At 39.9% G+C, this 144,179-nt stretch overlaps 1 long non-coding RNA gene across 1 annotated transcript; it reads right to left on the bottom strand.

The window, feature by feature from the left end:
* Positions 1-55,368: 55,368 nt before the first annotated feature.
* LOC126066350 (uncharacterized) lies at positions 55,369-128,003 on the bottom strand. The gene is made up of 4 exons (XR_007515068.1): positions 127,919-128,003; positions 110,157-110,217; positions 56,722-56,820; positions 55,369-55,447 (listed from the first exon to the last, which is right to left on the bottom strand). It is a non-coding gene; the product is annotated as an uncharacterized LOC126066350 (long non-coding RNA).
* Positions 128,004-144,179: the final 16,176 nt, after the last annotated feature.

The raw sequence follows: 144,179 nt of genomic DNA, 5'->3' as shown, positions 1-144,179 counted from the left end.
TTTACAAATCAAGTCAGTCTGTCACATATAAGCTTACATACACCTTACTCCATACTCCCACTTACTCTCCCCCTAATGAGTCAGCCCGCTCCCCCCTTCCAGTCTCTCCTTCCGTGACGATTTTGCCAGTTTCTAACCCTCTCTACCCTCCCATCTCCCCTCCAGACAGGAGATGCCAACACAGTCTCAAGTGCCCACCTGATACAAGTAGCTCACTCTTCGTCAGCATCTCTCTCTAACCCATTGTCCAGTCCCTTCCATGTCTGATGAGTTCTCTTCGGTAACGGTTCCTGTCCTGGGCCAACAGAAGGTTTGGGGACCATGACTGCTGGGATTCTTCTAGTCTCAGTCAGACCATTAAGTCTGGTCTTTTTATGAGAATTTGGCATCTGCATCCCACTGTTCTCCTGCTCCCTCAGGGGTTCTCTGTTGTGCTCCCTGTCAGGGCAGTCATCGGTTGTGGCTGGGCACCATCTAGCTCTTCTGGTCTCAGGATGATATAAGTCTCTAGTTCATGTGGCCCTTTCTGTCTCTTGGGCTCATAGTTATTGTGTGACCTTGGTGTTCTTCATTCTCCTTTGATCCAGGTGGGTTGAGACCAATGGATGCATCTTAGATGGCCGCTTGTTAGCATTTAAGACCCCATATGCCACATTTCAAAGTGGGATGCAGAATGTTTTCATAATAGAATTATTTTGCCAATTGACTTAGAAGTCCCATTAAGCCATAGTCCTCAAACCCCGGCCCTTGCTCCGCTGACCTTCGAAGCATTCATTTTATCCCGGAAACTTCTTTGCTTTTGGTCCAGTCCATTTGAGCTGACCTTCCATGTATTGAGTGTTGTCCTTCCCTTCACCTAAAGTAGTTCTTATCTACTAACTAATCAGTAAATAACCCTCTCCCACCCTCCCTCCCTCCCCGCCTCGTAACCACAAAAGAATGTTTTCTTCTCGGTTTATACTATTTCTCAAGATCTTATAATAGTGGTCTTATACAATATTTGTCCTTTTGCTTCTAACTAATTTCACTCAGCATAATGCCTTCCAGGTTCCTCCATGTCATGAAATGTTTCACAGATTCGTCACTGTTCTTTATCGATGTGTAGTATTCCATTGTGTGAATATACCACCATTTATTTAACCATTCATCCATTGATGGACACCTTGGTTGCTTCCAGCTTTTTGCTATTGTAAACAGAGCTGCAATAAACATGGGTGTGCATATATCTGTTTGTGTGAAGGCTCTTATTTCTCTAGGGTATATTCCGAGGAGTGGGATTTCTGGGTTGTATGGTAGTTCTATTTCTAACTTTTTAAGAAAACGCCAGATAGATTTCCAAAGTGGTTGTACCATTTGACATTCCCACCAGCAGTGTATAAGAGTTCCAATCTCCCCGCAGCCTCTCCAACATTTATTATTTTGTGTTTTTTGGATTAATGCCAGCCTTGTTGGAGTGAAATGGAATCTCATCATAGTTTTAATTTGCATTTCCCTAATGGCTAATGATTGACAGCATTTTCTGATGTATCTGTTAGCTGCCTGAATATCTTCTTTAGTGAAGTGCGTGTTCATATCCTTTGCCCACTTCTTGATTGGGTTGTTTGTCTTTTTGTGGTTGAGTTTTGACAGAATCATGTAGATTTTAGAGATCAGGCGCTGGTCGGAGATGTCATAGCTGAAAATTCTTTCCCAGTCTGTAGGTGGTCTTTTTACTCTTTTGGTGAAGTCTTTAGATGAGCATAGGTGTTTGATTTTTAGGAGCTTCCAGTTATCTGGTTTCTCTTCTTCGTTTTTGGTAATGTTTTGTATTCTGTTTATGCCTTGCATTAGGGCTCCTAAGGTTGTTCCTATTTTTTCTTCCATGATCTTTATCATTTTAGTCTTTATGCTTAGGTCTTTACATGCCCTATTCCTATAAGCAAACCTGGACTTTGTTCCAGGTCTCACAGAGTTTAGCAAGTTTAGCACAGTTTTAGGCACATACCTGTTGCCGTCAAGTCATTTCTGACTCATAGCGACCCTATAGGACAGAGTAGAAGTACCCCATAAGGTTTCCAGGGAGCAGCTGGTGGATTCGAATTGCCCACCTATTGGTTAGGAGCCAAGCTTTTAACCACTGCACCACCAGGGCTCCTTTTAGGCACATAAAACCAACAAAAACAAACCCAGTGCCATCGAATTGATTCTGACTCATAGCCACCCTACAGGACAGATTAGAACTGCCCCATAGAGTTTTCAAGGATCACCTGGTGGATTTGAACTGCTGACCTTTTGGTTAGCAGCCATAGTTCTTAACCACTACACCAACCAGGGTTTCCTTTAGGCACGTAGTACAAGGTATATAAGTGTTTGTTAAAAAAAAAAAAAAGTATTGCACATATACCCTGGATGCTGTTTGGAAACAAAAGAACTACAGAATATTAAGGTTAGGAGGGATTTTCAAGGTCATCTGATCCATGTTCTTCGTTTTATAGATTAAAAAACTGGCAGCTTTGAAGCTATACAATGAGGCGTTTGCACAACTGGTCCTCAATCAAGTCTCACGGTCTTTGGTTCCAGTTTTCTCTCCTTAAAGTAACCTGACCTTTGTGTGGAAAAACAGACCTGCCAAAAAATACTTGTAACACAACCTGACAACTACTACAGTAGAGGGGGTGTGCCAAAATATCAAAGTGCCGAATAAAGGCCTCCTAACTTTGTCGGAAAAGAGCCCTGGTGGGGCAGTGATTAAGCACTTGGCTGCTAACTGAAAGGTTGATGGTTCAAAGCCACCAGCAGCTCCACAGGAGAAAGATGTGGCAGTCTGCTTCCATGAAGATTACAGCCTTGGAAACCTTCATGGAGCTGCTGGGTGGCTTCAAACCACCAACCTTTTTGGTTAGCAGCCAATTGCTTAATTGTTGTGCCACATACACACACACAAAGAAACCATTGCAGTTGAGTTAATTCTGACTCATATTGACCCTACAGGACAGAGTAGAACTGCCCCGTAGGTTTTCCAAGGAGCAGCTGGTAGATTCGAACTGTCAACCTTTTGGTTAGCAGCCAAGCTCTTAACCGCTCCATCACCAGGGCTCCTTAAAAAGTAGGTGGATATTAGGAAGTGGGGTTAGAGTGAGATAGGTTGGAAAAAAATCCTAGGTAAAAGGAATAGAATATGCTTAGATTTGGAAGCATGAAAGAATAAGGCATATGGAAAAACCGCAGGCCAGAGAGTATTGTATGTGGGGATGGAACTTTCAGGAGATTAAACTTCAAAAGAGGGCATGACCTGGTCAGACCATGATGGACCTTGTATAGCATTCTAAGGAGTCTGAACTTTATCTTGTATGGAAGAGTAAAAAAATTTAAGAAAGAAATTAACCTGATTAGATTTGTGCTTTAGAACATTCATTCTGGCTAAAGTAAATGAATTCTAGAAGGCAAGTGTGAAGTCTTGGAAACACATTAGGGGCTATTCAGATAATTCAGCCAGGAGATGATGGGTGTTTATACTGGGCAGTGTTAGCAACAACAATGGTACCGGAAGGAGGCAGCTTTGAGGGGATTCAGAACAGAGGGTTCCCAAGACTTTATCACCTGTTAGAGGTGAGCAGTGAGGTAGAGGCCAGAGTTCAGCTTTATGGCCAGGCCCATGTCTTGGAGGAGAAATAGGTTTTGTGATAAGTTGCTGAGTTTGGTGTTAAGCGTATTTGGTTTCAGATGTTTATCCAGACGTAACTGTCAAGTAAACAGACACTTGCCTCAGAAGCTGAGGAGAAAAGTCCAGGTAGGAGATAGTGATTTGGGAGTCTGGGCAGAGCATGCAGAGTTTTGAGGTAGACAGGTTGTGGACAAAGCTACTGGAATGGGTAAGTTGTTAAAGAGGAGTGTAAAAGGAGAAAGAGGGTCCATGCTGACCTTTGGAAAACACTAACATTGAATGAGGTAGCCAAAGAATAAGAAGATACGGAAATAGTATTATTGCCTAGGATAGTCTATGTTACTGAGAAATAGTAATATATTTAATATAAATATTAATTTTATTTTACTATATTAAAAATAATAGAAAAATCATCATAAAATGTAACAATATCGCCTAGGATAGTCTATATTACTGAGAAATAATAATATATTTAATATAAATATTAATTTTTATTATTTTAACATATTAAAAATAATAGAAAAATCATTCTAAAAAGGTAACTTTATGATACCTCAGGCCCGAGGTTTCCATAATTTGATGCTGAACATAAAATAAAGGACTATAATAATTTCACCAGATCATTTTCTAAAAAAAGCATTATTTCTGATAGTCATTTATGTCATCTTGATTCAGCCAAGCCCAAGGCCAAGGTTATGGCTAAAGGCAGTTAGCACTTTTACATTCCCTTTCATATTATTTAACTTATATTTTGGACAGTCCTGTACCTTAAATTATGATAGTATAAGGTGCCACTGCAATGTTGCTCTCAATGGAAGGCCCTGCATCTGTAAACTCCCAAACGTAACACAAAATTTTGTCATGAAAGTTTATTATTTGTGTAGTTGTGAGGCCACATGATACTTTTTTAAAAATTTTATTGTGCTTTAGGTGAAAGTTTACAGCTCAAATTAATTTCTCATTCAAAAATTTATACACATATTTTTTTGTGACATTGGTTGCAATCCCTACAATGTGATTGCAACCAATTGCAACTCTCCCCCTTTCTACCCTGGGTTCCCCGTGTCCATTTGTCCAGTTCATGTCCCTTCCCACATTCTAGTCCTGCTTTTGGACTGGAGCTGCCCATTTGGTCTCTCATATTTGATTGAACTAAGAAGCACATTCCTCACATGTGTTATTTTCTGTTTTATAGGCCTGTCTAATCTTTGTCTGAAAAGTGGGCTTCAGGAACGGTGTCAGTCCTGGGTTAGCAGAGTGTCCAGGGGGCCACAGTCTCAGGGGTTCTTCCAGTGCGAAGCCAAGTGATATTTTGATTGTGGTTTTTTTTTTTTTTAAATCATTCTGACCATGACTTTTGTGCTACGCAGAGCTAGCGAATTAGTAGTAATAGACGACATTAAGTCAGGATAAGATCAAATAATTTTTCAGATACTTTGTTTAAAAGCAATGCTAGGGCCCATGTCCCAAATTTATACTTAGACGTATCAGCATAAAGCAATGTTACATCAAAAACATATTGTTTAGAATGAATTCGCTCCTTAAAATATCGTAGAGCCTCAGTAAGCTCCTTACAAAACGTCAGGGTTTAAAATTTAGCCTAGCAATCCCGTGTCCTGAAATCCCACGTCTTTTTTGACATGTTTCTCAAAAAGAGAAAAAACTTATTGAGAATTGATTTGGGGCTACGTCAGGAAATAAGATTCAACTAAAGACTCCTGAAATTTTTTTTACGTCAAGATAAAACTGCTCCAAAAGCTATTTTAAATAGAAAGGGAAAGAAAGAAATCTTTATTCTAGAATTGGCAATTGGCTAATTTAAGCTGCATAAATGATAACAAAAAAGAGTAAACACTTTATACAGATCTAGAAAGCAATACTTTAAAATCATTAATATGTGCTCACAAAAACCCTCATAGCTTTTCCAAGCTTTAACAAAATTCCAAGGCATTACTGGAATAGTTCAGTTGATTGAAAGGTTATTTAGATAGAACTATTTCATGATTTCCAACATAACACACATGATCCACATTATTTTTATTCTTTTAGAAATTCGAGATGTATGAAATGATTTGTTCTCTATCAGAACAGAATCTCTTAGAAGTAGAACTGCATGCCTTTCTCCATACACGAACTCTTCGGCTGCATAAAAGTTTCCATGGAAACCCTTACCTGTTAGAAGTTCTAATATGCATAAACAAAGTTATTTCCTTTTACACTTTATTTCAACAAAAACGTGAATAGATTGGAAAGCACTGAACTACCAGCAACCTCTGAGGTCTTATACAACAGTTTTAAACAAAAAGGCCCATTATATTTTTATAGTTTCTATTTGGCACAAGACCAACTGACTTTTTGGAATATGTTCATCAGTAGATATATCAAGGACTATTAGACATCCTGTCAACCCTGTTGAAACAAATTTATGATTTTTTTTCAGCCTGTTATTCAAATAATATTTTACCATTTTCTAGTCAAATAAAACATAGGTAGTGAAAAAAAAAATCCCTCCTAGAGCAAGAGTAGCTTGCACGTGAGTGATGTGCAGGATTGAAGGCAGAATAGAAGGTAGAGAAGGCTGACGCCTCCGGAAAAGTCGAGGCCACGTACTCAAAGAACTTTTGTTAACTGGCAAGTTCATGGAAGGAAAACCCTAAAGCCTAGTTAGTGAATTCACACATTAGCTTAAGAAGCTGAGTTACAAAGCAGAAACACAAAGAAAAGTGAAAAAAAGCAGATAGAGCCTAGGAAATTGATAACAGATAAGAGAAAACGGCTACAGAAAGAAGAGAAAATTAAAGGCATGGAAAGAAATAAAAGGGAATTGCAATTTTGGGAATAGGGAGAGGTGGGGGCAGAGAAAAGGAAAGCAATTAGGTTAACAAGTCTTTCATGTGTTTCTCTTCTGAAATGTGGTATTCCAACATCCAGCGCCGGCCTTAACACTGCAGGCCCATACATTCTGACTGAACTAAGAATGATTCAGTTAAATGCAAACTTCGGATATATAGAACAGGCAGTTTAATAAAATAGGAAAACCTTTTGCTCTTTCAGTTTAAGACTGTAGGCCAGTGTTTGTGTAACAGAGTTATTCTTTCAAAGCTAGATTAAACTCTGTGCTTTTCAGGTTAACCTTGGAGATCAGAATGCCTTTATTCAGGGCATCCAGGCAAGGCAACTAGCATATCCATCATGCAGCATTCAGTATCCTTTCCCGTCTTTTGTGTTAGATTTCCTGCCCAGACTTCCCACGGATGGTTCTGGTCCTGCAGCTCTGGATCGTTCTCTCCCCCCAAGCCCATCTGTGGTCTGTTGGCAGCTGAGAATTTGCATACTGTAACCTCTCTCTGATGTATGTTAAAAAGGAAAAAGGAAACAAAGAGCAACACCAGTAGATTTATTAATTTATGTTGCACGTGAAAAGTTCCAATGTTATCAGTGATTCTGGAGTGGTGGGAAATTGAACCTGCACAGGAGGGACCTCAAATCCAAGGCCAGGACGTGGTCTCTGACTCTTGCCTCCTATGGAAGTCAAACAACATCAAGTACAGATAAAAGCAGCACCATCCTACACCTCTCTCTCTGTTATTTTTTTGTTTTGAAAGCATTCTTTCATTTTTTCCCGCACTTCTGAAGAAAGCTTGGATCTGCTTTACTAACACTACCTGAGTCATACGGGCAGTAATACAAGGAAGAGGGGATTAGCAATGAGATATTATGCTATTTGGTTGATCTTGCACAATGTGACATTTATTCAATATTGGTAATTAGCCATGTTGCTTTTAACTTACTTCATAAAATATGGATTTTGGATTCCAGAACAATCCATAGCTTGAGTCAACATTTTTCATCGGTGCCTTTTTCATCTATGAGTACTAAAGAGTTTGAACGTGCAGACTCAGTTCTGCTGTGCATTTTCTACATGAATCCTGGCCAAGCCTGTGAGTGTGGGGATACTTATTCTTAACTGTAGGTAGAGTTGGGAATTGGCCTGGCACACAGAGCTCGAAGTAGTTGCCCGTTATGTGTATTCACCAACCACATCTTCCTCCCAAACTTTACCTTATGACCAGATTTCTCTTATTATTGGTCTTGATTGTTATATGTGCTGAACCCCAACAATTTTGACTAGGGGTTCTATTCCCCTTTGCCATGCACCTTCTGTTCTTCAGACTTCTGGACACTGGCTCACATCATGTTTAGACAGAGTTCCCTGAAGCCCTAATTCAGAGCTTCCCTGGGAGATGGCTGCTGATCTACTTCTCCCAGCAACGTGGATCCCATGGATAGGAAAGCCAGCTTCAACTGAATGTGCAAATTGTCTTCACACCAGTTATGAATGTAACTTAATGGCTTACCGTGTACATGGGGATGGGGTTGGTCCCACAGCTCGCATTCTCTGTTTACCCCTGCACCCACCCCTTTATTCATTACCACCTTCCCGTTAGCTACTGGAGAGAAGTACCATAGTACCTAAGTCCATCAGGGATGACACGGATGTGTCCAAGGAGATGAATGGGGTGGCCATAGGTTCTATGCACATCCAAGGACTCATAGAGACAAGAACTCAAATCTTGGCCCCAAATTTACTAGCTGTTTTATCTTGGGCAAATGATATCTTGGAACCTTTTCATTAGCTGTAAAATAGGAATAATAATTTTTTATATTTTAATGATTTTGTAAAGATTAAATAAGACAATATATGTAAACGTATGTAAAATATGTAAAGTATCTAGTGTAGAATAAATGATGAGTAGTACTAGGTTTTCTGCCTTGTTTTGTAGGAAGGAAGACCTCTAGAAGTATGTTCATACTACCATACACACATTTTTTGTAAGAGTCTATAGTTCCATTATAAACATACTTATAAAAATACAGATATGCATTATAAAATAGGCAAGTCCCCCTTTTGCTACTGAATGTGCACGAATATTATCATCAACCAAAAAAAAAAAAATTTTTTTCTTTTTTTTTTCAACCAAAGACAATGTTTATTCCTAACTGTCCAAACATCCATGATGGCCTACTTCCTCCTGCCATTTCCTTGGCTGCACTCTTATTTCCAGAGCCCTGGTGGCATAGTGGTTAAGAGCTCGGCTGCTAACCAAAAGGTTGGCAGTTCAAATCCACCAGCTGCTCCTTGGAAACCCTATAGAGAAGTTCTGCTCTGTTCTATAGGGTCGCTATGAGTCAGAACAGACCAGACAGCACCTAACAACAACAACTCTTATTTCTGGTAGAGCTGTGACCAGTACTGACTTCATGGTGTTCATTTGTCCTGTGCATTTGCATACGGCCCATGCTCAGAAGAGCTCTGCACTTGCTATAATGCTCAGCTGTTGCCATCTTGAAATTCTGAATATTTTTGAACAAGGGGCCCACATTTTCATTTTTCACCGAACCCAGCAAATTACGTAGCTGGCTCTGGCTATGACAGTCCATAAAGTCCATTTTGCTTTCTGATTTCCGGTAGAGCTGCAACAGCCAATGAAGGTCACAGTAGCAGGAAAAGGGGACCCTGGGAACTAGAGAGAGTGAGGGAGTCATAGAGAGTGGGAAGCTGGAGAAAGGGACCCTTTAAATCTATCTGCAGTCCTAGGCTCACTCCCAAGCTGCACAAGTGTGGAACTGATGGGCATGAACATAGCAAATGTTTAAAAATTAATTTATAGTACAGACATCATTCGGGTCCCAGATTGGACCCTGGGTGACACACAAGTGAGATAGACCAGAAGTGCAATGCAAAGACTTTGAAAACTAAAGTGACATTGGAACTACAGGCCACAGGGGGCAGGTCAAGACTTGCAGTCTGAACCTAACCCGGTTAATTGCCTTTGAAACAAAACAATTTCATATTCTCTGGAATATTTTAATAGTGTTTAATGGTGTTCAAAACACTGAACACATAACCCAAAAGGAATGCACGTGATACTACTGTAGAGTGGCTTTACTTGACTCAGAACACACGTAATTAAATCTTTTAGGACTTTGATACTGTAAAACTTAAATTCATTCAATAACATGTTTATCAAATGGCCAGTCCACCAAGAACTGCATACATTCTGTTCAGATTGCTCATCATTTTCCCAGGCTAAGCTCTCACTTTTCAAGTTCTTACTCTTCCTGAAGGTTGGTGAAATTTCTTAAGCTTCTGCTTTTGGCTACTTGAGAAAATCTGTACTTAGAACGTAGTTCTGAGCTTGTGAAGCTTGTCTGCATTAGGTATATAATGGCTTATCTTTAAATTCTTAGCAGAATACTGTACTAAAGGGGGCGTCTCAGTCCCCAGGCTGATCAAGCTTGCTGACTGCTTGTGCCTTTTGAAGGAACATTCCCTAATTTAAGCTTTATGCTATTAAGGTAAATATAATTTGGCTTACTGCTTCAAATTGTGCTCCTTCCTGGTCCCCTTTATCTACTCTTCTAACTTCACCAAAATAGGTATGCACAAGTGTTTAATGGGCACTGGGCTCCACTCGTCTCTTTAGTTAGCCAGAAAACTTATGTCCCAAGTACAGACCACTTCTCTCTTCTGTGTCTTGGTCACGGGTGCTTTTCTCCAGTATGGGAGGCCCCATTCCTCTTCTAGTCTACACCATTGTTTTCCGCATTATTTGTTGACAAGTCTGTCCCATGTTCACTTGTTTTTTTTTTTTTTTTACTTCTTTCTTCTCCTTTATTTTTTTCTTTTCCCCAATGGTGTTGAATGGCTTAACTTTTATATTTTTCATAGGTGACGAAAAATTACCTTTCCTATTAGAACTTGAACAGCCCACAAGGTTTATTCATTCAATGAATTTTGAGGGTGTAGGAGCCCTGTTGGCATAGTGGTTAACAGCTCAGGCTACTAACCAAAAGGTTGACAGCTCAAATCCATCTGCCACTCTTTGGAAACCTGTGGGGCAGTTCTCAGAATCGACTTAATGGCAATGGGTTTGGTTTTGGTTTGATAGTATGTTTTGGAAACCCTATGGGGCAGTTCTACTCTGCCCTATAGGGTCACTATGAGTCACAATGGAATTAACTCGATGGCATAGGTTAGGATGTTCTAGACACTGTTAAAGGGCTTAGGTACATCGATGTACAAAATAAAGATCCTTGTTCTCAAGGAACTTACAATCTTGGGATCTTTGTGGTTTTCCTCAGCTATTTGTATTGTTGACTCCCCCATGACAAAGAGAGATATTTTTTTCTTCGTATTGTTTTTGGTAGACTTTTTTTTTTGGTAGTTTTTTCCCCCCCAGATAAAGCAGTTATAAAATGAAGACACTCTATTCATAAAAAAAATAATAATTTTTTTTTATGAATAGAGTGTGTAAAATTGCAAAGTGTCAGCAAAACAAAGAAGACCCTTTTCTGTAAGATTTTTTTATCCAAATGTTACAGATGAAAAAATTTTGTTAAACCTCTGAACTTCAAGTGTTATCCTGGTGAAAAATTAGGTGTTATCTAAATTAAGAAAGGCGTATGAATGTTTAATGTTTTCTAGAGTATTCTAGCTTCCCAGCTCATCAACAGGAAAAGTTCTGCAAAAATAAAATCAAGTATTCATTTCTAGTGAAAATCTTTGAATATTTATTTAATTGAACCAAACCATAGAGAAAAGCTGGATGCCACACTGCACAGCAAAAACAAACAAACACAGGCATTGGTGATCTGTAACAAGCATGACTATGTTCTTTTTAAATTCCAATTTTCTGTGCATTAAAACTATTATTTGGGGATAGAGACAGAATCTCAAATCTTCCAGCCAAAAGGGTGATGATGAAGGTACTCTTCTGCATACAAAAGGTACATATCATTTGTTTTAAATCAGAAGATAAACACTGGGGACAGGAAAGCTAAACAAAAGATATTTAAAAACAAACAAACTGAAACTCCATGAATAATGCCAGCTTGAAACTTCTGCTTCAAAGAAGTAGTGGCCAAGCTTAAAAGTAGGAGCCAGCTGGGGTGTGATGGGAAAGGAAAACCAGATCTTAAAATAAGAGAGAACTGGATTTCTCCATGAGAACAGGCAATGCTCTCCTAGACCCTTTTGTGTCTCTGTTAAATAGAAATGTCCTCAAATAGCTTAAGTGTTAGGTCAACCAGAAAGTATATGGATTATACACCAGTAAAGGACAATTAAATTTTGTTTTTAATAATTACTACAGTAAATGGAGAGGTTAGGAAGGATTTACTGAATCAGCAGGGTATACATTGGGCTCAGATTGGCTTCTGAGACAGAGGTTTCCTAGAAATTGAGTTTAATCTTCATGGCTTAGGATTCTAACATGTCAATTGAGGCCAGAGAAAGGCCTATAGTGTTCACAACTAACCTGTTTACTTCAAATCCCTTTAAAGCTTTGGCCTGGGACTCACGGGGAAAACCCAGAATGCCATACGGGCTAAGGTTGTGGTTTAGGATGAACCCATCAATCATCTGAAAGTACTTTTTGACATAAACACTCTGAATTTCGGTGTTCAAGGGTCTTTCCCAATGTCTTCTCTGCACAATTCCAGAGAACGTCTCCTCATAATAAGATGTGAAATCACAGATGGGTGTTGTTTAACTCTTCTGTTAACTGAAGGCAATGCTGGCCGAGGGTGAGAAGCTAAAGAAGGCCTGTCTGGAGGTATTTACTAGTCAAAAAGGGTGAGATCGGAAGTGTGATTAAACTATGAGAGCTAATGTTAATTTGAACAGGATGGTTTATGATCAGCAAGGATTAAAATAAACTCAAAATGAACGCTTAAGCTAAATGATGCTTTTCAAAAAGACTTCAGACTGGGCCTGTAGTCGACTGTTCTCTTAGGGCGGTGGATCTCAACTTTGGATGCTGAGAGAAATTAAAGAAGCTCCAAATGAATGGAGAGCTATCTTGTGTTCATGAGGTGTCAGACTCAGTGTTATTACAGTGTCAGTTCTCCCCAAATTGATCTGAAGATTCCTGCAGGGTTTTTTTTTTTTGGTAGATATTGACAAACTAATCCAAAATCCAATTTGGGGATTATACAAAAAACCTAGAACAGTCAAACAGCCCAGAAAAGAAGTTGAAGGACTCACACTACCTTATTTTTAGACTTATTATGAAGCCATAATAACTAAGACAGTGCGATGCTGGTGTCAAGACAGACAAATTGATTGATGCAATAAAATATAGGATTCACACATCTATGAACAACTGATTTTGACAAAGGTGCAAAGGCAATTTAGTGGAGAAAAGATATTATTTTTGACAAATGATGCTGGAAAATTTGCATATCTATATGCGAAAACAAAACAAAACAAAATATCCCACATTGATCTACACCTCACACATATATAAAAATTAACTGAAAATTGACCATCTTCCTAAATAAACCAAATAAACCCACTGCCTTTGAGTCAATTCTGACTCATAGCGAACCTATAGGACAGAGTAGAACTGCCCCATAGGGTTTCCAAGGAGCAGCTGGTAGATTTGAACTGCCAACATTTTGGTTAGCAGCCTGAGCTCTTAACAACTGTGCTATCAGGGTTCCATAGGACTAAATATAAAACCTAAAATTATAAACTTCCTAAAAAAAAGACTGAAGAAAACTCTATGATCTTGAGTTAGCCAAACAGTTCTTAGATATGACAGCAAAAGCATGATTTGGAAGAGAACAAATTGGCGGATTGGGCTTCATTAAAATTAAAATTGTCTGTTCTATGAATGAAAAATAATTTACATGTTGGGAGGAAATGTTTGCAAATGATGTATCTGACGAAGGACTTGTATTCAGAATATACAAAGAACTCTCAAACTCAATAAGAAAACAAAAAAGCCATTAAAAATTTGGACAAATGAACGTATACTTCCCAAATAAGATATATGAATGGTAAATAAACATAAAAATATGTTCAAAATCACTTGTCATCAGGATATACAAATTAAAACTCTAATAAGATACTACCACTACCATTTCATTGGCAAGTAGGGACTTCCACCCTGGGGCTGGGGCTGGCTGAACACACAGCCCCTGACACTGGACTGATGAGATTGGTAGCCTTTTATCAGTCACATATACTCAGAGCCCTGGGTGAAGGAAAACACATGGGAGCCACACGGGGGTTGCCCTTGGAAGCAGAATGAGCAAGCAGAGGCTGAAGGAGACAGAGTTAGTAGTAACAGGAGGGTGAGGTGACCCCTAGTTCCATGGGAGGATGTGATTGGCTTATTTGGATAATTTTGTGGACTGGCAGGGAAGTTAAACCTGTTAGGCTGGGGACAAGGCAGAGCGCAGCTTGTTCAGCTGATAAAGGAACCAGCTGGATGGGGAGCCTCTCCCCCTGAATGGTGAGGCATATCCAACAAGAAAAGGGGAACTCATGGTTATGCCCTTGGGGCCCCATGAGGCTCAAAGATGACAAGGTAGCACTTCGTGTTGAATCTTAATTTCAGGCATTGTTAAAAAAAATAATAATGTTGCTATAGAGTCATTCCGATTCATAGCGACCCTGTAGGACAGAGTATAACTGCCCCAAGGAGCGCCTGGTGGATTTGAACTACTGACCTTTTGGTTAGCAGCCAAGCTCTTAACTACTGCAGCACCAGGGCTCCTCCGGCACTAGAAGAATGCCTAAAATTAACAAGACTGACTAGTGGAGGAACCGGGAGTCTCTTACAATACTGACGGAAATGTAAAAGGTTACAACCACTTTCAAAACTGTTGGGCAGTTTGTTAAAAAGGTAAACATACACCTCTCATATGCTGGAGCCATTCCACTCCTAGGTATTTACCGAAGACAAATGAGGGTACACGTCCATTCAAAGACTGGTATACGAGCCTGCATATCAGCTTTATTGGGAAATAACTCAAATTGCTGTCAACAGGTAAATGAATAAACAAATTATGGTACAGCCATACAATCTAACAGTGCCCAGCAATAAGAAGAAGGGATTATTGATACCCATAGCAACATGGGTGAATCTCAGAACAATTACGCAGTGTAAAAGGAGCCAGACCGAAAACCAAAAGAAAACAAAAAGGGTACATGCAGTGTGGCTCTGTTTATGTAACACTCTAGACAACACAAAGTGATCTATAGTGACCCAAAGCACAACGGTGGCGACAGCGGACGCACAGGGGGACAGGAGAAAGATCACACAGAGCGTGACGTGTTGTAGGAGGCGATGGATTTGTTCATTTTCTTGATTGTGTTGCTAGTTGCCTGGGTGTATACTTGTCCAAAATTGCCACACTTTAAATGTGTATAATTTATTGTATGTTGATTATACCTCAATATAAGTATAAGAAAAAATATTGGTAACGTGCTAATTCCACGTCTTTGAAATGAGAAAGCTAGATTAAGCGATCTCTAAGGACAATAATCCTGTGATGCTGTATATTCAGCAAAAAATAAGCCCCCAAATTTAGAGATTCTATAGTGTCGCTGTTGTCTTGTTGAAGCCCTAGGACAAAAACAAAAAAACAAAAAAAAACACACTTTATTGGGTAATGGTGGTGCAGTGGTTAGGAACTCAGCTGCTAACCAAGAGGTCGGCGGTTCCAATGCACCAGCCACTTCTTGGAAACTCAATGGGGCAGTTCGACTCTGTCCTGTAGGGTCGCTGTGAGTCAAAGTTGACTTGACGGCAATGGGTTTAGTTGAGTTTATTGTTGGACTTGCTTCTGTAGGTCGTGTATTTTGGCAGATACATCTGTTTATTTTATATGATCCTTTACGGAGAGGAAGAACTATGTACACATTTTCTGTGGAACCGTAAATTGAGTTATCCTGTAGCTCTTTCAAGAAGTCCTTTTACATGGTTGTTAAAGAGAGAAGTACAAGTGATCGATGTTGAGGTCCTGATGAGGGATTTTGGAATGTGGTGTCCTTGAGCTCTGGGATAATGGCTATTTTTTCTAAAGCTCCTCACACGCTGGGGATGATCAGTGACTCAATGTATAAATTTACAAAATGTACACACACGTACATGCACACACACACACACACACCTCTCCAAGAGTTGTCCACATGCCAGGGATTAACAATATTTTCTCTAAGTGGTTAGGTTTCTATGGACACCCACTGTTATGCTCCATTACACATGCATTCCTGGAAAATAACTAGGCTCGAGCTCCTTTACCAAACAGGGCAGTGTTCAGATATAATAGCCCTGTTTAAAGTGGCTACAGCAGCCCTGAAAATCTTCCTCCTTTGCTACCATGGAAACGAATGTTCTTGGGATTGGCATGCATCATGGCTTCCTGCCTGGCCATTTCCTCCTAGACTGGATGAGGTGTGAGCTAATCTAGGGGGTGAGTTTATTATATATATACATCGTCTCATACCTCATTGGCCTGTCAATGACAACAGTCAGCTTGTGCTTATCAGAATTTATAGGACATGCTGACAGTAACGGCATGTTCTCCATAAACAGGGTCAGAAATAATAATGTCATCAATGACATTAGAAGCATTAACTACAGATATTACATGTATGGGAAGTGTTGAAAAACTAGACTCAGCTGCCTAAAATACAAGAGTTAAAACCGTGACTTACCTGTCTGTCTATCTGTCCATCCATCTTCTCCTATACATGTGCAATCTCAAGAGAGTTTTTTAACTACCTTGATACTCGCTTTTCTCGTTTGTAGAACAGGGATAATACCTACTAAGAGATTTCTAGGTAACATGGTAGAGTGCAGTTAGGTCACAATCTCCCTCATCAACTAACACCTAGAATAATGAACAATAATGAAGACAACAATCAAAAATTAAAGTGGCAAAAAAAATATTTTCACCAGAAACCACACAAGAAAAGGCATACACCTAGTATTATCAACTTCAGAAAGACGCAGCCTATTTGGACAAAAACAAACAAAAGCAATAATTCAAAGGACAAAGGAGAATTCTCCTATATTCCATAGAATTTTATAAAATACATAAATTCAGGAAAATAATAGTTGAAAGAAAAGGTAAATATTTATCAGAATGAGAAGATTGCAGAGTAAAGAAAATAAAGTTGAGGATAAAAAACAATCATGAGAGAACTAAGAAATAAATTAGAAATCATAACAAAAAGATGAGACTGAAAATCAAATAGTCAACAAAGAAGAGAGATTCGAGATAATCAAATGGATCAAAGAAAAAAGACAAATGCATTAAAGTAACTAGAAAGAAGAAGCAATAGCTGGAGGGTAGATTTAAGTGGAGAACTCGAAAAAAGTAGACTACAGTAAGTATATAAAACATAACACAAGAAAAAGTACCTAAAATGAAGGAAGATTAAAAGGGAAGGTAGTGCTACAGGAAAAAAGAAAGAGATACAGAATGCCACAGATGCATACTGACACAGATACACATGCTGGAAGGCGCCCTGGTGTTACAATGGTTATGCACTTGACTACTAATCTAGAGGTTGGCGGTTCGAACCCAACCTTAGCTCTGCAGGAGGAAGAACTGCTAATACGCTTTTGCACAGATCACAGCCAAGAATGTCGCTTCCACAATCTCTCATTCTATTCTCTATTTCACATGTATGTCTGTCCATCTCTTTCTTCCTTTTACTGAGCCCTGATGAGATTTCTTTACTTAAGACCAATCCTTAGGCTTATTATGATTTTTTTTTTCTTTCACTGCTTTTAATTCATCAACATCTTTTTTTACCTTTAATTTCTTTATTCTATTGTATTGTTTTATTTGACTTTCAATATACTCGAGTTGAAAGTTTTCTAACTTATTCACTTTAATTCTGTCTTGTTTTGTAAAACATTTAAAGCTATGAATTTTCATCTGAGTGGAATTTTTACTGTTTTCCATGCATTTTGTGATATGTTTGATGCTATATAATCTACGGCCAACCTGATATTTCTGTCTTAATATGTATGATACTTCATGTGTTTTTGCGGATGTGGTTATGGTTACTGTTTTCTTTCTCACAGAATTTCAAAACCAAGATACCTCTAGGCATTATATCCTTTATATTCATTCTGCTTTGTACTCGATTTTTTTTTTTTTTGTACTACATGAATTGTTTGATCTCAGTCCTTATTTCAGCTCTATGTTTTTTATTTTATTTTTTACATTTTTGGTTATTTTTTGATCTCATGAATTCTATTTTGATAGTCCCAGAAAACTGCCATTAAACCCTTTTGTGACTTGTGGAACATACAGTATTCACCCATTTTTTTATGCCTCTGGAGTTCTTTGGGAGGATACTTTTCCCGCTTAAAGGATTAGCTTCCCTCCAGTGGGGATTTGTGTAACGGTGAAAGGTGAAAGAAATGTTTGTTGAAGCAAAATAGCTGTGGTATTAGGCAAACCCAGAGGTGCTCCATGTACCCAAATGGAAGATGCCCATGATAAAGCCTGCTACCCAAGACCAGTGGGCGAGTTGGGCTCCCATAAATCATGTATCTTCACATAATATTTCTCAGAATCTATATTACCCAGTGCCGTCAAGTCGGTTCCGACTCATAGCTACCCTACAGGGCATACCGACCATAAATTTAAACATACTTGTTATAGATTGAGTTGTGTCCCCAAAAAATACGTGTGGACTTGGTGAATCAGGCAAGATTGAGTTATCTTAAAGAGGATTAGGGTGGGATATAACACCCTTACTCAGGTCACATCCTTGATCCAATGTAGAGGGATTTTTCCTGGGGTGTGGCCTGCATCACTTTTTATCTTACAAAGACAAAAGGAAAGAGAAGTGAGCAGAGAGTTGGGGACCTCATACCACCAAGAAAGCAGTGCTGGGAGCAAAGTGCTTCCTTTCGACCTGGGGTTCCTGAGTGGAGAAACTCCTAGTCCAGGGGAAGATTGATGAAAAGAACCTTCCTCCAGAGCCAACAGAGAGGGAAGGCCTTCCCCTGCAGATGACACCCTCAGTTTGGACTTGTAGCCTACTAGACTGTGAGAGAATAAATTTCTTTTTGTTAAGGCCATCCAGTTGTGGTATTTCTGTTATAGCAGCACTAGATAACTAAGACAACCCTCAATGACTCAGCATGCATTCCACTACTGATAACACATGGTATCGACAAAAAATTAAAAGCAGAAAATAATTGAGTCTTGAAAGGGTTAAACACAAATCCAAAGTTAGAAGCTAAAACTGAGTCCTTAATTATAAATTTCAAACTAAACAACTTGACAAGCTTTTCTGTGGTAGAATGAAAAAAAATTTTTTTTTATCTTTTTTTTCAGTAAGAAAGAAAGATAGGTTTTAAAGTTACTTAACTCATACTTTAAGGAGCTCTGGTGGTACAGTGGTTAAGCACTCAGCTGCTACCTGAAAGGTCGGTGGTTCAAACCCACCAGCTGCTCCATGGGAGAAAGATGTGGCACAGCTTCCCTAAAGATTACAGCCTTGGAAACCTGAGGAAGGCAGTTTTACTCTGTCCTATAGGGTCAGGGTTGCTCATAGAGACCCTATAGGACAGAGTAGAACTGCCGCATAAAGTTTCCAAGGAGTGCCTGGCAGATTTAAACTGCCGACCTTTAGGTTAGCAGCTGTAGAACTTAACCACTATGCCACCAGGATGTGAGCCAGAATCGACTGGACGGCAACAGGTTTGGGTTTTGGTAAAGGTCTTAACCCGATAGCAACAGGTAACCCATGGTATTTATTTTTCTCCTCACAAAACATATTCAAGCCTGAATATTTAGCAGATTTTATTAATAACTTAGAGTTAACCTTTAAATATATTTTCTCAGAATTTTTCAAGAGATAATATTCTAACTGAGGAAAAATTAAGATATCTGAGCCATCTATGACAAAATGTCCTTATTTAATTTTCTGCCATTACATGGATAAGTATATAACAAATAATTTACTTTAAAAAACTCACAGAATATAGTATCTTCTTTCACATTAAGATCAAAATAGGTTTTAAAAAATGATGTCTACTGAATTGGAAAAAGTGGATTTGCTTCTAACTCTTTGCCTTGGCAATACCTTGGTGGCATTGTCAAACTTTTTGAATTTTTGGTAGTGTTGTTTACCTCATCTTTTTGAGCGTTCTTTTAATGTTACAAACCTTATTCTCATAAGTTTGAGCACAGAAAAATTCAAAGACTGAATTTCAGACATTTTAAATTTTAAAACATTAAAGCAAATTACATATAGGGACATAATTCAGAGCTTTCCATGGATCAGACTCACAGCTTCTAACTGAGAAAAGATATATAATTTTATTCCATATACGTACACCAAAATCGGCTGAGTGATTCAGATTATGGTAAAGTAACTAATGGGAATAAAGCTTTTAAGTGGTTAAAGAGATTGAGGCATTTGTAAGGAATTTTAGATTCTGCCCCGGTCATACTTTATTAGCCACAGGTGGTAACTTCTGGTAAAAATTCATGAGGTTGGTTTTGTTTGATTTTTTTTTTTTTTCCTTAAAGCTTTGTAAGAATTTCTGTTCTTGCCCTTTTAATAATTAATACAGAGAGGGTCTTTTATTTGTGAGCAAGAATTATATTTGTTTACTGCCTTGAGGGTCTAGGAATGAAACACTGGGTGTTTTAAAGATTTAGTTATGAGAACCATGAACTATATACTTACAATCAATAGGTCTTTCATGCTTCGTTTTAACTTACATAATCAATACACCACATGATTATGTGGGCTACTCACTGATTTCCTTTGAATTTAAGAAGTAAATTGAACAATACATTGAGAAAATATCTAAAGTTAAGAGTAGCTTTAATGCTGGGCTCATGTTTTCATATAACCAAAAAATCTTAATAACTGGTAGGTTTTAAGATGTCCTTGAGAGCTAGTGGAATGTTATAGATCATGTTAACAAGTTTCATGGGTATGTTCACATGCTTACTATCATAAAAATTAATGACGGATGTCAGTACTTTGGATTTCTTCTTTGGGTTGAAGTGGCTAAGAGCGTGGCCGCTAACTAAAAGGTTGGCAGTCCAAATCCACTAGCTGCTCCTTGGAAACCCTATGGAGCAGTTCTACTCTGTCCTACAGGGTTGCTATGAGTTGGAATCCACGCGGTGGCCACGGCTTGATTTGTTTGTTTTTAATACTCTAAAATTAGATACACATAATTTAGTCCAATTTTACCTTACCCAGTGCCATCGAGTTGATTCCGATGAAGTAATCTGAAATTAATCCCATTAGATAATCACAATTAGCCCAAGATTTTTGGTCACGTTTCTCCTTTGCTTTAAGAATTCCCATCCAAGATGAAGCTGATTCACTTTTCGTCATCATATTCTTATCAAGATTTATTTCTTACTTTTAATTTAAAGATGTCTAAAATGTTCTACTTCAGATACAGAAATTCCCTTCAGAGGCTAACTCTAGGACCTACAACAGATGTTTAAGCTTGTGGCATTTCCATACCAATATATGGTAGCTGGAGCCCTGATGGAAACCCTGGTGGCTTAGTGGTTAAGAGGCTGCTAACCAAAAGGTTGGCAGTTTGAATCCACCAGGTGCTCCTTATATTATACGGGGCAGTTCTACTATGTCGTATAGGGTTGCTATGAGTCCGAATCCACTGGGTGGCAACTGGTTTTTTTTTTTTTTTTGAGCCCTGGCGGCATAGTGGTTAAGGGCTTGATTGCTAACCAAAAGGTTGGTAGTTGAATCTACCAGCCCATCAGAGACCACAGCCTTCAGTATGGATTTCACCTCAACATAAAGAAAACAAAAATCCTCACAACTGGACCAATAAGCAACATCATGATAAAAGGAGAAAAGATTGAAGCTGTCAAGGATTTCATTTTACTTGAGTCCATAATAAACAGCCATGGAAGCAGCAGTCAAAAAATCAAACGACACATTGCATTGGATAAATCTGCTGCAAAGCACCTCTTTAAAGTGTTAAAAAGCAAAGATCTCACCTTGAAGACTAAGGTGTGCCTGACCCAAGCCATGGTATTTTCAAGCGCATCATATGCGTGTGAAAGCTGGACAATGAATAGGGAAGGTGGAAGAAGAATCTACGCCTTTGAATCGTGGTGTTGGCGAAGAATACTGAACATACCATGGACTGCCAAAAGAATGAACAAATCTGTCTTGGAAAAGTGCAACCAGGATGCTCCTTAGAAGCAAAGATGGCGAGACTGCGTCTTACATACTTTGGACATGTTGTCAGGAGGGATCAGTCACTGGAGAAGGACATCATGCTTGGTAAAGTACAGGGTCAGCGGAAAAGAGGGAGACCCTCAACGAGGTGGATTGACACATTGGCTACAACAATGAGCTCAAGGGTAACAACAGTTGTAAGGATGGCGCAGGACCGGGCAGTATTTCGTTCTGTTGTGCATAGGGTCGCTATGAGTCGGAACCGACTTTATGGCACCTAACAACAACAGCCCATCCTTGGAAACCCTATGGGGCTGTTCTGCTCTGTCCTGTAGGGTCGCTATGAGTCAGAATCAACTTGACAGGCAATTTTTTTTTTTTTTTATGCTAGCTGTAGTTTGTCCTAAGGAACCCCGATGGTGCCAATAGTTAAGCACTGGACTGCTAACCAAAAGGTTGGTTGTTCATATCCACCCATAGGCTCCATAGGAAAAAGACCTAGTGATCTGCTTCCCTAAAGATTACAGCCTTAAAAACCCTATGGGGCAGCTCTATTCTGTCATACCAGTTTGCTATGAGTCAAAAATTGACTCGATAGCACCTAACAACAACAGCGTGTTTTGTCATAATTCTCTGAATTTTTTTCTTCCTTAACTCAACTACGATAGTAAGTCTCATTGTTAACTACATTGGTATAATGGATCAGATGAATTTGAAATCTCTTTTAACTGAAAATATTGAATTACTGTATTTGACAGTCTGTTTCATAAACCAACTAGTTACAAACCTTCATTGCACCGTGTACATTCATAGCGCTTAGTACAATTTGCATTTATATGATTATTTTGTAATTATTTGATTCATGAATGCTTATTCCAGTAGACCAAGAGCTCCATAAAAGTAGAGACGTTGTTTTTTAATGCTCACAACTGCATCTCCACCACCTAGCAGAACGCCTGGCACATAGTAGGTATTTCACACCTATTTGTTGACTCAGTGGATAATTAATTTGCATTGAGTTTCTCTTCCAGTGTAACCACGTATTCTAGTGGTAACATATATTATCCTCGGAATTTTTTGACAAGGTCTTCTCCCAGACTTTAGTGCCCAGTCTTTCAGTCACCAACATCTCTTTGTGAAATAATGTTTTCTCTAAAGTTAGCATGCCGCAGGTTAAATTCGCTGAATTTCCCACCTGACAACAAATGCATCAGACAATGTTTTCCAGACAGGATTTGATTAATTTCACAGAAAGGATATAAACACATTGCTTTGCCGTTATATTTTAAGTGAAATTTTAGATACTGATTTCTAATTACATACTTTCAGAGCAGCCTGTATTTCATTTCTTTCTATGGGAAATTTTCCAGCAATAAACAAGAGGTTTTTTTTTTTTTTTTTGGCTGCTTCTGTAATATATAATTAAGAGTTAATAAATTAGATGTGCTGTTGCATTAAATAAATTGTAGTTAAAATGGACTACACATTCTTTGTGGAATGTGAGTTTGTGTTTCGTAATGGGATAAAACATCACATATATTCTATTTTTTTCATCGCATTGCTAATTCAACTAAGCACTGCAGAATTATTTCTATTTTTTAAAATTATTTTTATTCTCCTTGTTTTAAGGTCATGTGATTAAATAATGGGCTCTCATAAAACTTTAAATTTTGTCTCTGTAAGGTTTTATAAAGTTATATGTGAGCTTCTACTTTGGCAGGCTATTTGAAAGCCCTTTACTTCCATGCTGGTAAGAATCTACATAGCAATTCTCACCACTAGAATGGAAAAGGATTGTCCAGCTCCGTTCTCCCATGCCTTCTGAAAGTCTTGGAGCCTGGTTTTAGGGAAAGGCCACACTCAGTTACGGCATACGAGGACATAGAGATGAGCCTTCTTCCTTCAGACTTTGCGGAATCTATGTTCTCAACACAGAGTGACAAATTGTGTCCCTTTGCTGATTTTATCCTGAATGAAAATAAGGCAAAATGCTATTATAATCTTGCTTTTTGAGTGTGAAGGAATGACTGTTCTATTTTTCCTGATGAAAATTGTGTCTGTGGTTGGCCCTTTTGCTTGGGATACCATTAATCTGGAAAAACTGTTTGATTCCCTTTGAATAACAAGGATCCCCAGAATGGGCCATTAGAATGGTTCTTCGACAATGAACCAGTTGGCAGTTGAGAACTTGTGCGAAGGGCCAGTTGGTGATGACGTATGAAGTATATATTGCACATCAGTTTCAATTGAACGTGGTTTTACAACACTGAGGATTTTGAAGCTGTGTGAGATTATCTTTATCTTTCATGGGTAAAGATAAGGGTGCTGTTGTTGGGTGCCACTGAATCAACTTTTGACTCATAGTGACCCCATGTGACAGAGTAGAAGTACTCCACAGAGTTTTCTAGGCTGGTGGGAGCCCCCGCAAAGTACACAAGAATAGAAACTGAAAGGAAAAAAATAATTCAGCAAGTGTTGAAAAAAAACACTCAAGTTCCTGTTCCCCTTGAGGCTGTTTAAGGTAAAAGTGACAATCGGATTCCTACTTCAGCAGCATCTCCAATACAGAGCCTGTCATGGATTGAATTGTGTCCCCCCAAAATATGTATCAACTTGGTTAGGCCGTGATTCCCAGTATTGTTTGATTGGCCTCCATCTTGTGCTTGATATAATTTTCCTATATGCTGTAAATCCTAATCTCCGCCTGTGGTTAATGAGGCAAGATTGGATTATGTTGAAGAGGTTGAGGGTGGGATGTAACACTCTTACTCAGGTCACATCCCTGATCCAATGTAAAGGAAGTTTCCCTGGGGTGTGGCCTGCACCACCTTTTATCTTACAAGAGATGAAAGGAAACTAAGCAGAGAGTTGGGGACCTCATACCACCAAAAAGCAGTGCTGGAAGCAGAGTGCTTCCTTTGGACCTGGGATCCCTTCACAGAGAAGCTCCTAGTCTAGGGGAAGATTGATAAGGACCTCCCTCTAGAGCGGATGGAGAAAGAAAACCTTCTCCTGGAGCTGACGCCCTGAATTTGGCCTTGTAGCCTACTTTACTGTGAGGAAAATAAATTTCTCTTTGTTAAAGCCATCCACTTGCGGTATTTCTGTTATAGCAGCACTAGATGACTAAGACAGGGCCCCAGAATCTCCCCTCATTATTCTTATAGACACTGACATTTAAGAATTCATTTTTCAATTTAAATGTTGCCATATATTTGCTTAGAAGAGTTGTTCTCAAACTTGACTACACATTACAATCACTCAGGGAGTTTTAAAAACCACTGATGCCCAGGTTCCATTCCAGACTAAATAAATTGTCATCTTCGGGACTGAGGTTCAGGCATTGATGTTTTTAAAAAACTCTCCCAGGTGCATCCAGGACTGAGAATCATTAGCTTAAAACATTAGGTAAAGAATGGAAATTTCATGGAATGGCAAAACCAGGTGATGGATGAGCACATGAATGTCTTATCCTCCCTCCCAGGTTCCCATTGAAATTAGGAAAGTACTTGTTTAAAGATACAGGAGGAAGAAGAGGAAGAGAAGAAGGAGAAGTAAAAGGAAGAGGAGCAGGGAGAAAAGGAGAAGGAGAAGATAAAGTATACCACAAGTGGAAAAGAAGAAGTAGCACCAGAGGTTCAAATATTTTTAAGACATTTTACAAGACACAAAGTGGATGGAATTGACTAGTGATGAAATTTTAGCAGAGGAAGCCACAGTGCAAGATAATCAGAAAGCTGTAAGCTCAGATTCAACCAATACCGATATGAAAGAATAACACTGGAATGGCTAGGTCTCTCCTTGTTCTTATTTATTACGCGCATAAAGGCGCTGTAAGCAGAAACTTGAAGAAAAGAGCATAATTAAAGCTATTGCCAGGTTGCTACTAAGCATACAAGAGTGGGGAAGCGGAGAAGGGAGGGGGAAAGGTAAGGAGTTTGGGGCGGGGAGAGAAAGGCACTTCTACTTAGAAGTGAAATTCACTAAAATTTTCCACCCCCAATGTAAAGCCCCCTTTAATTTGCCAAATATAGTGCACTCTTCTTCCCTCTTTGCTCCTTCAGTGTAGGAAAGCTTCCTCACATGCACTCTGTTCACTTATATAGATGCTATAGGCATCCCTTCCATAAAGGGAGAGGCATTGGAAGAAGCAGACCCATACAATTGTGTTTCATTCATTTCCATGAATGTAAATGAAAGACAACCAGGCTTGTGAGGAAGAGTTTTTGCAGACAATCGAAGCCTTGAACAGTAGAGAGCTTTATTGCAACAGCCTTAGCTAGCTCACAGAATAAACAGAAAGTCTGAGAACCATGCTAGACGTGGCATACATTAGAGACAGTCAGCTTAGGTAGGATATTGCCACTAGTTCTACCACCACTCAACATGCACCCTCATGCCACCAGAATTAACTCCACTGACACTGATGAATACAATCATACACCAGATGAAGGAGAGCAGGGGGAGAAATTATGTGCCCCTACCCTTAATCTTCTATTTTGGGAGGTGAGCCCATTTCTCCCTCTTGGTTTGAGATTTCCTCAAGATCTGAAAAATGTTGTAGTGCAGGGCAACCTAAACTGAACAATGGTCACAGTCAAAATCAAAAACCATAAATAAAAATTAGACATGGGAAAAAATTCCTTTATGAAGCAGTCTAAAAAAGTCAAAAAGAAATCAAAGAGGATGACATAACATACAAGAAACAGAAAAAATCGAGAATGACCCAAAGGAAGGACAGGGAACTAAAAAAATAAATGAAGAGAGTCCAGAATTCCTTCACACTTAAAATATGGTTCTTTAAGTGACAAACTTAAAAAAAAAAAAAAGGAAGTTTTTGTCGCATACCATCTTGGATGATTTCTAGTGATCTGTCTTTCAGGTCGCTGATTTTTTCCTTAGCTGTGTTTAGTTGACTGATGGGCCCATTGAAAACATCCTTCAACTCTGTTTTTGATTTCTAGCATTTCCAATTGATTCTTATACTTTCTGTCTCTCTGATGAAATTATCCCTTTGATTTTATATGCTTTCTATCTTTTCTATTAGAAAGTTCCAACATCTGACTCACATCTGTGTTTGGCTCTGATAACTGCTTTTTCTCTTCAGTGTTTGGTTTTCGTATTTTTGTTTTAATTTTTTTTAACGTTTTTGCCTTTTCGTGTGACTCAAAAATTTTTTTTGAAAGCAAAACATCTTGTGTAGAACAGTAGGTACTTAGGTAAATATATTTTATGCTTTCTTTCCGCTAGGTCAGTGGTTCTCAACCTGATACGAGTTTGTTCCCTAGGGGACATTTGACAATGTCTGGAGACATTTTTGATTGTCACAACTGTTGTCACAGCTTCAGTGTGCTACTGGCATCTTGTGGGTGAAGGCCAGAGGTGCTACTAAACATCCTACATGACTTGGACAGTTCCCTTCCCCCCAACATAGAATTATCCAGCCCAAAATGTTATAGTGCTAAGGTTGAAGAACTCTCATTTAGAGTGAAAATACTGTTTAGAGACAGAAAAAAGTGATTTCAAGGATCCATCCCCAGAGCAGACAGTGAAAGGTCTGGAATTCTGTCAGCCAGGCCCTGATTCTAACCTAAAAAAAAAAAAAAAAAAAAAAAAATCTACCATAAATCCAAGTATCTTGGTCAAGGATTCAGGCTAGACAGGATTTCATATGACCTATTTTCTGAACAAAAAAGAATTTGAAAGAACTACAAATGCATCAGCCAGAGAGGGAGATGAAGAGGAAGGCTATGGCTATAGGTCAAATACCACTTACATTTTAGTAGAGACCCAGGATCATGAATAAAACTACTTTTAAGATTTCCTGTAAGGGTGTGACGTCTCATGAAGTTTTTATTTACAATTCCCTGGCTGTTTCTCGCTGGCTTAGATTAACTCCTTTATAGAGCTGCCCCAGCCATGCCAGACACACCTGCCTCTTAAGAACCCAATACTTCCTCAAGAGTACAGTGACTTCCTCGAGAACACAATGACTTCGACACAGCCACTTTTTGAAACCTGACCTCTTGGACCTCACTGACTGTAAAACAATCCCACTGTTTATTTTTTCTTTGTCCCCTGACAAGAGAATTCAATGTTCAATTTCTACTTCTACTCCCTGTGATGGTTAAGGTTGTGGGTCAACTTGGCTAGGCCATGATTCTCAGAGGTCTGGCAGTTATGATGTAATCTGGCAGTTACGCAATGATGTAATCACTTTCATGATGAGATCTGCTATGAGCCACCAAGCAGTTGAAAGAGAGTTTCCTGGGGAGTGTGACCTGCATGCAGTACAGGTAGACTTTCTGGGAAAGCTCACTGGCTTTTGCTCTGTTCTCGATCCCGAGTTCAGCTCATCATTATCTAACCTCTGGTTCTTGGGACTTGAGCCAGTAGTCTGCTGTCTTACCTGCCAGTCTTGGATTTCACAGCCCTTAAGCCAGCAGCCTACCAACTGACCTGCCAATCTTTGGTTTGTCAGGCTCCTGCAGCTATGTGAGTCAGGAGAAGCCTCCAGCCTGATGCCTGGCCCATGGACTTGGGACTTTCCAGCCTCTACAGTCACATGAGCCATTTCCTTGATATAAATCTCTCTCTCTATGTGTGTGTGTGTGTGTGTGTGTGTGTGTGTGTGTGTGTGTGTTCACTGGTCTTCTTAGAGGACCCAGCCTAAGACACTCCCTCTTCACTTCTTCAGTAACATTCCTCCTCCAGGTTTCTATGTGACTTGTAGGGGTGTAACTAAGGTATGGCAGGTAGGGTGTGTGCCCTGGGTGCCACTTGAGGAGGGGTGCTAATGAAAGTTTCTGTTGGCCCTCACAGCTTCCATCACCACCTATGAGAGATCATTCAGCAATTTAAAATTAATTGCCATAGGTGCTTTTCCGTAGATAGGCCCCTGGTGACTTGGCCCTTGGCCTTCTCCTGTCAATGAGTCAGCGTTTCCATAAATCACCAATTAGACAAAACCTCTTGCAGTTGGACTGGTGCTGGATTCTCCTCTTCCTTAAAAGCTCCGGCAACTAATGTCCCTGCCATGAGGATCCCAGTCCTATTCATGGACCCAGGCAGTTTCCCTAACGGTGACTGAATTAAAAAGGGGAGGAGAAAATCTGACAATGAACGAGCGTCTGGCTCTGTGCCAGGCACTGTAGACAGGACGTCTCGCTTAGTCCTGACAATAATGCTAGACAGTAGGGGGTGATGCACCCATCTTATATACGTATAGAACTGAAGTTCTAAGGGATTTAATGCCTTGTCCAAATTTATTCCGTTATAAACAGACGATCTGGGATTTAATAGCCAAGTCTATGATCTTTAAATGAGTTGTTCCCTTGTCATGGGAATAAGAATGGAGGGGAGGTGTTATTCTATTTTTAGATTTGGGAGAAGATGACCTCTGAGGAATAAAGACAGAGAAGCACAGGGAGCCAGAAAGCAGAGCTTTATAATTTAAAAGTTTTGCTTGTTGCCCAGACATAGAGCACAAGGACAATATCTAGGTTACTGTCTTTTGCTTGGCACTGTGGCTCAGGGCATACACTTTGAGAACTCAGAAGAGATTTTAACTGTGATGGAATTTAGCAGGACATGATGTATGATAGCATCACAGGTATTTGTGTTGGGATGGTCTGTAGCAATCATCTAGCTTAGCCCTCTTGTTTTGCACATGAAGAGACTAAAATCCAGCAACTGAAAAGGAAAGAGTAACAGTTCTTGAAGATTTGATATGTGTCAGACACAATTAACCACTTTATAGGTACAAGATGAAGATAAGATTAAAATCTAAATATGTATCTAGATTCTCAGACCATTTTTCTCTTCATCCTAACACACTTCTTCACAAATTTACATATAGTAATACCACATTATACTTGCATAGGGCTATATATTTTCAGATTGCTTTGACATAGTTTACCTCATTTGAACTTCACAATCGTTACTGATATTAGACGGGGCAAGCATTTCTATGCCCATTTGTAGATGGAAAACAAATGACCATCATAGTTAAGTGACTTGCTAAAGATGTAACAAATAGTAAATGGTGGAGCAGGCCTAGAACCTGGGCATTTGAGATCCGAATTCAGTAAATGCTGAAGACAACATCCACAGCTTAATTCTGCTCAGGAGTGTGGCAGCACAGGAGGCGGGCAAGAAGCGCCTGCTGGAGACCAGGGCGCCTGGCTTCCGGGTCCAGCTCTGTCGTTAATTATCTGTGTAAGAGACACTCCCTCCCTTTAATGTTTCCTCATCTGCAAATGAGGGAATTAGATTAGACGATACCTAAACCATTCCAGCTAGAAGATTAGTCTTACTGATATCATGAGGTGACCTCAAGAATATATTAAAGTCAGAATTAAGTTATGTAAACTGCTCCCTTAGTTTGCCAAGAAATGATGTACTTTAAATTAGTCTACTCCTTTTCAAATTGCTCTTGTGTTGAAATTTAACACAAGAATAGTGCACAGATCTACTAGCCGTTCTGTTTAATGCTCTGGTCATTTATCTTGGACTACCCTCTGGTGTATTCCTATCTGAATGTTGTTGGGTGCCGGAATGGGAGCTGGGATAAGAAGAAAGTCGGTTGAAATCTTCTTCAAATGTATATATATGTATTATATATGAAATATGCAGAAATCTACAGTCAGCTCTTTGCAGTGATAGAGGCACGATTCTGCTTAATGGCAAGGAAGCTCTCCACGTCTCCCTAAGGTTGCTCTCCACTCGGAGACTGAACACGATACATAAACATCTCTATCAAGCAAATGACCCATTGTAATTTAACTGAATGCCTTTCTATACTCTTATTATTGTTTTTAAGTTTATCGCCTTTTACTTCCATGCTTATCCAAAGCTTCAGTTTTCATAAATCATAACACGTGATGTGTAGGTGATCCATTAGGAACTATCTCCATAGTATGAAATAATAAGCCTTTGATATTGATATTAGACTGAATTAAATCTGTTTTTGTCATTGCCTAGCTTTGCAAATTTGGGGAAGTCATCTAACCTTTCTGTGAAGTGGAGATGATATGACTTACCTGGTAGAGCTGTGTGAGGATTACATAAGATTCCATCTACAAAGTGCATTTTAGGGCAGACCCTGGGACATAGTATTTATTTGATAATTGATTGCTGTTATTAACATTAGACACTTTACGGTGCTTTTGTTCAAAAACGATTTTAAATCCCTCCATGGTTTTAGAACTGGATAAAAATCTTTACCGTCACAGCCTTTTCTCTTCCACAGGACAATTGCCCTAAGGGGACTAACCAACCAAAGAAAATCTTTTGCCATCAAACCAATTGTGACTCAGAGCAACCCTACAGGACCAAGTAGAACTGCTCCATAGGGTTTCCAAGACTGTAAATCTTTATGGATGCGGACTGCCACATTATTCTCCCATGGAACAGCTGGAGGGTTCAAATTGCTGACCTTTCAGTTTGCAACTGAGCGCTTTAACCACTGCGCCACCAGAGCTCCTTAAAGAGGGGGTGGGGACTAAAAGAATACAATAATCTAGATGAGTATTTCCCAGAGATTCTGTTTCCAGGGGAGGGGGGAATGACATCGAGTTTTAAATCCATTGGGCAGGCACTCAGTAGATGAAGTACTTGAATTTCGCAGTCTTGGACAATACTAATAGCAGACGAGGACCGTAATGAGAAATGCAGTTCTTGGTAGAGCAGTTTGGGTTTTCAGTCCAGTGCCACAGCCTTTCCAGCTCCAAAAGCCAGTGGTTTCCCTATGTGGATCATCAGTTTATTGACGTCCTTGACCTCAAACATTTATTGGTATGCCAAATGCTGAGTTGGCCTCTGGGATTATAAAAATAAACAATGTACAACAGTAAAAAATTCCTGAAATGTACTGAAAGCTGTGAGATCGAAAAAGATGAATATTTTCTAGGCCTTCAATTTAAATGATGCAGAAATTTAGGAATGTATCAGGATCTATATAGACATGAAAATCTTTAAAATAGGAATTTTAAATCACGGCCTTGCTTAAAAACCCAATTACTTTATCTGGTAAGGCAAAATAGAATCATTATTGCAATAAATGACATTATTTGATAAGAAATAAAGCCTGTTAGTGAAAAAATCTCAACCCCAAGGTGAGTGGTGGCATTTTCTTTTTTTAAGAATAAGATTAGTTATCTGTTTCGCTTTCTTCTTTGTTTGTTCTGTTTTTAATGTAGAGCAAATCTTTCCAGAAGTAAACACAAGATGAATGGCCTCTTGTAGTTTCTTCTAAAGCTGTGTTTCGATAGCTCTAAAAAAAGCTTTGCTGACATTTGGCCAGTAATAACTCTAAATTCATGAATCTTTCAATTATAGGTAACTTTTTAGGCAATGGTATAGACAAAGCTGAAAGCCTTAGGCCCTAAGTACTCAGGAGAACACTGTGTCCCATGAATTTTTCATAAACTAAACAGTGCTATTTCCATGAAGAAATAAAGTATGCTAAATAAGAGTGACAGGAATCCCAAGGAGAAGAACTAAAAAAAGACAATGTTTGGCACTTTCATCTTTCAATAGAGCTAGGGGGGAACCTAGGAGTTTATAGTGAGGGCACCAGATTTTATTACATCAAAACTGGGGAGCTTTCTGATTTGCATACTTGGCATAAATTTACATCATAATTTGGAAGCCATATCTGCAAGTATTTAAAAGAGGTTTAATTAATTAATACAAATTCTTGCTGTTGTATATCATTCCTGTATTCAGGGTATGGTACATGAAATAAACAGTATATTTTAAAACACAATTTTGCCACATATAAACATACCAGATTGTCAGGGACAAAAATAGACATGAGATTTCAAACGGTGAAATGGACATCGAATCAGAGATTTCCACAAAAGTAGAGAGAATACACGGAGGAAGATAAAGATTATTTTCCTCTTCTCCAGTCGCCTCCTTCACCTCTGATGTCTTCCCTCTTCCTCCTCCTTCCAGTGTAATTCTTCTGTGTTGTTATCTTACTCTTTCAAATCTGTCCGCAGAGGGGCTGCTTGTATTATATTATTTAAAAATAGTAAAAAGCAAGCAAAAAATCCATTCTGTATTCTCAACTTAAATGATTTTAAAAATACTTTTAAGAGAAAAACAAAAAGAAAGGCAAAAACTCCCTTGTAAATTCAAAGATGCGCCAGAGACCTGAAACAGCCTGGAAGGGGCTGGTAGTGGCGAGGCACAGGCAAAGCTGTGAGGAGGGGTCCGTTACTCAGATGTGTAAAAAGCTCATGAGGAGTGCCTTAAATTCTGGAACTTTGGGGGAGAAGAAGTGGCGTGGCTAGAGCCACATTACCTTAATTAAGACAAAACTAACAAAGCAAATTATAGCATCAATTTTCTGTCTTAAAAAATTGGGAATAGACATATTTATGACAGTGACCAAAAAAAAAAGTAGCTGTTGAGGCTGGTTATGTATGACCAAGCACCTCATGGGATCCCAGTTAATTGGCCTAATAACACGTTTAGTGTTTCTGTCCTACCTACCAGTTTATTGCATAGTTCCAGAGGTCTTTAAAGCTTGTAAGCAGCCATCCAAATCACAACAATTGGTCTCTATTCACTTGCAGCAACTGAAGAAGGAGAGTCAGGAATAGAAGGAGGAAATAGAATGCATAGCTAATTGCCTCCAAGGACAACTGCCTCCTTTGCCATGAGACCAGAAGAAATGGATGGTGCCCGGCCACCATTACTGAAGATTTTGATCAAAGATTCCATAGAAGAATCTTGATCAAAATGGGGAAAATGCAGAACAGAAAATACAAATTCTTATGGACTCTAGGCTCTGTAGAGCCATGGAGGCTGGTTGACCCCAAAACTATTGCCCTGAGATAATCTTTAAACTTTCAATCAAAAATGTCACCTGAAGTTTTCTTGAAAACAAACAATAGCTTAGCTTAACTAGTAAAAACGTCAGCCTTGAGCCTTATGCTCTTTTAAGAACTATCTATATGGGATCAAACTGACAGCAGCAACTTGAAAGATTAGATAGAAAGCTTAGGGGGCAGTGAGTTTATGTAAATGGGGGAGGAACAACTAAGAAAATGAGGGTAAGAATGGTCGCACAACTGAAAGAATGTAAACAATGTCAGCGAATTATACATGTAGAAACTGTTGAACTGGTGTTTTTCACAGGGAAAAAACTTCTAAAGGGATTGACACTCATCAGAAGGACTATGGGAGAATTTGGGGTTTTTTTCCCCACAGCAAATTAAGTGGCATTTAAAGTAAAACTTAGAGTGCCTGAGGTCCTTTTTTTAAGGCTAGAATGTATCCCAAAGAACTGAAATATTACTGGAGCCAAAGGAAGCATAATATCCTCAAGGAAAAATTATGATGAGTACTCTTCAGGATTGAGAAATGAACCTAGACAAAATTAAGTCATGATTTATTACATTCCTCAGAGAGTTTCCTGAGAGAAGGTAAGTAGATTTCATCGAGGTGTTATCCATACTTAATTTTAATACTGATTATTTAGATATTGATTATTTAAAATTGTCAAAATTTTAATATTTAAGTTATTCTTTATTATACAAAAGATGTAAATACACTTTATTTATACTTTACTATTATTTTAATTTTAAAAATAAATTATTTTTACATAGGGAAAAATGGCTAGTGACTAACCACTTCAATTTGCCCAGGACTAAAGGGTTTATCAGAGCCCCAATGGCACAGTGTGGCTACTTGCCTTCATGGACAACTGCCTCCTTTGCCATGAGACCGGAAGAACTAGATGGTGCCTGGCCACCATTACTGAAGATTTTGATCAAAGATTCCATAGGAGAATCCTGATCAAAAGGAGGAAATGCAGAACAGAATTCATCAGGACCACATAACAATCTTAAATACACATGTGCTTAGTAATTAAGCTTAAAGATAAACAAAAATTGACATAATTTCTCATTCACAAATAGAGATTTTAATACCCACCTCTCAGCAATTAATACACCAACTCAGACCTAAATAAATAAATAAAATAAGGCTAATAAAGACATACGAGATCTGAATAATGCCATCAGTCACTTTAACCTGGTTCGTATTCATAAAATTGAGGGAGGAAAAGAGGTGTTTTCTGTGTTTGGCTACTTATTTTATAAAATATAATTGTGTGGCTTTAAAATTGTTTCCTTTCTGGAAACAGCACTCAGTAAATACTGGACTTTGCATACATAAAATATATTTTAGTTTCCTTATTACTCATTGTTTCATGGAAAAAAGAAGATAGAACTTCTCAATTTTTTGGTTCTTTATTCTTTATTTTCAGCTCTTCCTCCTCCTGTTTCTCACCTACCCCAAGGATATTTTGTTTTTCACTTTCATAAAGCGCAGATTTAGTTTTCAATTGTTTGCCTCAGTAAACATCATCTCATTTCCGATCTCCTCCTGCCCCCACTCAAGGAGAGGGGGAAAAGGCTATTTTTTTTATTTTTGCTTCATAAATGTCCAACACTTAGAATAAAGGAAAGATCCAATACAGATAAGTTTTTTTGCCAATATTTTTCTGGGTAAGATTTCTAAGGACATTAGTGTTACTGGAGTGAAAAATAGTCTTTCGTAATGAATACAAGTATGTAAAATAATTGAGAAATTCTATGTTCTTCTTTCCATGAGACAAAAATTAATAAGGAAGACACTAAAGACACAAGCGAAAGATTAGTCCAAAGGACCAATGGACCACAACTACCACAGCCTCCATCAGACTGAGTCTGGTACAACTAGATGGTACCTGGCTGCCACCATTGACTACTCTGACTGGGATCACAGTGGAGGGTCCCGGACAAAGCTGGAGAAAAATGCAGAACAAAATTCTAGCTCACGAAAAAACACCAGACTTACTGGCCTGACAGACACTGGGGAAACCCCAAGAGTATGGCCCCCAGACACCCTTTTAGCTCAGAAATGAATTCACTCCTGAGGTTGACCCTTCAGCCAAAGATTAGACAGTCCCATAAAACAAAACAAGACTAAAGGGGTGCACCAGCCCAGGGGAAGGACGAGAAGGCAGGAGGGGCCAGGAAAGCTGGTAATAGAGAACCCAAGGTTGAGAAGAGAGAGTGTTGACATGTTGCGGGGCTGCTAACCAATGTCATAAAACAATATGTGTACTAACTTTAATTGTGTACTAAAATGTTTAATGAGAAGCTACTCTGTTCTGTAATCCTTCATCTAAAGTACAATATTAAAAAATAAATGAATGCATACTGATGCTTGGATTAATTTTTTTTTAATTACTCTAGTGTCCTGTTAACTAATTGCATATTAGAAATTTCTAGTTTTCAAGAAGTAATGATTTGAAAGGTGATCTTGTGTGGAAAAAGCATGTGAGTGGATGTGTGGGTTACTTACACCTTTTACCAAGTAAGCAACCCAAGTCTTGTGGCTCTTCTTCTGTTTGTTTGAATGTCAGCACATTCTAAAAGAGTGTCAATGACCTGCATGTTTCTTTCAGAGTGGTTTGGGGTTTTGCATATTTTTTCTTCCTGAAAACCCACAGACCAGTGATGGAACGTTAATCCCGCAGAGAGGCGCTTCTGAAAGGAAGTTGAACAATTCAGGATTTATTTTCAACTCTTTCAACAGATGATTTGCAAAACGATGAAGTTGCTTCTGTTACATTTCAGAGCCTTTTTAAAATTAGCAAATGGTGATTCAAGGGAAATGATTTCAAATTAGAGAACATGTCAACATTATTTACGATGAAATCATCCCTCTAAGGTTCTGATTGGTTGCATATTACATGGTTTGAATGTTCAACGTTTTACAGAGCTGCTAGAGAGCCATTAGAGGGGCCGAGGGCAGAGTGAGAAACAGAACAAAACAGCAAATACATGCTTATTCGGAAAACAAACACAGCTTACCGAAATTGTGCCTATGTGCGCGTCCAAAAGTGATAACTCCCACTCTGCTACAGTAATGGCAAGGAGATTTATTGAAGGTTCAGAAACAGTACAGGCCGGGGAAAACTTCTGATCTCACAGAATGAAGAAAACACTTCCAAAATGGTGACGCAATAAACACGTACTTAAGGGTTTTTTTTTAAGGGGTTAGAACAAAGAATTCAAATGCGTTCATTGATTGGAAGTTACAGACTTAGATCAACATAAGGCGGGATTACTCAAAGCAGGAACTAGGAGGGGATTGGTTTAGAGGACGTTTGTGTTCCCCCTACATTGGTTAAAACAAAAAACCAAGCTCATTGCCATCTAGTTGATTCCAACCCATAGCGACCCTAGAGGACAGAGTACAACTGCTTCATAGGGTTTCCAAGGAGTGGCTGGTGGATTGGAACAACTGCCCACCTTTTGGGCAGGGTGGCAATTGCAGAGATATGAAGTAGGACAGGGCTACAGGGAGAGGTGAAATAGCTTGCTGGAGGGAAACCTTTCTAGTTGCCTAGGAGACTCAGATAAAGATAACATTGCTGCCAAAGTCTTTTTTTTTTTTTTTTTCTGACATTGTTTCTACATCTTTATAGTGGAAGGAATATTTTTGAGGCCATTTTACACAGGTGTATTTGCAGTCAAGATCCCATCCTGGTTTGATGACAGAGAGAAACATCTCCTTAGCTGCCCATGGTTGCTAGCCAGATAAAGAGGCCAAAGGTCAGGTTTTGTTAGAGATCCAATTTAATTTTGCTTAAAGCAGCAGGGGCCTGGGTTAGTTCAGCCATTTTATTCCGTCATGGGGGGCTTGAGGGTACCTTCTTTTCATCCATATAGCTTAGTAAACGATGCATCCCTGAGAGTATTTGAATGTTCTTGTTTAAATATCTAGGCTAACATTGCCATGATTTCTCTTACTCTGCCCCTGAGTATGCCTGCGTATTTATCCTGAGTTTAGAGCTGACTTGTTCCGAGAAGAAGTAGTGGTTCTGAAGTTGACATAAATAGGATTAAGGAATCTTTTTCTACCAAGGGGGCTACATTCAGTGAGTGTTTCAGAGGTCTCTGAGAGTCTGGTCTTTTCACTTAAGGGTCTGTGACATGGTGGGTAAGAAGAGGAAAGGCCTAGGAATCAGGACAGTGAGGGAGGGTCCTGGGCCACAGTGAAGACTTTCCAGGATTTCTCCTATTCATGTCCCATGGAACGACTTTGTTATGTCAGGTGCCATCGAGATGGTTTCGATTCATAGTGGCTCGATGTACAACAGACCAAAACACTGCCCAGTCCCACACCATCTGCATGATCTTTGCTGTGTTTGAGCCCATTGTTGCAGCCACTGTGTCAACCCATCTTGTTGAGGGTCTTCCTCTTTTTCACTGACTTTCTACTTTACCAAGCATGATGTCTTTCTCCGGGGACTGGTTCCTCCTGATTACCTGTCCAAAGTACGTAAGACGAAGTCTCGCCATTCTCACTTCTAAGGAGCATTCTGGCTGTACTTTACTATGGAACAATGGAAATAATAGCTGGCCAAACTTTTTTTTTTTTCTTTTTTAAAGATTGGGACATTGCAGTGAAAGTACTGTCTTTAAACTCTGCTTAGGATGATGGCTGCAAACAGTCATTAGGCAAATTTGCTCTGTAGACACTTTAAAAGTATGGAACCAAAATCAAACCAAACCCAGTGCCACCGAGTCGATCCCAACTCATAGCGACCATATAGGACAGAGTAGAACTGCCCTATGGAGTTTCCAAGGAGCCCCTGGTGGAAGTTCCCCATAAATGTCCGAATTTCTGGTTTCTTTTCAAAACTCTATAATATGGAGGTAAAAAAAAAAAAAAAGTGGGCTTGTATTCCCACATGGCAACAATGCATTTGAGGGAAGTACCATGTGCCCTTCCCGGTCTCTATTGTATTATACCTGTTTTACTTCTGCTATCTTTTTTTTTTTTTTTTTTTTTATCTGCCTGGTACCCTGCAAGCATTTGAGGATGTGATCTCTAAGTACATCAGCTGGTCTCTTTTCAGTGTATAATATTTACTTAGCTTTCTTTCTTGAATATTTTATGGTGGTTTGGGTGAAAGTTTACAGAGCACATTAGTTTCTCATTCAATGATTTATACACATTTTGTTCTATGACATTGGTTGCAATCCCCTCAATGTGACAGCACTCTATCCACTTCCTCCCTGGGTTCCCCTTGTCCATTTGCCCATCTTTCCTGTCCCTTTCTGCCTTCTGAACTTTGTTTTGGACCAATGCTGCCCTTTTGGTCTTGTGTGGTTGATTGTCTTGAGCATCACCTTCTTCAAGGGTATTATTGTTCACTTTATAGGCCTGTCTATTGTTAGGCTGAAAGGTGATGGCCAAGAGTGAGTTCAGCTCCAGGTTGGAAGGGTGTCTAAGGGCCATAATCTCAGGGGTTTCAATAGCCTCTATCAGGCCAGTAAGTCTGCTCTTTTTTGTGAATTTGAATTTTGTTCTACATTTTTCTCCCACTCTGTCCAGGACCTTCTGTTGTGATCCCAATCAGAGTGGTCGGAAGCAGTAGCCAGGCACCATCTAGTTCTTCTGGTCTCAGTCTGGTGGATGCTGTGGGTCGTGTGGTCCATTTGTCCTGTGGACTAATCGTTTCCTTGAGTCTTTGATTGTCTTCACTCTTCTTTGTTCTGAACGGGAAGAGACCAATAATTATCTTACATGGCTGCTGGGAAGCTTTTAAGACCCCAGTTGCTACTCACCAGAGTAAGATGTAGAATGTTGTCTTTATGGACTATGTTATGCAGATTGACCTAGATGTCCCTCGAGACTATGGTCCTAAGCCCTCAAGCCCAGTAACTCAGTCCCTCAAGGTGTTTGGTTATGGCTAAGAAGTTTTTATAACTTTGCCCCATGTGTTCTGTACTATATACATGGATATCTTGCAGCTCATACAAGTACGTACGTATAAATATCCTCTTCTAAACCTGTGTATGCTCATGGGTGCACTTCCACACACCATCCCACATCTGTTCACCTTACATATCTACCTATGTATCCACTCCTATGAGTCTGTCAATTTATCATACTGTGGAGGCTTTTGTGTTACTGTGATGCTTGAAGCTAGGCCACCAGTATTCAAATACCAGCAGGGTCACCCATGGCAGACAGGTTTCATCTGAGTTTCCAGTCTAAGACAGACTAGGAAGAAGGGCCTTGCAGTCTACTTCTGAAAAGAATTAGCCAGTGAAAACCTTATGAATAGCAGCAGAACTTTGATATAGTACTGGAAGATGAGCCCCTCAGGTTGGATAGCACTCAAAAGACAACTGGGGAAGAGCTATCTCCTCAAAGGAGAGTCAACCCTAATGATGTGGACAGAGTCAAACCAAAGAAAATTCAGGCCCTTCATTTGCTGAGGTGGCATGACCCAAAATGAGAAGGAACAGCTGCAAACATCCATTAATAATTGAAACATGGAGTGAACGAAGTATGAACCTAGGAAAATTGGAAATGATCAAAAATGAAATGGAACACATAAACATTGATAACCTAGGCATTAGTGAGCTGAAATGGACTGGTACTGGGCATTTTGAATCAGGCAATCATATGGTCTACTATGCCAAGAATGACAAATCGAAGAGGAAAGGTGTTGCATTCATCATCAAAAAGAATATTTCAATATCTATTCTGAAGTACAATGCTGTCAGTGACAGGAATAATATCCATACGCCTACAAGGAAGACCAGTTAATACGACTGTTATTCAAATTTGCGCACCAACCACTAAGGCTAAAGATGAAGAAATTGAAGATTTTTACCAACTTCTGTAGTCTGAAATTGATCAAGCATCCAGTTAGGATGCATTGATAATTACTGGTGATTGATATGTGAAAACTGGAGACAAAGGAGAAGGGCTGGTAGTTGGAAAAAAATGGCCTTGGTGATAGAAACAATGCTGGAGGTCATATGATAGAATTTTGTAAGACCAGGACTTCTTCATTGTAAATACCTTTTTCCACCAACATAATGGGGACTATCCACACGGACTTTGCCAGACAGAAGACACAGGAATCAAATCCACTACATCTGTGGAAAGAGACAATGCAAAAGCTCAATATCAGCAGTCAGAACAAGGCCAGGGGCCGACTGTGGAACAGACCATCAATTGCTCCCATGCAAGATCAAGTTGAAACTGAAGAAAATTGGAACAAGTCCATGAGAGCCGAAGTATGACCTTGAGTATACCTCACCCGAATTTAGAAACTGTCTCAAGAATAGATTTGACTGGTTAAACATTAATGACCAAAGACCTGACGAGTTGTGGAATGACATCAAGGGCATCATACATGAAGAAAGCAATGTTGTTTTTGTTGTTAGGTGCCATGGAGTCAGTTCCAACTCATCGTGATCCTATGTACCACAGAATGAAACACTGCCCAGTCCTTTGCCATCCTTACAATCGTTGTTATGCTTGAGTCCATTGTTGCAGCCACTGTGTCAATCCATCTCCTTGAAGGTCTTCCTCTTTTCCGCTGACCCTGTACTTTACCAAGCATGATGTCCTTCTCCAGGGACTGATCCCTCCTGACAACACGTCCAAAGTATGTAAGATGCAGTCTCGCCATCCTTGCTTCTAAGGAGCATTCTGGTTGTACATCTTCCAAGACAGATTTGTTCGTTCTATTGGCAGTCCATGATATATTCAATACTCTTCACCAACACCACAATTCAAAGGTGTCGATTCTTTTTTGGTCTTCCTTATTCATTGTCCAGCCTTCACATGCATATGAGGCAATTGAAAATACCATGGCTTGGGTCAGGGGCACCTTAGTCTTCAAGGTGACATCTTTGCTTTTCAAAGCTTTAAAGAGGTCCTTTGCAGAAGATTTGCCCAATGCAATGCGTCTGTTGATTGCTTGACTGCTGCTTCCATGGCTGTTGATTGTGGATCCAAGTAAAATGAAATCCTTGACAACTTCAATCTTTTCTCCGTTTATCATGATGTTGCTCATTGGTCCAGTTGTGAGGATTTTTGTTTTCTTTATGTTGAGGTGTAATCCATACTGAAGGCTGTGGTCTTTGATCTTCATTAGTAAGTGCTTCAAGATCTCTTCACTTTCAGCAAGCAAGGTAGTGTCATCTGCATAATGCAGGTTGTTAATGAGTCTTCCTTCAATCCTGATGCCCCGTTCTTCTTCATATAGTCCAGCTTCTCAGATTATCTGCTCAGCATACAGATTGAATAGGTATGGTGAAATGAAACAACCCTGATGCACACCCTTCCTGACTTCGAACCACCCAGTATCCCTTTGTTCTGTCTGAACAACTGCCTCTTGATCTATGTACAGGTTCTTCATGAGCACGATTAAGTGTTCTGGAATTCCCATTCTTCGCAATGTTATCCATACTTTGTTATGATCCACACAGTCAAATGCCTTTGCATAGTCAATAAAACACAGGCAAACATCTTTCTGGTATTCTCTGCTTTCAGTCAGGATCCATCTGACTTCAGGAATCATATCCCTGGTTCCACATTCACTTCTGAATACGGCCTGAATTTCTGGCAGTTCTCTGTCAATATATTGCTGCAGCCACTTTTGAATGATCTTCAGCAAAATTTTGCTTATGTGTGATATTAATGATGTTGTTTGATAATTTCCACATTTGGTTGGATCACCTTTCTTGGGAATAGGCATAAATATGGATCTCTTCCAGTCAGTTGGCCAGGTAGCTTTCTTCCAAATTTGTTGTCATAGACAAGTGAGCAATTCCAGCACTGCATCTGTTTGTTGAAACATCTCAATTGATAGTCTGTCAATTCCTGGAGCCTTGTTTTTTACCAATGCCTTCAGGGCAGCTTGGACTTCTTCCTTCAGTACCATTGGTTCCTGATCACATGCTACCTCTCGAAATGGTTGAACATTGACTAATTCTTTTTGGCATAATGACTCTGTGTATTCCTTCCACCTTCCTTTGATGCTTCCTGCGTCAATTGGAATGTGAAAGTTGGAAACAAAGAAGCAGGATCAGTAGTTGGAAAATATGGCCTTAGTGATAGAAACAATGCTGGAGATCAAACGATAGAATTTTGCAAGACCAACGACTTCTTCACTGCAAATACCTTTTTTCACCAACATAAATGACTGTACACATGGACCTGGCCAGATGGAATACACAGGAATCAAATCGACTACATCTGTGGAAAGAGATGATGGAAAAGCTCAGTATCATCAGTCAGAACGAGGCCAGGGGCTGACTGGAACAGACCACTAATCGCTCATTTGCAAGTCCAAGTTGAAACTGAAGAAAATCAGAGCAAGTCCACGAGAGCCAAAATACAACCTTGTGTATATCCCACCTGAATTTAGAGACCATCTGAAGAATAGATATGATTCATTGAACACTAATGACTGAAGACCAGATGAGTTGTGGAATGACATCAAGGACATCACACATGAAGAAAGCAAGAGGTCACTGAAAAGACAGGAAAGAAAGAAAAGACCAAGATGGATGTCAGAGGAAACTCTAAAACTTGAAGAAAGCAAAAAGACAGGAGATAAAGAAAAGACCAAAATGAATGTCAGGAGAGACTCTGAAACTTGGTCTTGAAGGTCAAGTATCTAAAGCAAAAGGAAGAAGTGACAAAGTAAAAGAGCTGAATAGAAGATTTCAAAGGGGAACTCGAGAAGACAACGTTATGTGCAAAGACCTGGAGGTAGAAAACCAAATGGGAAGAACACACCTGGCATTCCTCAAGCTGCAAGAACAGAAGAAAAAATTCAAACCTCAAGTTGCAATATTGAAGAATTCTACAGAGAAAATATTGAACGATGCAGGAAGCGTCAAGAGAAGATGGAAGGAATACACAGAGTAACTTTTGTTTGACGCCCAGTGTTCCAGGATTGTCCTCTTTATCTGTTTCACATGGTTTCTTGGTTCTTTGCTGTAGAGGAATGATGTAGTGTGCCTGACTTAGCTGCTGGTTTGCCTGTAAGTCTTAGCATTATTTCTTTATGCTATATATTGTGCTTACAGATTTAATCCTCTAGCCTGTATTTGTGATTATATAATAACCGGTTCTTAGCTTAAAGCCTCAGTAAAAGCCATCTTTTCTAGCAAATTAAAGTTGACATGGTTTTGGGAGCTAAGTTTTCCTTTCTTTTAATTTCTATAAATAAATAGACGAACAATGACTAAAACAGGGTGTATAAAAGTTACCATTTTATTTATTTAAATCAAAGTGTACTTACAGAATGTACCTTGTCAGGTTTAGTTAAAATTTATCTTTCTGCTCCCTTTTCATTGAAATGAAATTGGTGGTGTGGGTGAGGAGCCTAAGGCATATGATACTTCAGAAAGTTGCAGGGCTTTCAAATTACCTGAAATGTAGATGCGACTGTTCTTTAAATCAAAAAGAAAAGATCATAAAATAAGTTGCTTGATTATTCAAGAGGAACTTTACATTCATAAAAGTCACAATAATACCTTGCATTTGTCTTATACTGCTGAAAGTGATTTTACTACGCCATCTAACTTTTTTGCTTAAAACTTCCCTAGAGGTAGGTAGATATGAAGTAGCTCATTTTGTAGATGTAGACATTAAAGCTCACGGATGTTAAAGGACTTCCCCAAGGCTACACAGCAAATAATTTACCAAGTGGGACTGCATACTACATCTTAAGATTTCAAGTTTAGCTTTACGAAAATTACAAAAAAAAAAAAAAAATCCCAGAGTAGAATTTGTTAAAAAAATTTTTGAAGCTTATTTCAAAATGATTGAGACTCAAAGTAATATCAATTTTAAGAAAAATCGTAACTCTGAATACTCCTGAAAATTACCCACTCCGTTGAGAATTCCCTATAACATGATAGATGTGATACCTTTGTTAGGGTTGTAGACATCCCACACTCATAAGCACCACATAACATGGTGTTCCGCCTCCAATGGCTTGATATGGGTTAAATGAAGCATGTATCATTGCAATGTGGGGTTTCTTGACCTTTACACTATTGACATTTTTGGCCAGATGATGCTTTTCTATGGAGGGTTGTCACGTGCATCATTGAATGTTTAGCAGCATCCCTGGCCTCTATCTACTAGATGCCAGCATCACCTCCCCAGTTAGGACAAATAAATAAGCCTCCAGATAGTGCCAAATATTCCCAGGGGTGGGGTTTGGGGTGGGAGGGTTATTTCTTGCTGACAGCCATTATTGTAATGTAATTTGACTGACTATCCAAGCTAGTGAAATTCAGGAGAACTGGAGGGAAGTTCACTACTATTCCCTCAATAGCTTCAGTATTGGCTCTAGACCCTGGAAGGATAAGGTTGGAATGAGGTTTCCAGCACCTTATCTGAACATGGAGTTAGTGGCAATAGCCCCTTTCCCTGACTTTTAGGGCAAAAATGAATCTTGACAAGGGAAAGAGAAATTTTCTGTGTAAGATATAAAAAGTCTTTTGTGTCTTAGGAACGGCCAACATCTATGGAGATGCTAGAGCTACAATCAAGCAGGAGACTCTTACAAGAAAAATCTTGTTTTTGGTGAAAAGCAAAGCATGGCTGAAATACCTAGTTCAAAGGAATTCTCATGACTTCCTATTGAGTAGCAACTCTGGAAGTACAAATAATAACTGGTGTTCTGGTATTTTTTATATTTCCTCAGTAGCAATTGACAAAAATCTTTGCCAAACAGCATTGAGGAACTTTCTTCCTTTTCTGTCAGAATTTCCCTTGCATTGTCCAGGATCTGATGAATCTTTGGTGTCCCATCTTGTATCTGCCCACAACACCTGCCCACAGTAGTTTGGCAATTATAATACTGAGAAGGAGCTTCCCACAACATGATCTGCTAAATGCCTGCTCTCAGTAAGTTATTCCTATAGAAATATCTTTGTTCTACATTTTATCCACCCTGTGACTGTGGAAGGGCCTTATAAACCCGCTCCTTCAACAGCAAGGCTAAATGACAGATTTAGGATTGGTCTATAAATAAGGTCTTGATGGTACTTTCTTAAAGGCATGCATTAATATTCCCATTTCACAGATGAGGAAGTTGAGACACTGACAAGTATGTTATGGACTTACTTAGGGACATAGCTTTCCCTAGGTAAGTTGTAGACTTAGAGACATAGCTGGGATTCAAATCCAGGGCTGTCTGACCCCAAAGCTTGTGTTCCATTATTGTACCATGCATCTCTGTCTTGCTGATCTCCCACTCATCGAAGGAGGTGGCAGCCTCTTTTATTGTTGCTTACGCAATATTTACAGTGTAATCCCCAGGTACAGAATAATTGGGGTGGGTAGGCAGTAGAATAATTTTGAATGTTGATGCAAGAGGGGAAAGTCTTTTCTGATGCCAGAGAAGAAAAGAACCCCAAGGCTGATGCTTGGGAAGGAGACCTTTTTTCATTCATTCATACATTCTTATATTTATACAACCATTTATCTATTTACCCAGTACATGTATATTAAGCCTGGTATGTGCTAGACAATGTGCTAATGGACTAACATGGTCCTGGATCTCATGGCAGAAGCCACATAGAGTGGGTTTATGTGAAAATCCAGGTAGGGCTGCAGGGGGTACCAGAGCAGAGAGAAGCATTGCTATCTACAAGGGGTGATACAAGATGCAGTCAGAAGAGGAGTCACTCAGGGAGAAAAAGAAAAGAAATACTGTACTTGCCTTACAGCTTTGCCTGGGGATGATAATATTAATGTCTGAAGGAGCTTAATCATCGCTCCCAGCACAGCCTTTACATCTTCATGACCATACCGGTAGTCACAAAGGTGTTAATATGTTGTGTTGATATAATGCCTAATGTCTTCTGATGTAGCAAGTACCTCTGGTGTCAAAAGAAAATAAGAATCGAAGCAAGATTCAATTACACACACTTCTCACTTATTGACATAGTTGGGTTCCAAAGACCAGGTTGTCATGCAAAAATTGGTGTTATGCAAAAATGGAGGATGACCACATCAGATTACAAATGGAGGATGACTACATCATTACATAACTGTCAAACTACATTACATAACTGCCAAACCACTGAAAATCATGGCCCAGCCAAGTGGACACATAACCTTAACAATCACAGCCAGTGTTAATCTCATCTTGTACCTCAGTGTTCATTACTGCCAGATGTATGTCATTAATATGCAAATAGTCAGGTAGTAGATTTTTTACTATTGTAAATGCAAAATGTCAGGAAATGAAATAGTCGATAAGCGAGGAGTAGGTGTAGAAACACTAATTAACCTTAACTGGCCCTCATTTGACATTATTGGTCCCTATACTGAGGCCAATCTATGCACCTTCATTGACAAATCTGAGTTCAACAGTTAGCATTTTAATTATAATCATTAGAAACTTAGAATAGAACTCATGTTAATCTGGAAATGTTATTTTAGGAACTCTGAGGCCAATTGGTAAAAGTTTATCATACAGTAAGGCAGTTTGTTTTGATGTGTTATTAAAATGGGCTATATATAAAACATACGTAAGGGACTTTTATTGTAATTTTATATAAAATAGGGTATTTGACTAATATGTAATTTTTTTCCCAAAGCCCCTTGATAACTTTTTTGATCTAAAGTACTGTTAATGTCAAATTATTATGACTATATGGGCTGCTCTGGCCTGGGAATTCTCAACAAATGAAGTGCATGCAGTAATTCCATTTATTTTCTCTACACAGTAGTGATATTCATTAAATTGCCAATGAGTTGTTACAGGGTAGCAGGGAGCTCGCAAAGTTTTGGAATTTAAAAGGCCTATTGCACTCCTGGGTGTAATTCGATCTCTTGTAATTATGGCATGTTTGTTTATAGAAATAAAGTATTATAGAGATCACTGAGTCACAGGTAGTTCTCATGAGAAGATGCTATATAGTTCCCTAACCTTTTCTCACCTGCTGTTACCATTGGAAGCTAGAGCTGTAATTAACAATGATAATTAGAGCTATGCCCCTTTAGATTGTAAGACCTAAAATTTCGTGTGCTGCCTTGACATCTTTGAGCCTCACAGGACCCTAACAGCTTATCCACCAGCTTCTCTGCTTTCATTAGATATGTCCACCACCCAGCAGGAAAGACTCCCCATCCAGCTAGTTCCCTTATCAGCTGAAACTACTCAACTCCACCCAGTCCTCAAACTAATGGTTTTACTGCCTTGCAAGCCCATGAAATTATTCAAACAAGCCAATTGCATACTGCTGTGGGAACTGGTGTCACCCTACCCTCTTATTACTACAAAGCCTGTCTCCCACAGCCCCTGCTGTTCCCTCTGTTCCCAAGTGCAAACTTTGTGTGGTGTTAGTGTCCTTTCCCCTCCAGGCTATGAGTACATGTTACAGATAAACGGTTGTCAATCTCATCTGTCTAGTCTTGGATGTCATATGTTTGGCCGTCTCTTACTATTTAGGGTAGGGGAATTCTGCTCTTACTAATGGGGTGGATAGGAGGTGGTCGAACACTCTCTTCCCACCTCCCACCCACAAATATATGTAACTGTTTCTGGTAGTACTTATCTAGAATGAGTGCCCATGGTTTCACTCTTCAGTACTGTTTCTTTGGCTCTGCATCACCTTCTCAAACAAGCTATAGGTCAGGAAATCAACTTACTTTCCCTACAGAGAGGCATTGGCTGTCTGTGCTTGAGCTTGTTAGGCCTTTTATGTCCTGTGGGACAGGGGAACAACTCTGGATGGCAGATGTCACAGTAGAGTGGAAGGAGTGGAAGGCAACAATGATGACATACTATTTCGATTCATGACAGGTAAGCTCTTCAAGCTGAAGTTGGTGAAAGACTCATCAAATACGTTTTATTTTAGAGTTAGGTCTGTTTGACATTCTGTAACTACAATGTACCCAGGCTTCACTGGTATGAGGATACAAACAAGGCCAAATTATTAATAATGTATGAATCTTGATGGTTTGCTGCTCCCAGTTACAACACAACTTCTCAGATCCCTGCAGAGTTCAAGACTTCAGGGAGGTCCCTGGATGTGTCTCACTTGTGCTTTCCTGCTGGGCTCTAGGGGATTCTTCCATGTCTGATGAACACTACTCATTTGTGTCTATTGTTACAAGCTGTATTAGTTTCCTATTGCTGCCGTAACAAATTACCACAAACTTAACGGATGAAAACAACATGAATTTATTATCTCACAATTCTGGAAGTCTGAGGTCCAAAATAGGTCTTATGTGGCTAAAATCAAGATATAGACAGAGGCTTGAGAGAAGAATACATTTCCTTGCCTTTTCCAGCTTCTAAAGGCCACCTGTTTTCTTTGGCTTGCGGCCCCTTCCGCCATCTTCAAAGTGTGTTACTCCAGCCTTTTCTACCGTCATATTTCCTATTTATGATTGTGGTCCTCCTGCCTCCCTCTCATAATCATCCTTGTGCTTACATTAAACCCACCCAGATGATTCAGGATAATCCCCTCATCTCAAGATCCTTAGCTTAGTCACATTGGCAAAGTCCTTTTTACCATAGAAGGTAACATACTCATGGGTTGTGTGGATTAAGATGTGAATGCCTTTTGGGGCCCATTACTCACCCTACTGCACAAACTATCAGCCACACACTGATGCTGGCCCTTTAAGTACCATCGCTAATTCCCTGGAACTCTCATAGCACAGGAGTGGTATTATGTGATTAAAAAAAAGGAGGGGACATTCATCCCATCATGGAAATATACAACATCCCCATGGGAACTGTCCGTCAGCTTTTTATTCTTGCTCCTCTTGGCCAAGAGCTCTGATGCAATTCAGAGACCCAGGCTGGAATCATTCAGCACACTCTCTGTTCATTTTACTCCATCCCTGCAAGTGGATACCCCACATAAAACTCTCCTCTGGTAGGTTCCCTTTCTGCTATGAAAATAGACCCACACATATAAGTTCCTAGGTACAGTCAATGCCTCAACACCAACATGCCTAGGTCCTTGCTCAAGCTAGAGTTCTTCTGACACAACTCACTAATTCTAGAATTGATCAACCCACTTGAATTCATTACTGAAAACTCTGCCACTAAATTAAAAGCCATTAAATGAAAAAAAAAAATTTTTTTTTTTTTTACTAAGTTTCATGAAAAAGAATTATGATGCACTCCATCTCAGTTAGCCACCTCCCCTAGACGCTGAGAGCATGAGACACATCCTCCGTTATGGCATTCATATGAATGAATCCTGACCCCATTCATTCGTGACATGTGATGAGATGGACCTGCAGTGGGGCTGGAGTTCCGATGCATGGAGGAAGCCACTGGAAAAAGTAGATAACGTTATAAGGATAATGTTAAAACTTCTGGAAAGGGCATACTCAATTCCAGTCGAGAAACATATTTTTTTTCATATAATTGATTGATATACTAGTTATGCACAGCAATGGTGTGTTGGTAGGAGTGGTTAATCCACACAATTCTAACCGTGATACTGTGTGTAATCAAATCTGAACCATAAGGTCAAATATTGCTTCTTGGATTATATTTATTTAGTGTGGTTTTGGGTGAAAAAGTAGCTATACCAAGACAAAAAGGAGTTCTTGTTGGAAAAACCAAAAAAAAAAAGAAACTCACTGCCCTCAAGTTGATTCTGACTCACAGTGACCTTATAGGACAGAGTAGAACTGCCTCATAGGGTTTCCAAGGCTGTAAATCTTTATGGAAGCAGACTGATACATTTTTATCCCAAAGAGTGGCTGGTGGGTTTGAACTGCCGACCTTTCAGTTAGCAGTTGAGTGCTTTCACCGAGGGCTCACTTGTTGGGAAAGTGGTATAACTTTCCAAAAATCCATATTTGCAGTTGCTACCTGAAGAAATTCTGTTTATTAAACAAGCATACTTACTTAGGCTAAGCTCTGGGGATACCAAGATAAAGAAAACAAAATCTCTGTAATGAGAAGTATCAAAACTGTATAGAAACAAATAAAAACATTAATATGGTTACCAGGAAATACTGCTAAGCTAGTTATAATTTCTCATTCAATATATTGATTTTGAAATATCAGACAGTGAACATGTACAACTTTTTAAGTAGAAACATTTGTTATTTACCCCAATGCTACCTCATTGGTACAAGTTAACAACAAGCTACAATTAAACCATTGGGCACGTCCAACAATCATCTCAAATTAAAAGGTATCTGGGTCCTCAAAGACTTGGAAATTGGCATTTTTTGATTGTGTAAGTAGCTTCGCTAACTTAAAGCTGCTATGCTATAACTTACTTGTATTACAACTAGGAAAATGGAGGCACAGAGCAGTGATGTGAAAATAAGTTTTCATTATGACTGAAGTCATGATTCTGGGTAGAAACTAACTGTAATGGGTTGAATTGTGTCTCCCCAAAATGTGTGTCAACTTGGCTAGGGCATGATTCCCAGTATTGTGTGATTGTCTACCATTTTGTCATCTGATGTGATTTTCCTATGTGTTGTAAATCCTGCCTCTACGGTGTTAATAAGGCAGGATTACATGGGGAAAATATTAAATGATGCAGGAAGCATCAAAAGAAGATGGAAGGAATACACAGTCATTATACCAAAAAGAATTAGTTGATATTCAACCATTTCAAGAGGTGGCATATGATCAGGAACTGATGGTACTGAAGGAAGAAGTCCAAGCTGCTCTGAAGGCATTGGCAAAAAACAAGGCTCCAGGAATTGATGGAATATCAAATGAGACGTTTCAACAAACAGATGCAGCACTGGAGGTGCTCACTGGTCTATGCCAAGAAACATGGAAGACAGCTTCCTGGCCAACTGACTGGAAGAGATCCATATTTATGCCTATCCCCAAGAAAGGTGATCCAAGCGAATGTGGAAATTATAGAACAATATCATTAATATCACACGCAAGCTAAATTTTGCTGAAGATCATTCAAAACCGGCTACAGCAGTATATTGACAGGGAGCTGCCAGAAATTCAGGCCAGTTTCAGAAAAGCACGTGGAACCAGGGATATCATTGCTGATGTCAGATGGATCCTGGCTGAAAGCAGAGAATACCAGAAGGATGTTTACCTGTGTTTTATTGATTATGCAAAGGCATTTGACTGTGTGGACCATACAAACTATGGATAACACTGCGAAGAATGGGAATTCTAGAACACTTAATTGTGCTTATGAGGAACCTGTACATAGATCAAGAGGCAGTTGTTCAGACAGAACAAAGGGATACTGATTGGTTTAAAGTCAGGAAAGGTGTGCGGCAGGGTTGTATTCTTTCACCATACCTATTTAATCTATATGCTGAACAAATAATATGAGAAGCTGGACTGTATGAAGAAGAACGGGACATCAAGATTGGAGGAAGACTCATTAACAACCTGCGTTATGCAGATGACACAACCTTGCTTGGCATGCTGCAAGTGAAGAGAACTTGAAGCACTTACTAATGAAGATCAAAGACCACAGCCTTCAGTATGGATTACACCTCAACATAAAGAAAACAAAAATCCTCACAATTGGACCAATGAGCAACATCATGATAAACGGAGAAAAGATTGAAGTTGTCAAGGATTTCATTTTACTTGGATCCACAATCAACAGCCATGGAAGCAGCAGTCAAGAAATCAAAAGACGCATTGCATTGGGCAAATCTGCTGTAAAGGAAATCTTCAAAGTGTTGAAGAGCAAAGATGTCATCCTGAAGACTAAGGTGCACCTGACCAAAGCCATGGTATTTTCAATCGCATCATATGCAAATGAAAGCTGGACAATGAGTAAGGAAGACCGAAGAAGAGTTGATGCCTTTGAATTGTGGGGTTGGCAAAGAATATTGAATATACCATGGACTGCCAAAAGAATGAACAAATCTGTCTTAGAAGAAGTACAACCAGAATGGTCCTTAGAAGCAAGGATGGCGAGACTGCATCTTACACACTTTGGACATGTTGTCAGGAGGGATCAGTCCCTGGAGAAGGACATCATGCTTGGCAGAGTACAGGGTCAGCGGAAAAGAGGAAGACCCTCAACAGGGTGGATTGACACAGTGGCTGCAACAATGAGCTCAAGCATAACAACGATTGTAAGGATGGTGCATGACCGGGCAGTGTTTCGTTGTGTTGTGCATAGGGTCGCTATGAGTCGGAACTGACTTGATGGCACCTAACAACAACTGGCAGTTATGTTAATGAAGCAGGACTCAATCTACAAGATTAGGTTGTGTCTTAAGTCAATCTCTTTTGAGATATAAAAGAGAGGAGCGAGCAGAGAGAAACGGGGACCTCATGCCACCAAGTAACAAGAGCTGAGAGAATAATGTGTCCTTTGGACTCAGGGTTGCTGTGCTGAGTGACAATCTCTTCGACCAGGGGAAAATTGATGACAAGGACCTTCCCTGAGAGCTGACAAAGAGAGAAAGCTTTCCCCTGGAGCTGTTGTCCTGAATTTGGACATGTAGTCTCCTAGTCTGTGAGAGAATAGATTTCTGTTTGTTAAAGCTATCGACTTGTGGTGTTTCTTGTTACAGCAGCACTGGATGGCTAAGACACTAACCATGTGATTCTCCTAAATAAGGGCCCAACTTGGGCTTTTTAGGACCCCATTACAAGAGGTTCTGAAGCTTCTGGAGCCTCCCGACCTAGAATCTAAATTAATGTAACAACCAAAATCCAATAACTTCTTCATGAACTTTCAATAGCTGTCACAAGCTCTGCAGCAAAGGCCAGCTCCACTGTGTCTGGGTAAATGACCAAACCTGTGGGGGTCCCCTCAGATTTGGCCTTTCCCCTGGCTCTTCTGGGCATGCCAGCCATCTTTGGGAGTGACCAAGTCGTTCTGAAGTCACATGGATCAGCAGTCTTATGTTTGGTTGGTTGGGCCACATTTTCTCTGCACAGGTTGCTGTGGTTTGTGGCTTAAGAGATGCGACCTCCACTATTATTCTGCATCTCTCTCCAGCTCAGACTTGCTTCTAGGCCCAGTCTCTCCTGGTGAGAAGTGATATTAATCAAACAAACAAACCTACATAGCACACGCAGCCTTTCTCCTCTTTCTTCTTTATACACTTCACTAAGTTTTTGTATTCTTTTCTGCCCTCTGCACCGATTGGTACAAGGGTTCTCTTTTTTCCACTGTATAACAGCACTTCCAACTCTTCTCCTTCCAATTTCACGGTTACAAGTGGGCTACTCCAGAACCTTCTCCTTAGAAGATTGCATAATCCAATCACCAGGGTGTAAGTTTTAAAGTTAAAGAAGCCTACGTTAAAATCTGAGCTCACCCAATCGCTAGCTGCATAGCTACGTGAACTTGGGCAAAAACCTTAGTTTCACCATCTGTAAAATGAAGATAAGGATGATACCAACTTATGGAGAGGAGTCATTGGAATTATGCAGGCAAAGTACTTCGCACGGTGCATGGCATGTCATAAACCAAAAAGGCCAACCCCCTTGGCTTGGAGTCAATTCCAACTCCTTGTGACATGTTTTAAGGGCTCAACAAATGGTAGCTCTCAGTATCCTTTCCTTCGCTACCTCCCCAAGTGCTGCACTGGATTTCCACTGAGGGGAGATCTGCGCTGACTCGCGGTGTGCTCACCCAGTTTGCTCCAAATGAAGTGGTGACTGACAGTTAGATTTTGACATTCTGACATTTTGATATTTACTGAGTTGGTACCACTGTCTAGTTTAAATATTAGTGGAATTATTTTTGCTACTTCTGGTTATTTTTTGTTCCTTCTGCTGGGCTTCAAAAAGGGCAGTTATTTAAATAGGCATTCTCACCTTTGTCTTTCCTAGAAGTACTTCCAAATTATTTTCCTGTTGTTAATATACTAGTTTGAACACTTTCCCTGAACATAAGCGATAATTTGGCTCCTAATAAGGCATGATACTAAAAACTATCTAGATGCCAAGAGCAAAGCTGAGAGTGTTTGTCACCTTATTTTATTTAAGATAGATGCACATATTGATTTTTTTTTTCTTTAAAATTCCACATCAATGAAATCCCCATGAGCCAATCACATGATTTTTCTTGGCTTCCTCCCAGTAGTGTAATGCTTTGATTTCTATCTGCTACTATTTTTTTACTATTTATTTATTTTATTAAATCTTGTATTCTTCCTTGGCTGACAGAATAAAACTTTGATGTAATTTTTTTTTTCTTTTCCATGAAGAGAATGGTAAATTGGCCCCATTTCTGGTACTTTTGCCTAACCAGCACGTCCTAGTGAAAGACAACACCTTACAAGCCTCAGAATGTCAGGGGAGGATGAACGGCCTTGAATATTTTGAACAATGCAAATTGAACAGAATGTAGGGTATTTGACATTTTAAACCAACCTTTATTTTCGGGGGTGAGGGGGGATATGTCTAAAGTATCTCATGGTGCCCATCAGCCTTGATTCTTTAAAAATCGCTAAAAGAATTGTCTGGCCGATGAGAAGAAATTCTTTGCTTCTTAATGACAGTGTATGTGGGTAATTCTGCCTTATTTCAAGATTACTCGTCAACCTGGGCCTTTTACTGACATTAACCTAGCTGTAAAATGAGATCATTTTAGTTGGTCTTTCAGGTGACTGGCTGACATTACAAGCCACCATTCTGAGATTTAACCAATTATAGACGGAAAGCCTGGGGTCTGGGTCACGTTACCTACTGCAGCAAAATCCATTTGGGCCAGGTGTCTTCATGTTGATCGTTGAGCTCACAACTGCCCAGGGCCCAAGGTTTCCTTAACTCCTTGCCTCCTGAAATCCTTGTTTGCTTTATTCTTCTTTGTCGCTGTTTTTCCATCACCTTGTGCAGGGAAGGCAAGAGCTACCTCTATTGTGTGGTTTTGTTGCCATGGTGAAGAAAATAGTACAATTCCACATTTAATAAAGGGTCTAAGGGCAAGGAAGATATTTCTTCCAAAGCTCGCATGATTTTCACTTCATGGCAGTGGAACTAAGGAGCGTTGGCAGGCCTGTCGAAGCAAAATCTTATGTTAGATAGAGTTCATAATGTCATGGTATTCACTCAGAATATAGTACTTTCCTTTGAGAAATTATTTAAAATGCTCACACTGGAAGACTGGTTTAAAAGAGGCTGCATGTGGTCATATTTTTTTTCCAAGTAAAAAGGAACTGACATTCTACAGATTCCCATTTTGAAAACTGAACAGTCACAGAGAAACATTGTTGCAAAGGGCCTTATGAATTCATGCTTTGAAGAAAAAGTGATTTGTGGCTTTTCTAAAGGAAAATGTCTTCATTTAGAGGTCCCATCCAAACTTGGGTGTGGAAAGCATAAAGGACCCTTCTTTTCTCTACAAGCACAAAGGGTAAAGCATTTTCAGTAATTTGGCTCTGAATAGAAAATATTCCCATCTATTCCTTCTCTCCCAGCTCTTCCCCTAAACAACCTGCCCCCCTTTCTATTCATCCCAACCTTCATGTGCACACAAAGGTTCAAAGAGCCAAGTGTGCCTGGGTGTCAGGACACACTGGAAGAAAGATGGGGGTTGGGGTGCTAAGGTCCAAGAGTAAAGTGGAAAATCTTTGCCTCCTGAATTTTTTAGTTGTCAGGGGCAGTGAACTTAAATAAGGCAGTATAATTTGAAAACACCACTGCTGAATATTCTGTTAGAGCCGACACCAATTTTGCAATCTTTCATGAAGAAGGAAGGAAAAGGGAAGACTTCCTGGCTGCCTAGTTCTATCTACATAAAAAAAAAAAAAATTTTTTTTCTTTTTTTTTTTTACATATTCGGGTCTAATTCACCATGATGAAATGCACTTTGGTGGACATTTAATGGTTTCAAGGAACAAAGATCAGGAAGTTGTTTTTTTTTTTTTTTTTTAAAAAAAAAAAAAAAACCTAAACTGAAGAGAAGTGAGAATATTTGAAAATAGCAGATTTCTAACTTTTAACCTCATGGTTAGAATGCCAACTCCTTGGTAAGTGCTGAGATTGTTAACACAACAAGGTGTAAAATGAAAGGGTGAAGTCACTTACGTTGAAATCTGCTGATAGAAAACACAAAGGTATATTACGTAAGGCTTTTTCTGTCTAAATGTCTAAATAGTAGAAAAGTTGAAAGCATGTAAGGGTTTCTTTAGAGAAAAGGAAGTGACATTTAAAATAAATAGTGGGCATTTTGTCAAGGAATTTTTTCAGAAGAGGTAACAAACATCACAATAGATGTATGGGAAACTGGAAGGGTTAATACTCGCAGAACATTCGTGCTGTGCTACGTACCTTGCTTTACACAGTTCCTCTCATGGAATCCTGACTGATATCAATCCAAAATGGCAGGCAGCAGATGGAGCGAGAAGACAAGTCATTTTTCTCACGCTCCTAGAATAAAAAGCTTGAAGTCAGCTCTATAGGCCCCCAAAAGCTTTTGACCAGACCTCATCATCTGCCTTTTATTGACAAGAGAAACAAAAGTTTCTAGTATTTGGAGAAAGGGGCAGAAAGAAGAGAGGTTGCAGGGAGAGAAAATTCATGACTTTTTCATGGTTAATTTAATTATTTTTTTCTATTTTTACAAAATGAAACAGATATCCTGATCATCCTGTGAACAGGGTGTTTTATTTAATTTTCATCGGATCTTGGAAGTGTTTGTTACAATAACTCTCCAGATTTCACATATCCCTATTGACTGTATTCTTCCATTTTATGGACCATCACATTATTTGTTTGTATCCATAAGACAATGCGAAGCTGAGTGTCTTTAAAGATCACGTCAATCTTGATTCAAAAGACTGCATTAAAGTAAAGAGGAAATAGAAAATATGGAAACTGCCACTTAACAACATAAACTCTAAACGTTTAGCCAGGCCAAACTCTCAAGTATAAAAGACACTCGAGGCTCATACAACAAACGTACAACACAAACGTCAATCAATACGGATTACTTTGAAGATAACGCCCAAGGATTCAGACTGATAATAAGCCCGAAGATGATGGAGGACGATGACCACCAGATTCTGCAACAGAAAATTGCCTACACAGCCGAAGATTCTTAACTAAATTTGAAAGGCTAAGCGTTTAGTAAATTTTGCTTTACAGGCAACATGTCATCCAATCAACAGCTGTTGTTAGGTGCCATTGAGTCGATTTCAAATCATAGCGACCCATGTGACAGGGCAGAAGTGCCCATAGGGTTTCCTAGGCTGTAATCTTGACAGGAGCAGGTCACCGTGTCTTTCTCCATCGGAGCTGCTGGGTCGGTTTGAACTGCCAACTTTTTGGTTCAAAAGTGAGTTATTTAACAGTTGCGCCACCAGGGCTCCTTCAGTAAGAAGTAGGCTAATATTTTTGTTTTCTTCTGGAATTGCCAACTTCTGGGTGAAATCACGTCACATTCCAGAATAAATAGAAGCAACGGCTTTACCACAGATTTTGTATCTAAGTTCTAGAGCATTTTTACTCTGATGAATTCCTTAATGCATTTATTCAACAAATACTATATTACACTATTTACTAGGTGTTGACTGGGGAAGAAAGCATGGGGTTTCTATGTTTTGATGTTGAACTTACGAGCTCTTAAAGTCAAAGACAAGGCAAAAAGTTCCAGAACAGTTTTCCAAATTGGTTCCACAGAGCAGTAGTCCTACATAATAAGACGTCAGTGCAGACCAGGGGCTCTTCAGGAGTTTACAATCCTTCAGCTCAAAGATGTGAGAAGGATAAAGAAGCAGATGTCAGGTTCTGGAATAACTAGCAGAAAGGGCAGAAAAATCTTTTAAGCATCTGGTAACTCTGTGTTGAGAGACCAAGCATATAGTTATTTGGAATAAAATCAACTGTCATGAAGGACATTGCTACATAGGCTGTAAAGCTACAGAAACTTGTTTATCTGTTTTTGCCTGTTGAGAAAGGACTCGAGGCGAGGGAGGGGGTGGGGACTGTCCTGGGGGCAATACTATAAAGTCATGCATATAAGAGCTATGAGGTAGTAGCTCGTAAGTAATTTTTTCAGAGGAGGTCTGGAAATAGTAAAATTTTTTTCAAGTTTTCCATGTCTGAAAATGTCTTTACTTCACCTTCGCAACTGAAGGATAATTAGACTGAGTATGGAACCCCGGAGCCCCTGTGGCACAGTGGTTAAGAGCTTGGCTGCTAATCAGAAGGTCAGCAGTTCGAATCCACCAGCTGTTCCTTGGAAACCCTATGGGGCAGTCCTACTCTGTCCCATAGGGCTGCTACGAGGAGAAATCCGCTTGACAGCATCAGTTTGGTTGGTTGGTTTTATAGAATTCTAGATTAATTCAAAGTAATTTTCCATCAAAATATTCTTTATTTTACTACATTGCCTTCTTGCATGTGGTGTTGGCGACGAGAAATCTGAAACCCTGCTTTTTTTTTGGTGATGATCTGTCTCTCACCCTGGAAATTTTAGAATTTCCTTTTTCTTTTGCTGACTTCTTTCGGGTCTGTACTTTGTTTTCATCCTCTCTTTATCCTTGATCAAAGTCTTGCCCTAGTTTTGTCTACTTATTAGTCTTTAAAAAATAAGTAAAACAGCTTGGAATATACAAAAAATTGTTAAGTACGTAAAGAGACACTCAGCATCATTACTACCCAGAAATATGCAAATTAAATTAATAACAAGTTTCCATCCTACACGCATATGAGTTGGAATTGACTTGATGGCAACGGGTTTCTATTTTACAGCTAGGAGACTGGCAAAGCTGTCTAATGCTAAATGGTGGCAAGGATGAGGAGAAAGAACGAGCCATGTCTTTCCGGAAAACAACATAGCACTGCCTGTGCAAACTAGGCATCATGGACCCTGTGCTCCAGCAAGTCTGCTTCTGGGTATGTTTAATGTACATTTTTTTGGTTTGTATGTGAATAGAATAGAATGGTCATCCACTGGAGTAGGGGGTCTAGGAGTGAATAGTAAAGGAGAGCACATTAAAACAAACAAAACAAAAAATAGTATGTTGTAAAAAAAAAAGATAATAATTATCGTAATTGTCTTTTACATAATAATACTTAACAAGAGCTATTCCTGTTGCCGTTGAGTTGGTTCCAACTCATAGCGACTGTAGGGGACAGAGTCGAACTGTCCCACAGGGTTTCCAAGGCTGTAAATCTTCACAGAAACAGACTGCCACGGCTTTCTCCCTTGGGGGAGCTGGTGGGTTTGCCCTGCTGACCTTTCAGTTAGCAGCTGAGCGCTCAACCACTTTGCCATCAGGGCTCCTTAACAAGAGATATAAAAAAGGCTTATAGAAAAATAACATTTACGTAAATTTCGAAAACACTCAAAATACTATTCATTTTATAAGTAATCACGTAAAAAAAATCACATAGGTACAAATAAATAGGTTTGCTGATAATGGGGGAGAAAAAGAAAAAATATATTAAACTTTTTTAATTGGGAAATGAAATATGGGCTTTGTAAAGATCCTTGGTGGATGTTCAGCCCATGAACTGAGGAATATGTAAACTCTGTAGGGGGGAGGTCCAAAAAAAACCCCCAAACATAATAAATAAGAAAGTAAATCAATGCTACAACCTCACTTACAAACATAAATTCAAAAAATCTAAACAAAATGTGAGAAAATTCAATCTAGCTGGGTATTGAAATAATAATGCATCATGGCAAAGAGTGATATATTCCAAGAACAAATGCAATTCAACGTTAGGTAATAGAGTATTATAATTTACTACAGTAACTGATTAAATAAAAGATAAAAATGATGTTGAATAAGCAAATAGATGCCTTAATAACTATCTATTTCTTTTTGAACCAACTAATCAGTCTATCATCAAGTTTCATAAATACGAAACTTGTCTAATCTAATAAAAGGTTTTTTTCCTAGACATCTCTAGGAAACATGCTTAATTTTAATATACTAGAAACATTCATATTAAACTGAAGAACTTAACAAAGACATTTAGTATCACTTATAATCTTAAAAAATGTAGTTGAGATTCTAACTAATGCAATAAAATTAAGGTAAAGAAATAATACATCTAAGTTTCGAAAGAAAGAGACAAAACCATCGTTATTTTCATATGATAGTCTATCTAGAAAATTCAAGAGGGTTAAGCAAAAAGCTTTTAATACTAGTAAAAAAGGTAAATATGTAAAATTGATTTTGACAGCCATAGTCAATTTAAAACTATAATGGGAAAAAGGTGATCTCATCGTTATAGCAAAAAAGCAACAATAAAACCCATAAGATACTAAGTAATGAAACTAACAAGAAATGTGAAAGACCTACATTAATATAATTTATAAAGCTTTAATGAAAGATATAAAAGACCCCTCCCCCCAAAAAAGATAACATTCATACCATGTTCCTGATAAAGAAGACGTAACACAATGGTTTCTCTCCAAATTAATCTAATTAGTCAAATTAACCTAAATTAATCAGGGCGTAAGAAGTCCTGGTAGCGCAGTGGTTAAGTGCTCGGCTACCATCCGAAAGGTCGGTGGTTTGAACCTACCAGCCGTCACGTGGGAGAAAGATGTGGCAGCCTGTTCCCATAACGATTATAGCCTTGAAAACCCCATGGCGGTGTTTTACACTGTCCTATAAGGTCGCTGTGTGTTGGAATCGACTCGACTGCACACAACAGTCAATGCGTTCCTCCCAGAGTTAGAAGGAGATGTTTCATCATATAATTTGATAAGCTATACTGAACATTTGTTTGGGAGGAAAAAAATGCATATGGATGGCCAAGAAATTTTTAAAGAAATAACTACAGCAAGGGGTCTTTTCCTTATTAGATGTCAAATACACCATCAACTACAGTAATTAATAGGGTTCTAGTTTTTTTTTTTTTCATACAGGGAGAGGCAGATAAACCAAGAGTCCGGAATAGAGAGCATAGAAATGGGTCTGTGTGTAGATGAAATATTAGTTTATAATAACCCTGGTGGCGTAGCGGTTAAGTGCTGAAAATCTTTGTGGAAGCAGAAACCCTATGGCGTAGTTCTACTCTGTCCTGCAGGGTCACTATGAGTCAGAAGCCACTCAACAGCAGTAGGTTTTTTTTTTTTGGTTTGGTGAAGAAGAAAGGCTGTTTAATGGGGGGAATGGGGTTAAAGTAAAAGAAAACTACAGAGAAAACACAACAGACATGGTTTCTTCCCTTAACAAGGTTGTAATCTAGAATGGGTGATGAAACAACTTGTAACAATGCATTTGTGTAAACATCCACCTACATCTATATCTCTGCCTATTAATTTAGGATTACTCTAAGGACTAAGGAAACTCTGGTGGCACAGAGGTTAAGCCCTACGGCTGCTAACCAAAATGTCAGCAGTGTGAACCTTGGAAACCCTGTAGGGCAGTTCCACTCTATCCTACGGGGTTGCTTTGAGTCGGAATCTACTCAACGGCAATGGGTTTGGGTTTGGTTTATGAGGACTAAATGAAGTAATGTACATAAAGGGTTTAAAAAGTGTCTGGCACACGAGAAACACTTTATAAATATTTGCAAGTATATATATTTATTTTATTGTGAAGGATCAAAAATACAAGAAACCGTATTGGCTAAGAGCTGACATTCTTCTCCTGGGGATCAACACAATTCCATAGCACTTATCACCATCTGATACATTCCTTGCTCATATGTTTATTTCTGTATGATCTGCTTCTCACCTCTACAACGAAGCTCAATAATTTCTGAGAAGTGGGTTTTTTTTTTTCCATATTTTTTCCTCACTGTTTGGAACAAGTCTTGTACACAGTATGAACTCAATAAATATTTGTTAAAATCCTAATTTCTTTCTGTCAGTACTTGTCTTTTGTACTCATTAAAGTATTCCCCACAACGGCCAATGCTTGGGTAACTACTTCTTAAGCAAACATTTCAAAATGGAGCCTTCGTATGTCAGATTTGAGTTCTATGCTTCCCTTAAAATCTTGACTTATTAAAAACAACATTTGACTACATTCAACAATTAGCAAAAGCAAACTTCATTTAGCTGTTTTGCTGAAACAACAAAGAAACGATGTGTTGAACAGAGGTAAACTTGTTCTTTCTGTGAAACGTTTATCCTAATAAGAACGAGCAAAATGAGATTAGTCTGCACAATCCCAGAGCAACACCCATGCTTGCCAAATGCAGGGAGGCATCATTGAGGAAAGAAGTTTGTCTTTAACTTTCCATGATAAACTATCTACAGCAACCAGGGGAGATATAAAACAGCAATTGGCAGTATTTGTTTAAATCAATGCCAGGTTTTACTTTTCTCTTCTCTTGGAAAAAATTCAGTGGCCGAGGCAGGCTCTGTGTAGGGAAGAGTAAATGTGTGTTAAGCAAAAGGCTTCCGAAGTTTAATTTCCTCTCAAACATAGTATGAAAATCTGCTGTGAATTGATTTCTAGACATCACTGGCGATTTGTGAATTATAGGCTCTTTGGGATCAATGAGCATAAAATCATGAAATTTGTAAAAACAAAAGATTGGAAAGTTGAAGGTAGTCTGATGTGCACACAAGCTATTTTTCTCTTGCGATATTTATCTTCTCCTCATTAATTGGTAAGAACCTTTTGCATATTGGGTTATTAATTCTTTATTATGGGGGAATGGTGGTTCAGCGGTCGAATTCTCCCCTTCCTTTCCAGAGACCCCACTGGACTTCTCGTCAAAGCACCTCCGGTACAGCCACCGCCTGCCTGTCAGTGGAAGCCTGCATGTTGCTATGACACTGAACAAGTTTCAGGGGAGCTTCTAGGGTAAGATAGACCAGGAAGAAAGGCCTGGCAATCTACTTCCTAAAATCAGCCAATGAAAACCCTATGGATCGTAACAGTTTGATCTGCAGCTGGATGTGGGGATGGCACAGGACTGGGCAGCATTGTGTTCGTTGTGCCTGGGGTCACCATGAGTTGGGGCCAGCTAGAACCAAAAACCAAACCCAGCACCATCGAGTCGATTCCAACTCATAGCGACCCTATAGGACAGAGTAGAACCGCCCCATAGAGTTTCCAAGGAGCGCCTGGTGGATTTGAACTGCCGACCCTTTGGTTCGCAGCTGTAGCACTTAACCACTACACCACAAGTATTTCCAACTAGAGGACCGCTGATAATAACAACAACAGAAATAATTTTTTTATTATTCATGTTGTATGTACTTTTTAGCACATTTATGTCTTTTAAGATGCATGTATGGAATGTTGTTTATTTTTCCATACAGAATAGTTTAATTTTTACATAGTTTAAGTAGGTAATTTTTGTTGTTGTTGTTCTGGCTTCTGGCTTGGGTTTCATATTGAGAAAGACCATTCCAAAGCCCAAATAATTAAAGTAAACAAACAAACAAAAAAACCACTGCTGTGGAGTCAATTCGAACTCTTAGCAACCGAATAGGACAAAGTAGAGCTGCCTGTAGAGTTGAAAAGTCTGTAAATCTTTATGGAAGCAGACCACCACATCTTTCTCCTACAGAGTGGCTGGTACGTTTCGGTGAGCAGCCGAGCACTTAAGCACTGTGCTACCACAGCACCAATAACCAAAGGATAGAGATATATTTCCTTCTATTGGTTTCAGGGTATTGTTGCTATACATAAATATTTGATAAATCTGAAATTAACTTTAGTGTATGGTGGGAAGTCGTGATCCATTTTTCTCAAAATGGCTTTAATTTTTCTCAATAATGTTTATTAAGTAACATATTATTTAAAATAACCTAAATTTAAATTCTACCTCCTTTAATTTACTCAGTTGACCTGCATACTTGAGTCTTTTTATGAGCCGATCATTCTATTCATTTGATCTCCTTGTTAAGCTTACTATTTTAATATCCATTAGGGCAAATCCTTGCCACCCGTTAATCTTGGCTATTCTTATAGGTACATTCTTCTGGATGGATTTTTTAAAATCACTTTTAAAAAATAATGATTATATGAACACATTCTCATTATAAACATTTTAAAGAGAATTCAGAATAAAACATAATTCCCTCTTACTAGTTCCCCTACTTTCCTCTTATTTTGAGGAATAATAATATTTGACAGTTTTGAGTGTATGTTTCTAGAACATTTTCTATTCATTTACTTAAATATATATGCTCACGTACACATTTTCACAGAAACGGTATCATATAGTTAGTACTACTTTGTGACTTTCTAGAAGCCACGGTGGCACAGTGGTTAAAGTGGTCAGCCACTAGCCAAAAGGTTGGTGGTTGGAACCCACCAGCTGCTCCGCTGGGAGGAAGAGGTGTGGCCTGCTTCAGTAAAGACTTACAGCCTTGGAAACTCTGTGGGGCAGTTCTACTCTGTCCTACGTGGTCGCTACGAGTCAGAACCAACTCAACAGCAACTGGCTTTGGTTTGTATGACTTTTTAACTGAATATTTCTGAGATAGTTGACTATAGCAACACAGAGTGCTTTTCCCCATTGTTTTAGGAGAAGTCCTATATAGTTAACCCAAATACGACATATTTGGGTTAAGACGAACCACACTTGGGACTGCCTGGATGACGATTGTGTAATTCGAAGACTGGTTTTTAAATTGTTTCATCCCAGAAATATACACCTACTGCCTTGAAAAGAGCATTCTTTTCCTTTCAAGATTCTGCTGCTACCGGATAATAACCCAGGACAGCCTCCTCACCTAGATAACCTCAATCAAGATGGGAAGGTGGTATCTACCTCCCATACAACAGCTGTGGTTCAGCCTCTGGATCAGGGTGAAATCAACACCTTCACGGCATGTAGTTGTTGTCGTTAGGTGCCATCAAGTCGGTTCCAACTTACAGCGACCGTATGCACAACAGAACGAAACACTGCCTGGTCCTACACCATCCTCACAATTGTTGCTATTCTTGAACCCATTGTTCAGCCACTGCGTCAATCCATGTAATTGAGGGTCTTCCTCTTTTTCACTGACCCTCTACTTTACCAAGCATTATGTTCTTCTCCAGGGACTGATCCCTCCTGACAACATGCCCCAAGTATGTGAGATGTAGTCTCTCCATCCTTGCTTCTAAGGAACATTCTGGTTGTACTTCTTCCAAGACAGATTTGTTCATTCTTTTGGCAGTCCATGGAATATTCAATATTCTTCACCAACACCACAATTCAAAAGTGTCAATTCTTTGGTCTTCCTTATGCATTGTCCAGCTTTCGCATGCATATGAGGTGATTAAAAACACCATAGCTTGGGTCAGGAGCACCTTAGTCCTCAGGGTGACATTCTGGCTTTTCAACACTTTAAAGAGATCTTTTGCGGCTGATTTGCCCAATGCAATGTGTCTTTTGATTTCTTGACTGTTGCTCCCATGGGTGTTGATTGTGGATCAAGTAAAATGAAATCCTTGACAACACCAATCTCTCTGTTTATCATGATGTTGCTTATTGGTCCAGCTGTGAGGACTTTTGTTTTCTTTATGTCGAGGTGTAATCCATACTGAGGGCTGTGGTCTTTGATCTTCATCAGTAAGTGCTTCAAGACCTCTTCACTTTCAGCAAGCAAGGTTGTGCCGTCTGCATAACGCAGGTTGTTAATGAGTCTTCCTCCAATCCTGATGCCCCGTTCTTCTTCACATAGTCCAGCTTCTCAGATTATTTGCTCAGCATACAGATTGAATAGATATGGTGAAAGGATACAACCCTGACTATGCCTTTCCTAACTTTAAACCATGCAATATCCTCTTGTTCTGTTTGAAAGACTGTCTCTTGATCGATGTACAAATTCCTCAAGAGCACAATTAAGTGTTCCAGAATTCCCATTCTCTGCAATGTTATCCATAATTTGTTATGATCCACACAGTCGAATGCCTTAGCACAGCCTATGAAACACAGGTAAACGCCTTTCTGGTATTCTTTGCCAGGATCCATCTGACAGAAGCAATGATATCCTGGTTCCATGTCCTCTTCTAAACCCAGCTTGAATTTCTGGCGTTTCCCTGTCGATATACTGCTGCAGCCACTTTTGAATGATCTTCAGCAAAATTTTGCTTGCATGTGATATTAATGATATCGTTTGATAATTTCCACACTCAGTTGGATCGCCTTTCTTGGGAATAGGCATAAATACGGACCTCTTCCAGTCTGTTGGTCAGGTAGCTGTCTTCCAAATTTCTTGGCACAGGCAAGCAAGCACTTCCAGCGCTGCATGCATTTGTTGAAATATTCCAATTGGTAGTCTGTCAATTTCTGGAGCCTTGTTTTTCACCAATGCCTTCCGTGCAGCTTGGACTTCTTCACTCAGTACTGTTGGTTCCTGATCATATGCTAATTCCTGAAATGGCTGAACATCAACCAATTCTTTTTGGTATAGTGACTCTGTGTATTCCTTCCATCTTCTTTTGACGCTTCCTGTGTCATTTAATATTTTCCTGGCAGAGCCCTTCACTATTGCAACATGAGGCTTGAATTTTTCTTCAGTTCTTTCATCTTGAGAAATGCTGAGCATGTTCTTCCCTTTTGTTTCCTATCTCCAGCTCTTTTCACATGTCATCAGAATACTTTTTCTTCTCAAGCCACCCTTTGAAATCTTCTGTTCAGCCCTTTTACTTCTTCATTTTTCCCTTTTGCTTTAGCCACTCAACATTCAAGGGCAAGTGTCAGAGCCTCTTTTGACATCCATTTAGGTCTTTTCTTTCTCTCCTGTCTTTTTAAAGAGTCTTGCTTTCTTCATGTATGATGTCCTTGATGTCATTCGACACCTCATCTGGTCTCTAAATTCAGGTGGGATATACTCAAGGTCATACTTTGTCTCTTGTGGACTTGTTCTAATTTTCTTCAGTTTCACCTTGAACTTGCACAGGAGTAATTGATGGTCTGATCCACAGTTGGCCCCTGGCCTTGTTCTGACTGATGATATTGAGCTTTTCCATCGTCTCTTCCCACAGATGTAGTCAATTTGGCTCCTGTGTATTCCATCTGGCGAGGTCCATGTGTATAGTCGCCATTTATGTAGGTGAAAAAAGGTATTTGGAAATGAAGAAGTCATTGATCTTGCAAAATTCTATCATGTGATCACCAGCATCACTTCTATCACCAACGCCATATTTTCTGACTACCGATCCTTCTTCTTTGTTTCCAACTTTCACATTCCAACCGCCAGTAATTATCAATGCATCCTGATTGCATGTTCGATCAATTTCAGACTCCAGAAGTTGGTAAAAATCTTCAATTTCTTCATCTTTGGCCTTAGTGGTTGGCACACAAATTTGAGTAACAATGGTATTAACTGGTCTTCCTTCCTTGTAGGCGTATGAATATAATCCTATCACTGATAGGGGTGTACTTCCGGATAAATCTCGAAATACTCTCTTTGACAATGAATGCAATGCCATTCCTCTTCAAGTTGTCATTCTTGGCATAGGAGACCATATGACTGCCTGATTCAAAATGACGAATACCAGTCCATTTCAGCTGACTAATGCCTAGAATGTGGATTTTTTTCCCAATTTTCCTAGATTTATACTTCGTACATTCCAGGTTCTGATGTTTACAGCTGTTTCTTCTCATTTTGAGTTGTGCCACATCAGCAAATGAAGGTCCCAAAAGGTTGACTCCATCCACCTCATTAAGGTGGACTCCACTTTGAGGAGGCAGCTCTTCCTCAGTCGCATTTTGAGTGTCTTCCAACCTGAGGGCTCATCTTCTGGCATTATATCAGACAATGTTCCGTTGCTATTTATAAGGCTTTCACTGGCTAATTCTTTTTATAAGCAGGCTGCTGGGTCCTTCTTCCTAGTTTGTCTTAGTCTGGAAGCTCAGCTGAAACCTGTCAGCCATGGGTGACCCTGCTGGTATTTGAATACTGATAGCATAGCTTCCAGCATCACAGCAACACACAAGCCCCCACAGTATGACAAACTGACAGAAGCTTGGGGATCAAGGCATGCTACCTACATTTGCTCAGGAAATAGCTGCAACAGATGGAGGTATGGTAACATTACGTGATTTCCAGAAGAATTATAATATTCTTCAGTATATCTGGAATATCAAATCCTCCTGGGAGAAAATTAGGGGAAAAGCATTCTGGGGATTTGGAAAAAAATTGCTGAGTTAGGTGAACACACTCCAAACATTCAATCAGTATGATGTGGTGGAAGAGATCGGTGGAAAAATTGTCCATATGGCAAGCACTTGATATTGCCAATATGGGACAGCTCATAGATCACAAAGAAGGAGAACTGACAGATCAGGACTTCATGGATTTCGAAGAGGAAAGAAATGCTGAAGAAGAAAGAAATAATGAGGAAGAGGGAGAAAAGGAGTTGTCAAAAAATTTTACAATGAAAGGATTAGCTGGAGTTTTTTCTAAACTAAATCAGGGGCTGCAGTTGCTTGAAAACATGGACCCCAATGCTGATTGCTTTGCAAAAGTTGATAGGCAGTTTTCTTGTTGTTGTTATTCTCGAAATATAATAACTACACAAAGATATGATTCATTATTCACTATCTTTTAAATTATTTTTTTCTGACACAAAGTAGGCCTATTTAATCTGAAGATTCATGCTTTCTTTCATTTTATGAAAATCATCTTCTATTATAACTACTGTAATTTGTTTCTTCCATGTACTCTCGCCCTTCCATGCGTGTGAATTTTTCATCATTTTTTCTCCCAGTCTCTCATTCTTTCTAATAATGTTTATTGCAGTACTTCTCTGTCTTTTCTGCTATTCTCTCACACATAGTACTGACTTGATTTACTAGTTGTCAGTTCTGCTTTCCTTTACTGCTACTTTGGTTTTAATTTTATGGCTTTGTTTTCCTCCATAATTTCTTACCTTAGCTTTGCTAAAGAAACACTATCCAATCTTTATCTCTTTTGTAGAATTCATGGTTTAAAAACTTCTTCGGAGTGAGAAACGTTATCTAAATGTTTTGTCTCCAGATGAATAAGGTATTTTTGAGCTCTTCATCTATTTTTCTTTTTGTTATTGTTGTTGAAAAATTTTTGCATAGTTCTAACATTGGTTATTTTGGTATCTTATCTTCGCATCGTTTTATTCTGGCATTTTTGTACTAAACAGTATAGTATATTCTTCTGATTCTACTTTTTATCTGAAAGTCATTTGACTAGGGCTTCTCAACCATAAAAAAAAAAAAAAACCGATTGCCCTTGAGTTGATTCCAACTCACAGTGAACCCGTAGGGTTTCCAAGGCTGTAAATCTCTATGGAAGCAGACTGCCAAATCTTTCTCCTACGGAGCAACTGGTGGTTTCAAACCGTCAACCTTTCAGTTAGCAGTTGGTTGCTTTAACCACTATGCCACCAAGGCTCCTTTCTCAGCCGTAGCTACACAGTAAAATCACTTTTTTAAAAAGATGCCTCAGTCCCACCCTAGCATTTCAGTTTCTAGAGGTGGGCCTCAGATAAGTCTGCCATGCAGTTGAGCTAGCATAGTTTTTTTTTTTTCCTGTCTGTTCATCTGCTTGAGGGTGGTAGGGCTAGAGCTGGGTCCAGAGGAAGCTGGAGTTGAGGGAATAGAACAGTATGTCTTTTCTTCTCTACCTGTTGAAAACATTGGACCATTTCCACAGAGTACTTTCAGAGGAACCCTATGGTGTTTTGTTAGCCATAGCCCTTAATTGCTTATAAATGCAGTTAGCGCTCTTTGACCTATTACCATGCTTCAGGTTTACGTAATATCAGTAGTAGGGTCATTGACAGATTTTTTTAATGCAGGAAGGAACCTTAGCAGTTACATTTCCCACATGAGAAAACTGAAGCACAGAAGAGTTGTTATTTGCCCTGGTTACACAGAAAACCCCAAACCAAACCCACTGCCATTGATTCTGACTCATAGCAAGCCCATGGGGATTCCAAGGCTGTAAAGCTGTACGGAAGCAGACTACCACATCATTCTCCCGTGGAGCCACTGGTGGTTTACAGCTGAGGTTACACAGAGAGGGTGCGGGTTGTGAACGAGAAGGGTTGTGATATACCAGGCAGTGTTAGGTGCTCCAGCCACAGTACCTCACTGCATATATTACAATAATTCTCAAAGATGATGAGCATGGAAATGACTGGTTGCTTATTCAGCATCTATTCCCTGTCTTTCTACTTCCTAACAGATTCCAGATTTTCCTTTGCAGAAACATCCTTCCCCAATCCAACTCCTGGTATCAACACTCATCAAAATGCCAGAAGTAATTAGTTTGAGGATGGGGCAGGAAACCAGGTACACGCCAAGCAGTACACAGCCTTCTGCTGGCTCTACTCATTGTTTCACATTGGTCTCATGTGAACAAAGCTCAGGACTTTTACCAAGTGGTGGAAGGCAATTCTCTCTCTCTTTCTCTTGACTCTACACTCTTCCTGTTTCTTGACCTACAGTTCTTGGAACTCAAGCCTGTAGAGGTCTCCAGCCTATCACCTAACCTACGGGTTTTGGACTTACCAGCCCCCACAATTGTGTGAGCCAATCGCTTGAAGTAAATCTCATTCTTTGTGTGTGTGTGTGTCTCACTGGTTCTGTTTCTCTGGACAACGCTGACTAAGACATCCCCTTATTGCTCTGTAAGCTTTGAGTTGAGTATTCTCTCTCCCTTGCCACTGAAAGCATGATAATTGAATCTGACCTACTACCTCTCCTGATTCACAGAAAAGGAAATTATCTGAGACTGTGCTTACTGTCCCATGTGGTAGCCACTAGCCACATGTTGCCATTTAAATTTAAATTAATTAGAACTAACTAAAATTAACACTCAGTTCCTCGGTTGTAGTAGCCAGATGTTAAGTATTTAGTAGCCACTTGTGGCTAGTGGAGACCTTATTGGATAGCACAGACATAGAGCACGTCCATCACCACAGAAAGTTTTCTTGGGCAGTGATGGTGAGACATCTTAAGAAAGGTGCCCATAGTCACCCTGCTGTTAAATGGCAGGACTACTGTTTGAAACCAGGTTTCCAGATGCCTGGAGGAGAACGAATGCCATCACTTCCTCAGGAGCGCGTATCATTGACAGTATGTATTATGATCTAACTACACGGGATCACTTGCTTTGTGCTTGCACTCTGTCTTTTTAAAAATACCGCATAAATGAACGGTCCATAAGACAAATGCATTCAGGTGGCCTGCTTTGCCTGGTTCATTCCGTGTAAGTCCTCGTCCATGCTGGTGTAGACCTGTGTTTCTGGTAGTTTTAGCCGTAATATTTTATTTTTTTTCTTTTGTCCAAATTTATAACAATAGTCAGACCTTTTCCTAATACTTCCAGTGTTACTGCTTTAGTTTTTCCTCAAGATTCTTCAGGAGTTTCCTTTCCCTGGTGAATCGAGTAAATGTCTGTCTTTGCCTTTTTATTTTCAAATACTTGCACATCACGAAGTTTTCCCCAAGGTATCTCAGCTCTCCTCTTGACAGAAACTGTGACATGAACAGAAAAAGAGCCCAGACTTCCCCATGCATGTCTGAAAATGAATTTGACAGAGCTTATTAATACCAGTAGCCTTCTGCTCCTTTTAAAATTCAAGCACTCTGTTCATTGGCAGTGACACTTATTTTTTCTCGATTTCCTATTTAATAAATAACCTATTGGACACTTGAAGGGCTTGCTGGTTATCAAATTTAGAATTAATTACACTCCATTTCTTCAAGCAGATTCATAAAGCCTCCTATTTCTGCAGAATCCTATACCGATGGACATTTTGTGGGGCTCTTAGAAATTATACTGAACATCAATGAAATCAAGATTTAGTTTCAAGTATAACTGAGTTCAAAGTCATGTTAACTAATGGATAATTTGAGATTTTAATCTTTGGATGAAGCTATATGGTTTCAACACTTCATACTTTTATTACGAGTGGTATGTCCGGGTTGCTGTTATATAAATATAAAATGTAGACACAGATGCTGTAGTGAGAAATGCATTCCTAAATCCTTCCTGTATGCAGGTTGTGTCCGGATTCTACCAAGAGTGCTCTGTGTACTTTTTAAGCTTTGATAGAAGATACAGGTCCTGTACGTACCAGACTCCATCAGGCATTGGTAATAGGGTGGCAAAGTAAAGATAATCTCGGGTTTTGCCATGCTCTGTGGTATTGCTGTCACTGCTGAGTCGCCTCCTTGGAAATGGTGCTTCCATAATAGAGAGCTCAATTAAGGTTAATTAGCAGGAAGGGCTTGACATCCATGATTAATAACCTAACTGCTACGCTAATGCACCGAGGTTCTCGAACCATGCATCCAGCACCAGGTGTGATCTTGCTGGAGTAACTGAAGGAATAAAGTATCTTTTCTATACGCTTATTCAGCAGAAATAAATCCCTGAGTGAGCCTTAGTTATATTGGGATGATTTTGCCATTTATTTTTGAATAATAATGTTTACCTCCCATTATATATATTATTGCAGTGAAATCATTATCAGGAAGTAGGAAGAATCATTGTTTTGAAAGATAGTTTGCATACGTATATATATTTCTTACCTTTTTATGTTGCTTGACTCACAGTTCCCTTTCTCATGCAGTATACCTTTCTGTACATTAAAAAAAAAAAAAAAAAAAACCCATTGCCTTTGAGTCCATCCTGACTCAGCAACCCTACAGGACAGAGCAGAGCTGCCCCATAGGGTTTCCTAGGCTGTGATCTTTACCAGAAGAGATTGGCGGGCCTTTTCTCCTATGGAGTTGCTGGTGGGTTTGAACCTTGGATCTTTCAGTTAACAGCTAAGTGCTTAACCCTCGCGGCCACCGAGGCTCCTTAATTCTGCTATGAAGAGCGCACAGTCCTCTGTCATCCAGAGATGAATTAGTTGCAAACATATTCAAGTTGAAATCAAGACACCCTTCAGCCACCGTTCCTTCTTTATTACAAGCCTGTTGACGTTAGCAACGAGAGCAAGACGTCAGTCATCTCAGTGAGCTCTCCACTGCCTCCTGCTGGGCGCTTTGTCCATATGTAACGAGTTTTACACAATCCTATTTTGAGTAATCTGCTGTAAGACTTTGCTCAGGATCGATGTCAAATAAATTGGCTGATTCTTCGTGGAATTTTTGTGAACGTTTTGATGGCTGCTTAGTAACAACATTCCTTGACGGTGATATTTTATATTCATGAAATGCAAACTATCACTGATGGCAAATTTAAAAAATTCCCTAAATTCGCTTAAAATGCTCAAGACACATACAAGTAGCAGTTTTCAGAACAATATCAGAAATGACGCTTGCTTTTGACGAGGGTATATTTCTTTTAATCTCAGAAACAGATGATATAAAGGAAGCTTTTACTAGCATTTCCCATAATATTCACATCGACACACGAGTTTGGCCAGAAGAACTCGGTGATCAAAGGGAATGATATTATTCCAGCCAATATTCAGATTATTTTTTCACAGTAAAAATCTTATTCCTGCTTCATTGCTTTGACACTCAGGAGATCTCACTTGAACTTCACGGCTTTATGTACAGAAGCCCAAGGTTCCTTCCTCCGTTGCTCTTTTGTTTTCTCAAGGGACCATTTGTCAGGTGTCATTTGCAATACCCTGACTTTTGAGGTCCGTTTTCTCTGACAACCATTGTAATAGTTACATTAACAGGAGTTTTTTCTTAGTGTAATTAAACCTGCATTTTACATTTTATTTTCTAAAACTGAACAGATAGCAGTGAGGTCTTAAGCTGTGCCAGTATTATTATCAAGGAAGAGAGTTTTAAATAAAGGGGAAGGTTTGGTGCTCCAAAATAGCAAAGAGAAAAGGGAAGAGTACACTACACAATAAATCCTTGTTATTATGTATGTGTTGGATTTTTGCACAATAAGTGGCATTTCAAATGCGTTATTCCAGTAGATTCCAGTTCCTGTTGACTCAGCTCTAACTCACGGTGACCCCCGTGGGTCAGACTAGATCTGTCCTCTATAGAGTTTTCGATGGCCGATTTTTCAGAAGTAGATGGCCAGACCTTTCTTCCAAGTTACCTCTAGGTGAAGTCAAACCTCCAACCTTTTAGCAGCCAAGCATGTTAACTGCTTATACCACTTCAGTCACTTTTGGGAAATAACTGCATCGGAACCCAGGGTACTTATTAAAAATACAAATTTGTGGTTTCTCTCAGACTTAACTCTGAGGACTAGGTATTCTTATTTGCACCCCATCACATTAAGCAAATTTATATTTTAAGTGAATCATCTAGAAAATACTCTTGGAAAACAGTTATTTTCCACACGTACCCACAACTTATCTATTGTAAGGTTTGGAATTTGTTGTGTTGGAGTGCCTTGAAATAGAGTATCTACACAGTGGTGAGCTTCGATAGCAGCCTGGAACTTTCTTCTGACTCCTCACACAAACGATTGATGGTGAAATGAGGACAAGCTGGAAGGGCCCCAATGATCAGTTACACCCATGGTCTCTGGGGCAGGACTTTTTGTATGAAAAATGCAGAAAGGGTGAATGTTGTGATGGTTCCAAGTGTAACACAGCCTCATAATAAACAGTGGGATAGTGTCATTGTTGGGATCTCTTCCACCACAGGCCACCTGTGTGTGAAAGGCAACTGAATGACTATGACTTTAATCTAAAATTAATTATTAGGTGCTGTGGAAAGGGAGGAGCCCCAGTGGTACAGCGATTAAGAGCTCAGGCTGCTAACCAAAAGGTCAGCAGTTCGAATCCACCGTCAGCTCCTTGGAAACCCTATGGGGCAGTTCTACTCTGTCCTATAGGGTCGCTATGAATCAGAATCGACTCCACAGCAGCAGGTTCGGTGTTAGGTGCGAGGTCTTGAGTGCAAGAAAACAGAAAACAAGAAAGCTCACAATCCCTTCTCTCAACTATTTCTCAGGTTATAAGAGAGAAACAAAGGACTGGATTCTATTTGGACCATCTTTAAATAGCAGGAACTTGGCCTTCTGGTCTGAGTTATCTCATGGTCTTGCAGGGTCAGCGTCTAGAGGTCTTTTAGTTCCAGGAAAATTCTGAAATACCAAACCACGAGTTTTCTGTATCTTCTAAGCTTTGAATATCTTATCCGTGTTTGTCAGAGTCAAGAAGTACTTCTCATGGTATTTGGAAGCCTTCAGTGTAGCTTTCGGTTTTTTTTTTTTCCCTTCTCCCTAAAATGAAGAATGACCTTATTTGGTACTTCAGAACTTTGATCTGATTCTTTCCATAGCTCTTCATACTTTTTCTCCTGATTTCTGGCCAATATCAAAGCTTCCTTGAGCCCAAGGATTGTAGGTTTAAGTTTTATTGGGGCATAATGTTGGCAGAACTGCATGATATGGAAAAGGGGGGAGGGGAGTTGGGGCTCTATTTCTGTTGGATCATTACAGGCTGGGCCGTCTATGGGGTGACACCTCTGTTCTCTGAGACCTAGTATTCTCATCCACAAAATTAGGGGGTTGAACCAGATCATTTCAAAGGTACCTTCAGGTACAAACACTTGAACATTGTTCTGAGAAGCTAAAAATAATAAAATCCACTCCAGCTTCATATAGCACCTACTGGTATCGGGATCCACCAGCAGAGAAATAAAAATACTGCTCTTTAAATTAACCACACAGGTGGAATCTAAACAAACATTGGGTTACTTTCCTTCTACAAACAGATTCTCAACCATTCCACTCTCAACGTTGTATTTCTCTTCGCTTCTGAATCTTCACCAGAATGAACGAAACATTGACTACAGCGCCTATTGCCTACATAACTTGGTGAGCTTTTCAATTGTTTTCAGTCCATGAGATGTCTTCAGTAGAGTCACTTTTCAATTTGCAGAGCTAGAGAGATAAACCTTGGAATGTGAAGTAAACTACTTATGTAACTTGAAGGTATAAATCGAAAAACTAAAGTAATACACATTACAAATGTGAAATGCACACCGACCAAAATAAAAACAAAACAGAATATTTTGTGGGTTGGAATTCTATTAAACTCACATAATGGCTTTCTTTAATTTTGTTTTTTGCTGAAGCAAATCATAGGTGAACTGATAGACTAGTCTTATAGCATTCTTGAAGCCATTAAAAGCTAATGAATGTTACAGAACTCTTTGGAAAAAGCAGAAATGAGCAAACCTTTGTTTTTCTTTATCTCCTTAAGCTCCAATTTCCTCATCTGCAAGATAAAAATAATACTGCTAACTACCTCATAGGATTGTTATAGGATTAAACGTGATAATGCAAGCAAAGTCCTCTATTGAGTACCTGGTGTACTAAAAATAGACCCCTTACGGGCTTCCTGAGCTGACCACAATGCTTGTGGCTACGTGTGCTTTATTTCTTTTCATTCTTCAGGTGATATTTTGAGTGATATTGTAGAATGGATTTTTTTTTTTTTTTTACTGGTGAAAACAACTGAGAATCAGAGAAATTAAGGTCCTTACCCAACACTACACCACATTGTTGTTGTTGTTAGGTGCTGTCAAGTTGATTCCAACTCATAGCAACCCTACGTACAACAGAACTAAACGCTGCCTGGTCTTGCCTCACAGCCCTTGCTATGTTTTATCACCATAGAAGGTGATAATGGTGAGCACTGACCTCAGGTGTATGTGGCTTTATGCATGTGCTTTTTTCTGCTGCTTTTTCTTGGGCTCCAACCCTAATGCATAAACCTTAAAAGACTTGTATTCACCTCATGGCAGAACCTTCAGTTGGTAAGCCTGCTTAAAATCATACTATTGGTTTTTATGCACAGAAAAAGTAACTATGACTTATTGAGAGTTTGAAAACTGTGTCACTGTGTCACAATGAGTGTTAATTTTCAACGTAATCTTCTTGGGAGCTTAGTAAGTGTCTTCATTCCATTTCCCAAAGCATTGTGAAAGCACTGGCTTATTGACAACTCAAGCCAATTGGTTTCATTATTTAAGTGGCATCTTTGCTTTCTTTTTTTTCTAAAGAAAATGTTGTTTTAACCAACTTGTTCATTTACCATGTCCACTTTTGGCTGTTTCCAAAGAATGAAATGACCCAATAAAGGATCAATACTCACCAGGATTTAGGATTTTTTTAAAAAACTTATACAGGCTTAAAAAGTGTGTCCAGATGAATGGACCCTAATATTATTTTGAGTAATGACACATTTGGGATGAATGTATAAAGTTCCCTTCTCTCTTCTCTGCCCCTATTTAATATGAAAGGAAGACTATCACTGAATTTAAGCACGTTGACCTAGCATATTTGTTGAGAAATTAAATTTATTCTGGTATTTATTTATTGAGAACCTACCAGGTTTCAGGCATCGCTCAAAGTTCTCGGGATACACTAGTAAACAAAAACAGGTCCTTTATCTCATGGAGCTTACATTCTGGTGGGAAGGTGAGGGGAACAGAAATAATTGCAACAAATGTATAAATTAGACATTATATTGGAAGGTGATATGTGCTATGAAAAATGAAAAAATAGAGCAGGGTAAGCAGATTTGAAAATACTGAGAGAGGCAGGTTGCAAGTTTAAATAAAGTGGTCAGGATAGGCTACAAGAAGTAGGTGATATTTTTTTCCAAAAATTTGAAGAAGGTGAGGGAAGTAGACACACGCATATGCAGAGGAAGAGGGAATCGCCAGCTCAATGGCTCCGAGGTGGGAGCACGCCTGGTGGGATTGAGACATAGCAAGGGGCGAGTGTAGATGGAACAGAGTAAGTGAGGGACACAGAAGCAGAACAAGACATCAGAGAAGAATAGATTTGAAGGAACCAGGCTTTTTACTCAGAGTGAAATGGGAGCCATTGCTGTGTTTTGAGCAGTGACATGACATGATCGGGCTAACCTTTTAAAGGGGTACCTTCGGCTGTTGCACTGGAAATAGGCTGTAGGGACAAAGGAATAACCAGGGGGACCAGTTTAGGTGTCTGGTGAGAGATGATGAAATAGACGTGGTAGCAGTGGTGGTGGTGAAAAGTGGTCAGGTGTATAATAACCACGGACCTTTTATACGGTTTTTAATTTAATTAGACTTTCTATGCCTATCTTGACCACATTTGCATCCTCAAATGCCTGGTACAATAGTCGATACAAAATGTCTTAGTCATATAGTGCTGCTGTAACAGAAATACCACAAGTGGATGGCTATTAACAAAAAGAAATTTATTCTCTCACAGTCTAGGAGGCTAGAAGTTCAAATTTAGGGTGCCAGCTCCAGGGCAAGGCTTTCTCTCTCTGTTGGCTCTGGGGAAAGACCCTTGTCATCAATCTCCCCCTGGTCTAGGTGCTTCTCAGCACAGGAACCCCAGGTCCAAAGGGTAAGCTCCACCCCGGCGCTGCTTTCTTGGTGGTATGAGGTTCCCAAGTCTCTCTGCTTGCTTCTTTCTTTTATATCTCAAAAGAGATGGATTTAAGACACAACCAAATCTTGTAGATTGAGTCCTGCCTCATTAACATAACTGCCATTAATCCCACCTCATTAACATCATAGAGGTCAGATTTACAACTCACAGGAAAATCAGATGAAAAATGTGGCCGATCACACAATACTAGGAATCATGGCCCAGTCAACTTGACACATATTTTTTGGGACATAATTCCATCCATAACACATAGTAAGTATCTAATAAATACAATATTTTGGATAGAAAATGAGGTTTTAGAAGTAAAACGAGCTATTATTTACCTGGAGTCCCTGATAGTGCAAATGGTTAACATGCTCAGCTGCTCACCAAATGCACGAGGTTGTAGTCAACCCAGATGTGCCTCAGAAGGAAGGCCGGGCAATCTACTTCCAAGAAACCAGCCACCGAAAACCCTGTGGAAGGCAGTTCTACTCTGACACACACGGGGTCGCCATGAGTTGGAAAAGACTGGACGGCAACTGGTTTTATTACTTACCTAGTACATGATCTTTTTTTTTTTTAGTACATGATCTCATCATTTTACACATATTTCTCATGCAATGCTCCCTACATCCCTATGAAGTAGGTGTTATTATTATTATCTCCACTTTACTGATGAGAGAATTATAGCATGGGATGGTTACATAATGTACCCAAGCTCACGCAACCTGGTAGGTGGCAGAGCTGGGATTAGATTCCAGGCAGTCTGGCTCCAAGATGCCTGCTTGGTACCTCCAAGGTACACTATGTTACACTGCTTTAAAGAACTGTAAGTCGTAATTCACTATAATAGAAGGGTTCAAAAATATGAGTTTTTATGCTTGGCACTTATTCATTTTCATAACTGCAGAAAACATGATTAGTAAGGTACATGCAGGCACTAAGATAAAATGAACCTTCTTCGTGAAATTAAACCATCCACATTAAGCAAACCTAAAATGTGCCATAAAAAGAAGCCAACTGTTAGTGATCGCAGTCAAAATTGTACCTTTTATTTTTATTCAGTTCTGGAATATGTTGGAGTAGAAAATGTACCGTGAGCAATTTGTTGTCTGAAACACTAAAGTAGCTTTCTGGCAGACTAAGATAATACATCTTCCTAGTGTAATATTTTATCAGATTGCATGGAATTGTTGCATTTAAACTTAGTAAGGCAACATTTTTCCAAGTCCACTGCTGGTGAATACCTTGAGATATACGACCGGAGAATCCAGTCATACATCTTGGGAAAGGCCAGAACAAACGGCCAAAAAAAGACTTTATTTGGAAATACAGCACACCTTATTTTTAACTCTGAAGGGAAGGAAAACAATGCAGGCTCACAACTGAGGATGAATGAGCCATCTGCAAAATTTAGCCTGGCAAAATAATTGATTTTGCAAGGTAGAGGGAGCACATGAAAGAAGTAGGTAAAAAAAAAAAAAAAAAAAAAATCAGCATTGTCATCTCTGCAGTGTTTAATATTGTAATAAAACTGAAATACAAAAGGGGAAGCAGGGCTGGTAAAGACGGACAATGGTATCATTGGAGAGTAAGGATCAAAGGTGCCGATGTGTTTTTGACGGCTCGGGGCTGTCACAAGCTCATCCAGGTCTCTAGACTATTAAGAAACCCCTAGAAAGAAGGCTTCTTTGGCTAGAAATCAAGCGCAAAATACACACAGGGCTCAAAGGAGGCATATAGAGGCCCTGCTAATGTTTGAGAATTATATTTTTTAGATTTTTAAAATACCCATCTTTTCACAAGCACGCGGTGTAGCCAGGGATATAAATGTGCCTTGTCTTACCAATTAGATGAGATCCTGAAATGTGTCTCAAGAGAACACATTCTTCCCCCATTGTTCTATTACAGCTCAGATTTGAATCTAAAATCTAAGAAGTGATTCACTCAGAATACTTCTGTACGTGCCCATATTATTTTCCCAAGTGACTGCAAAAAAGTCACCAAGAAATGGTCAAATATTACCGTCAAAACAAAGTTATCTTGACTTAAGGAGTCCTTCAGCAAAGGGAAAATCAAGCATTGAGTTTCTGGACATTTAAGAAGATTGAAACCAGAGACCTCAGCTACCCAGCAATCACGGAAATACCCTTTTGCAAACCACCTGATTAAAAACTGTAATCAAAAATAGACAGCTTCAGACGTTGTTATGGAAGACTTCCAGACGATTTCAACACACTCACAGATATTCTTGACTATCTGATTTTCATCAAGAAATATGCAAGGCTGTAGGAGAAGGAATTTAAAGATGAATAGAATAGTCTCCGGTCTCAAAAAGTTTGTTCAGTCCACCAATATTCTTATCCCCAAGACCTAGGATATGGGAGTCAACAAGATGAAGTATTTGACCTTAAAAAGTTTACAGAATAATAAAGCTAGCAATATATGAGCAACCAAACATTCTGCTAGCAGCTCCGCGGGAGAAACACCTGGTAGCCTGTTCCTGTAAAGATGACAGCCAAGAAAACCCTATGGGGCAGTTCTACTCTGTCACGTGGGGTTGCTAGAAGTCGAAAATCGACTTGACAGCATGTAACATATAATTTCAGGTGGTGGAAAGTGCTATGATGAAAAAAAAGCCTTTGTCATCAAGTTGATTCCAACTCATAGCCACCCTGTACGACAGAGTAGAACTTTCCCATAGGGTTTCCAAGGAGAGTCTGGTGGATTGGAACTGCTGACCTTTTGGTTAAGCAGCTGAACTCTTAAGTACTGTGCCACCAGGACTGGGGTTCCTACTGTAGATGCTGTGGACAAGGAGGACCTCACCAAAGATGTGGCATCTTCACCAAGATCTGAATGAGTTTCAGGTGTGAGCCATAGGAAAGCACAAGAGAAAGAGTCCAGATCCCAAGGCAGGAATCTCTTTGGGACGCCTGAACACATCTCGATGTGGCTGGAACAGGGTGAGTTAGGAGGAGAACAGAAAGACTGTGACATTGGAGCAGTCACCTGGAGCCAGACTATACAGGGCAACGGTAAGGATTTCGATAGGTTCCATAGGTGCTAACCTAAGGTTAGCTCAACTGCTAACCTAAGTTTGATGGTTGAACCCACCCAGCAGCACCCTGGAAGAAATGGCCTGGCAATCTAATAACAACAACAATAACAATAAGGATTTTGATGTAAGGGTGATGGGAAGTCACTGGCAGGTTGCATACAGGGAACGACATGATTGGTCTTGTGATCTACAAGATCATAAGCCGTCTAGAGGGAGGATTGGATACAGGAGGGCAAGCGTAGAGATACAGAGACAATTTAGGAAGCCTTTGCAGTAGTCTTGGTGAGGATGATGGTGGCTCAGACTAGAGTAGAGGGCTGTATTTGGAATATACTCTTAAAGTAGAGCCAACAGAGCTTGTTGATGGGTTGAAGTGAGGTGTAGGAGAAAAACAGGAATCGAGGATAACACGTATCATGTTTATCTGAGCATAGCGTTGACTCTCGGTGCCATATACTGAGATGTGATCACTGCAAGAGGAGCTGCTTTGCTGCAGGAGATCAGGAGCTCGGTTGGAATCTGCTAAGTTTGAAATACCTATTAGATATTAAGGAGGCCCAGTGTCATGGTGGTTAAGAGCTCAGCTGCTAACAAAAACGTCTGAAGTTCAAATCCACCAGCCGCTCCTTGGAGACCCTATGGGGCAGTTCTACTCTTTCTATAGGGTCGCTATGAGTTGGAATTGACTTGACGGCACCCAACAACAACATTAGATATTAAAATGCAGATGTCAAAAGGACCAACTGGGTATACAATTCCTGAGAGAGCTAAACCGGTATTAATTAGGGAGTCATAAGTGTATTTAAAGCCTCAGGACTGAAGGAAATTTCCCCAGGAAGTAAGTGCAGACAGACAAGTTCAGAGGTCTGAGCTCTCAGAGTTTTGATGATGAGAAAGAGAATGAAGTCACAGCAGCCAGCAAGGTAGGAGGAAAACTAGGGAAATACCCATGCATGTTGAAGGTTGTTCTAATCACCTATTGCTGAATAATAAACCATCCACAAACTTAGTGGTCTAAAACAACAACGTTTTACGATAAGCATGGTTCTATGGGTCAGCAATTCAGGCAGAACACCACAAAAATAGTCTGGCAAGTCTGGGGTCTCAAGAGGGGTGACTTGAACTGGTAGAGATGCCTGGGGCCACCGACATAGACCCTCAGCTCTTCCCCACCCAGCCTTTCTGCGTGCCAGCTTGGACTTCCTCTCAGCGTGGTAGTCTCAGGGTAGTCAAACATCTCATATGGTGGCGTGAGACTCCAAGAGACCAAAGCAGAAGCTGACAGTTCTTTTAAAGGTAAGGCCCCAAATCAGCAGTCACTTCTCCTACAATCCATCTAAACAATCACAATCCAGCCCATACTCAACTGGGTGGAGAAATAGGCCCCCAAGCTGTCTTTAACCTACCACACCCATTCCATCCACAGGATGAGCTATGAAGCAGCAGCCATTTGGTAATATGATCACCACTTTGGACTTGTTATCAGGAGGGACCACTCCTCGGAAAAGGATATCATGCTTGGTAAAGAGGAAGGCCGGCAAAAAAGAGGAAGACCCTCAACAAGATGGGCTGATACAGTGGCTGCAACAATGGGCTCAAGCGGAACGATTGTGAGGGTGGCGCAGGGCCGGGCAGTGTTTTGTTCTGTTGTACAGGGGTCACTATGAGTCAGAACTGGCTTGACAACACCTAACAACAACAACAAAATGGAAGCACACAAAGAGGTTGTGAGTACAAGAAAGGGCTCTGTCTGGGGGTTAAGGAGAAAGCTTGCCAGAAGCCTTCTCTTCCTGAGCTTTAAAGATAGATGGAGTTTGCTAGGGAGAGAAGCAGGACCAAAATAAGCAAAGCAAAGCTTCACGGAAAAGTATACTGTGCTGAGAGAATGCAGATACGCCTGGAGTACAGTCCGCTAGGAACTGGAACCTTTTCTAATGGTCATTGGGATGCCACTGGAGATGTTTAAGCAAGGGAATGATACGATCAATTAATTTTATTAAAAAAATTTTTTTTATCAGTGTGAAGGATGAATCAGTGCAGAGAGAAAGTAGAAAAATCACAAAGGAACATATTGCAATTCTTTTGGGGAGAAAAGAACAGTATCAGAATTCGGCTATGGATAGTGGGAGCCCTGGTGGCTGCTAACCACAGGGTCAGCAGTTTGAATCCACCAGCCACTCCTTGGAAACGTTATGGGGCAGTTCTCCTCTGCTCTATAGGGTCTCTATGAGTTGGAATCAACTTGATGGTAACAGGTTAAGAGGGAATCAAAAGGTGAGAAAAGATTTGAGAGAGCTTAACAGATGCAAGAGATTGGGTAAGGAGTTCAGAATGACTCTAAGTGGTCCAGCTGGTTGTGCTGAACAATAAGCCATCTGCAATTTTGCAGGGTGAAATAATGAGTTGAGTTAGGAGCCTATTTATTCACTCATTCAGTCATTTATTGGGCACTTACTAGGATCCTGGCATTGGATTAGGTTTTTGAGAAATGAAATGAATGGTGAGGTTCCCACCCTACAAGGACCCACAGTCTTGAGAGTCTGATTTTGCCTTGTTGGGTTTGGAGAGGCCCGTGCAGTGTCGCAGGGCCTCGTAGCAGGCACAGAGAAGCCACTGGTGAGCGCAGCTGCCCAGCTGCAATCTGCAGAAGAAAGTCAGGATCCAAACAGCACATTTCCTAGACATTGAGTTGCCTTGTCCTGACTACTACTGAGCTTTCATCCAAAAGAAATCACAGTGTTCGCTTCATGAGGTGGAGCTTCGAGGGAGCCTGCAGCCTGGATGTTCTCTGCCTGTGGAGCCCCCAGGCAGCTGCATGTTTGCACTTGCGTGCCTGCCTCTTTGAACTGTAACTCTTTAAAAAGAGCTTTCCTACTAAACATCACTTCTCTGGATAACCGCTAGCTTTTTAAGTTTCTCTCCAAACTGTTTTTAAAACATCTGTCATTTCTCATAGTCTTTTGAAGTTCTTCACCCTCATGAAATTTTGTTGATGGAGTCTCACCTCTAGATTTATTCAGTTTAGCGAAAGTCAGTGATAGTTTTAAAGAGATGCCGAAAATGGTGGCCTTGTTACAGATGGAAGATTTGTGATGGGGGATAAAACTAAAATCTACTTCTTGTTTATTTTAGGGTTTAAAACCAATGGTTTCTTAGAATCAGGCAGGCATGGGTTTAATACGCAGCTCTTACTAGCTGTGTGGCCTTAAGCAAGTTAATCTCGCTGAGTCCCAGTTTCCTCATCCTTAAAATGGGGCTAACAGAGGCGGGATTGTTTAGCTATGGTGTGCAAGACACAAGAGATACAAAAAAAAAGAAACCCAAACTATTGCCGTGGAGTTGATTCCATCTCGTAGCGACCCCACAGGGTTTCCAAGGCTATAAATCTCTATGGGACCAGATTGCCACATCTATCCTCCATGGAGTCACTGGTGGTTTTGAACCACCAACCTTTTGGTTAGCAGTCGATTGCTTTAATCACTGCACCACCAAAAAAAAAAAAAAAACACGTTGTCGTCAAGTTGATTCCAACTCATAGCGACCCTGTAGAACTGGGTAGAACAGCCCCACAGTGTTTCCAAGGAGCACTTAGGTAGATTCAAACTGCCAACCTTTTGGTTAGCATCCATAGCTCTTAACCATGACACCACCAGGGTTTCCACACCATAAAATCAGATACAGTGCTGGGGCTCACCTCATTTATAATCTGATGACATAGTGGTTAAGAGCTATGGCTGCTAACCCAAAAGTCGGCAGTTCGAATCCACCAGTCACTCCTTGGAAACCGTGTAGGGCAGTTCTACTCTGTCCTATAGGGTCGCTATGAGTTGGAATGGACTTGATGGCAACAGGTTTGGTAAGGGACAGGCGTTGATCAAATAATGGCAGAAACAAGTCTAAAACTGCAACGGTGACAAGCCATAAAGCAGAGGTTGGTGGTGCTATGGGGGTTTGACCTGGTCGGGGATGTCCAAGAAGGTGATCAGAGAATTTGATCCTTAATCTTAGGATGGATGTGTAGGGGGTAATTAGGTAAAGGGAGGAGAGAGTGTCCTAAAGAAAAGATACAGCATGTGTAAAGGCCCCTTGGGGAGTAAAAGAAGGCCAGAGTAGCTGGAGTTGAGATAGCGGAAGAAGAGCATAGATATAATGAATGCAGTGCACGTAGCCAGTGGTCTCTAGTGTGATTTACTGCATCAATGGACCAGTCAATTAACCAGGATATTCAGTTAGTCAGAACCCACCAACATCCTGGTAACTAAAAAAAAAAAAAAAAAAATCCTGGTAACTAAAGCTTACCCAAATTAATTTTGGATAACCATTTGTCCCAGCATCTGTTATTAATTGGTTTGTAATGTTAGCTCTACCATATACCAGCATTAAATATGCATAAAGATCTCTTTCTCATCTGTTCCTCACCACTGATTTAGCATGTAAATTATCCAAGGTTTTAATAAATGTAGTGTCATAATAAATCTTGTATTTGATAAGTAAATCACACTCTTTGTTGTTGTTCTTCTTCAACATTTATTTGGATATTCTTTGCCTTTTATTCTCCCAAATGAATTTTAAAATGTTTGTCACGTTCCATGAAATAAGCTGTTGAGATTTTTATTGGATTTGTTTTCAATTTGTAGATTAATTTAGTGGCAACAGATTTCTCCGTAATAGTAAATTTTCTCATTCATGAAAATTTTATATCATTTTAGGTTACTATTTTTTTCAAAATTATTTATAATTTTCATAAAATTATCATACAATTTCAATAGTTTTTTCTAGATGCATTATAGTTCTGTTGCTGTCATGAACAGCATCTTTGTTTTTACCAGTTTTCTTTTGCTTCTTAATTCTTTTGTGTTAACCATATATACAGCAACCTTGATGAGGTCTCAATTTTGGAAAATGTGTATCAGAATTCCTTTGCTGTTTCCTATGTAGACAATCTTAATACTGGGAAGTAATGACCTTTTTTTTTTTTCTTTCTCTGGCAGAGATTGCTGGCAATCTACCACAAATGCCAATTTCCAGCTGCGCCCATTTCTACCTTTTAAAGACTACATTTTCTGGGCTTTTTATTTATTTTTTTTATTGTGCTTTAAGTGAAAGTTTACAGTTCAAGCTAGGTTCTTAAACAAAAATTTATACACACATTGTTATGTGACCCTAGTTGCTCTTTCTATAATGTGACAGCACACTCCTCCCCTCCACCCCAGATTTCCTCTGTCCTTTCAACCAGCTCCTGTCCCCCTCTGCCCTCTCATCTCGCCTCCAGACAGGAGCTGTGCACTTAGTGTCATGTACCTACTTGAAAAAAAAAAATTTTTTTTTTTTATCTACTTGAGCTAAGAAGCACACTCTTCTCAAGTATCATTTTATGTCTTATAGTCCAGTCTAATCTTTGCCTGAAGAGTTGGCTTCAGGAATGGTTTTAGTTTCGGACTAACAGAGTCTGGGGTTTTGTCTTCTGGGGTCCCTCCAGTCCCAGTCAAGACCATTAAGTCTGGGCTTTTGACTAGAAATTTAAGGTCTGCATCCCACTTTTCTCCTGCTCCGTCAGGGACTCTCTGTTGTGTTCCCTGTCAGGGTGGTCACTGGCGGTAGCTGGGCACCATCTAGTTCTTCTGATCTCAGGCTGATGGAATCTCTAGTTTATGCGGCCCTTTCTGTCTCTTGGGCTCATATTTTCCTTGTGTCTTTGGTGTTTTTCATTCTCCCCTTGAGCAATTTTGCAGCTAGGTATGACCATGTGACTTTGTTGGGCTCAATAAAATTTAAACAAAGAGTTCTGTGGGACTTCAGAGAAGGCTCCTTAAATGGGAAGGGCGAGTTCTTTTCCACACTTTTTCTTTCCTGCTGCCTGGAATAGAGATGGCTGAGACTTGAGCCATCACTTTCGATTATAAGAAAACATGCAAAACTGCTGGAGCAGCAAGATAGAGGTTTAGGTCCTGATGAATGTGAAGCTGCCCCACCAGCTCTGGACTGACTACTCTGGATGCTTTTTTTTTTTTTTTTTAATATGAGAGAGAAATAAACATCTATTTTATTTAAGGTATTATTATTTAAGGTTTTTCTGAATGTGCAGTTAAAATGAATGCTAATGGAACACTTTCCATTTCTAGTATTTCTTATTTATTTTTCCTGTGCCATTGTATTGTCTTTGACCTCCAGGTGCTGATGGCAGCCCTCCTTCTCTTGTTCTTAACTATAACAGGAATTAATCAAAAGTTTCTCCATTAAGTTGATGTTCGCTGTAGAGGTTTTGTAAACATTCTTTCTTACTAAAGGATGGGAAAGTTAAAAGTATCATCATTAGATTTTACCTTAGTTAAAGTGGAGAAGCAGGCATTCACTACTAATATATATCTGTATCAGTTCAAACTGGCCATGAATAAACTTTTAAAGACTATTGCTCTTTCAAAATTTTGCTCACCTCCTTAAGACATAACCAAAAGAAAAAACAACAAACAGTCGCCTTAGAGTTCACTCCAACTCACGGTGACACTATATGTGTCTGAGTAGAACTGTGCTCTGTACGGTTTTCAATGGCTGGTTTTTCAGAAGTAGACTGCCAGGCCTTTCTTCCAAGTTGCCTCTTCCAACTTTTTGGTTAACAGTCAAGCATATTAACTGTTTACACCACCCAGACTCTCCTTAAGACGTAACAGGGATATTTATAATGCAATTGTAGCCCATATGTACATGCAGCAAATTCAATCTTGTGATATTAATGAAATAATCAAATTAAAACTCCCATGTCAAAGAATTTCCAGCATTACTTTGCAGTTGACATTTTTACACTTTTTCTGGCATTACTGTAGCTAGAAGAAGCAATACTTTTTTTTTTTTTCTATGAACAAGTGACTTTTTTTTTTCCGTTCAACATTTGCTTTATTTACAGGTTTCTGTATTTGGCTCTAAGAAGAAGGTCAGATAACTTAACAAAAATTGCAAAAAAAAAAAAAATTCCAAATTACATTTGAAATATAAAGAAGGTGTTGCCTTTATTTCAAAGGAAAAGGTACATTCATTAAAGAATGTGCATAAGTTAGGGTCATGAAATGGGACATCCCAGTTAATTGGTTTAATAACACGTTTAGTGCTTGGGTTCTATCTCCAGTTTGTTGCGTAGTACATGGGGTCTTAAAAGCTTGAAAGCAGCCATCCGAGTTTCAACAAGTGGTCTCTATTCACTTGAAACAACAGAGGAAGAAGAAGAGCCAGGAACAGGAGGAGGATATGGAATCTGTGGCTAATTGCCTTCGTGAACAGCTGCCACATTTGCCATGAGAGCAGAACTGGATGGTGCCTGGCTACCATTACTGAACATTTTGATCAAAGATTCCATAGAAAAATCCTGATCAAAAGGGGGAAATGCAGAACAGAATCTCAAAATCTCATGGATTCTAGATTTTCCAGAGCCATGGGAGGTGGATGAACCCCTGAAAATATTGCCCTGAGATAATCTTTAAACCTTAAACCAAAAATACCCCCTGAAGTGATCTTAAAACTGAAAAACAGTTAGCTTAACTAGTAAAAAAAGTCTACCCTGAGCATTATGCTCTTTTAAGAAATATCTATATGGGATCATAGTGACAATAGCAACTCAAAAGATTAGATAAGAACCTTAGGGGGCAGTGAGTTTATGTCAATGGGGGAGGAACAACTTAGAAAAGGACAGTGAAAATGGTTGTATAACTTGAAGAATGTAATCAATGTCACTAAATTGTACATGTAGAAACTCTTGAATTGGTGTATGCTTTGCTGTGTATATTCTCAACAACAACAACAAAATAAACAAACTTTAGCAACCTCGCCCTCAAAAGAATGTTCACAAGAAGTGGAGAATGTGGGGGATCAAAACAGCAAATCCTCAGAAGATGGATTGATAGGAAAATATTTTGATTTTTCCAAAATGTTCAGTTGTTATATTCACTGCGAAGTGACATCTAGCTTTGATAGTCTTCAGATGCCAAATACCTGTTAAGTATCATATACATGTTCTCACATTTGCTTTCCATGCTGTGTACAAAATACTTTGCAATTCCTGCCTCTTAAAATCCAACAACATGCCTTCCACCACAGAAAAGAAAATCCTTTTCTGTAGTATTTTAAACGCAGATCTGAAGTTGTTGACCGTGTGTGCTGGAACTCCAACTGCCACGTTCATCTGATGACACATACAGAATTTGGATTGGATGCCCAATTTAGATTTTGAAATTTATTTGATCCCTGTTCTTAATAGAACCTCAAACCTCAGTGTTTTATCGCACAACAGATTCACAGTAGTGACCTCATCAAAATATGCAGGTTTATAAAAATATTCTAGTACACAAATTTACATTTGTGCTTGAATATAACGATACTGCAATGAATACTGTTTCAAGTCAACTTGATCTTTCTACGTTGAGTTCATGTTTTTCAGCTCTCAATTCAATTGCTTAGAATATAGCCTCAAGGAAGCAGATGGTAAGTGGGTGAATAAACACCCAAATTGTGATTCTGTAATTATTCAGCTAATCTAAGACCCAGAGATTACTTGGTAAACTGGTTCTCTGGGCGGTTTCCTGTTCCCGGAGACCCCCATACCTGAATCCTCTTCAAAGGTGCTAATGAGAAAGATACTACTGTTTATCTTCATCGTGCAACTATGTTTATACAGCGCATATGTTTCAGGAATTGCAGATTTTGGGGCGGGGGGGTGCTGTTGTTATTATGCAGTGAAAATAAATAAGACAGCATTCTGCTTCCACCATGGAAATGATTTTGGAGGCTACAAGGAAAGTCAGATAAAAGTCTTAAATTTTGTTCCAAACATTACATCATTAAGCCAGATCCATATTCCCACATGACCCGTGGTACCTGTCGACAGCATCAAAGATAGAGTAGCTGGATTTTCTGCCTGCGAGGCTGAATCAGGGAAACAGAAAAATGTCACTAGATCCATGCCTTGACAGGTACAAAATTGAATCATATCAAATGGCTAGAATTTAATTCCTTTTGACTTTTAAAATGGGAATTTCCTGTTCTTCAACCCATATTAATAGCTAATACTATTAAGCACTGTTCCAAGGGTTTTATATAAGTTCAATCACTGAATTCTCACAGTTATACATTATAGAGTCCCCATTTTACAGATGACAAAACTGAGCCACAGAGTGGTTTAGAAATGGTCCCAGGGTCACAGCCAGTAAATGTTGGAGCTGGGATTAGAACCCAGGCTCTTAACCCCTGGGCTGCACTTAATCTGTAATTAGTCCACAGAATAGAAATTAGCATTCCAGTTTTGAAGAGTAAAATGCTCAAATTTCTAATCCATGGCCAAAATATACTGCTAAAACCAGACTCATATCTATGATAACCTCCTGGATGTCTCAACCTGGATATGCTTCAGACTTCTACTCAACATTTCCAAAAAAGACCTAATCATCTTCCTCCATACCACCCAGTGGCCCACTCCAGTATTTCCTTGGACTGCTCTATTTCAAGTTAAATCAGTTACCAAGCTCAGTAATCACTACCTCTTCAATCCCTCTCTTACCTACCTTCTTCTCCTCAGCTCCACTATCAAGGTCTCTCACCTGGACAATTATGGTAGAATCTCATTGTTCTATCTATGTCAACCTCTGGTTACCTGCAAGTCCAATAATATATCAGTTACAGGACAAATGTTTGAATGTGAAAATCTTATAATGTTGTCCCTCCCCTCTATTCTGTTGGAGCAGTCTTGTATATAACAGTTATTATATTGTGTTCAACTCTTCATTGATTTTCCCTGTCCCCACTAGGCTCAAGTTCTACAAAGGCAAGAAGTATTAGCTTAATGACTTTTTGTAGCCACATGAATCTACCATAATCAATGCTATACACATATGTAAAATGTAATTAGAATTTAATAATATCCTTTCTGTAACTGAGATCTGTGTCACTTCTACAAATGCTTTCATCACAATTTCTCAAATCATTTGCTTGCTCATTTCTCTACTTTAAGACTATTCCAGGTCATTTGCAGGCACAATCCTTGGCATAAAGTATTCTGAGCACCAATGGCCCCACATGGCTTGTAATTGGCCCAAGGCTTTGTTTTGTCTTCTGGGAGGTCAACCTTTCGTGATTTATAACCCCTATTTCTGAGTTACTGTAAGTTGATGATTTCAAGGCAATTGACATAGAATCTTTGTATCAGTCCCCATTAAAACCCGTTGCGTCGAGTCGATTCCGACTCATATCAATCCCAGTTCTAGTGAATTACTTGCTCTGGTTGATTGATTTAAAAAGGGCTTTAAAGGGATCAGACTTTTATTTCTTCAGAATGGAGAGATTAAATAAAGTGAAATCACAATAACCTTTAAGACATGTCATCAGCAGACCAAGCCTCTTGATCACGTTCATAATTGTATTTGTCATCCACCTACCCCTCACTTAGTATAAATAACTCAGCTCAATCATGCTGTGCCAACATGTTGTGGTTTGTCGTGTAAAATCTAATTTTTAATTGAATGTAGCTTCAATTTCTTTTCCCGGGTGTGTCGGTTTATAACGTTTCCTAAAACAGAAAATAGCGTGCATAAGTTCTCTGGTCGTCCTGGTGGCTCTGGTTGCTATGGAGTTGACTCCAACTCATGGTGCATCAAAGCAGAACTGTGCTCCACAGGGTTTTCAATAGGTGATTTTTTAGAAGTAGATCACCAGGCATTTCTTGCAAGGCACCTCTGGGTAGACTCAAACATCTAGCCTCTTGGTTAGCAGCTGAGTTTGTTAACTCTTTGTACCACACAGGGACGCCAGTGCTGGTGGTAGGAGATTAAGAGAGACAGGAAATAGCTCTGGCTTCTTTGTGAAAAATCTTGGGAAAATGGATGGAACCAGAGATATTACCAATGGGTAGCCTGAATCCAGAGGAGCCCTGATAGTGCAAAGGTTAAGCACTCAGCTGCTAACTGAAAGGTTGGCAATTTAAACCCACCCAGCAGCTCTGAAGGAGAAAGACCCAGAGATCTGCTTCCATAAAGATTATACCAGGAAACCCATAAAGATTATAGTCAAGAGAAACCTATGGGGTATTTCTACTCTGTCACATGGGGTCACTATGAGTTGAAATCGACTTAATGGCACCCAACAACAACAAGAGCCCAGCTCCAGAGTCCCTGGATAGCATAAGCTGTTTGTGTTCAACTACTAGCTACAAGTTTGGCAGTCAAAACCCACTCCGAGATGCCTCGCAAGAAAAGCCTGGTGATCTACTTCTGAAAGGTCAACTAACAACAACAAGCCCAGCTCCACTAGACAAGGAGGAGCCTGAGTGCAGCCCTTTCTCCTCCCTTGATAACTTAGAACTAGTCCAAGTAGGTCACATTTGCATCCTCCTTGTCCTTACTTGGGCCTTGGTGGCATAGTGGTTAAGAGCCTGGCTGCTAATCAAAAGATGGGCAATTAAAATCCACCAGCAGCTCTTTGGAAATCCTCTGGGAGAGTTCTACTGTGTCCTATACAGTCACTATGAGTTGGACTTGACCCAATGGCAATGGCTTTGGTTTGGTTTTTGGTGTCCTTACGGGTTGCCGTACCATATCTGTGCCACTCCAGATCACTGGGAAAACGTCCTTCTACTCTTCCCAGCAGGCTGGGCTGCTCAGTGGCTCCTGAGGCTGTCTCAAGCTGTGCATTGGGCCCTCCATAGTCATTTCTCCTTTGTTTCTCCCATTTTGATGAGGTTAAAGAGAGCGCTGTGAGGCTTGCTCTCACCCTGGGATGCAACTGGGGAGGTGACACACAGGGCCCACCCGTCTAGGACTTCTATCACCCTCTCTATCACCTGTCCTGTGACTTGCCCACAGGTGGGGAGGCAGGCCAAAGAATAATTTCTGACCAACATCTGTCCCCCATTTTTTCTCTCACTTGATTCCTCACCTGTCATTGGGCAAACTTTACTTAGTCTCTGCATGGACTTGAAAACAGACATGGACTAATTCTAAGTTCTTCCAGACCATTTAGTCATATACCTCGTCCTTGGCTCTTTAGTTTAAAAAGTCAAGAATCTACCTCACTTGTTGCTCCTTCTGCTGTGGTGTCCTTTCCCAGAGGAGAATTAAGTACTGAATATCCTCACTGCTTATTATTGCTGAAGGTGGAAAGGGTCAGAAGGTAATGAAAAGCACAAAAAATAGTGGTTACTATATCAAAATATTTTTGTTCTCTGTGCAATTTCATTTTGGTTGTTTTTATTATAGCTCTATTTTTTTTTTTTAATACCTTACTTAATCATGGCTATAGTAAAAACTCAATTCTAGCTAATTAAGGCTAAGGCTTTCAGGACTAGTAAAACTTTAAAAGGATAAATTTCAAAACTATTCCACCCTTCGCCCTGATCCTACTCTCAAAGTTGCACTGTACTTAGAATAAGTTTTCTACACGTTGTTCAGCTGATTTATTTTGCTTAATAAGTAAAAATCACTTGCAATTAGCATACCGGTGACCCAAGCTGAGTAGCTTCCGGAAAGTATGTCTACATTTAAATGGTACTTTATTACTCAATTTCTTCAACAAGTTTACATCTAGTCCATTATTAGTTTTTTGAGATGTTAGGGCTTACTTTACTATAGAATCAAATGTCAAATAAAGAAAAGCCACAAATATTTATTTTTAGTGGGTAAAATGTCTAAGGCTTGAGATTTCTCAAAAACTGTATCTGAAAAACTTAAAAAGTGGAAGTAGGAAAAAAAAGAAGTTTAAAAAGTACTAAATCTTTCCAGTTGCAAAAAAGAGTTTTAAAAAGTACTTAACTTTTTCAGTTGGCTTCTGAAATAAGTCATCCAGAACATTTGGTATGATTTTATTACTATCAGTTCTAGCGGTGATTCTTGAAAACCAAATTATTTGTAAACTTCTCATAATAGTACTTCAGAAGGTTACTGCAAGGATTAATTGAGACAGAACAGACCCTGACACATGATAAACTCTCAGGAAATGCATAGTAGTATGTGCCTGGTAAACCAAACCGAACCAAACCAAACCCAGTGCCATCGAGTCGATTCCGACTCATAGCAACCCTATAGGACGGAGTAGAACTGCCCCATAGAGTTTCCAAGGAGCACCTGGAGGATTTGAACTGCAGACCCTTTAGTTAGCAGCCGTAGCACTTAACCACTACGCCACCAGGGTTTCCCATGTGCCTGGTGCTGCCCCTAAAACTGTCCCTGATACTGTGCAGAAAGTGAGACCTTTGAGACAGATGATGTTCTTGGGGGGCTTGGTGACAGGGGTCACAGAGCACATAGTTTTCATGGGAAGTGGTGGGGTTCCAGGAGCACAGGCAGAGAAAGGGCAGTGCTGAAAAGACAAATAGGTTGGGGAGATGCAGATGGTTGTGACCCTAGACAGGAGAGAGCGATAGCCTGCCAGAGGACAGCCATGACACACAAAGCAGTGTGACGCTTCCAGAAAGCAGAGAGTACAAACGAGACACGTTGCCATGTGTTGTAGACTGAATTGTGTCGCCTCAAAATATATGTTGGCATTCTAGCCCCTATACCTGTGGAGGAGCCTTGGTGATGCAGTGCTTAAAAGCTATGGCTGCTAACAAAAGGTCAGTAGTTAACCAAAAGGTCTTCAGTTCAAATCCACACTGCTCCTTGGAAACCCTATGGGGCAGTTCTACTCTGTCCTACAGGGTCACTATGAGTCGGAATGGACTCCACAGCAACAGGTTTGGTTTGGGTTTGGATACCTGTGGGTGTCATCCTGTTTGGGAATGGGGTTTTCTTTGTTATGTTAGTGAAGTAACAGCAGTGTAGGGTGTGTCCTGACCCTAATCACTTCTGAGTGATAAGGAGCAGCAGAGACAGAGAGCACACACGGAGCAAGACAGACGCCTCTAGAAGATTGTCAAGGTACCAGGGAATGGCAGGGCTACAGAAGCTGGAAGAGACAAGGATCCTTCCCCAGAGCTGAGAGAGACTTCCTCTACAGCTGGTACCCTGAATCCAGACGTCTAGCCTCCTGAGCTGCGAGAAAATAAATGTCTGTTCTTTAAAACCACCCACTGCGGCATTTCTGTTATAGCAGCACTAAATAAGTCACCACAGAAAGAGAAAGGAGAAAGGGAACATAAACTTAGGCAACGCTGCAAGGAAGCCAATAAAGTCCTAGTAATATTTTTTTTTTTTTAATAAGACAGTCAGACATGGAAGAAATGCCCAGCTTCTAACAAGCTCTTAAAAAAGAGAGTAGGAAGGAACAAAAACAGAGGCAGGTTAGGAGAGGACCCAGACACTGTCAAAAAACATTTCGCTGTTGGACTTCACTAAGGATTAGTTGTTAAAATTAAATTAGGTACCACACTTATTTTTGACATTAATGCATATTACATAACCACAGTGTCTGATTATTCTCAAGCACACATTTATCTCTCTTATTAAAAGTTTCAGCTAAGAATTCTGATTATATTTTAAAGTAAAACCATCTGGTAGCAGGCAAAGTAGGGAAAAAGTGAATCCAGAGAGGTTAATCTTTTTCATTTCGGAACGAATTTGAGAATAAACGTTGACAGGAAGAGATTTTCAGAATTGAAATAATGAATAGCAACAGTCTCTTAAACATACTTAAATGTTTAGTGTCATGGGTTGAATTGTGTCCCCCCAGAATATGTGTATCAATTTGGCCAGGCCATGATTCCCAGTATTGTGTGATTGTCCACCATTTTGTCATTTGATATGATTTCCCTGTGTTGTAAATCCTGTCTCTATGATGTTGTTTTTATGATGTTGATGAGATGGGATTAGCAGCAGTTATGTTAATGAGGCAGGACTCAATCTACAAGATTGGACTGTGTCTTGAGCCAATCTCTTTTGAGGTATAAAAGAGAGAAGTGAGCAGAGAGACAGGTGGATTCATACCACCAAGAAAGCAGCACCAGGAACAGAGTGTGTCCTTTAGACCAAGAGTTCCTGCTCTGAGAAGCTCCTAGACAAGGGGAAGATTGATGACAAGAACCTTCTCCCAGAGCTGACAGAGAAAGAAAGCATTGCCCTGGAGCTGACACCCTGAATTTGGACTTGTAGCCTACTAGACTGTGAGAAAATAAATGTCTCTTTGTTAAAGCCATCCACATGTGGTATTTCTGTTATAGCGGCACTAGATAACCAAGACATTTAGCCATGAAATTTTTAATATTTTGTAAATTATTTGAGAAATGTTTATCATCATCATGATTATGTTAAATCTTCCAAGTCATTTTATAAATGATCAAATGTGATACATTATTAAGTCATTATCTTAGGGTCATTAGTTAGTACATTTAAGACCACAATCTTTCTGGTGACTAACTGCAGGGGCTTCACCAACTATGGTCCTTGAACTACTATGAAGTATGCGAAGAATGAAGAAGACATCCCCCATCCACACCCGATGATATATCCTCTTCTGAATTCTCTGCCTTCCTCTTTTCACAAATCTCCTGTTCGCTTTCTCTAAAAAAACAAACAAACAAAAAAATCTAACCTGTTGCCATCAAGTTGATTCCAACTCATGGTCAAAGTGACCCTATAGGACAGGGTAGAATTGCCCCATAGGGTTTCCAAGGAGCGGCTGGTGGATTCAAGCTGCCAACCTTTTGGTTAGTAGCCATAACTCATAACTCTTAACCACAGCACCATCAGGCCTCCCACTTTCTCTAGGAAAGTGCAAAAGGGTATGATTCTACCTCCCCCCCACTCTACCCCAATATCGTCACTCTATGGTTACTTCCTTCCTTTCCAAAAAAGTATACTGAAGAGAAAAAATGGTGGTTGTCGTAGAAAAATCAGCCTGCCATGTTTAAGCATATTTTTGAAATTTAAAGAAAGAGCTTAATTTAGGTTCAACATAAATTATTTTAATATACTTTAGATTCAACTTAACATAGCTTAGTAAGGTTCGACTTAAATTGTTTACTTTTCTTGTGTTCTTACTAGCACTTCTTACAAGTGTAATTGAGTATTTGTGATTATTTGACAACCTTTTATTTACTCTCTGGCTTTTCTAGCAGAGTGGGAGCCCCAGGAGGGCAGGTTCTGCATTATTTATTATTATATCCCTGGCACTTACCACAGTCCCTAGCGCACAATAGACATTCAGAGGTTAATAAATACATTGTAAATTTATGTGGAAGGAGAATTTCCTTTTTTTTTTTTTTTTCCTTAGATACACATAAATCATTCATTCAGCCTTGAAGTAAAAGACATTGGTCTAGCAGTGGACTTATAGCTGTGCACAGAGAAAAATCCTTGTCCTGAAGGAGCTTAATTTCTAATAGGGGATAGACAATAGACAGTTACACAGACAAGTCTAAGACATAATTTCAGGTAGTGAGGAGTGTCATGAAGAAAAAAAGGTGACGTATGGACCAAGAAGAATGATGGCATGATGGTGGGGCAGGGCACCTGTTGTAACAGAGTTGGTGTGTGAAGGTGAGCAAGAGACGAGGGTGGAAAAGTCACACGGAAGTACCTCGTGGAAGCCCTTAGAAGGCTCGGTGAGGATTTTATTCTAAGTTTGATGGCCAGAGGAATGATATAACGTGATCTACATTTTAAAAGAATCACCTCAGCTCCTGTAGTAGACCAAGAACAGAATCAGGGTGACTGGTCATGGCTTTGTGGCAGTCTAGAAGAGGAAGGAATGGGAAGGGGTCCGATTTGAGCTGTATTTTGTAGGTAGAGATGATGGTTTCTGGTGATGGTATTTGAACGGTGGAGCATCAGTTCAGTACCTGAAGTTCTGCAATGAACATTCGTTCTCATAATACAAGGTTTTGTGAATAGAGGACACAGCTCTCATCTCTCCCACGTAAAGGTAGGCTGCTTGGTCAATCTCCTACATGGTGCCACAATCAGACAAATGCAATTTAATGTTGAGTTCTCTTGGAAAGTACCTCAGACTTTCATTCATCTCATACAACCAACTCTCTTGAAGTCTCCATTCACCATATTCTTTTCCTTTACTTCTTATGAGGCCCAATAGCTGCCTCACATTTTCTCTCAACTCTCCCTGAGATCAACCAGCACCAGCACATCTCTGTCTCTCTTCCTCTTCTCTTGTCAGTTTAGAGAATTCTCTTTCTCTCTTTTTCCTCTAGCTCTCTCACTCTGTGTCTGTCCTGAGATGGTCTTGGCCTCTCTAAAACCCATTGCCATCAAGTCGATTCCAACTCATAGGGTTACTATGAGTCTAGGAACGGCCTCTCTAAAGTGGCTCTAAATTCTTGAATGTCTCCTCTTTGCCCACCACTGCATTCAACACAACGGAGGCCAGGTGGGACAACCACCGCAATGGCAAGTCCACCTCAGCCTTAAAGTTCAGGATACAAGGAGAGGCTTTGAGACTCATACATTCATACACACTGCCACTCTTAGATTTATTACAGGCCAAGAGCCAGAAAGCACAGGTCTAAGAGACCTGGAACTCAGTTTAACTTCAACTAGAAATGCCAATACGTCATTCTGAAGGGCGAAAAAGTAATCACCATTCTCCTTGTTGACCCAAAATTGAAAGACTTGTTATTCAGGAACAACTGTGTTGAAAATCAAAGGACCACCCTTATGACAGAAAACATATCATGCATTATTTAGGTACGAGAATGTTTAAACTTTCACCTGGTTGAGGAATCATAATTTTGAAATCACTATTTTTTAGGAATCCTGACTCTTCCTTACCTTGATGATCCTACATACAGATTTTTATTATCCTTTTAGGTTGTGGGTTTTTCTAGTAATTTTTCTAAATTTATTATTCATTCTCTCAGCCATTATAGAATGTGATTATTATGCTCAGTTTATTTGTATTCAAAAAATACTTCTATGCTTATGAAACTATAGACAGCTGTACTTCAGTAAGCTAGATATATTTAACAACAGAGAGAGCAAAATAACTGGCAAGATTTATCTTCTGAATGTTTTAATGATTCATGTAATTATAATTTTTATTCCCCATAATATACTCAAAATTGCTTACAGAACATTAAATACGGCATTATAATTGTGCCTTTTAAGACTCTTATTTAAAAAAAAAATTATCTGAATCAGATCTTTGTTTCCATTTATGTTTTGCAATTTTCTTTTTTTTTTTGATCAATGATGTAACCTCTTATTATAAGCTTGCTAAATACCATTCTATATATATACATGTATGAAAAAGATCATTTTAGAAACAAATAAGGCAAAAACACAATAACCTTTAAAAAATAACTTACTTTTTTCTGTTAATAATAATGATAGTTTATTACAAAATAAATGGGAAATACAGGAAGCATATAAAAATAAAGATAAAAATCACCCCGAATACCACCACAAAGATAAAATGGTCACTTTGATACATTTTCTTTCAACCTTTTCTCTACCCTTCTGTAACTACATAAATTGATAACCATTAATAAATTTCCTTGAATATTTTATGTGAAGTTTTGTATCTTGCTTTTCATCTGCTTGATGCCTTTGAATTATGGTATTGGCAAAGAATATTGAATACACCGTGGGCTGCCAAAAGAATGAACAAGTCTGTCTTGGAATAAGTGCAGTCAGAGTGCGCCTTAGAAGGAAGCATGGTGAGACTACATCTGGCATACTTTGGACATGTTATCAGGAGGGATCAGTCTCTGAAGAAGTACATCATGCCTGGTAAAGAAGAGGGTCATCGAAAAAGAGGAAAACCATCTATGACATGGATTGACATAGTGGCTGCAACAATGCGCTCCAGTGTACCAACGATCATGAGGGTGGCAAAAACATAGGGTAGCTGTGATTTGGAACCGACTTAACAGCACCTAACAACATTATGCCATTGGAGCCCTGGTGGTATTGTGGTTAAGAGCTCAGCTGCTAACCAAAAGGTAAGCAGTTTGAATCCACCAGCTGCTCCTTCGAAACCCCACGGGGGCAGTTCTACTCTGCTATATTGGGTCACTATACACCATGGGATCGACTTGACGGCAATGGGTTTGGGTTTGGTTTTGGTTATTATGCCATTAGTATTTTAATACGATGATAAAATTTATTTGAAAAGAGAATCATTTGAGATAGTGGTAAGGGCTCTGAAGGATGCAAAACAGGAGAACGTGCTCCCAGGCAACTCAGTGGAGGGTGGTGGATTGAGTAAGGCTGGAGGGGCAAGACATCTTCACCTAGGAGGTAGTATTTGAACTGAGAACTAAAAGTACAAACATGAGGTAGCCAGACAGCAGCAACAGCAAGTACAAAGGCCTGGAATGAGGAGCAAGGCTCAGCTATTTAAGGAATAGGAGAAAAGAGGCAAAGGCAAGTGGAGAACAGAGATCCGTGGGAGGACATGGTGACTGTAGGTAGGCAGAGAACAGAACCTACTGGAAAATCGCTGTCCTGAAAGGTTGTGCCTGTGCCTGCTTACTCTCCCCACATTAATGATAGGTCCCTGCCCTTGTTAAAAGGTGTGGTTAAATAAACAGAAAACATGGTGGTGGCATGCAAAGAACACGGTGTGCTGGGTTGATTGTGAGGAAAGATGGACAAAGACATAGCACCAAGGATAGGATGAGTCGGCTTTAAGCCAAGTCGTGTTCTGAAATCATTGCCCTAGGGTACCAGGCAGGGACTAGGAATTCCTTTCAGCGTTCTTGGACTTTTTATATGACAAAACCCCACCATTTGAGGTTTAAGGGTTACACTAAAACCAATCTCAAGCTAAGCAAAACTCCACGGACCAGTGGAATTGTACCAGGCAGCAGGGTTTTCCTCCTCCAGAGAATTCTAGAAGAAAATAATTGAAATTGAGCAATTTCATTTACTGGAAGGTCATTTTTCTCATAGATTTTTCCCAGCCTGAGGTGTAACAGTCTCACTTTGTTCATAGATTCTTTCATTGAACAAACGTTTTAAGCTACAACATCCTTCAGTTAACACTCTCCTCCGTTATGAACACTACTTTTGTGTCTTATTTAAGAAACGCTCTGCATAGTGGTTTGGGAAGAGGTGGGCATTCCAGACACAGAGCCAAGCAAGTAGAAACTGGCCTTGTGGAGGGCAGAAGTACACTGGCTTGACTTCAAGAAGAGAAGGGGCATGGGGTTATTTTGTCCACTTTTTTTCACACCAGACCTAGAAAATGGTAGTTTTTTTTTTTTTTTTATTGTGCTTTAGGTGAAAGTTTACAGCTGAAGTTAATTTCTCATTCAAAAATTTATACACAGATTGTTTTGTGACAGTGGTTGCAATCCCCAAAATGTGACAGCATGCTACCCCTTTCCACCCTGGGTTCCCCATGTCCATTTGTCTAGTTCCTGTCCCTTCCTGCCTTCTTGTCCTGCTTTTGGACAGGAGCTGCCCATTTGGTCTCGTGTATTTGATTGAATTAAGAAGCATGCTCCTCACATGTATTAATTTTTTGTTTTATAGTCCTGTCTAATATTTGTCTGGAAAGCGGGCTTCAGGAATGGTTTCAGTTCTGGGTTAGCAGAGCATAGGGGGGCCATAGTTTTGGGGGCTCTTCCAGACTCTGTCAGACCATTAAATCTGGTCTTTTTACATGAATTTGAATTTTGTTCTATATATTTTTTTCCTGCTCTGTCCAGGACTCTCTGTTGTATTCTCTGGAAAATGGTAGTATTTTAGGCACCTTGGGATAAATGAGAAACCCTGGTGGCATAGTAGTTAAGTGCTGCAGCTGCTAACCAAGAGGTCAGCAGTTCAAATCCACCAGGAGCTCCTTGGAAACTCTATGGGGCAGTTTTACTCTGTCCTTTATAGACTCGCCATGAGTCGGAATCGACTCAACAGCAGTGGGTTTGGTTTTGGGGAGGGGTGTGGATAAATGGGAGCCCTGGTGGCACAGTGGTTGAGAGCTCAGCTGGTATCCAAAAAGTCAGCAGTTTGAATCCAGCAGCCACTCCTTGGAAACCCTAGAGGGCAGCTCTACTCTGTCCTACAGGGTCACTATGAGTCAGAATTGACTTGACAGCAACCGGTTTCTGGTTTGGTTTTGAGATAAATGGCAGAGTCCGCTCAACAATAAAGGAGATGGCTGCTGAGCTCAGCTGCCCCAGGCCCCACCAGCCACCCTAGGCTGAAGGAATCACTATGAGGTATACTTGTAACCACTTGAGACACTGCAGCGTGCCCAAACCCACAAGTTGGGAAGCTTGGCATGTCGCCAGTAGGGCAACCAAGCACTAGACTAACCTTGGCTGAATTTAGATAATCCCAGAGCACATTTTCCACAGCCTCACCATTGCAAGATCCAACAAAACTTCTTCCAAGAAATGTTTCCTCCTATCTCTCCTTACTTCTTATATGCCATTTTATGCCCATCCTATTTCTGAGGTCATCACTTTATCTGATGTAAACGCAGGCATGGGATTTCTCCCAGACCACTGATATCGGGTTAGATTTCTTGCTAATTGATAGGCTCTGTCAATTGCTTTTTCCAGAAATTTTTCTCATTATGAGGTTATCACATTAACTTTAAGCTGAAATATGAAGGGAACATGGATTACACTGACAAATCAATGCAAACATGATTTATTCTCCTACTTCCATACTTTGTGGTCTTTTCTCATTATTGTTCTTGGTGAGATCTTTATACAATGTTGTGTCTGATCTGGAGTAAGCAACAGGGAAGATAATTTTATAAAGCTAACTAGAAAATGAAAAAAACAAAAAGGCAGTTGAAGCTGATAGGATTTAACACACTTGCTTTGGTTAATGTTTGGCTACCCCACCAACATATTTACTGTCTCCTACTTTCCCTTCAGAAGAACAAGGAGAGAAAAAGAACATTACTTCCTCACACATCAAAAGGTGCAGCACAACTACAGACAAGTACATAGGGAAGGATTCGAAAGAACGAGGCCAGTTAGGGACTAGGTCACTGAGCCAGTAAGCGGAGTTCATCAATTGGAAATCAGCATCCACCGTTCCCACACACTTACGGGCACCCAGTCAACCAAGACGGAATGGAAGGGAATGAAAACATTTCTCAAGATTCATCAGAGTTTAGCAACAGTGACAAGTGTGTTTCTCAAATAAAAACACACATGTTAATGAGAAAACAAACCAGCTACTAGATTTGTGTAAATCATCACTGCGTTTTAAAGGAAATACTGACTCCCCGAAATATATAATTTTGGATTTTGGTTGCCATCCAATTTCCATAATTTTATGCACATGATTCTAATATTTTACATCGGCATATTTCCCAGTTAATACCATCCCTTCTACACACAACACAACATTCGGCCAAAATAATATTCCGTAAGGAATATAGGAGAAGAATTATGCTTGTATAATGCTAAAGATATTAACAAATTCTGGTGTTTTTTTAGTAAAGGACAGCATTTTATGTGTTAAGGGATATTTTAACTTGGGCATCAGTTTATGATTTCTGTATGCTTATTACATAGATAATAAGCCAAAGATTTTAAATATGCACAGGTGCCATCCCTCCTCCCCTCTCCAAAACAGCCCACTTTGTGGCCATCTACGATTTTTTTTTTTTAACAGATCCATCTGAGATTTCAACTCCCAGCAGAATGTCAGCAAATTCGGTTCCTCCGCTTGTACTCCTGGTACGTGAATTACATTTAACCTTTTCAGGTGAAAGCTTTAGTGCAGAGGTCCTCAGAGTGGGCTAGAGAGAATACAGCACGAGCTTCAGCTGGGAACTTGCTGGAACTGCAGAGCCCTGGTGGCCCAAGTGAGTCCTGGTGGTGCAGTGATTCAGAGCTCAGGCTGCTAACCAAAAGGTCAGCAGTTCAAATCCACCAGCTGCTCCTTGGAAACCTTATGGGGCAGTTCTACTCTGTTTCCTACAGGGTCACTATGAGTCAGAATCAACTTGATGGTAATGGTTTTAGTTTGGTGGCACAAGGATTAAGCTCTGAGCTGCTAACTGAAAGGTTAGCTGTTTGAATCCACTGGGAGAAAGACCTGGCAGTCTGGCCCTGTAAAAATTACAGCCTGGAAAAACCATACGGGGCAGCTCTACCCTGTCACATGAGGTCTCTATGAGTCCAAATGGACTCCATGGCACCTGATGACAACACCTCAGCTGACCTACTGCCTTAGAGACTGGGGGTGGGTGTTTCAGCAAGCCATCCAGGTGATCCTCATGCAGGCTAAAGTTGGAGAGCCAATGGTTTAGTCCAAGGACTATGGAAAAATTGTGCTGCCAAACATGTATTGATATAGCTTAAATATTCACATAGATTCCAAACATATATGAAGGCCGTGATTATATACTATAGTATTGTAACATTACTACAGCAGCCGAAGACAATTAGGATGCACTAATGTCCACTCCTCTGCTCATGAATCACTGATCTTCCTTTGAAGCAAAGCCCACAGTGACACATTATTTTAGTTTCATGGCAGAAATAAAAAAAGACGTCTGAGAGGATTCTGAATTGCCTAGAAAAGAAAACAAGACTTACTCCATAACGAGTCTTACGGAATTGGTTATGGAATATGTTTTCACAGCACACATTAACCTAAGGCGTCATATAATTCTGATTCGTAACCGAATACGAGTTGACTGGAAAAAGTATTGCCTAATGACTCAGTCTCATAACATAGACCTAAATTAACCAGAGAGCAGTTGAGTCTAAGATAAACTTTAATTTAATGCACATAAAAATAGTAATAAACATTATTACCAAGTTTAAAGAAAAATGTTATATTTCAGAAATAACAATAGGGAAAACGTCCATACTTCAAGCCAAATTGCACTATCAAGTCTGAAGATAAAAGTCAAACCACAAAGCGTCAGGCATCCCTGATCTACAACTGAAGTGAACGGACTATCTGCACATTGCTAATAATCAAACCTTACAAAAACAAAACAATTGTTGAATCTCACAATTCCCAAGGGATGTAGAGGAACCCTGAAATGTAAAACAAGCTGATTAATTTTTTAAAGTACAATTAAATATTTTTGCTTTAGTTAGGAAAAAGTGAACATGAAAAATCTTGAGCGTGTTAGATAATTTATTTTTAAATATTATTGATCTCATGAATAATATATAGCAGAAAAAATAAAAACAAAACATTCCCAAATTATTTTTTAAAACCTTCTATAGCATAAAAATATAATTTAAAAAATTTTAGTTGGGCAGATCATTTGGTGTTTGTTAACCTCTTTGTTTTGCATGCTATGAAATTGGGGTTTTTTTTTTTTTTGCATCTTTATTGTGATTATTATGAAATATAGATTAGTTAGGAAAGAAATGCCACTTTGTCTTAATGTAATAAAATTGTGTTTAAAAAGAACGCTAATGTAAAACCAGGCTTTATCCATTCAAATATTTATGCAGTTCAGATAATTTAGTTTTTGCATAGTTAAGAGTTAATCGTATTACAGAAATTTGGTTTCATTTTTCAAGGTTCTAGTTACTACCTGGGAGCCCCTGCGTGGCGCAAATGGTTAAGCATTGGGCTACTAACCAAAAGGTTGGCGGTTCAAACCCACCCAGAGGTGCCTTGGAAGTCAGGCCTGGTGATCTGCTTCCAAAAGGTCGCAGCCTTGAGAACGCTGTGGAGCAGTTCTGCTCTGCACATGGGGTGGCCGTGAGTCAATCATCTCGACAGCAACTGTCAGCAGGAAGTTACTACCTAAAACTCTGAGGAATGTTGGCGGGAAATGGTATACACGGAAGTGGAGTGGGGAGAAGGGTTGACTTATTACTTCCAAAATGTAGAGGGGATGACCCTTACGCCCACCTCATCTCTAACCCTGCTAAAATCATGATTGAAAGCTGGGGGGGGGAAGTGCACTGGGCTCATCCTTCTCACCTCCTTAAGGATGGTGTCTGGCCAGAACTCTGCCTCTGTGACCGATTAGGATTCTTGAGGGTAAAGAGTATGACTCAGCAATTTGTGTCCCCAGGAATTTGTAGTGTTTCTTTACAAGAGACACTCAACAAATAGTTGTTAAATAAATTAATGATTGAATGACTGAATAGTTCCTAAGGCATTACTGGATTTTCAAAAATGTGTTCAAGGCCATTGTTATTCCTGGGGTGGCGGGGTGGCGGGGGGGGGACTTCCATCTCTTCCCTCCTGTAACTCCTTGGCTTGAGAATCAGGCTCATGGTTTCAGGGCTACAGTTGAGCAGCATCACGGGTTAAATAGACTTTCATGCAGTGTCTGAGAATCTATCATTTATAAAATCGTTTCTTTGGAAAAATAGATTATAAGCTAATACAACGGACTTACAAACCCTTTGTTTTAATTATCCTGTCATTAAAGTGCTTATAAAATGATGCTTAAGACACCTAAGAGTTATGAGAGACAGAAAGAGAAAGACAGAGAGGTGGTTGCAGCAATGACAGACCCGTGATCCAGCAAGATCTAGGTTGCTATACTTCAAAGTAGAAGAGGGGCTAGACAGTATTTTAAATTAAACATGTAATTACATGTGACATTTCGGTAGCATGGTATATTAAAGTCAGTAAAAAGAGTGTATGGAGAAGCTTCTAGCTAAAAAGAGGAAAAATAAATGTGTTTTAGTATAAAACATGATTTGAATAAAAGAACTTCTCAAGTTTGGAAAAAACCCCAAACCAAACCCACTGCCGTTGAGTTGACTCTGACTCATAGCGACCCTATAGGACAGGGTAGAACTGCCTCACAGGGTTTCCAAGGAGAGCCTGGTGCATTTGAACTGCCGATCTTTTGGTTAGCAGCCGAGCTCTTAACCACAAGTTTGGAAAAACTGATGTGAACTCACAGATTGTAAAATATTTACCATCTCTAACTCTGTTACTAACATAGACTAGCCTTGGTGTCTAGACGAGCATCCGCCCTTACTTGGAACTCACTCTTAGTGTCCAGATGCTGGCCTCTGATGCTATTCTTCACTAAAAAGAATCCTCGATCCTTAGTGAGAAGCTTATTCCAAGACTTCACGCAGTAAAAATCAAAGTTCCAGGATATTTTTCTGCCATAAAGCAATACAGGGGTCATGTTAAAGGGACCCTCACTGGCCATGTTGTGATTATTTGAACATTAATTCTGCTCAACCACGCCAAAGTCTAGTTGTTGTGGTTAGGTGCCATGGAGTTGGTTCTGATTCATAGCGACCGTAGGTACCACACGAAGACTAAGAGAGATGCTAAAGAAAAGGCGGACATAATTTCTAAGTATATATAACAAAACATCAAGCTGCAAATCCCTTTAGGTCAAAATCTTGCAAAAGATTAAGTAAAAATATTGTGATATAGGTTGGTGGTATAGAATCTCCTCAACTCATACAAGGTAGTAAAATCTATGAAGCACGTTATAGTTAAAAGAATGATTCTTATTTCTAAAAGAAGAGATCCAACTCAGTAAATCCTGCTCGGGTCAAATAATCCTGGAAGATTGCCCGAGACTCTCCTGTCCCAATCACTAATTTCTAAAGGATAACTGGATTATGATGGCCCTGAGACATCAACTAAAGTAGCTGCAGGCCTGCCAAAAAGGTAACTCCATCTATGCCCCGGTCCCACTCGTTTTTAACAAATTGGTTTTTCAACCTTAAGAAAGTGTGAAAATAAGTGAATAAAGGAAAAAAAACAAAAACCTGACAGCATGAATATGTGTGTGGGGCGGGGCGGGGGGGGATTGCCATTAGGTGCCGTCAAGTCGACACAGAGCAGAATGGCCCGGTCCTGCTCCATGCTCACAATCCTTGCTATGCTTAAACCCGTTGTTGCAGCCACTGTGTCAATTCATCCTGTTGAGGGTCTTTCTCTTTTTCACTGACCCTCTGCTTAACCAAGCATGATGTGCTTCTCCAGGGACTGGTCCCTCCTCATAACATGTCCAAAATATGTGAGAAGAAGTCTTGTCATCCTTACTTCTAAGGAACAGCCTGGCTGTACTTCTAAGACAGAATTGTTCGTTCTTCTGGCTGTCCATGGTATATTCAATATTCTTTGCCAACACCATAATTCAAAGGCACCAATTCTTCTTCGGTTTTCCTTATTCATTGCCCAGCTTTTGCGTGCATATGAGGCAATTGAAAGTATCATGGCTTAGGCCAGGGGCACCTTAGTCTTCAAAATGATGTCCTTGCTTTTCAACGCTTTAAAGAGGTCTTTTACAGAGGATTTGCCCAATGCAATGTGTCTTTTGATCTCTTGACTGCTGCTTCCAGGGCATTGATTGTGGATCCAAGCAAAACAAAATCCTTGACAACTTCAGTCTTTTCTCCGCTTATCATGATGTTGCTTATTGGTCCAATTGTGAGGATTTCTTTTTTTTTTTTTCTCTATGCCACATAAATCTTACCCACTAAAAAAACCTCCGTAAAGTCTTCTCTTGCTAAATCAGCTCTCACTGGGCACTTAATATTTCCTACCACGTACTGTTATTAGGGTCATGGTCTTTTGTACATTTGAGTCCATTGCTGCGGCACTCTGTCAGTCCACGTCGTTGAGGGTTTCTCTCGTTTTCCTTGTCCCTCTACTTCACCAAACATGGTGTCCTTTTTTAGCAGGTAGTCTTTCTTGATGGCAGATCCAAAATGAGTGAGTTGAAGTGAGCAACATTTTACTTTGTTATACATAAGGTCACCAAGAGTCAGAGCCGACTCGAAGGAACTGGCAGCAACAACTATTAGCTAGCTTTGCCTGTGTTAACAATAAATCACTGCCATTTACATACCGTTATTTACCAAGACATAAAACAAGTCAGTCACCAAAATCTCAAAAGAATGTAGGCACTATTACCAACTCTGTGTTAATATTGAAAACTCTGAGGCTGAGAGAAGTTAGATAACTTGTCTCAGTCACATAGCCGTTAATCAGAAGAGCTGAGATTCAATTTCAGACCTCTGTGTCTTGCGAAGTCATGTGCATGACCAACCACTGCGTTACATCGCACGGCAGTCTTCAACTTACAAATGGTCTATGGCAATTTTTTAATGTCTAAGGGGTCCAAGGAAATGAATGCTTAACAATTATGTGTGCTTTGATTGGAATTCAGGTTATTAAAGTTGTATATTTCAGGTTCCCACTCTTTCTTAGAGCTCAAATCACTAATCTTTTTTATTTCACTTATGAATCTAGTAATTTTGTGTTAAGATGAAAAAAAAATCATTTTCACTTTCATAAATGCCTAATTAATAAATTTGACAGGGTAAATTCCCCTAGACATTTAATAGCATTTACAAACCAGATTAATTAAATCTCTTTAGACATTTCAAACTAGTGTCCCAGATTTATCTCATTTTCTCAAGACCTTCAGACAACTAACAGGACTTCTAAATCTGCACACCTAAATGTTTCTAAGCATGTAAGAAACACTTGTAAATCTAATAAAGCAAACTTCAAAATTCAGTGAGTCATATTCTCCTGAGTGTATCTAACATGTTTAAAAGAATGAATAAAGCATACTTGAATCTGCGTAATGATTTCAAATTTATTTTTATATGTACTTACCACCCCGTCCCAGCCCCCACCCCCCAACAGATCAAAGACCAATCTTTCAGAATGAACTTACCTGAACAGGGAATCCTAGGTTGAAGTTCGGAGGAAGGAAGATACTAGGCATATTTGGACATCTGTAAATTAAAAGTTTTACCAAATGTTCATCATGGGGAAATAACTATGAGTAAATGAATATGTTCAGATTATAGAGGGCCTGGAATAACAAAAGGAGCCTGAGTTTAAACTAGATGTTCGCCAATAATGGCTTAGATATTAACAGCTTGGGTATTCACATCATACACACACACAGACACACAGAGACACGTGTATAATGATATATAAAAAGATAAACACTAAATAATTGTTATGGATTGAACTGTATCCTGCAGAAATGTGTCAACTTGGCTAGGCCATGATTCCCAGTATTGTGTGATTGTCCACCATATTGTCATCTGAGGTGATTATCCTATGTGCCGTAAATCCTACCTCTAGGATGTTAATGAGGCAGGATTAGAGGCAGTTATGTTAATGAGGTAGGACTCAATCTACAGGATTAGGTTGTACCTTGAGTCAATCTGAGATATAAAAGAGAGAATCGAGCAGAGAAGAGAGTGACCACTAAGAAAGAAGTATCAGGAGGAGAGGGTCCTTTGGACCTGGAGTCCTTGCATCGAGAAGCTCCTAGACCAGGGAGGATTGATGACAAAGGCCCTCCTGCAGAACCGACAGAGAGAGAAAGCCTTCCCCTGGAGCTGGTGCCCTGGATTCAGACTTCTAGCCTGTTAGACTGCGAGAGAATAAATTTATGTTTGTTAAAGCCATTCCCTTGTGGTATTTCTGTTACAGCAGCACTAGATGACTAAGACAGTAATGAATGCTGAAACTAGGTATAAATGGAATTATTGTCCAAATGATACTTATTAATAGTCTAAAATATGTGAAAATGTGAAGTTTCTTCCTCATAGTATTTTCTAAGTTTCGTTCAGTGGTGGTGGTGGTTGTCGATTCCGAATTGTGGTGCCCCATGCGTGTAGAGTAGAACTGCACTCCATATGGTTTTCAAGGCTGTGATCTTTCGGAAACAGGTCATCAGGACTTGCTCCCAAGGCACCTCTGGGTGGATTTGAACCGGCAACCTTTCTGTTAGTAGTCCAGCCCTCAACCATTTGCGCCATCCAGGGACTCCTTTTATTCAGTGGTAATCCATTTAAAATGTATCGTAACATGACTGTTTTATAAGCTGGATTGTTTAAAATGACAAATATATTTTGTTTATATGTTTTAGAGACTTAAATGATTATATCAAAGAATGACTAAGCTAACACAAAAATATCAATTCCATGTGATGAAGTGGTGATTAAGTCCCGAGGTAAAAAGTACCATCAGCCTTGGTTCTAAACTGAGAAAACAGCCCTGAAATATATTGTTTCTTGCCATTTTCTTTCCTTTAGAAATGTAATCCCTTCACGTGATGACATAATTATACATGATTTCAATGTGGGGTGTTTAAAGCTAATTTTGCTCCATGCGAAGCCAGAAAGAATTAATCTGGCCTCATTGTTTTAGAAATAAAAGGAAGATTTTAAAGACTAAAACAAGTTGACTGTTAAGAATTAAAAACTATGTATGTTTGAGAGATTATGCAACACAGATTTTTCTTAGAGGAATATACTCCGTTTCAGAAGGGACAAATTTTGTTTACACCATTTTTCTGTCTATAATTCTTTTTATATAAAAATCACAAAAGCTCGTAAATGTAAAGGAAAACTGTTTTTACCCATATGTTTTCAGCTCACTGAGGAAAATTTAGCCCAGTGGTCCTCAAAGGGTGGTTTCTGACTACCACTACCACCAACAGCGGCCGTGGTAACCTCACCTGGGAAATGCGGAAATACGAATTCTCATACCTCTCCCTAGGCCTATGAATCAGAAACTCTGGAAAGGGGGCCCAGCAGCCAGTGTTTCAGTAAGTCCTCCGGTTAATTCGGATGCACACTAAAAATTTGAGAACACAGTGATTTATCGTATTTCCTGCCAGATTAGAGATTTTCCATGAACTTTTTTTTTTCAGTCACTGTGGTGTGTTGTTAATAAGGGGAATATAAATTTCCTATCTCAAACATTATTTTTCCTTACTGTTCCATGAGCACTGTCTCTCTGATTTCTGGTATTCATGTATGCCAAGGGAAGTCAAGTAGATACTTGTTAACTTAAAAAGTGGTTTCCAGGTAATTCATACTTAATCATAAATCTGATCCATACATTTACAAGTATGGGGGGGAGATAATACAATTCTGCCAGTAGACTGTACCCTATGGGATCCGCCTATTGCTTCCACCTGGGATTTGGCAAGAATTTGAGGAATGGCGGCATAAAGACCCACTTTTGTATAAATAGTATAGAGAGGTGGAAAAAAAAAAAAAATCTGTTGCTGTCAACTTGATCCCAACTCATAGAGACCTTAGGAACAAAGTAGAATTGACCCAGAAGGTTTCCAAAGAGTGGCTGGTGGATTTGAACTGCCAACCTTTTGGTCAGCAGCCAAGCTCTTAACCACTGTGCCGTCAGTATCTTCTTTTATTAAGCCAGGTGTGACTGTCTACTTACATGTTGCTTTTCTCATCGCATCTAACACACACATGCATGACCATATGCATGCGTACGTAACTCCTTTGCTAAGACACATCTAACCCAGAGACATGCGTACTGGTGTCATAACAAGAATTAGCATTCTTCTCCTCAACCCCCCTATAGGCTCGCTATGAGTCGGAACCGACTCGACAGCAACGAGTTTTATAGAAACAATAAGGAGCCCTGGTGGCACAGTGGTTAAGAGCTGGGCTGTTAACCCAAAGCTTGGCAGTTTGAACCCACTAGCCACCGTGCAGGAGAAAACTGTGGCAGTCTGCTTGCATGAAGACTAATCTGTCCATTCATGAGGCAGTTCAACTCTATCCTGTAGGGTTGCTATGAGTTGAAATCAACATGACAGCAATGGGTATACTCTAACCTAAGGAGCCCTGCGGGTGCAGTGGTTAAGTGTTCAGCTACTAAACCAAAGGTTGGTGGTACAAACCCACCAGCCACTCTGTAGGAAAAAGATGTGGCAATCTGCTTCCTGTAAAGATTTACAGTGTTAGAAACCCTATTTGCAGTTCTACTCTGTCCTATAGGGTCGCTATGAATTGGAAGTGATTCATTGGCAGTATTTTTTTTTTTTTTGATGTTCTAACCTAGTATTGTCCAGTTGAAATACAATATGAATCATGTGTAATTTCTTGTAGCCATATAAAAAAAGTAAAAAGAAACGGGTAAAATAAATGTTAATAATATGCTATTCTATCCAATACATACAAAATATTATCAAGTCAAAGGGTAATCAATATTTTACGTTACTATTTTGGCATTAAGTCTTTAAAGTCTGGTATGTAGTTTACATTTACAGACTCTCTCAATCCAGACTGGTACCATCATTGCTGCTGTTAGGTGCTGTCAAGTCGGTTGTGACATAGCAACCCCAGGTACAACAGAGCAAACAACTGCCTGGTCCTGTGCCGTCCTCCCAATCATTGCTGTGCTTGAGTCCATTTTTGCAGCCACTGTGTCAGTCCATCTCATAGAGGGTCTTCCTCCTTTTCACTGACCCTGTGCCTTACCAAGCATGATGTCCTTCTCCAGGGACTGGTTGCTCCTGATGACATGTCCAAAGTATGTGAGATGAAGTCTCGCCCTCCTTGCTTCTAAGGACCACTCTGGCTGTATTTCTTCCAGGACAGAGTTGCTCATTCTTCTAGCAGTCCATGATATATTCAATATTTTTTCACCAACCCCATAATTCAAAGGCATCAATTCTTCTTCAGTCTTCCGTACTCATTGTCCCACTTTTGCATGCATATGCGGTGACTAAAACTGTCATGGCTTGAGTCAGGCCCGCCTTAGTCCTTAAAGTGAGTCTTCGCTTTTTAACACTTTAAAGAGGTCTTTCACAGCAGACTGCCCATTGTAATGAGTTATTGATTTCTTGACTGCTGCTTCCATGGGTGTTGATTGTGGATCTAAGTAAAACGAAATCCTTGTCAACTTCAGTCTTTTCTTCACTGATCATGATGTTGCTTATTGGTCCAGTTGTGAGGATTTTTGTTTTATGTTGAGGTGCAATCTATATTGAAGGCTGTAGTCATTGATCTTCCTCAGTAAGTACTTCAAGTCCTCTTCAGATTCGGCAAGCAAGGTTGAATCATCTGCATATCACAGGGTGTTAATCAATCTCCCTCCAATCCTGACGCCACATTCTTCTTCCCATAGTCCAATTTCTCAGATTATTTGCTCAGCATACAAATTGAATAAGTACGATGAAAGAATACAACCCTGATGTACACCTTTCTTGATTTTAAACCATGCAGTATCCCCCTTGGTCTGTTAGAACAACTGCTGCTTGGCCTATAAAGGTTCCACATGAGCACAATTAAGTGTTCCAAAATTCCCATTCTTTCACAATGTTATCCATAATTTGTTATGATCCACACTGTCGAATGCCTTTGCATAGTCAATAAAACACAGGTAAACATCTGTCTGGTATTTCCGCTTCAGCCAGGATCCATCTGACATCAGCAGTGATAGCCTTCATTTCACATCCTCTCTGAATCTGGCCTGAATTTCTGGTGCTTCTCTGTCAACGTGCTGCTGCAACCGCTTTTGAATGACCTTCAGCAAAACTTTGCTTGTGTGTGATATTAATGATATTGTTTGATAATTTCCAAATTCAGTTGGGTCACCTTTCTTGGAAATAGGCAGAAATACGGATCTCTTCCAGTTGATTGGCCAGGTAGCTTTCTTACAGATTTCTTGGCACTTGTCTAAAGTGAGCATCTCCAGTGCTGCACCCATTTGTTGAAACATCTCAGTTGGTATTCTGTTAACTCCTGGAGCCTTTTTTTTTTTTTTTTTTTTTGCTAATGCCTGCAGTGGAGCTTGGACTTCTTCCTTCAATACCATTGGTTCTTGATCATATGCTACCTCCTGAAATGGATGAACGTTGACCAATTCTTCTTGGAACAGTGACTGTGTATTCCTTCCATCTGCTTTTGATATTTCCTGCATTATTCAAAAATTTTGCCCATAGAATTCTTCAAAATTGCAACTCAAGGCTTGAATTTTTTCTTTGGTTCTTTCCACTTGAGAATGGCAAGTGTGTTCTTCCCTTTTGGTTTTCTAACTCTAGGTCTTTGCACGTTTCATTAAAATATTTTACCTCATTTTCTCGAGCTGCCCTTTGAAATCTGTTCAGCTCTTTTACTTCATCATTTCTTCCATTTGCTTTAGCCACTCTAGTAGTGGCTATTACATTGGACATAACAGTTCTGTCCTCAGAAGCAAGGTGATCTTCCTGAGACATGGAAAACATAATTGAAAACTAAATTGGCAAGGTCATTCACCAAATTTAGCTCTTTTCCTAAGAAAGACTATATTTGTCTATCTACTGTCTTTTCATAGGACCAAAGAATAGGAGGGCTTTATATATTTGTTTTAAATTTGGGCTTTAAGGGTTAAAGTTGCTCTAAGAAGTGTTCTTTCTATGACTCTTTAATTGTAAGGTAGATAGACGTTCATACACCTGAATTTGCTTTAGACTGTTCCTTATTGAGCAGAGGGTATAAATGCCATTTTTAGTACCTCTGTAGCTCTGAAACTATTTTAAGCAATAGAATATTTATGTAAATACTTCTGTGTTGCACTAATAAAGAAATGGGAACTTTTGAACATAACATAAAAGACAGATAATGAGATAGAATTTGCTGAGTTGTACTGAGCATCCAGCTTAAGGAGCTGATGTCTATAAGCTATGAATATTTCAAATGTACCCAAATTCTTCTCCACTTTTCTTTATTATTATTATTACTTTTTCTATAGGCTTCTACAACATACTGAATTTCTTTAACATTTGTTGTTGTTCGGTGACATTCAGTCGATCTTGAATCATGGCGATGCCATGGGACAGAGTAGAACTGACTCATAGGGTTTTCTTGGCTGTTATCTTTATGGAGCAGATCACCAGGTCTTTCTCCAGCAGAGTTGTTGGGTGGGTTCAAACCACTGACTTTAGATTAGCAGCTAAGTGCTTAACTGTTGCGCCACCAGGGCTCTTTTCTTTAACATTAGCATGATAAACATCCACTGCTCTGGAGTCCATTCTGACTCCTTAGCATGAAGTCTATTTGAAATATTCCTTATTAGCTTCAATTGTATTCCATCCTACTTTGGTCTCCTATGAGTCAGAATGGACTCCAGGGCAACGGGTTTGGGTTTTTTTTTTTTTGGTCTCCTAAATAGTGAGAAGAAATCCTGGTGGCATAGTGGTTAAGTGCTATGGCTGCTAACCCAAAGGTCAGTAGTTCAAATCCACCAGACGCTCCTTGGAAATTCTATGGGGCAGTTCTACTCTGTTCTATAGGGTCGCTATGAGTCGGACTTGACTCGACGGCACTGGGTTTGGTTTTGGTTGGGAAATACTGAGAATTTGGCACTTTTCCTGAAAATCCTGCATTTACTTGTGTACTGAAAAGTTTATGTTGTTTTTGTTATCGTCGGCTGCCTTCAGGTTGGCCCCCAACTCACAGGGGTTCCATGCACAACAGGATCCATAGGGTTTTCTTTGGCTGATTTACAGAAGTAGGTCACCAGGCCTTTCCTCCTAGTCCCTCTTAGTCTGGAAGCTCTGCTGACACCTGGTCAGTGTGATAGAAACACACAAGCCTCCACTGACAGTTGGGTGGTGGCCGCAATTGAGGGGCATCGGCCAGGAACTGAACTCAGGTCTCCCACACGAAAGGCGGGCGTTCTACCGTGGAACTACCAATGCCTCATAGTTGTATCAATTTTTTAATATTTTTTTACTGTGAAAAAAAGTTTAAAAATTTTGACCTAATTGTTCCAAAATTACTTCTGCTTTTTGAAGTGATAAAACATTTTGATTTCTATAAATTGTATTTGAATGTTTTGCCACTGTATTTCCTGTATTAGTAGGTACATCAATTGTTGTGAAAGTGTAACAATAACAAAATATCAGGTTTTTGAGGGATTAAGTTAATTTTACTCAACTGAATGGTGTTGAAATGCTCTCAAATCACACTCTTGATGAGAGGCTCAAAGAATGAACCCTTGTGCAATCAATTATAATTCCATTCCTTAACTAGCTTTTAATGCTTTTCTGTATTTGTCTTATGATGACTCATATTTCAGTCACAAATTTCCCCTTCACTACCCTTTATTATTTTTGAGTGAGAGAGAGAACGATTTTATCTGGTTGGATAACAGTCTCCAAACTCATTAAAAATGAGTCAGTATAGCAACCTCAATATCACATCCCACTCACTTTTGCAAAAGAAATAATGACAAAATATGTTGAGCTAATGCAAAAGAAAGGAAAAACCAGATATGATATTCGATTGTTTCAAATTTTGAGGTAGCAGATGAAACCAAATGATCGAATATGCATTCAACTGAACTCAATGTCCCTTTTTTAAAAAAAAAATTTCAGTCAGGTTTATAGAGGAGTTTATTAAAATATATTTTTAGAAACCTTCCAGGCCTTTTTTTGTTGTATACCTTCTGGAGCACTGACCCCTATGTATACACACACTCTTAAGCTCTTATTACTTTACTCTTAGCCTAACATGTCTTTCTTTTATCAGCCAAAGTGAAAAATCTCTTTTGCCTTATATTAGAGAAGCAAAGAGACCTCTGATGTTCTTATTAGGGATAATTACAAAATTTAAACCTCTAGCCTCATTCATACAACAAAGAATACAGATACAGTTGGCTCCTCTGTCCTTTTTAAGATTCAGCTGACATTTTTCCATTCTTTTCAAGGACTTGGATTTTTAGTCTTGACAAAGACCTCAGTAGCTTAAACCTACAGCTAACAGAAGGTTTGCACTTCCAGATACTTTATAAATTTTTACATAAGTCTCCCAACATAGCCAAGCCTCTTTTACAAATGTACTCATTAAAACCAACCCAATGTATTTTTTCCTAGATCTATAAAAGTCCTTCATATCATGAAACATGAGAAAAGATAATTTATGTGTGTGTATGTTTCTGCTGTGACAATAATTTGTGAAGTTGGACATCCATTCTATTGTCTTACCTCTTCAGACTGCAGGGAACGATAGTCTCTCCCTTGAAATGGAAAAGAGTTCAAGTATTTATTATGTCTTCTACCCATACATTTGCATCAAGGTCAAGCCCATCCATGCATTTTGCTGGTATGGAGCAGTATTTCTTCATATTAACTGGCTCTCACAGATAATTTTTAAAATTTTACTTATGAATTGGACTGGACTATGGGATAGAAAATGATACTGGTGAAGAGTGAGCTCCTTCCATCAAGCAGACACGAGACTATGTGGGCAGCTCCTGCCTGGAGGGGAGATGAGAGGGCAGAGAGGGTCAGAAGCTGGCCGAATGGACACGAAAATAGAGAGTGGAGGGAAGGAGTGTGCTGTCTTATTAGGGGGAGAGCAACTAGGAGTATATAGCAAGGTGCATATAAATTTTTGTATGAGAGACAGACTTGATTTGTAAACTTTCACTTAAAGCACAATAAAATTTTTTTTTAATTTAGTTATGAAAACCACTGGTGAGGTTGGATTAAGGATCAGAATTGCTACCTCATAAGGCATGTAGGGTCACTATGAGTCAGAATCAACACAATGGCACAGGGTTTGGTTTTTTTGTTTTTTAAGGCATGTAATTTTTTTAGATTATCATAGTCCCCTTGGCTGTTTGGTAGGGACTTTTATGCATGGATTCTTTCATCTGGTACACCTTTTGCCTACAGACTGAGATCAAAGGCTCTCTGGAGAAACTTTTTTTTTTTTTCTTTTAATTCTGCTTTACCCTACAGTGCACGGCCTTCTTGTACCTGATATACTATCATTAGATAGTTTTCCTGTAGTTTCAGGCTTTTCATCTTGAGCAGTTCTCCATCATAATGCAAATTGGAAATAGACAGGCTAAGAGGCTATTTACTAGGCAGAATCCTAGGGAAGCTGGACTCTCAGCTCAGAATTCCATTACTATCTGAGAGTATTTTGATGCTGATTTGAAGCTTCGTCTTCTGGCTTGGAGGCAAGCAAAGAATGACAGAGTGTCCTCTAGGGCCAGGGCAGAGAGTCAAGGACCTGGACCTGAAGCAAAACAGAGAAGCCGATCTAAAAGCTCGGTAATTGTGCTCTGAATCAAATAGCATGAATCAGTCATTGTCATCTGAAAATGTTCTTCTCAATTCATGGCTGGAGAGAAGTGCAGTTTGGTGAAAAAACAGAGAGCTTGCATTCAGAAGAGTTGGAATCAAGGCACCTGACTTATTGGGACGGGGCATCGTAATATGGAGCTCAGTCTTGAGGTTTCAATTCCAGCATCATAGTCACCAACTTTGTGACTTTGGGCAAAATGACTTGTGCTTTGTCCCTCTGCCCCAATGTACGGATGACTATTATACCTATCTCATGGGGTTATTTGAAGGGTTGCATCAGTTAAAACGTGTGGTGAGGCTAGAAAAAAACGTTAGCTATTACAGTAATTAAAAAAAAAAAAAAACCTGGTGCCATTGAGTCAATTCCAATTCACAACAACCCTATAGGACAGAGTAGAACTGTGCCATAGGGTTTCCAAGGAGCAGCTGGTGGATTCAAACTGTGGGCCTTTTGGTTAACATCCGTAGCACTTAACCACTATGCCGCCAGGGTTTCCACATGTATGTATAGTCACTGTTTATGTTGTTGAAAAAGTTATTTCCAATGAATAGGTCATTGGTCTTGCAAAATCCTATCATGTGATCTTCATCACTGTTTCTATCACCAAAGCCTTATTTTCCAACTACTGATCCATCTTCTTTGTTTCCAACTTTTACATTCCAGTCAGTAATTAATGCATCCTGATTGCATGTTTGATCCATTTCAAACTGCAGAAGTTGGTAAAAAGTCTTCAATTTCTTCATCTTTGGCCTTGGTGGTTGATGTGTAAATTTGAATAATAGTCATATTAACTGGTCTTCTTTGTAGGCATATGGATATTATCCTATCACTGACAGCATTATCCTTCAGGATAGTACTTGAAAGTTCTTTTCGATGATGAATGAGACGTCATTCCTCTTCAATTTGTCATTCCCAACATAGTAGACCATATGATTGTCTGATTCAAAATGCCCAATACCAGTCCATTTTAGCTCACTAATGCCTAGAATATCAATCTTCAAGCATTCCATTTCATTTTTGATAACTTCCGGTTTTTGTAGACTCATACTTTTGTACATTCTACATTCCAATTATTAATGGCTGTTTGCAGCTGTTTCTTCTCATTTTAAGTAGTGCTATATCAACAAATGAAGGTCCTGAAAGCTTGACTCCATCCACGTTATTAGGGCTGACTCTCCTTTGAGGAAGCAGCTCTTCTCCAGTTGTCTTTTGGGTGCTTTCCAACCTGAGGGGCTCACCTTCTGGCACTATGTCAGACAATGCTCCACTGCTACTCATAAGGTTTTCACTAGCCAATTTTTTCAGAAGTAGACTACCAGTCCTTCTTCCCATTCTGCCTTGGTCTAGAAACTCCCCTGAAACCTGTCCACCGTGGGTGACCCTGCTGGAGTTTGAAATAGCAGTGACGTGACTTCCAGCATCATAGCAACGTGCAAGCCACCATAATATGACAAAATGACAGATGAGTGGTGATCCAATCACCTAGGAAACACAAAGTTCGTGGGTCAGCCATGACTGAACGCAATATATGTTGGTGAACTCTCCACTGGAGATGTAGAAGAAGCTACTTCCCAAACTTAGCAGGCGCTCTGAAATGGTTTTCTCGGTGCTAATGACTAATTCGTATGAATAATCTCTACTCTTCCACCAGCAGGGCAAGTTACACCCATATTTGAGAAATGGGGTTCCCAGGTTTAAACAAATAAAAATACAGGATGTCCAGTTAAATTTGGATTTCAGTTAATAACAAGTTTTTAGTGCAAGGTATGTGCGTGCAATATAATATAAATATGTCCCATGCAACACTTACACAAAAAAATTATTCTTTGTTTATCTGAAATTCAGATTCACTGAGTGCCCGGTATTTTATCTAGTAGCCCTATAAGAAGGTTATTTGGGGTTAGAGTTAGCAGCAGCAGCAGCAGCAACAGTAAGACATGCAGCTGTTGCTATGATAGTAATAATAACAGTAGAAAAAGTAACCACTACTTACCAAATTCTTCTTCTGCGCTCTGTGTTCCTTATCTAGTTTAATCTTCCTGGCAGTCATCTGGGGTAAGTACCTTATTGATGAATTATTCAGTACCAGCACAGTCATAATAACCCTCAGTATCTGTTAACTGTTGTTGTTGTTGTGTGCCATCGAGTCAATTCCAACTCAGTGACCGTGTGTGAGAGAGTAGAACTGCTCCATAGGGTTTCCTAGGTTGTTAATCTTTACGGGAGCAGATCACCAGGTCTTTTCTCCAGCAGAGTTGCTGATGGGTTCAAACTGCAGACCTTTCCATTAGCAACAAGGACTTAATCACTGTGCCAGCAGGGCTCCTTATCTGTCAACTCTTTCCTCTTAAAGAGGAGAAGCTGAGACTCTGAGACCCAAGTTCCCTCAGGCAGAAAGATGGCATACTGGGAATTGAATCATGGCCTTTCTGATTCTGCAGTCCAATGTCTTAGATACTTTGCTCTACTGGCCTTGAGGTTATTTTACTCTTTGAACACTGGAACTTCATTTGTTGATGAGTCTTGAGATTGCCTCCAGTTGCACTCTGTTTTAACTCATGTCCACGTAACCATGGTTGGCTGAAACAAACTGAAGTTCATAAGCTAGAAAGCTGCAGAGTTTTACAGAGGAAAGATGTTTGTCATGAAAACTTAGGCCCATTGGAATTGACAGGCATTCACAAACAACAACAGGCTTTTTCTGGTGGCAACTGTAGAAAATTAATAAGGGTTACAGAGGCAGTAAACACCTGAAAAATAACTAAAATCCAGGTCTTCTAACTCCCATTGATAGTCAAACACCATGTTGTCAGCTGCATTTCAGGATTTCCTTCTTATGTGTTGAATAAACACATCAATAGAACAGCCATTTTAATAATGCCCATTTTCATTCAGAAGGCACATAAATGAAGCAATCAATGCTAACTTCGTCTATTATACATTTATTCAATTAAACTTATCTAAATCACTAAGGCTGTGAATAATTTACTGACAAATTCTTAAAAATTATTCATTAATTATGAATTTATCTGCATTTCCCTTCTGTTGTTGTTAGGTGCTGTCAAGTCTGTTTAGACTCATAGCAACCCTATGTACGACAGAACGAAACGCTTCCCAGTTCTGTGCCATCCTCCAATCATTGCTATGCTTGAGCCCATTGTTGGGGCCGCTGTGTCAATTCATCGAGTTGAGGGTCTTCCTCTTTTTCACTGACCCTCTACTTTACCAAGCAAGATGTCCTTTTCCGGGGACTGATCCCTCCTGATAACATGTCCCAAGTGTGTGAGACAAAGTCTCACCATCCTTGTTTCTAAGGAGCATTCTGCTGATACGTTTTCCAGGACAAATTTGTTCACCCTTTTGGCAGTCCATGGTATATTCAATATTCTTTGCCAACACGATGATTCAAAGGCATCAACTCTTCCTTGGTCTTCTTTATTCATTGTCCAGCTTTCATATGCATATGACACGATTGAAAACACTATGGCTTGGATCAGGTGCACCTTAGTCCTTAAAGTGACATCTTTGCTTTTTAACACTTTAAAGAGCTCTTTCACAGCAAATTTGCCAGATGCAATGTGTCATTTGATTTCTTGACTTTTGCTTCCATGGGTGTGTATTGTGGATGCAAGTAAAATGAAATCCTTGACAACTTCAGTCTTTTCTCTGTTTATCATGATGTTGCTTATTGGTCCAGTTGTGAGGATTTTTGTTTTCTTTATGACGAGATGTAATACTGAAGGCTGTGGTCTTTGATTTTCATCAGTAAGTGTTTGAAGTCCTCTTCACTTTCAGTAGGCAAGGTTGTGTCATCTGTGTATAGCAGGTTGTTAATGAGTCTTCCTCCAATCTTGATGCCCCATTCTTCTTCATACAGTCCAGCCTCTTGGATTATTTGCTCAACATATGGAATGAATTGGTATGGTGAAAGGATACAACCCTGGCACACGCCTTTCTGACTTTAAACCATGTGGTATCCCCTTGTTCTGTTCAAACGACTGCCTCTTGATCTATGTACAGGCTTCTCCTGAGCACAATTAAGTGTTCTGGAATTCCCACTCTCCGAAATGTTATCCATAACTTGTTATGATCCACACAGCCGAATGCCTTTGCATAGCCAATAAAACACAGGTAAACGTCTTTCTGGAATTTCCCTTCTAGATAGTTCAGTTTTGAGCATATTCCTTTCAGAGTAACATATACTATTAATTCAATGTCTGGATAATAAGACTTTATAAATAATAGCTCAGACATCAGCTGTTAATAACAGCTGTCTTATACCAAGAACCTGCCACAGCCATCAGATTTATAGCATAGCAGAGGTGAGAAGGTGAGAGTAGATGGGAAATTGTTCTGATAACTCCAAATCTTCACCCACTGCTACCATTTAGCCAGTGAAATAACAAGGAAAATATCATGACAGTTTAATTAATGCCTTGGTAAATGATCCAGGGCAAAGTAGCCAAACTCATTTTTTAGACTGCCACAATTAAGATGAAACTGAAAATTATCAAAAAGTTTATTTCTAAATCTTAGTTATTTGTCTCTAACGCAATATTCAACTAAATTCTTCTTCTTTTTTTTTTTTTCAGGAATGCATGCCTCAACGTTGCAGGTCATTCTCACAGTGCTCACTGCTGTCAACAGCAAAGGATTTTGAATGAGACGTCACTGAAGTTTTATGGGAAACTTTTTCTTCCCCCAGCTTTCTGCAATGGCGCGGATATGCCTAAAAGAATCCCAACCTAAACAGTAACACACATTTCTTGTCTATGGAAAAGCAGGGGTGATGATTATAGGCTTCAGGGACTACAGTCTTCTACGTAATTCCATAGGGTACAGGCAACTCAAAATGAATGTATGTACTCTGTCCTATAGGGTCCAGAAAAGCCAAACAAAGCCCCGCGCATCATCTCAGGATGTTTTGTTCAAGAGTTTAGGAGTCTATTCTTTGACTTGGAAGTCATGTTTTTATATAAAACAGAATATATTTTTTTAAGTTAAATATCGTCTTACTAAACAAGTTTTTCAAACTATAGCTGCACACTAAGAAGTTACTCTTCTCTGGACACAGGGAAATGAGATACACTACATTTTGATTTTATCTTGGGAGGATGTGTGAGAGGGTTACTATTGTATCAATGGTGTTTAATATTGATACAAACTGCTTTGTTCAAGTGATGGCTTCTCCTTTCATTTCATTTGGCAAATACTCACATGCTTACTAGTCTAAATAGCATCATGTTACTGTAACAAAAGGTAATGAATAATTTTATATTTTTTAATGAATAAGTAGTTATCATTGAATAATATCTGCTTGTAGAAGAGGAAACCCTGGTGGCATAGTGGTTAAGTACTACGGCTGCTATCCAAGAGGTCAGCAGTTCAAATCCGCCAGGCACTCCTTAGAATCTCTATGGGGCAGTTCTACTCTGTCCTACAGGGTTGCTATGCGTCGGGATCGACTTGGCGGCAGTGGGTTTGGACAGAAGAAGAATCATCATTGTAAATATTTATATATCCATCATGGTCAAGTTGATTCCAACTCATGGCAACCCTACAATACAGAGTAGAACTGCCCCATAGTGTTTCCAAGGAGCAGCTGGTGGATTTAAACTGCCAACTATTTGGTTAGCGGCTGAGCTCTTAACCACTGCGCCACTAGGAAAGGGTGTCAGTGTCACATTCTCTAATGTTTTAAAGAAAGTTCTGAAAGGAAAATAGAGGTAGGAATCTATGTGCTTTCCAAAGCTATTGGATAGGTAATGCTCTTGAACTGACAGTGATGTAGGTACTATTTTTCTGGGCTATTTTCATGCCTATCTCGCCTCCACCTTTCCTGCTCTCAAGTCCAGAGGGAGACCAAAGTTTTCTAGTCAGACAGAGTCAGCCTAGTCTCAGAGTCAACATGGGGGTTTTGTAAAAGCGTATCAGGAGACTGATAAAAAGGAGAAGACAAGTGAGGGAAAAAATGAGATCTTCAGAAACACTTATTGATAACAGGAGGGCTGTCATTTCATCATAACTTGGAGGTAAAAAATAAAGTCTAGATTCCCAGAAAGATATCAGCACCGCCTAGGCAAAACCTAAGGTTAATAGCATGGATATGATTTATTGCAATAGGTTTCAATATAATTCATTTTTATTTTATTAAAAAAAAAAAAGTTGCTGTTGAATCAGTTCTGACTCACAGCGACCCTAGGAGACAGAGTAGAACTGCCCTCTGGGGTTTCCAAGGAGCGGTTGCTGGATTAGAACAGCCAGCCTTTCGGTTAGTAGCAGGGCTCTTACGCACTGTACCACCAGGGCTCCATTCTATAAACAACTCATTTTAAAATGCAATCTTAAACGACACAAAACGAAACCTTTGGTGACGTATTGTCTATGTCTAGAGATTCTTCATGAGGCAGAAACAGAAGAGAAACAAGATGACGGAATCCTTGATGTAAAAGGGATTTCCTGATGCAGGATCCTCCTGCTGCTTTTCTAGTGAATGTTCCATCCGTTCATTTATGTGGACCCAGTGGAAACTAAGAGGCAGGAATAAGGGCCATTGACCACATCTCACTTTACTTTATGCTCTAATAACAGATGTATAATATCCTCCAACTCGGAATCAACTCTTCCTTTCTCTTTATTCTTTTGCTCCTTGCCTCGCTTTCCTTCTTCATCTAAAACTATTTAATAACATTAAGTCATTTCAGAAAGAATCTTCTTTCTCTGGTTGATTGTAAAATAATAAGCACCTCTTTAAATGAGAGGTCTCTTTTTTTTTTTTTTCCATGAATTCAATGCAAAATTGTTGCCTGGGTGGCATTTATACCTATGGAATTTCTATATGTAGACAATTAGTCTAATTAGCAGTAGGAATTAGATATTTACACTAAGGCCAAACATGGCCATTTGTGTGCCAGTTTCATTAAAAAAAATCAATGTTAGAAAAAGACATGTCCTACCACAATAGTAACAATCTGTTCAAAAACTTTAAATGATTGATTTTGAGGAACTAATGGATTTGAATTTTGGAATTCTCTTTCTAAATATTTTGTGCCCTTTTGCTAATCAAACCATCTTGATATTCAAACAAAGTAAAAATTCAACTGATCTTTTTTTTATAAGATCAAGTTTTGAGACCCTTACTAAAAACACTAATTTTCAAAATTTAATCTTTCCTTAATTTAAGTTTTTTGCCATCTTAACTGGTGATTTTAGGAGAGATGGGTGACAACCAGTGGCGGTGACCCACTGCGTGAAGGTGACTCATCATCTTTGCCGTGTTGTTGCTTCAGACTTGGCCTTGCTTCCAACTCCACGGTAGCATGTCGACCAGCCTTGAAACTAGGCATTAAGTTCTCTCTGTTTCTAAATCATGTCTGGAAAACTGTGATAATACTCCCATGTATTCAATTCCAAAGTTGGATATGCCCATCTTAAGTAGAAATCATTGGGGGCTGTGCCATATGGGAGATCCTATTGCTATTCAAAATTTTTCAAATTAAGTTTTCAAATTCAAATGAAACCAGAAAATCTAGATCCCCTCAGAAATAAGCATTGCATACACTACTCAGAAAACTGTCCTCTCAGTTACTGCTACTCTGGGGTGGGGGGGTGGGGAGGGTGTGATTGCTTTTTTCATATGTGATACTTCCTAAAATAGCAGGTACATTCATTACCTATTGTTGTGTAACAATATTACCAGAAATGTGAGGGCATAACACAAGACACATTTTATTATCTCACAGTTTCTGTGGGTCAGGAGTCCAGGCATGGTCTACCTGGATCCTATGCTTCAGGGTCTCACAAGGCTGCAATCAAGATGCTGGCCAGGCTGGGGACTATGGTCTCGGGAGGCATCTAGCTCCATTGGTGTAACAGAGTTTATAAAGAAAATGTTCTACATTCTACTTTGTTGAGTAGTGTCTGGGGTCTTAAAAAGCCTATGAGTGGCCATCTTAGATACTACACTGGTCTTACCCATCTGGAGCAAGGGAGAAGGAAGAAAACCAAAGATACAAGGGAAAGATTAGTCCAAAGGACTAAAGGACTACAACTACCACAGCCTCCACCAGACTGAGTCCAGTACAACTAGATGGTGCCCAGCTACCACCATCGACTGCTCTGACACGGATCACGATACAGGGTTCTGGACAGAGCTGGAGAAAAATGTAGAACAAAATTCTAACTAAAAAAAAAAAACAAACCAGACTTACTGGTCTGACAGAGTCTGGAGAAACCCTGAGAATATGGTCCCTGGACACCCTTTTAGTTTAGTAATGCAGTCACTCCTGAGGCTCACCCTTCAGCCAAAGATTAGACAGGACCATAAAACAAAACGAGACTAAGGGCACACCCACCCAGGGGCAAGGGCAAGAAGGCGGGGGGGTGGGACAGGAAAGCTAATAATGGGGAACCCAAAGTCAGGAAGGGGAGAGAGTTGACATGCCGTGGGGTTGGCAACCAAGGGCACAAAACGATATATGCATTAATTGTTTAACGAGAAACTGATGTGCTCTGTAAACCTTCATCTAAAAGCACAGTTGAGAAAAAAAAAAAAAAAACAACAGGACTGTGGTCATACCCGAGACTTGACTGGAATGATCCGCTTCCAGCTCCCGTGCTTGCTGGCAGAATTTAATTCCTTGTGGGTTTCTTGCCACATGGTCCCTTCCATCATGGAACTCACAAGGTACCAGCCCACTTCTTAAAGCCAGCAAGGGAGACATTCTCTGTGACTTCAGGAAGGAAGTTACAGTTCTATGTAATATAATTGTGAAAGCGACATCCTGTCACTTGGTCACGTTCTATTAGTTAAAAGCAAGTCATAGGTCCCACCTACACTCAAGGATCAGGAATAACACACCGGCATCGCCATCAAAAGGTAGGAATCACGGGCCAACCTTAGAGTCTGTCCACCACAGATGGAAATAAACCTATTTACACAATTATGGAGGAAATTTTTTCTTAATTAAACCTTGTAATATTTTGTTTCATTTTTTGAGTCCCTCATTAACCCACTTTAAGCAAACTCTCCAATACATGTGGTAAGAACCTCAACAGACATATTATAAGCTAAAAATTTAGAGTGATGACCCCAAATGAGTTTAAATCTCCTCAATGGGATGGATTACATCACAATTCAGGGAAAGAGTACCTCCAGTTAAGAGTATAGAGGGATCAAAGCAATTTTCACAGGATCATGGAAAACAGTAAATTCCCACCGACTATCAACTACTGGGAAATCCTGGTGGTGTAATGGTTAAGAGCTACAGCTGCTAACCAAAAGGTCGGCAGTTCAAATCCACCAGGTGCTCTTTGGAAACCCTATAGGGCAGTTCTACTCTGTCCTGTAGGGTCGCTATGAGTTAGAATCGACTCGATGGCAATGGGTGTGTTTTTTTGTTTTTTGTTTGGTTATCAACTACTGAGCTTGATCCCAGAGATTTTAAAAATGTTTATAGGTTATCAATGAGAACATTGTAAGACACTTGTGGCAGCTGGCTTGTTGAAGTTCAGCTATGCTTATATGTAGCTACTTCCTCACTCAATAGCTTGCCATGCTCAGATCTGGGAGAATTCATTGCAATGTGTAGTAGCAGAATAGAAGAGGTTGGGGTAGGGCCTAAATAACAAGGATCCTGCTGCCAGTATCAGGAGTGTAGAGATAATTTTGCCTAAGAAGAAGAGATAATGTTGTACGGAGGTCCCAGGGAAAGGAAACAGTCTCAGAAAAACTAAAAACAACAAAGAAAATCAGTAGTGAAAGTAAGAACACAAAATATGAAGAAATGTAGGTGAGCAGACAGGTAAGCATAGAACCGAGTGAATCTCAAGAGAAAGCCAGAAACCACGGAGGCAAGACAGGGATCCAGTTACCTGAAGAAACAGAAACCATTCTTGTTGCTAGAACAGGGTTTTTCAACTTTCTTTTTTTTTTTGTTTTTTTCAACCACTCCCCCTTAAAGAGCCTTTCTAAACTTTTTTTTTTCCCAATTGTCCCCTCCCATGAAATTTTAATACCGCAGGCAAGCTGTATGTGTGTTTATGTACTTTATGTATATATATGCTTTATATATAAAATGAGTAGGAACTTTTTCAACCCTCAAGAACCAACTTAACCTCTTAGGGGGTGATATTTTCCCCACTGAGAATACATAACTTAGAACAAGGTAGGCACCCTGGCCTACTTCCCAAATTAATTGGCCAGAGTGAATCTATTTGCAAGGGAGACTCACCCTTGAGCCCCCTGACCACTGAAGTACAGTTTTTCAAAGGAGAGATCTGGTCGTGGTGCCAGGGTTGTATGTAAGCCTGCTAATGGAGATCAAAAGCTTTAGCTCGGGGAAACGAGCAAGGAAGTTGGTAAACCTAATGGAGCAGACCAGAGAGGGGCTGGTAAACTGTTGAATAATTCTACTCAGAGTGCGGAGCGATGGATCAACCCAACCCGGAGGGAGGAGTCTAGTGACATTTTACAAACATTGATTAGACCCAACCTTGAGTTTTAATTAAAACTTGGACAAGGAATTTGAAAATTCATTTGTCAAATTGGTGGCACAGTGGTTAAGAGCTACGGCTGCTAACCAAAAGGTCGGCAGTTCAGATCTGCTGGACCACCCTTTGGAAGCCCTATGGGGCAGGTCTACTCTGTCCTCTAGGGTCGCTATGAGTCGGAATCGACTCCATGGCCACTTTTTTTTTTTTATGATGCTGAAGGGGTTAGCTAACAGGCTGGATGACAGAAGATGTGTCAGGAGGGTTGTGGTGGTGGCTTCTGGTCCCAGGTCTACCTTTTACTGGGTGTATTCTCTCAGCCATTCAGATCCCCGATTCCCTCATCTGTTAAGGTTAAAGTAATAATACCTATCATGCAGGGTAGTGAAAAGGCATTATGAAAGCAATTAGCAGACTACCTGGAACATAAATTTAATAGCAATAATAATATCTGAGTGCTTTCTATTAGCCAGGCACTGAGCTATGTTGTTTAAATTCCACGTTAAAAAAAATGTTACTCCGTTCCATTTAGGAAACTGAAAATCTAAGTTTGTAATCATCAGGATTCACACATCTTAACAGACTTAAATCATAGATTTCATAAAACAAAGTGATATTTGAACAGAAATTATCACTCGTCTCCCCCAAAAGAACTGCAAAAGCCTAGTAAAGAATGACTCAGCAGCTTAAGTGGAAATTTATAATCTTCAATTGTCTGTGACCTAAATGTGAATAACAAGTGTGGAGTGGTTGTCAGAAAGCAGCTAACTTTTCTAGGTGGCTCTGATGAAGGAGAGTGGTAAGAGTCAAGAAGGTAATCACCTCTCTCTATCCTGATCAGACCTACTGAGAAGCTGGAATCCTGTTCTGGGAGCCAGAAAGACATAGAAGAATGGTAATTAAGCAAAAAGAGACTGAGATGATGATGAAAAACCTTAAAGCTGTGACATTCATGGGATGGTTGAAGGATCTGAAGATTGAAAAGAAGGATTATGTGAGAACGTGATTATTACCTTTTAACTACCTGATAGCTTATTCCACGAAGAGAGGCACAGACTTGTTCTATGTTGCCCCAGAGCATGCTGATAGAATTACCTGAAGACCTGAAAGTCAGTTTGGGAAATTAAAAAGTGTCAGAGCACCGGCTGGACAATCATACGACACGGATGTCTAGGGGTAATCTAATATACAATACCCTTTCCTCTGGTGGCACAGTGGTTAAAGACATCGACTGCTAACAGAAAAGTCGATAGTTTGAACCCACCAACAGCTCCGCTGGAGAAAGGCGTGGCAGTCTGCTTCCGCAGAGATTCATAGCCTTGGAAACCCTGTGGGGTCGCTATGAATCAGAATCAATTGGATGGCAGTGTGTTTGTTTTGTTCCCGTTTCCCCTAACTCCTGCCAGGCTACCTTTAAAATTGTCTCTTTGTCGTTTTGGGTTTTCACTACACTTTTGGAGGCAAGGATGGCAAGACTGCATCTATCATACTTTGGACATGTTGTCAGAAGGGATCAGTCCCTGGAGAAGGACATCATGCTTGGTAAAATACAGGGTCAGCGGAAAAGAGGAAAACCCTCAACTAGATGGATTGATAGAGCGGCTGCAACAATGGGCTCAAAAGCACGACGACAATTGTAAGGATGGTGCAGGGCCGGGCAGTGTTTTGTTCTGTGGTACGTAGGGTCGCTATGAGCTGGAACCAACTCCATGGCACCTAACAACAACAACATGTCTTGGTATGGATTTCTAAAAGTAGTGCTTGGGACTTACGGTCTTCTTGAATCTTTGATCAGTGCCTTTCATGAGTTCTAGAATATTCTCAGGTATTACATTTTCAAATATTGTCTCTGCCCTATTGTCTCTCTTCTCCTTCTTAAGATCCGTTAAGATTTATATTAGACTTCCTAACTCTATCTTCCATGTTTCATGACATCATTTATGTCTCTTCTTCTCTCTGTGTGTTATTTAGGATACTTTTTTCAGATCTGTTTTCCAGTTCAAGAATTATATTTTTAGCTGGGTCTAACGTGTTGTTAAATCCTTCCACTGAAGCTTATTTTAAGTGAATTTCTTCTCCCTGCTATCAATTAAGGCTTGACAAAATCAGATACATACTTGATTTTTCATGGATTGACTCACGTGTTTACATGTTTCCAGAATCTTCTGCCCTGTGTACTACTTTATACTGATATTTGTTTTAACTTGGAAGATTATGTACATAGAAAATAAGGTTATGTTCACTTGAGGTAACTTAGGATAGCAAACATCTGGCTATCTGTAAGATACTGAGACATACTTTTAAGAAACTGAATTTTTCCAAACGATTATTTAAAAAAAATTTTACTCCACATTTTCCATTTTAAATGCAAACTTCTTCCTAACTACACCTAAAAACTTAAAAGAGTAAGTCCTTCAAATAAAGGTTTCTGATACAATTAGTATTACTCCAAAATTGCATTTTGAGATAGTATTTTGTTTTTTATTAAATGTCATTTTTTCAAAATATTAGCAGTTATCAGAGCAATTAAACTTTAAAAAATTGTCTTCTATATATTACTTTTTTGTTTATTTGAAAAAAAAAAGAGAGAAATGTGCAATGTTGATTTCTGTACACCTACTCCTCACTTGGAAACCCTGGTGGTATAGTGGTTAAGAGCTGTGGCGGTAACCAAAATGTTGGCAGTTTGAATCCACCAGGCGCTCCTTGAAAATTCTATGGGGCAGTTCTACTCTGTCCTATAGGGTCACTATGAGTTGGAATCAACTCGACAACGGGTTTGGTTTTTTTTTTTTAATATGCATTATAAGTACTTAGAAATATTATTAAAGTATATGAAATAGTATGCTTTTACACATGTATGATTTTACTCCTTTCTCTCTCTATATTTATTTGACAAGGCCCTTTGGTTCACAAGTCTCAAGAACCCAATTTAAAATGGCTGAGACACATTGGCCAGGCCAGGGATAGCCTTGGCTTCAGACAAGTCTGGAAAGCTTGCATCAGTGCATGGTGTCACTCTGGTCGTCTTTCAGTCCTGTCTCCACTATACTGATTAAACTTGCAGGCAAGCACTCTGCATGTGGTAGCGCCCAGAAGCTACAGGCTTGTAGACTGGCAGAAAGATTGCTCCTCTTTCCCATGAGCGCCAAAGGAAGACCCAGACTGTGTGCTGCTGGATCAATCGGGATCTCTGGTCCTTTATGAACCAATCATCATGGCCAGTGGGTTGGGAAACACTGATTGGCCAGACTAAGCTTCAAGTTTCTTATTTTTTATTTTTACTGCATATCAAAAATTTTTAAACACGAATTTTTTTTTAAACCAATTTGCAAATGATCTGACCCTTTTCAAAAGAATGAAGTTATGCATGGGAGGTTGGGAGTGGATTTTGGCATTGGCAGGGCTTTAAAAGAAGTGTCACCAACATCGTTAGTTGCAGAGACCATTCATGTATTGACACAACTACCATCCCATACCCCGAGGAACTGCCTAGCTCTTTGCCTTGACCCTTCTCTGCTCCACCAGCTGTGTTACCACTGTCTGCCTCGGACGTCCAGACTCACCCCTCGCCCCACGCTGGCATACACTATGACCCCAGGCAGGAAGCATACAGAGTCGTTAGCTCACAAGGCAAAATCAACACCATCTGAATGGAAACCACAATTATTCCCAAGTCACACTGAACAGGATAAAACAGATCACCAGACAACTCTTTTAAAGAATTCTTTTAAACAGATCGCAGAGGACGTTTGGTTCCGGATAGTGCCACACCCCTGTACAGAATTTTTAATCTAACAATAAGGGGGAAACTAGGTAAGGTTATAAATGCAAAGCTAATGCTCGCAAATTTGAACGAATGGGATCATTTTTTAATGCGTAAAGGGGATTCTGATATTCTCTTGTGAAGGACAAAGCGTGGACAGCCGCGGCTTTTGCCGTGATGCAGTTTGTACCCGCCCGGAGCCAGTCATCAGATGAGAATGTGACCCTTGGTCGGAAGGGCACAAGTGAGTGCACTGTTAATGTGAACAGACACCGGAGCGTAAAACAAAGACTGAGACCTAAGCCTTGTCAGTTCCAATGTGAGTGAATCCCGCCGACAGAAAACTCTCTTCTGCATCCAGCAGCCAGAGTTGTCACCGGAGGCACTGTGAGTGGCTGTCTCTCAAAGCCTGCAGAGAGCCAGGGCTTCTGAACACAGTTTCCACAGCGTTGAGAGGAGGAGGACGGGGAGGACGGGGAGGAAGAAGGGGAGGAGGAGGAGGAGAAGGAAGAGGGATGGCTGCATTAGCCCACCGGAGACAGAGTACATCCTATACTAGCCAGTTTAGAAGAATCTAAAAGAGGAATAGAGGGGGTTTTTTTTCCCCCGTACTTAGTTAAGTATTTGAACTCACAGGAGGTTTCAAAATGAGAGGCAGAAGTGGGGTGAGCAAATGAAAATTGATGCCTTTCCTATGTTAACAGTGATGACTCAGGTCCCTGCTGGCCTCCAGCACAGCGGGGAGGAAGCATTTTCTAGGATCCTGTAAAGCCACTTCCGCTGCTCTAAAGCTGCCCTGCAGTTCTGATTCTCCCTGACTGCTTCCAAGTGGGGCCTCTCAGGTTCTGGAGCTCACCCAGCAGCTTGCTGGAAGAGTTTCCACCATGAGGCCCTGACTAACCGGGTGATGTAGGGCAAGGACAAGCATTGGTAACTGGCTGGGAACCAGAGTTCCTGACACACAAGAGGCTTCTGCGGGCGGGGGCGTGGGGACAGTGCTGTGATGAGGAAGAAGGGAGGCTGCAGGCGGGGGTACAGCGTAGTATATCTGCTGTGGGGTTCCGTCCCCACCTCCTGGGTGTGTCGTTGGGTATTAAAGTCATCTGCACACACAGGAAGTTTTTCTCCTCATTGTAGTTAAAACAAACAACATACCTAAGTACTGCTATTACAAAATACACATTTACATGATTAGTTTTTGGAAAGGAGCCTCAGGAGCGCGAGTGGTTTGTAATCAGCTGTTAACCTAAAGGTCGATGATTCGAACCCAGCCAGTAGCTCCAAGGAAGAAAGGCCTGGCAATCTGCTTCTGTAGAGATTACAGCCAAGAAAACTCTGTGGAGCAGTTGTACTCTGTAGCACACAGGGTCGCCATGTGTCTGAGACTGGCCGAATGGCAGCTAACAACAACCCACCCAGGGCTGTCGAGTCGGTTCCAACTCATAGTGACCCTATAGAACAGAGTAGAACTGCCCCATAGAGTCAAAAGGTGCATTTGTTCCTCTGAGTTGAGGAATAATGAGGTCACTCATCCAACCTTGTGGACGTGGAGGTCTAGTTTACTCTCCTCTCCTCTTCCCTCACGCACAAACGTGGTGAAACTACCCCAGTACTTGTGACCTCATCTCCTCCCCTTTGTATACAGAACTTCCTCATGGAATAGCCCACGACTCCACCCGTCGTTCAAAGGGCCTTTTCTCCTAAGTACCTGGACTTTCATGGCCTGCCTGATGCACTAGTTCTCACTCCGAGATTTTTCTCTTTTGGCTGCCAGTATGCTTTGAAGAAACACATTGGTGCATTCGTTACTCACAGCACAGAGTGAATTACAGTAATTCAATGATACTTGCTGAGCGAGGAGATGGTCGGTTGGGAACCAGGGTGGAGCTGGAGGTAATTCTGAAGCATCAAACACTGTGGGTAGAGAAGACACTTGAGCAAGTGGGCCTTTTCAGTCACGGACATACACAGAGAAATGCGGAACTGGGAATTCAGGCAACAGCAGGGGTCGGGATAAAGGAAGCGGAGGCAAACCCAGGAGGTGAGGAGCGTTCTTGGAGAAGAACGAAAGGCATCTGAAATTTTAATGCCATTTACTACATAATTTTGTAAAGAATGGTGTCCCACTGTCCATTCTATATCATCAGCAGGTCAGATCAGGGAAGACAGCTGTGAATCTTATATATTATTTTTTATGTTGTTACATTAAAGACGTGAGAATGGAAACTATTTGGAGCATACAGTATCACAAAATAAGCCGATTAAATTTTATTTGTTCTCAGAAAAGTGTATCAAGTGTCCATGCTAATGCTCTGACTGACCACTGTTTTATTTAGTGTCCTTCGGCCCAACTGTTCAAGGTGTTTTCTTGGCCAGGGTTTAACCTACACAAACAATGTGACGGTGATTTGTGATTCTGAGCATACCCACTGTGGCATATTTTCTTTCTGACTTTTGTTCTTAGACTGTTGAAAGCCGGTCTGGGCATTTTACATTTTACAATCAGTAGTAAATCAGGCCAAGGACAATCACACATTACTTTCTTCACAGTTGACCGAGAGTCAGTATGTCGTGGCTCTTGGAGATGGTGTGAGCCTTTGATGTTGGACATGCTTTGAATCAAACCCCAGCTTCATCACTAATTAGCTCTCTGACTTTGACAAGTTAGCTTCTCTAAGCCTCACTTTCCTCATAGGTAAAAGGGGGATGAGGAGCCCTGATGGCATAAAGTTTACAGTGCTTGGCTGCTGACCAGAAGGTCAGTGGTTCACACCCACCACCTGCTCCTCGGGAGAAAGATGTGGCAGACTGCAGCCATACAGGTTAAACCAAAACCAAACTCAATGCTGTCGAGTCAATTCCGACTCATAGCAATGCAATAGGACAGAGTAGAGCTGCCCTACAAGGTTTCCAAGAAGTGACTGGTGGATTCGAACTGCCAACCTTTTGGTTAGTAGCTGAGCTCTTAACCACTGTGCCACGACAGCTGGAAATCCTATGGGACAGTTCTACTCTGTTCTATAGGATTGCTATGAGTTGGAATCACTGGAAGGCAATGGGCTAAAATGAAGATGAGTAAAACCTTCCTCTCAGGGTTATTGTGAGACATTTAGCACCCACAGCAGATCAAATAAGAGAGAAAACTTCTATTATTACTAGTCGTTTACTTTGACAGCTGGTGCTGACATGTTCTCATTGTTGTGGTCCAGACCAAAGCAGTACAGAAGTAGCAACATGGTAGCCGCAGCCACAAGAGACCAGGCGTTTGCTTCCGAGGCAGACTTAACTGGTAAGGCACTGCGAGTCTGGGCTTCCTGGGGGATTTCGTTAATGTACAAAAGGGTGCAAGGGCTCCAGCGATGCTCCTCCAGGCTCTGGGGTTGTAACCGGCAGTGTTCTCCCAGCCACGCCATCATACACTGGATTCCAGTCCCTCTTTGGCACTGTCATTAAGGCTCTGAGCAAACATAGAACCTGTTTCGGTTTGGGCATCTCTTGCCTCCTTTTTAAAATGGCCTTTACTCCTTGACTTCCTCCAAGGTTCTTGGTGTCTCCCGTTCTGTGGTACTTCAAGTAGCAATAGCCCCTCTCAGACGTTCAAGTCACACCAGAATGCTCATGGCTCCTTGTACACCAGGCTTTCCCGTGCAGTTGGGCCTGTCCTCTTGCTGTACCCTCTGTCTGGAACTTTTTCCCCATCCTTCTTCTCTGGACTCAATTTTACTTATTCTTCAAGAATAAAGAGGGGTCTTTAAAGCTAGCAGGTGACCAGCTAAGACGTATCAATTGGTCTCAACCTACCTGGAGCAAAGGAGAATGAAGAACACCAAAGACACGAGGAAAATATGAGCCTGAGAGACAGAAAGGGCTACATAATTCAGAAATTTCATCAGCCAGAGACCAGAAGAACCAGATGGTACCTAGATACCACCTATGATCGCCCTCGCAGGGAACACAACAGAGAGTCCTTGACGGAGCAGGAGAAAAGCGGGGTGTAGAACTTAAATTCTAGTAAAAAAAATCAGACTTAATGGTCTGGCTGGGACTGGAGGAACCACAGAACACATGGCCCCTGCACTCTCTGTTAACCAAGAACTAAAATAATTCCCAAAGCCAAATCTTCAGACAAAGATTAGACTGGGCAATAAGCCATAAAATGATGCTTCTGAAGAGTGTGCTTCTTAGTTCAAGTAGATACATGAGGCAAAATGGGTGGCTCCTGTCTGGAGGCGAGATAAGAAGGCAGAAAGGGACAGAATGGACAAGGAAAATCCAGGATGGAAAGGAGGAGCGTGTTGACACGTTATAGGGATAACAACTAGGGTCGCATAACAGTGTGTGCATAAATTTTTGTACGAGAAACTAACTTGAGCTGTAAACTTTCACTCAAAGCACAATAAAAATTAAAAATAGATATATTAAAAAATAATAATAATAAATTGGACCCCACTTAAAAAAATAAAAAGAGTGTCTCAGAGTTTTGATTTCCCCACTGACTGTGAAGTCTTCAAAGGTGAAGACTTTGTCTTACTCATCTTTGTATTTCCTCAGTGGTTTCTACAATGTTGTGGAGAAAAACTTGAATGCTGTTTTAAGTTTTAACACAGAGGTTTATTAAGGTTTAAAACAGTTGCAATTGGGGAACTACGTAGCCCATTGAAACTGGAACCAGGTAGTCCCAGGGCAGTTTCATTATATAAACATTCTTATGGGGTAAAAAGAGGAACCAAACCATAGGGAGGGCAATTACAGGAAAATCAATGAATATTGTAATAATCGCATTCTGATTGGTTACTGGTTATTAATAGCATAGTTCGTGATTACAGATAGTTTCACAGGCTGCTTAGATCATGGTCACAAGATGCTTACATGTATTTTCTTTGTTTATCTTGCAAAAATATCTTGTTGGCAACAGCACCCAGTCAGCACTCTTCCTGAGTATGAGTATTTTGAGGGGTGCAGATGATCACTTGGTCAAGACCCCTTGGGACATATGGTTTCACATCCTGGTTTTGACCACTGATGAAAAACATGTTTTTCTCAAAAAACATAGCTGGTAGTCTAGAAATCCAGATTAAAATTACACAGCCTGGTCAGCATATTACGACTCTGTCTCACCAGCCGCACTGAAAGCTGTCTTTCCCTGAAACTACAACATCTGGCCAAGGTGTTTAAAATTATATGTCTGAAATGAAACAGCCTAGATTAAGTGAAACCCGAGGTCAGGGCAGCCCAAAAGGTCTCCCCTTCTTCCCACTCATCCCGTACATACACGTGGTATGCCTGTGTGCACACACTTGCTTATACTCACACGCTTTTCCAGCTCTTAATCTCCTCTGTGTTATTTAGAATGATTCCACTTCCACGAAGAAATCCAGGTCATTATATAAAATAAACAAAAGGATGGTAAAGTAACAGCTACTGAACACCGAACAAATGCCACACACTGTCCTAGTGAGCTCTGTTTTACTGATGGATGAACAGAGATTTAGAGAAAAAAGGTAGAACATGCAAGGATATATGCCTATTAATGGTGGAACAGAGATTCAAACCCTGTCTATCTGACATGGCTTCCATACTATCTTTACTACACCAACCTCTACAGCCATAATGAAGAGAGAAGTAATATAAAGAGCAATTAAATTTAGAGCAGAGTTCTAGATTCTTTCAAATTGTTTCCCATTCTTTATGTGTGGAAGAGTATCTTTTAATTTTTCTGAAGCTTTTCAATCACAGGGCTAAGGGCAGAGCGGCAAGATAGGAGGAGAAATATAAGATCCGAGAGGGCAATGGTCATAACTGTCAAGGTCACTGCTGTACTCACACGGCTTGCCCGGGTACTGGTAGCTAGTAGGTACTCAGTCAATATTCGTGCAACAAAAAATGAAGGATAATGTGTTTTCATTCAGGTCCGTAGCTTTGGAACTCTGAAACGAAGATGTCATTGCCTCCGGCTGGAATTCTACCATATGTTCCATTCACCCATTCAATAAATATTTACAGTGCTAGGCACTGCGGGGATAAACGAGCAAACAGAACACAGTCTCTGCCCTCCCCCAACATACTGTGGCTACCATTAACACAGAGTGGTGAGTATTATGCAGGAGGGGAAGTTCAATAAGAGCATGTTGGAGCATTTGGTAGGACTGGAGAAAGCTTCCTGGATGAGATAACTATAAGCTGAGATGAAAACGATGAGGACTGTTTAGCTGGCCAAGTGACAAGGAGAGTTCCTTCCAGTCATAAAAGACAGTAATGTGATAGGGCCAGTGAGAGGGAAAGGGAGACAAGGTAGAAGGCGAGGAGGGAAGGGGAGGTGTCGTGGGTTGAATTGTGTCCCCCTAAAATATGTGTCAACTTGGCTAGACCATGATTCCCAATATTGCGTGATTGTCCACCATTTTGTCATCTGATGTGATTTTCCTATGTGTTGTAAATCCTACCTCTATGACGTTAATGAGGTGGGATTAGTGGCAGTTATGTTATTGAGGCAGGACTCAATCTACAGGATTAGGTTGTGTCTTGAATCAATCTCTTTTTTAAAATATAAAAGAAAGAAATGAGCAGAGAGACAGGGGAACCTCATACCACCACGAAACAACAGCCAGGAGAATAGCACACCCTTTGGACCCGGGGTCCCTGCACTGAGAAAATAGTTGACCAGGGAAGATTGATGACAAGGACCTTCCCCCAGAGCTGACAGAGAGAGAAAGGCCTTCACCTGGAGCTGACACCCTTAATTTGGACTTGTAGCCTCCTAGAGTGTGAGAGAATACATTTCTCTTTGTTAAAGCCATCTACTTGTGGTATTTCCATTATAGCAATTCTAGGTGACTAAGAAGGAAGAGAAGGAAAGGGAAGGGAAGGGAAGGGCAAGGAGGGGATGGAGGAGAGGGAACGGAAGGGGAGGGGCGGGACAGGGATGGGGAAGGGAAGAAAAGCAGGTGTACCAACAATAGCCAATAGGCAATGCACCTTGACAACATTTATATTTATAAGGCATCTTACAGTTTGAGAAGTGATGTCATGTTCATCACCTTATTTCATTTTCACAGCGGTACCCTGGAAAGCAGTGGTTCTCAACCAGGGGAGATTTATCTCCCAAGGGTGTATTTGGAAATGTCTGGAGATGTGTTTTATTGTCAAACCTGGGGGGTGGGAGGACTGTAACAGGCATCTAATGGGTAGAGGCTAGGGATGTTGCTAAAAATTCTACAATGCACAGGAGAGACCCCAACAACAAAGAATTGTCTGCCTCCAAATGCCAAAGTTAAGAAACCCTGCCCTAAAGGGAAGGAGCAGGTGTTACTGTCCCCAGGTTACCTCAGAGAGAACTGAAGCCTACAGTGGTAGTATCAACGGCTCTAGGTCACGGAAGACCTCAGTGCCAGGAGCTGATCGTGGCTTTTTGATTCCCAAAGAAACTTTCAGTTTAAAGAAGAACTTTTAATGTGCTCTCTCTATTTTGAATTCAGTGGTTACTAACCCACAGTAACATATGGAAATATCAAAGGAATCTCCTCTTTTCACAATGATTAAGGAGCGGCTACTAGCGTTTAATGGGTTGGGAGTGGGGATGTTAATGTCTTGCAATGTACTTGACAGTCAATGAATTGTCCTGCCCACAATGCTAAGAGCTTCCCTGTGAAAAACGCTGTCTGGCTGGAGAATGAATGAGTCTGACGTGCAGAACAATGAAAAGAGAGCAAATGTCTGTGTCAGGTTTGAAATCAGGAACTAATCAGCTGAGTTTAGGGACTCTGGGGGGAGGTTTCTTTTAAAATATACTTTAAAAAATTTGATCAGCATGTTTTGAGCAACTACTCTGTATGAAGCCTATTATAGAGGGTCCGGTTCCTATACAAACAAGAACATGTTGTTTGAATTTATCTGTGGCAAGTACTTATAAGTAAAATGGGTGAGAAAAGTACATTCTGGAAGGAGAAGAGAATATCATTGACTTGCAGTCAGAGAATCACAGAATTTCTGAGCTGGAAAAGCCCTTGGCGATAATATTCCTGGTCACTCCAGTGGCTTCCTGCTGACTCAGGATAAAATTCAAGCTCCTTACCATATCACACCCATTGCCATCGAGTGGATTCTGATTCATAGTGGGTCTATAGGACGGAGGAGAACTGCCCCATAGGGTTTCCAAGGAGCAGCTGGTGGATTCAAACCGTTGACCTTTTGGTTAGCAGCCAAACGCTTAACCACTGTGCCATCAGGGTCCTGCATATCACGCAAGGCTCCTTAAGGTCTTCCTTCTGCTCACGCCTCCACCCGCACTGCTCCCCACATTTTCCCTCTCGCTTTACTACCTGCACTTGCTCAGGATTATCTCTTCCACCCCAAGCCTTCAGCCAACTTTACTCTTTGGAATGATCATGCCTACTCACCCCTCCTCTGGCCAATCTCTGATCATCCAGCTTCACCCCCACTCTCCTCGTCTTTGGGGTTGCGTGCCTCTTCTGAGCCCACACAGCCCTCTGGATTCTGCTTACAAAGCACCAAATGCAGAGAAACCATGCTGTCTTCTACTGGACAGCGAGCTCTCTGGACTAGAACCAGGTGTCGCCCTCGTGGTAACCCAGCGCTTGGCTCAAGGCATGGAATTGGAAGCTTTGGAGGTCACCTCATTTTCCCAGAGGTAGATTTTTATAAACATGGTGTGAGGGACATAAGCCAAGTCTTAAAAGAGTAATACTAGACAAATAGAGAAGACAGGGCTGGGAATTCAGTTGGTGTTTAAGAAAGCTGAAGGCAGGCTCAGTCCCCCGCAGGTGGGGACAGGTTGGCTGGAGCAGAGTTAAATGGAGATGAGCTTTAATTAAAAGGCAGATGGAGCCTGACTCAGGAGGGATTTTAATACCGTACAGGAACACAGGCATCTTCTGTGGAAGGTGTTTGACCTCATTTATGCTTTTCTGCTCACTGAGAACTTCTCTGTGCTCAGAGATGGTCTAGAAGTTATTGGAGGACTCACAGTGAATATATGATCCTGCTAATTACACAAAAATTGATAACTAATAATTTAGAGGAAGGGCAAGACAGAGTACAGAGATTGACTCTAAGCTCCACACAGTAGGGTAATGAGTACCAGGCTAGGAAAACTACAGGTCGAAGTCTCCAGGGTGGCTAGGTTTAATCACACGCCAAGAAAGAGGTCAAGGAAAAAGAAAAGTATTTGTCCAAAGGCATCTGTAGACACCCTCTAAGACAGGTGTTTACAAACTATACAAATTATAGCAAGCCAAGCAAAGATGGACAATATTTTCATGTTAACATCATTTAGAGGGATTTGAATTTCAATGAAGTGACGTTTGCTAGTGTCCATATTGATTACATTTCTGCACGTCAAATTCAAACTCTTCCTACTCTTGTGGTCAGTAAGACGGTGCTAATCATTCTTAAGAGCTAGTTAGTGATTTTCTGGAGAAATCAGGAGGAAGTCATTCTGCTGAGTGTGTGTAGGAGTGTAGACCGCATCACCCATATGTGCTAATGTACAGAAATAGGCAATTAATTGCCTCAGTTACCACATTTGGGATGTGCTGTTTGCATTCCCTCTCCACAATGCATGAAGTAGCTCTTTGATTTCTTGTTTTATTTAGCACAGGCCCCTATCAAAGATGCAGAATGGCTAATTACAAGCCGTCTTGTGACATGTGGGTTGGCTGTAAGGAGAAGTAAACACATTCGATTCAAAATAATTTTTTTTTTTTTAAAGGCAAAGTGTTCCATGTAAATACACGTAAAGATTACATGTAGAACCACAATTCAGAATTCTGTTTTTCAAATGAGACACACATTTTAACAATGAGACCTTTTATGAACACAATGTTTTAGCTGAAATTGTCAAATCTAACGCATATCCTAGGAGCCAGGCAAGACTCTCAGCAAACAGCTTTTATTTGTTTTAATTTGTTGCCTAGCAGCAGGAATGTTATTCCCCAGTATTCCTAACTCACCTCTGCAGAGAGAGGAAGACAGATGGTTTTTTTTTTTTTTTTTTAATAGCACATTAATAAAAGGCTAAAGGATGTGGAGCTTTCTAATGAGTAGCGTCTGAAGCCAGAAGGCACATGATAGGATTATTATGAGTTTCTTAATGGCATCTTTTCCGCTGAAATAACTCAATGTGTTCCTCCATGGGGAGGGACTCACTCGCCCCTTTCATTGCCGGCTGGTAATCTCATACAGTCCCAGCTCTGAAATGGCCCGTTTGCTTTCTGCTCTGCGAATAATAGGCATCTTTTTTTTTTTTTAATTAAAGGTGTAGGGGTTGGTTTTATTAGCATGCATTATCCACAAACATCTTTCACCAATTGGGAGAAGAAAACAGGATTTTAATGGATATTCATGTCTGAAAAGGAATCCCCAGGTGCTGCAAACGGTTAATCCTTGGACTACTAACTGAAAGGTTTATGGTTCAAACCCACCCAGATGCACCTTGGAAAAAAGGCCTGGCGATCCGCTTCCAAAAGGTCACAGCTTTGAAAACCCTCTGGAGCAGTTCTACCCTGCACACATGGGGTCGTCATGAATTGGAGTCAACTGGATGACAATTTTTTTTTCATGTCTG

The sequence above is a fragment of the Elephas maximus genome, chromosome 23 (assembly GCF_024166365.1).
Source record: "Elephas maximus indicus isolate mEleMax1 chromosome 23, mEleMax1 primary haplotype, whole genome shotgun sequence".
Taxonomy (NCBI): Eukaryota; Metazoa; Chordata; class Mammalia; order Proboscidea; family Elephantidae; genus Elephas; species Elephas maximus.
The sequence above is the reverse complement of the archived record's forward strand: the minus strand, read 5'-3'. Positions and strand labels throughout refer to the sequence as shown.